This window comes from Dreissena polymorpha, chromosome 6, assembly GCF_020536995.1.
Source record: "Dreissena polymorpha isolate Duluth1 chromosome 6, UMN_Dpol_1.0, whole genome shotgun sequence".
Classification (NCBI taxonomy): domain Eukaryota; kingdom Metazoa; phylum Mollusca; class Bivalvia; order Myida; family Dreissenidae; genus Dreissena; species Dreissena polymorpha.
The window spans coordinates 81,211,415-81,355,593 of NC_068360.1; the positions used below are offsets into that span (position 1 = coordinate 81,211,415).

Here is a 144,179-nt window from a genome sequence, read left to right on the forward strand (position 1 = left end):
CAGCCAAGCATGTTCCTTTCTGCTCTTCCTTTAAGCTTGTAACAAGTGCTTACATTGAGAATTTCGGCGTATAATCGTGTGAAAAAAATATGTAAAACTGCAGTTATATTACGGAACTTATAAGTGTAATGATATCCGGTATATGTCTTAACAGTTTTTGAGAAAGATTTGATTGTTCATAAGGTTTAGTACAACAACCATTAATAATTGTCCAGATAACATAATATCCGATTATAACAGGTTTTTCCTTTCCTTTTAATCTGTTCCGTAAGACTTATATTCTTTCGAAATATCTGTATTTTCATGCAATCAAAGTTAAGCATTTTCACTATCTGCAAGAAACTGTTCAGTTCGTAATCGTATAAACATCGTATCGCGATGTGTTACTTCAGTGGACTGTTTTGATTTCGAAGTGATAGAATTTTGATTGAATGAAATATGTAGTGATCACGAACTGTAATAGGCTGGGCTTTGATTCGACAGAGTCTATCAGAAAGTCATAACATAAGAGCTTATTATCAACGCGCTTGCTGACTTTGTTTTATCACAAAGTGGATATTACTTTGTTCGGTTTTGTTTATGATCCGTTTTGTTTTATTCAGGATTTTATACAGATGCAATATTTTTTAACACATTGCGACAAATGTCCCACTAGTGAGATCCACGTTTTTTGGCTTTTAGAAAATAGTCAATGTTTAAGTACGTATAGTCCGCCGATGTTCAAATTTAATCAAGTATTTTGTCATTAATGTCATTTCAGATACATTATAATATACATTTTAATACGGGCAAAAGCCCTCGAAGCGGGCGTTGACCGTTCATACATATGGGAATTTAGACATAAAATTACATAAGAATACCACATATGGATACGTCTCAAAAAAAATTGCCACGCGACATGTATTTTCGCGATGCTATTTATGAACTTGAACAAATCAAAAACACTTTGACATATGCTAAATCACATGTAAATACATACCTCAGAAAAAGTTATATCAATGACATCATAATTGTGTAGCGAATCGCACTAAATATTCTCGCATTATTTGTTTTTCTTCGCAACCGTTCCAGAATTAGGTCATTACTCAATTATCTCCCCTGAATGCTCTTCTTCAGTGGGTATAAGCCGAAGACTGGTTCACTACATATAGTAACAGTCTTCACCGAACACAATTTAGGGGAACATAACCCGTCTTTAATATATTGCCGAATCTCCGATTTCTGTCGAATTTATTTGCTTTGATCTTTTCGATATCTTATTGTTATTATTATCCTGACAAATCACAAACGCTTGTTAAAAAATTATTTGTTTTAAACACTATAGTTGGCACCTCTATTCTTCAAGTATTCTCGCGGTATTTCAATAACGACACCCTACTGTTTATGTATCAGAATTTGTGACGCATTTTCCATTCGCTCTCAGAAAGAAGTTTTACGTTTGATCTATCAGTAACGATACGGATACGGTGTGTTTGATTTGAATTGACTTTAAAAGAAATATCAAATTGTTGGCGATATAACTGTTTTAAAAATACCAAAGAAAAATTTAACCGAAATCAACAGAATTCAATGTTCTCTGCGCTACGCAGTTTATATAAAAAACCAATACTTGCACACTCTTATACCTTGACCTTGTACATTGCCGCATAATTTTCGCGCTCTTTTGTCGGGAAATATACATGATGACTATATTGAAAGCATTTGTAAACGTCGTGTTAACATTAAAACATCGGAAGTGTGTTTCGGATTATAAATTTTTATTTTCATTTGGAAATTTAACGGAACATTTATACTTATGGTATATTTGTTTTGAATTGTATATTAATTTGTTACAACGCTTAACGTGTGAAAAAGGTCCATGAAACACCGAATTCCACTTTTCACCGAATTACAACCGAATTCCACTTTTCACCGAATTACAACCGAATTACACTTTTCACCGAATTACAACCGAACTACACATAAAAATGATCGTTGGTATCGATTAGATACGGGTTCTTCACATGCCACCGGGCTGTTACCGAATTCCACTTCCACTAATCACAGACCGACAGGCCGAGTTTCTATCAATTGTTTTGCGTTGTTTACAGTTTGCAGATTTTTCGACCACCTTTATTAGTTTCACGCGTCTTTAATCCGCTATTCACAAGTTTTTGACACGCTGTCTGATTGAATATAATAGGTAATTGGCTATAAAAGAGTTCCGATTTGTTTGATGATTGTCCTTTTTAATAAATGAAAGTGGGATATTTTTTAATTGTTTTACTCATATGCTGATTTTGACTTATTAGAATAAATTGTTATTTTGAGTGTTTATTGAATAAAATATCTAATTGGCCAATAAAGAATTTCGATTTGTTTGATGATTGTCCTTCGAATGTTATAAAAGTCAAATTTTCCGTGTTCCAATAAATTGTAATAATTGCTGTACTCACATTAATGAATCATTTAATGGCAAATACTTATATACGGAGTATACGGTCCAGATTTGTGGACCATAAAGAACATGTCTGACATAATATTGATTGCGTGTTCCACGTCTTTCAATATTGTATCAATAAATTTAATATGATTATAGGTGCTACCTAATTTACGGGCAAAAGCTTTTTAAGTTTTTTTTGATAACTATGTATTTTTAATAAATATATTGACATGATTGTGTTCAAAATATCATAATTGTTGCAATAATTAAGTAATGCATCCAAAAAAAATCAATCTTAAAACAAGTTACATGTTCCAAGCTTAAAGATCTAGCATCTTATATTTTTTTGTTTTCTAGCCACATAAATTTATAGCTGGTTCGGTGTCTGTGGTATAGTGGATGGGGTGTCTTCTAACTGGCTTAGTCACTGGGAGGTCTCTGTATTGATCTCTTAAGTGGGAGCATTCTTTAGATAACCCTAAAGACATACTATGGCGTACCATTTGGGTTGAAAGTCAAGAAGACCTACAAGTTTGAAAGAGTAATGTACGTCAAAGTACAATAATTGTACGTCGACATAAATATAAAATACACTTCGAAGTATATATTTGTACGTCAAAGTACAATTTGTACTTCGACATACATGTTTGTACTTCGACATACACTTTTTTTTGAACAGCCAATCAAAACACTAGTCTCTTGAGCCGTTTTTCCTCCAGATTTACTCATAATAAATGTTTAAAATCTCTTTTTTAATTGAGGACAAAATGCATAAAAATATCAGAATGGCAAAAAAACAACACATAGAAGTTTCAAGTATTTAATGCATTGAAATAGATTATATACAAATTTGAAGAAGATTCAATTGTTACCTTTTAAAAATTAAAATTATTCAGCATATTGTGAGTATTTATTGATCATGCGGGGCGGAGTATCACGACCGTCCAGTGCATTACTGTGTAGGAAATTCCCAACGGTAACCAAACAGTTACCAAGCATTAACAGGATAAATAATGTATTATTACCTCTCCGTTGGTCGTATTTTGTGATAACCATAACTTGCATAAGTCAGAGGTTAATTCCGCCACGCTAGGTCAATAAATACGCACAATATCTATGAGTTAGCGGTCGATAGTCGCATAATTTGGTATAAATTATAATAATAATAATGTTTAATAAATACGCACAATATCTATGAGTAAGCGGTCGATAGTCGCATAATTTGGTATAAATAATAATAAAACTTATGTTCAATGTCAAATATCTCGAAAAGCAACAGATGTAAGGTGTCTTCTGATTGGCTAACACTCAATGGTCGGTGAAAACTGTACGTCGAAGTACATTTCACGTTCTACCAAGTAGGTCTTGTAGACTTTCGACGTCATGGTACGTCATATAGACACTAAGTACTGGTCCTACCCAGGAACCAGTTTGTTTCATCAAATGTCTCAATTCAACTTGACAGCTTGCTAAAGCAGTTGCATTTAGCATACAGTACACTACGCGACCCGTGATTTTTGCCTAATTTGCGAAGTCAAGGCGGGCATTTTGCTTTTTGGGTGGAAAATCACCGCGATTTCATGCGACTCGTCACTCCGACGTCGCGCGAGAGCAAGATAATCTTCGCGCTAAATCCCCTCAATGTTGTGGTGATTCGCTGCGATTCGTCGCAATTCGCCGTGATCGCAGTGACAACGATGACTCGCCAATTCATGCATAGAAACCGAATCGTATCGATAACTTTATACATGTACATAACGCTTCTAATGTTCACAAATATCAAATAATCCAACATCAAAAAAATAATCTTGAACATTTATGTCGGTAAATATCTTTGAGAATTTCATTAAAACAACCATATGACTACGCTATTTTTCAGAAGTGTAAAGAGTACAGCGCATAATGTGGGACACAGCTTTCATTGGACGAGCGTATTTTAATTTAGATTGATACAATAGGATCTTACAAAAAACGTTTTATTGCGTCATACGCCTTCAAATAAAAAACGTTTTCCTCCTGGAAATTGTGCTATTAATGCATAATATTATCGAAACATTTTTTCACACGTTAAGCGTTGTAACAAATTAATATACAATTCAAAACAAATATACCATAAGTATAAATGTTCCGTTAAATTCCCAAATGAAAATAAAAATTTATAATCCGAAACACACTTCCGATGTTTTAATGTTAACACGACGTTTACAAATGCTTTCAATATAGTCATCATGTATATTTCCCGACAAAAGAGCGCGAAAATTATGCGGCAATGTACTAGGTCAAGGTATAAGAGTGTGCAAGTATTGATTTTTTATACAAACTGCGTAGCGCAGAGAACATTGAATTCTGTTGATTTCGGTTAAATTTTTCTTTGGTATTTTTAAAACAGTTATATCGCCAACAATTTGATATTTCTTTTAAAGTCAATTCAAATCAAACACGCCGTATCCGTATCGTTACTGATAGATCAAACGTAAAACTTCTTTCTGAGAGCGAATGGAAAATGCGTCACAAATTCTGATACATAAACCGTAGGGTGTCGTTATTGAAATACCGCGAGAATACTTGAAGAATAGAGATGCCAACTATAGTGTTTAAAACAAATAATTTTTTAACAAGCGTTTGTGATTTGTCAGGATAATAATAACAATAAGATATCGAAAAGATCAAAGCAAATAAATTCGACAGAAATCGGAGATTCGGCAATATATTAAAGACGGGTTATGTTCCCCTAAATTGTGTTCGGTGAAGACTGTTACTATATGTAGTGAACCAGTCTTCGGCTTATACCCACTAAAGAAGAGCATTCAGGGGAGATAATTGAGTAATGACCTAATTCTGGAACGGTTGCGAAGAAAAACAAATAATGCGAGAATATTTAGTGCGATTCGCTACACAATTATGATGTCATTGATATAACTTTTTCTGAGGTATGTATTTACATGTGATTTAGCATATGTCAAAGTGTTTTTGATTTGTTCAAGTTCATTAATAGCATCGCGAAAATATATGTCGCGTGGCAAATTTTTTTGAGACGTATCCATATGTGGTATTCTTATGTAATTTTATGTCTAAATTCCCATATGTATGAACGGTCAACGCCCGCTTCGCGGGCTTTTGCCCGTATTAAAATATATAATATAATGTATCTGAAATGACATTAATGACAAAATACTTGTTTAAATTTGAACATCGGCGGACTATACGGATCAAGTGTCAAAGCGAGAATATACGATTTTGTCAAAAATGTATGTATTAATATAAAATTACAGACGTGTTAATCATTTATGGTATATTCTCAACACATGAAATAGATAATGCGTTTCACAACAATCAGTAAGTGTCATAAATTGGGCGTATTCCAGATGCAAACATACGAGTCAATAATACGAGTGTTATTATACCCGTATTGACATTTTAAAATACGTTTGACTGCTAATTTTGAATAAAATGTATGAAATAGATATAAACAAGTGTTTGATAAAAAGATGCATTGATAAAAAATGCGTTGTTTGCAGAATTTTTAAGATAGAAACACGGGTGTATTTTTGTAAAAAATTTAAGTGATGAAAGAAATTTTAATAAACGTTGTCACCAAGCAGCATATATTTATTCAATTTTATAAAAATAGATTTTAATCATAAAAGTGCATGTTTGCGTGATGCATACTGATTATAGGAATAATAAATGTCACAATTCAAATGAGTAAAAAATCTGAGAATATGAATAATTTGACATTTTCACATTAAACGACTTTTAACATAACGTCGGTAGACCCGAATAAATACACTTCATTTATATCAGGCAAATAACAATCAGTATACTAAAACAGGGGAAGTCAACACTGTGTAATAGCAAACTGCTGTGTTGATCCGTATCTTATCAGCTCAATACACAGGCCCCTGGCTACTGTACTGGTAACTGCTTTGGCTTATTGCCAAATTGTTGTGTACATTTAAAAAAAAACGGGAATGGAGCCACATCCCCGTTGTGAACTTTTTATCAAGTTCACAGTATAGAGATAATCTAATTAAAGACGGCGCTAATTAAATGTGAAGCTGGATATTAACAAATATGATCCATTTCGCTTAGCTCAACGTTCAATGGAAAGCGCACTTAACAAAATTGTAAAACATTACGTCCATTTCTTTTTATAAATTCTTCAGAAATATTATATATTATACATCGTTTTGTTTTGTTTATTTATTAACTCATCCACAAAGAAAATAACGAAACATTTCTACATTAAATAGTATTACATTTACACGATAAGTTCACGAATGTGTAATTCGGTAATCTGTATTCCCTTTTTAAATTAATTCCGACATGTTTAGCAATTGAAAACATTGTGATAAAGGATAACTCTATTACATTTAAGTTCATTAAATATTTTTGTGTACGTGTTCATTTACATTTCCCTCTTTTATTTCATATAATGTGTATGCTTTTGTAGATGATGATGCTTAATTCATTTATAATAAAGTATGTAATATTATTAATATCCATTTGCTTTTTACTATTATTGCTTCTTCCGTTACTCCATTTATAACTTTCAACTACCTGAATTACACCTTCAAATCGCACACCCAACTGAATGTGTAATTCGTTTCTTGGGTAAATATGGGAGTGGACTGGACTTCGGTGAAAGTGTAATTCGGTCCACAATTAAACATAAAATGTGTAATTCGGTAATTACTTAGCAATTCTTTATCATCTTTAGGCTCTTATCAAATTAAAATCGACATGTTGAGCATTTAAATCATTGTGATAAAAGAATAAATTAAATATTTTAAGTGGAATTTGGTTTTAAGATATGCGCACATTTCACCTTTTCCAACTGTCGTCTTAAAAGATTAAAAGCTGAAACATAACACAATTAACAAAACTATGACGCAACCCTAAAAAATGTAGTTTACTATTAAGTTAAATAAAAAACATGTCAGTTAATTTTGGTTGAAGTATAGTGTAATTCGGTAATGATATTCGGTACTCAGTTGTAATTCGGTGAAATGTGGAATTCGGTTGTAATTCGGTGAAAAGTGGAATTCGGTGTTTCCATGCACCCTTGAGAAATAGAGCGTGATCGTTTATATTGATACGATTATATTAAGATTTTATTTCTAAACATGCTAACAAGTTGTTCTACTTTACTGAAACAATTAAATAAGATTGAAACAAGCAATAAATAGATCAATTGCAAGTATACAAAATATACAAATTAACCATAATGGTATTTGTCTGGGAAAACAACCACATTGATACCTAAAATAAACATTTTACTAAATTAAATGCAATATTTTTCATTTGATTTTTTGCATCAATCTTAGAATCGTGTAAGCCTTTGTATTTCGGTGTTGAATAGCCCCTTTGTTCTGCATAAACCTATTATCTCGTCTTGATCTAGTTCTGGCTACCATAACTTTTAATGTCGCTTTTTATGATTTTTGACTGGCGTGACTTTATAGTTATGGACCAACCCCATTAGGAAAGTCAACCAGAAATTCCCGAAAAGTTGACAGTTAAAAAAGATCGGTCCAAAACAGCTTTTAAATGCAGTTATTGGCCCAAATCAACCACTTGATCGGAAAAATAACATTTTTCACATTTAACTGATATCGTCGCTGTCGTTCTCAAACCTCGTAGCTTCAAAATGCCAACTGTTCAGGAGAGAGAAAAAACCGTCTCATTTTTTATAACGATGTTTTAGAAATTGAAATTCTGTAAAAATACCAAACAAATGAAGCTGCAAAATACGGTATAAGCCGTAGACGCGTAAGTCATACTGATAAGTCATACTGACAGTCAGACATGGTAGCTACTATATTTTGTCACCACAGTTTTGTCATTTTTATGAGGTACGACAATTCGTCCTGATAGGAAACCTCGTAGTTGCAAATAAAAAAAATTATAAAAACGTTTTTGTCAAATTTGTCCAAACGAAACGACGTACCTATAGGTGAAATGGCGTCGCTACGACTTTTTCGCCGGGAAAAAAAAGCCAACAATCATTCTACAACATTTCGTCACGTGGCTTTTTTAAGGGCTCTGATTGGCGTAGAGCTACGAGAAATAGCACACAACACGCGCCAGACTTAATATATTCGGAAAAGACGAAAAAAATATTTTGAAAATTTTGGAGCTACGAGGTTTGAGCGACGATATATTCTTTCACAAAATACTATCTTAAACATTTAAAATTTATCTATTCTGCTCTTACATATCGAGAAAAACAGCGATGTGACAGACTTTCTTGAAATGCAAATCTCCCAAGATTTCACGGTCAAATGACGTTATTTCTATTTTTAGTAACATACCATGTGCTTAAGTTTTTTCAAATTCAGAATGACATTTTCCGGTATTTTAGATTATTCTGGCTTGTTTTGTAAACAAATTGTAGTGTTAATACAAACTCAAAGTGAATATTATTTAAAACTACCTGATTCACACTGAAATCAGTCTTATAATCCACCATATGTAAGTTGTTAATCATGAATAATAGATTTCAGAAAACGAAAGTAATGTTTACGATTTCAGCAAAAAATGTCAAGGTCGATCCGAAAGTATCCAAATGAAAACTCGTCACGTGACAAAGCGACAATGGCGTCAAAATTGTGAATTTCAGACTGATGAGAGTTAATTTCATCTATTGTAAGATGCATTTGAAATATTTGAACCTTGAAATATTTCCAGATGCAGTAATTTATATTCATTCACTAATATATGTAGAAATGTTTCCAAGAAAATGAGCTTTCTTTGATTTATAGCGTGACATAAATATGTTACTGCTCTGGTTGACTTTCGATACGGGGTTCGCTTCAGCGTACAGGTCTGTCAATACTATATAAACCGTACGCTGAAGTTTCTTTAGCTATTCTTGATCAGAATTTGTCAAGATTAAACCACGGAGCGTATATTGACCTCATCTAGAGTCCGTGACTTAACTAACAACATGGTGTTTTAAACCACACTGGGTTGCAGATGACAGTGCCATTAAACACGATTGATGATGTCACCATGTTTTCTCTTTCTGTCATTTGGTTGAATAATTAACGCCGACATGCATACTTACCAGTTGCTTTAATTACATATGTTACATATTGTACAAATTTAAAGTCATGTCCAATATAGATTATCAGAATTGTACACCGTAAAGATACTAGCCCGATTAATTTATAAAACAATGAAGTATTTAATATTGATAAAATTTACGTAAAAAAACAAGTAACGTATTTAGCGTGTATTGGTTAATTAAAACGACATCATTCCGTATTAAGATTTAATGTTACGGCAATAAAAGAACGACATGAAAACAAGAAATAACGTTTGACAGCAATTCTTTTCAGCTCAATTCAACAGTGAAAAATGCCCATAATATCACTTTTAAGTCAATTTACAATCATTAGAACTGCATACATCTTTCAGCTGTCACATGCAGGAGGTGTGAAATGCCATTTGAGTAACTGCTAACTTAGAGGTTGGCGGTTTTTTATTTATTAGATCTATTTATTTTTTTCAATTTGATTAATTTACCAAAGTAAAAGCGATAGACAATTAGTAAGTAGTCACATTTATTAAACCAATCATGGGTCATAATGAATGGCATGTAAATCACAATGTAAACAGATAATGTACCAACATCAAAGAAATACTATAAATCAGATCAGTATAAAAAAGCTTGACTTTGATTTTTATAACACAACTAAGAAAGTCGTGTACCGGAATTCCCTACTTATTTTACAGCTTCAGGTTATTATTATAAATTGACATAGTAGAAATATATAATCTACGAAGATGAATGAACCTTAAAAAAGGACAATATGAATTACATCAACATCCACAATGATACTCCCATTATAAAATAATAAACTAATATCTGGTGTCTCAATGAGAAAGTTATGAATGTCGCCGTAGTCGAACATCGGCCATTTAGGCGGTTCATTTTTCCAACATCCAGCATGCAATTTGTACGGACATTAATTTAGTCAAATTAGTTTTATTCACTGGTCACATCGGGCTTTCGAAGTGCTATCTAACCCTTCATAATAGTCAAAAGACATTTCAAACACCAATTACAGCACATTTAATTAACTATCAACTTCCAAATAGGAATGCACTTGGCGAAATATCAGCAGAGGTAGCTCAATCAGTGTAGTTAATCAACTGTATCTAGGGCATTGTTTTCACCGTCGCTAAGGTACTGCCCCCTTTTGTGACGTCAGCGCGATAACAAGAATTTCGTTTGAGGTTTGAACATTTTTAATGTTCAAATCACATGATTTCGCGAATGACAGCAACTTAATAAATTCACTTTTAGAAAGCAACTTATAGACCAGTTGAATGTTCTTGTTTACATTCAGCATTTTTCGCGCATGCGCACTGACTGGTTGGCAAAAATATTGGTTACAGTAACGTAAAACATGTATAAAGGGCTTTTGTTTAGTCAATAAATTGGTAATAGAACCGAAATAAACTTTAAAACTATTAAACAATAGTGCCAATATATCATATTTAGTACCAAATAAAAGTATATTCACAAATAAAATTTCCTTTTCATAAAAATACAAAGTAGTTATAAGCATAGAGTAAACGTGAACGGAAGACTAAATACAATGTACTGACCATTCCACAAAACAAAACAATAAATTAGCCGTATTCTTTCTGATAGTGAGACTTAAATAAGGTATATTTTAACAATAATAAAACATATGTTCATTGTATTATAATTATAAGTGGTGTGGATGGTGTTATTTTTCATCAGCGATCGATAGTGTCAGAGGTGCATTTAATCAATTATAAAACAAAGCCCTTAAAAGGGGAATACATTACAATTTTTAAATATTGTGGTAATTTTATTTTACATTGAATGAATTTTCGTTTCGTTTACATTGAATGACAATATTATTACAATTTAGCATACAAACGGAAAACCCCTTCATGAAATGTCATTGCATGTATATTGAAATCTCTTTACTAGTAATAAAGAGCGATAAAATTCTAACGTTTTATGAAAAATGCATATGTTATTTATTTAACGCAATTATTTTTTACCTTATTGTGATTGCTTGTGTTCATGATGGTGTTTCGTACACTACAGTAATTTACAATCTTTACACATAATGGCGGAGTTTACTTTTGCCAGTACCCGTTAAATACCGTAATTGCGTAGCAGTAAAAATTGCACAATATTTTTAATGTATAATTATTAAACAATGTATTATTATGATTTAACTGGCTAATATATATATACACTGGCTCCTGTAAATCCATTTCCGAAAAATGTCTTCTTTTTTTTAGATGTTAAAATATTTTAATTGAAGCAACTGTTCAGTATTTTAGCTTTTAAATTTGGCTTAAATGACTGCTCAATATGCCAAGAGATGACATGGAGTTATCGTAACTTGTGTTCAATGACCAGACACTGATCTGCCATATGTGGTTTATGCAGGGACCCACGTATTGGTCCCTGGGTTTATGACACCATGTATTCTTTGTAATTGTTTGCATGGACAGTATCCGATCATAACAAGATAATCGGTTTGTGATGAACAAAGGTGCAATTTAACACCGGGATATAAATGCTGCAACAAAGATTGTCAAAATTAGTGTGAACAATTAAATAAAACAATTACATTAATCAAGAAAATTTAATTAATGTGTAACAAGGTAATTTTTTCCAAAGACCTATAAAATACATTTTACGGGTCTTTGTTGTTGTTTTTTCCAGACATATAAAGGTTCAAATCAGTTTCCCTATGTTGCGTTCCTAAAATTGACCTATTGGTTGTTTGTTATCATCTGTATTTGTTTTCGTTCTTTAAATTTAATTTATTCTGAAAGAATTTCAATTTCTGAGAATGTTTTAACTAAAAATGGTCTCGAAGAAGTGCCATGTAGAGAGATTTTTTGTGGTTACCACATATCGAGCTCTTAGATTGTGTTCCACTCCCGAGTTCGTTGTTAGTAAAAACAAATAATGACAACAATATAAAATCTTTCCAAAGATGCATGTTCTTGCATGCTAATTTTTTATTCAGACATAATTAGTAAAATTATATTTGATATTGTGCATGATTGATTATCCTTAAAAACGATGATTCAAAGGGTCTATTTTGGCCTTATTTTATGGCCGAAATTCGGATATGTTCCCAATCTCAAAAAGGATACTTTTTTCCCAAAATGTGGCAAAAAATTCCCAATTTCCAAAAAAAATAGATTTTTTTAAATATTTTTTTTTAGAAATTGTCTAATGCGTATTTTATCTCAATTTTTATTCAATTACATCTAACAAAGTATTACATGATTTTGTTCTTTAAATTTGAATGATTATAAAGAGTTATAGCAAATTTAGTATTTCCCTAATCAGTGGACTTTTCATTTGGAATAAAAAGGCTAATGAATTTATTTTCCCAATTTCATGAAAATGCCGATAAAATTCCCAATTCCAAAGCCATGGACTATCTTCTCAAAAAGTGGCAAAAAAACCTGATTTTGTCAACATTCTCTATATGCGCTTATATGAATTTTACCTCTTTGCCAACCAGTGGGCGGAGTCTAAACTTTGCAGGTGCGCGTGACGTCACTCGTCAACTGGTCTATACATTCAGTTGAAACATCATAATATCTGTTTGCATGCTCTAATTTACAGCACCAGCAGGTTGAAAGAGTAGAGACTAAAGTGAAAGAGAAAGGGACTCAGTTCCATAAATTGGTAAGAATTGTAGAAATTGTATCAATGTGTTAAATGAAATATTTTTAACTCATTATTTGTAAGGTTTTTGATGCTGCGTTTTGTGCAGGGATCATATTATTTTCGGTTTTGTCGGTCCTAGACCGATTAGCGTCATGAAAGACTGATTGAAAATCCCAAACAGTGGGTCCGATTCTGTTTGCTATTAAAATTCCCATGTCATGAAATCGATTACACAGTGTACATGCTAACACACCCTTATGACATTCTTATCTCGATTAGGTGTGATAAACCATTCCCTGCAGTCTCTAAACCGGTCAGGACCGGTTTATTGCACGTCAGACCAAGAATAAAAAACTTGTGAACAGCGGATTAAAGCACATCCGAAAAGACGCGTCTGAATGCACGCGCTGTAACTAAACAAAACATGCCTATACATTTTCCACCAGCGTAATAATCCGGTAATATAATTATGAATGAAAGTCGCGGATCTGATCGACAGAACAGCCGAAAGTTTTTTTTTATAGGCGGAACTTCACATAAAATAGTACACAAGAAAAATAATATACATTGAATAAATCTTTAGTAAAGCCGTGTTAGAATCGAAATAATTCGTGTACTTTATACTTTGTTGTTGAATAACTCACGACCGGAAAATAAGATGCGTGGTTTCAAATGCTTCGCTCTCGTGATTAAATCCCTACGCATCTAAACTATCAGCCGTGGGTTATTTGACAACAAATTATTTCTTAAATATTTGGTTTGTTGTTGTCAGTAGCCAACCTACGCACAGACATTTGTTTGGTTCAGTGCATGTTTGTAAGCTATTATCAAATCGACAACAATTTAAAACATCGGTATAGACTTACACAGACTAATAATATTGACAACGATGAAAAAAGTCTGATAAAACAGCACACGAAACAACAATGAAATACCAAATGATAAAACCAGTTGAGAAAACTCGTTCCGTTTAAAAAAATGCCTACATTTATTAGATCTATACCACGTTCATGAATGGCAAAATCAATGGTATATATATATTAACGTAATTTGTCATGATTTCGGATATACATTTTCGGATACTTTTTCCCATTTATATCCGGACCGATTGATGTTGCGGGAAAATATGATCCCTGGTTTTGTGTATTTTGTAATTGTTATACCAGAATCTTATATGAGTAGTTGAGTCATATAAAAAACACATTTAAGGCCACTAGAACAAAACTATTGTTTAGTATTTTATTGTTTTATATATTTCAGATCCTGATTTATACTGTGGGATTAACTGCTATTTGAATTTTCGTCTGCATGTATTTCATTATTGACTGAAAAGCATTCCTACATTAATAACAGAAGTGAACTGTGAACTATCTTATTGATGATGTTGTCTTGTTTTTTGGGATACATCCGGGTTACAGTATAATGAACTATTTTAACAGAATTATACTTTAACTACTTTAGCATGTAAAACTTCATACACTAGAGTATCCAAATTGGCAACAGGTTTTTTGTTTTTTGTTGTGAAACATTGGCCTATGGTTGAAAAGTTTTATCGCACATACATGTATTGTGTTTGAATTTATCTGCGTTTCAGTGTTAATTTAACTTCTAAGGTTGATAAACTTTTGGAACTAGCTTTAATTCTTTCATATTTTACAAGAAATATACTTGAACGATTTGAACAAAAAGGTTTTAACTTTATAAACAGTAACAAAATGGCTACAGGTTCATTGTCTTCGGTTCCAAAACGTTTGCGTATGGTTGAATACTTTTCTTGCACATGTTGTTTAGAGCAGAATCTTACGGAATCTGCAGACATTTATTGTGAAAAATGTTTAAGGTTTTATTGTAAAAAATGTGTTATCCTGCATAGTCAGTTGTTTACAAAACATATGACATGTGGAAGGGAGGATATTAAGAAATGGCCAGTTTCTAAGACGGTGGAAGATTTTCTCAGGAAGTGTGAGGTGCATGAGGATGAAACACTGACACAGTTTTGCCATGACCACCGTCAGCTGTGCTGCTCTGCATGTGTTGGAACAATTCACAGGTATCTCACAAATTTATATTCATTCAGTTATTCATAATTAACAGCGCTTCCGCTAGCTTTTAAAAGTTGGAAGTCCCGACTTTCAAGCCTTACATTTTGGACGTCCCACTTTTATTTCATAATTTTAATAGACCCTACCGATTGGGATTTTGATGGATGCAAACATGTTCTTTAAATCTATAAATAAACATATTATATTGATAGATCTTTGCATGTTCCAACTCTATCCATTACCGGATAATCAAGTATTATTATAATTTATATTTTCAAAACCAAAATACTGCCAATATTGACAATGAATGTGTCAAAGAATTTCATAAACACAAACATCCGCCATTTTACACAAGTGGATATACAAATTGAATTGTGGGATGGGGGAATTCCCATTGAACATGCGTAAATCACGCGACGCGATTTGAGAGCATTGAGGACAGTAATTTTTTGACCTGCGACTCATGCGTCCTGGACTAACAAAAATCTCTGGGGATGCAAAGTTTTGAGTTATGTGCGTCCCAAAAATGCATAGTATTTTCTAAAAAAATAAATAAAGTTTAATACTTGGACTTGTTTTTCGATTCGGGGAATCATACTGTAGGGTAGATTTGCAGGTTATGGAGGACTTCCCAGGACTCAGATGAGAAAATTTGTAAAAAAATCACTGCCAGGACCGATCATATTAAGTTATAATGTCAAATCAACGACTGAATTTAAAACGTGACATATACACTTCATTCCGCATCGCGATATAAAATACATAGAGAGAAACACATTATTCCAACTCTTATTTTCATCAACATGTTATGTTAATGTTGAACGATCAACATTTCTTGGCTTTTCTGCTGTTGTGCAACATGATGGAATAGGTACGATTTACGGTAGATGTCGTAAAGCGAAAGTCGTGATAGTGAACTACGTACGGTTTGCGGTAAAGGAGTAAAGGCTTAAAGAAAGTAACATGGCTAAAAGTGTTCCGTTTTTTTCCGGAAGTGTCGGCTTTTTTTAAGCCCCGGAGGTCGATCTCTCAATTCATCCAGAATCAATGAGAAAGTGGGGGAGGTGTAGGCGTAGGTGATCCACTGGTCCGTGAATATTTCCAATCGAAACCGAGATCTAAATAATCTTTAAAAAGGTGCGTATCTGCATGTATAACACATGTGCGAACTGGAATCGATAGCCATGGCAACTAAAGGGGCCTGTTTAACAGATAAGTGATAATAAACTCCTTCACTTGCCACTGTACGTCCATTATGCAAATAGTGGAAGTCCCTTGGACGTCCAATAATCCGCATGTACTCTATTTACTATACACAGCACGTACAAATGTCAACAGTAAATCGGGTTATTCAGACCGTTATCTCCGCCTAAGAGGTACTGTTTTCAATGAAATTCTCAGCAAGTGGCCAATATTGATTTTTCCAGCTGTTAATAAAATTCTTCTTGGTAAGCGCATCAGCCAATCAGGGAATAAAAGTATAGCTGTATACAATAATATTACGAGGTTTTTATTCAGCAATAAATATAATAATATAATATAGTCCACGCTTTCCCCGATGAAGAATGACGTGATGTTGTACATGAAGTCTCATTTTCGCATGATTTCCATTTGTACACAAAATACACGAGAAATGTTTATTTGTTGCTAAAATTTTCTTAACTTTCCTTGAATAATAAAATCTGGAAATGATTTCGGATAAAACGTTTAACGCATTTAAAAATACTAAAATTGAATAATGTATTTTGTTATATCAATGGCCGTAACACATATTGCAATGAATAGTTAAATAATGTGTTTTGAGATTGCCTAACTATGCATATATATTGTTCTACATACATGAATGACCTGACAAGTTATATCACGATTCAGAATGAAGTGTACTCCGTAAAATATAAAGAATTTTTGTTTTTTGTCACAAAATTGAACATATGCTTATATAAGGCCTATTTTGTAAAAACTTTAAAAATCATCTCGTCCATAACCATTGGGCCTAGGGCTATTAAATTTGGTATGTAGAGACATCTAATAGTCCTCTACCAAATTTCTTCAAATTATGCCCCATGGGGTCAAATTTGACCCTGCCCCGGGGGGGGGGGTCACAAAATTGAACATATGCTTATATTGGGTCTATTTTGTGAAAACTTTACAAAACTCCTTGTCTATAACCATTTGGCCTAGGGCTACCAAATTTGGTATGTAGTGACATCTTATAGTCCTCAACCAAGTTTTGAATTATGCCCCGCGGGTCACAAAATTGAACATATGCTTATATAAGGCCTATTTTGTGAAAACTTTAACAATCATTCTGTCCATAACTGTATGGCATAGGGCTACCAAATTGGGTATGTAGTGACATGTAATAGTTCTCTTCTTAGTTTGTTCAAATTATGTCCCTGGGGTCAAATTTGAAACTGCCCCGGGGGTCACAAAATTGAATATATGCTTATAAAGGTCTTATTTTTTGAAAACTCTAAAAATCATCTTGTCCATAAACATTGGGACTAGAGCTACCAAATTTTGTATGTAGTTAAATCTTATAGTTCTCTACCAAGTTTGTTATAATTATACCCCTGGGGTCAAATTTGACCCTGCCCTGGGGATCACAAAATTGAACATAATTATGCTTATATAAGGCCTATTTTGTGAAAACTTCAAAAATCTTCTGTCGATAACCATCCGGCCAAGGGCTATCAAATTTGGCATGTAGTGACATCTAATAGTCCTCTTCCAAATTTGTTCAAATATTATCCCTTGCGTCAAATTTAAACCTGCCCCGGGGGTCTCAAAATTGAACAAATGCTTATATAATGCCTATTTTGTAAAAAAAAAATCCTTGTCCATAACCATTAGGCCTAGGACAACACAATTTGGTATGTAGTTACATTGTATAGTCCTTCACCTAGTTTGTTCAAATTATGCCCCAGGAGTCAAATTTGACCCAGCCCGGGGGGGGGGGGCCACAAAATCGATTATATGCTTATGTAGTGCCTATTTTGTGAAAACTTTAAAAATCATATTGTCCTTAATCATAAGGCATAGGGCTACCAAATTTGGTATGTAGTGACATCTAATAGTTCTCTACCAAGTTTGTTCAAATTCTGCCCCTTGGGTCAAATTTGACCCTGCCCGGGGGTCACAAAACTGAACATACACTTATATGGGGCCTATTTTGTGAAAACTTTAAAAACCTTTGTCCATAACCATTGGGCCTAGGGCTACCAAATTTGGTATGTAGTTACATCTAATAAACCTCTACCAAATTTGTTCAAATAATGCCTCTGGGGTCAACTTTGACCCTGCCCTGGGGGGTCACAAAATTGAATAAACGCTTATAAAGTTCCTATTTTGTAAAATCTTTAAAACTCTTCTTGTCGAAAACCATTCAGACTATGGCTACCAAATTTGGTATGCAGTAACATCTTATAGTCCTCTACCAAGTTTGTTTCAATTATGCCCTTTGGGTCAAATTTGACCCTGACCCGCGGGTCACAAAATTGAACATTATGTACGCTTATATCTTGCTTATTTTGTGAAAACTTTTAAAATATTCTTGTCCTTAACTCTAGGACCTAGGGCTACCATATTTTGTATGTACATGTATTGAAATATAGTAGTCCTCTACAAAGTTTGCTCAAATTATGCCCCTGGGGTTAAAATTGACCAAACCCAGGGGGTCACAAAAGCAGTGTTCTGCAGTGGATGCGCCCTTGCGTCATTGGCGTTAAAATAAAAGATTTGTCCCCACCATTTTTAGCATAGGTGCAAGCTTTTAGCTTCTTCCAAGAATATTGCTGACACCGTTTTTAGTGAATTTTTCTAAGACCGTTTTACGTGAAAAAACCTTCTAAGAAACTAAAACAAATTTTGTTCGTAAAACAATTCTGTTCTTGTTGATAGTGACCTCACACCTAATTTCTATTTCCTTTGTTTACTGTTTTGTGAGAGGTCAAATGTTTACATAACTGAATTCATAAGGCCATGGTTAAAGGATACGTAACATTTCATCGGTTAATTATAAATAGAAATTAAAACATATTCTCAGCAGGAAGTGGGGCATAAAACACTTTTTATTCTTTGAAAATGTGTAAAAAAATGGCGGAGTACGATGAATGTTTGAAGTTAAAATGATTTACTTTGAGCCAGAAATTAACGTTACGAGTAGAGCTAACGGTTTAAATGTGGCATCGGATTTAATGGATTCACGCGAATTCAGGACAAGTGTTGTTTCTGTAAAATATTAAATGGAAAGCTGTTAATGTATCAAGTCTGAAAAGAAAATGGATGGTTGCATAATGGTATGCATGAAATAATGTAATTCTACGTATTTATTTTCATAGTTATGTCATTTGTAACCATTCACATTCGTCACTGTTTGGAATTCCCGTTTCTAAAAATAGAACATTTTGGTAACAAGGGGGGGGGGGCGACTCTAGATGTCAGCAATCGTTAAGGTTACAATATACTAAATAATCGAGTCATGAAGGATACTTAATAATCGAGTCATGAAGGGCTGTACTCTCTAAACAAATCATATTTTCCTCGAAGGCATGTTATACACTTTAGACTGTTGTTCTGGTTTTATCATTTGGAGATATGGATAGGGTAAGCATAGGTGTTCACTACTAAATCCCTGAAATAGGATAAAGTTGGAGATTAAAGTAAAAAATGGCACTGCAAAAGGTTACAATCCACTAGAAAACGGCCGAAAAAAAGGCGCAAAAACAGTCGAATTCGATTTGAGTCGAATTCTTTTTTAGTTTTAACATGACATATCTTTTTTATTGCTTAAATCGATTCAACTAAGAATGCCCGTCAAGAAAAGGTATGGTTATGGGGGTCTCTATGTGCAAAATGTTGTATTTATTTTCGCTCAAAGTTGTCGCTTTTACATCGAAACATATAAGGAAACTATTTAGTATATTTTGACCTAAACATTTACTTCAGCAGCAACTTCCCTGTATCTTGCAACTATGCTTTCAGCGCCATCGGCGCTCTCGTTCCGTATATGGGTCCGCGAGCGCACATGAATTAGTAATAAAAACTAATCAATTCAATTGGTAAGTCGGTAAAGTAATCGATCAAAACGAATTATTTCATTGGACGTGACGTCATATTGCAGCCAATGGTAAATTTACTTTAATAACACTTTATTGCATTTGTAAGTTGAGATTATAACAACCAATCAAAATGGCTGAAAGTGACTGGCCGAAGAAAACAAAATCCATTTTAGTTTTTGTCCTCCGGCAAGTAAAATTATAGAAAATATGACGATAATAATAACAACACCTCAACAGAGTCTTCCCAAGTCCCAACATTGTTTAGCAATGACAAAAAAAGTCTACCCCTGGCCCTAAACATACGTTCCTAGCAAATTGGCTTCAAAAATTGTCTTTGTCACTGTTTGACAACAACAAAATGGCATACACTTTGTTCATAAAGATCAATAAAAGCCTTTACTATCGGTAATTCTTATTATCGAACGAGTACTTTGACACGCAATGCTGAGTTCGCAATGCTGAGTTCAATTACCATAAATCTGTTGAAAGTTTTGTAAATATGTTGACTATTGTTTGACAGTTTAAAAAAGTTTTTAAAATATTCATGGTTGAATTAAAATGTTACGTCCTGTGGACTTGCTGTAAGAAGAAAACAAGCAAATTTAAGAGTGCAAGTAAAATATAATTAGTTTCTGAAAATTAAATTCTGCTACAAATATATTTCTCTGTCCCCATATTTTTCCTTTTTGGCTCCACTTTTTTAACCCTAAAGGGTCCTGTCCCCAACAGAAAAAAATTCACGGCAGAACACTGCAAAAGTGTACATGTGCTTAAATAGGGCCTATATTTAAGTATTTGCACATGCAGTGAATATTTTTTTCAGCCTTTTTTCAGCAGTGGAGCGATACAGGGCCATCATGGCCCTATTGTTTATACAGTTATCTTTATTTTTATAAGCCACAGTATTTAAACAATTTTTAATTACAGTGTTTTTATTTTTTGGCATGCACAGTAACACACTGCTTCCGCAGTGTCGCGTGGCGGTGTCCTGATAAGAACGGAAATTGTCTGCATTTACCGACTAGGCTTAAGTAATAAACGCCGCGGGTATTAGCCAATTCGGCGGAACGTAGAGCGTTTTAGCGAGTACAACTCGCCTTCCCCGCCGCAGAATGCTGGTTGGTTGAAAAACATGGCCACCACGGGGGCGGGGCATTTTTCCTTATATGGCTATAGTTAAATCTTGTTAACACTCTAGAGGTCACATTTATTTTCCAATCATCATGAAACTTGGTCAGAAGATTTGTCCCAATGATATCTTAGATGAGTTTGAAAATGGTTTTGGTTGCTTTAAAAACATGGCCACCAGGGACGGGGCATTTTTCCCAATATGGCTATAGTAAAACCTTGTTAACACTCTAGAGGCCACATTTATTGTCCAATCTTCATGAAATTTGGTCAGAAGATTGGTCTCAATGATTATGGTATCTTGGATGAGTTTGAAAATAATTATATTTGCTTGAAAAACATGGCTTCCAAGGGGCTGGGCGTTTTTCCTTATATGGTTTTAGTAAAATTTTGTTAACACTAGAGGTCACATTTACTGTCCGATCTTCATGAAACTTGGTCAGAAGATTCATCCCGATAATATCTTGGAAGAGTTAAAAAACTATGCCGGTTGGTTGAAAAACATGGCAGCCACGGGGCGGGACATTTTTCTATATATGGCTACATGTGTATAGTAAAACCTTGTTAACACTCAAGAGGCCACATTTATTTTCTGATCTTCATGAAACTTAAATTGGTAAGAAGATTTGTCCCAATAATATCTTGTTATCTCAGGTTAGGGACTTTGGGCCTTTCAGGCCCTCTTGTTCTTATTTCGTTTAGTGTAAAGTAAATAGCAAAATATTACTCATATATTCCCAAACTTAAAAAAAAATCATTGACTTTAGGTTAACTACTTGATGAAATTTCAATATCACATATAAATAAACAATAGGCCAATCTCTTGGATTCTCCTTTAAAACATGTAACACTGGCCTCTTTTTTGTTTGCCACGAATAGAGCATGTGATAACATAAGCATAATAATCACTATAGGTTAAATAAGATTCTTACACGGCCTGCGACTTGTTTTCTATAGACAAAGAAAGAAATCAACTTTGGGTTAATCTGCAATAAATTATGGGCGGAGCTTAATGTGTTGAAAATAGTTCCTTATAAATAAAGAAACTATTGCAGTAAAATGCACATGCTAAAACTGGCTCTAAAAATAAATGTAATAAATGTAGCATGTACATGTATATAAATGTAATGAAACAACAAATTGTATATTTGGTGAAGAGTGGCATAACCACGCCTGCAAAGAATGTTATTTGTTAAGAAACGTAATTAAGAAAACATTTATAGCATGGCGGCTTTTCAGTAGCATCAATAAACGTGACATCATTTAGTTTTTAGGATTGTTGTTCTCAATGAAAGTTACGTCATTTTCAAAATATTTATGAATGAAAATGACGTCACATGTTTGTACAATTCAATGATGTCACTAAATAGTTAACTTTGTACTAAGAAAGGCGGAGTATTGAAAAATATAGTTCATGACCAAAAGCTTGAACTAAATCAATCAGAATCGTGTTAGAACTTAGAATCGAAATAATATTTTTCTATGATGGTTTGTTGTCGAATAACCCACAGTAAAAGTATAGATGCATGTAATCAAATAACTCGTGCTTCGCACTCGTGATTTAATTTTTACGCATCTATACTCCTTACTGTGGGTTATTCAACAACAAAACCTGTTAAAAAAATATTATTTCTTAAACAAAACATATTGAGAGATAATAGACCAGGTGGCATGTCATAAGCCGCTAAACACAGGCTAGATTGTTTATACTGAGACTTTATTTAGAAATAGAGGGCCCTCTTCTAAGATGCGGGGTTATTTTGATTTGCATCTGTCCTTTGGTCTGTTTGTCGGTTGGTCTGTAGACCAATCGTTTCCACAGGATATCTAGAGAATGCTTTGACCTACTGGCATGCAAAATGCTTATGTTTACATCTAGGAAGATTAAGACTCTTCTTTTTCTACATGATATTTATGCCCCCCTTCGAAGAAGAGGGGGTATATTGCTTTGCACATGTCGGTCGGTCTGTCGGTCCTTCCACCAGGTGGTTTCCGGATGATAACTCAAGAACGCTTAGGCCTAGGATCATGAAACTTCATAGGTACATTGATCATGACTCGCAGATGACCCCTATTGATTTTGAGGTCACAAGGTCCAAGGTCACTGTGACCCGAAATAGTAAAATGGTTTCCGGATGATAATTCAAGAACGCTTACGCCTAGGATCATGAAACTTGATAGGTGGATTGATCATGACTCGCAGATGACCCCTATTGATTTTCAGGTCACTAGGTCAAAGGTAAAGGTCACAGTGACCCGAAATAGTAAAATGGTTTCCGGATGATAACTCAAATACGCTTATGCCTAGGATCATGAAACTTGATAGGTAGATTGACCATGACTCGCAGATGACCCCTATTGATTTTTAGGTCACTAGGTCAAAGGTCAAGGTCACGGTGACCCGAAATAGTAAAATGGTTTCCGGATGATAACTCAAGAACGCTTATACCTAGGATCATGAAACTTGATAGGTAGTTTGATCATGACTGGCAGATGACCCCTATTGATTTTCTGGTCACTAGGTCAAAGGTCAAGGTCACGGTGACCCGAAATAGTAAAATGGTTTCCGGATGATAACTCAAGAACGCTTATGCCTAGGATCATGAAACTTCATAGGTACATTGATCATGACTGGCAGATGACCCCTATTGTTTTCAGGTCACTAGGTCAAAGGTCAAGGTCACAGTGACAAAAAACATATTTACAAAATGGCTGTCACTACAACTGAGAGCCCATATGGGGGGCATGCATGTTTTACAAACAGCCCTTGTTTAATCAAGTAACAATAAAGAGAAATAAAAATGAATGGGATTCCTAATGTACATTTTAAACTTGGGGGTTTTAATAATGAAACAAACATTTGTATTATTATGCCCCCCTTCGAAGAAGAGGGGGTATATTGCTTTGCACATGTCGGTCGGTCGGTCTGTCGGTCCGTCCACCAGGTGGTTTCCGGATGATAACTCAAGAACGCTTGGGCCTAGGATCATGAAACTTCATAGGTACATTGATTATGACTCGCAGATGACCCTATTGATTATGAGGTTACTAGGTCAAGGTCACGGTGACCCGAAATAGTAAAATGGTTTCCGGATGATAACTCAAGAACGCTTAGGCCTAGGATCATGAAACTTGATAGGTAAATTGATCATGACTCGCAGATGACCCCTATTGATTTTCAAGTCACTAGGTCAAAGGTAAAGGTCACATTGACCCAAAATTGTAAAATGTTTTCCGAATGATAACTCAAGAACGCTTAGGCCTAGGATCATGAAACTTGATAGGTAGATTGATCATGACTCGCAGATGACCCCTATTGATTTTTAGGTCACAAGGTCAAAGGTCAAGGAAACGTTGACCCGAAATAGTAAAATGGTTTCCGAATGATAACTCAAGAACCCTTATGCCTAGGATCATGAAACTTGATAGGTAGATTGATCATGACTTGCAGATGACCCCTAGTGATTTTCAGGTCACTAGGTCAAAGGTCAAGGTCACAGTGACCCGAAATAGTTAAATGGTTTCCGAATGATAACTCAAGAACGCTTATGCCTAGGATCATAAAAATCTTCATAAGTACATTGATCATGACTTGCAGATGACCCCTATTGATTTTCAGGTCACTTGGTCAAAGGTCACGGTGACCCGAAATAGTAAAATGGTTTCCGGATGATAACTCAAGAACGCTTACGGCTAGGATCATGAAACTTCATAGGTACATTGATCATGACTGGCAGATGACCCCTATTGATTTTCAGGTCACTAGTTTATAATTTTATATTCATTCTTTATTATGCCCCCCTTCGAAGAAGAGGGGGTATATTGCTTTGCTCCTGTCGATCGGTGTGTCGGTCGGTCGGTCCGTCCACCAGGTGGTTGTCAGACGATAACTCAAGAAAGCTTAGGCCTAGGATCATGAAACTTCATAGGTACATTGATCATGACTCACGGATGACCCCTATTGATTTTGAGGTCACTAGGTCAAAGGTCAAGGTCACTGACCCGAAATAGTAAAATGGTTTCCGGATGATAATTCAAGAACGCTTATGCCTAGGATCATGAAACTTCATAGGTAGATTGATCATGACTAGCAGATGACCCCTATAAATTTTCAGGTCACTAGGTCAACGGTCAAGGTCACGGTGACCCGAAATAGTAAAACGGTTTTCGGATGATAATTCAAGAACCCTTATGCCTAGGATCATGAAACTTGATAGGTAGATTGATCATGACTAGCAAATGACCCCTATTGATTTTCAGGTCACTAGGTCAAAGGTCAAGGTCACGGCGACCCGAAATATTAAAATGGTTTCCGGATGATAACTCAAGAACGCTTATGCCTAGGATCATGAAACTTAATAGGTACATTGATCATGACTGGCAGATGACCCCTAGTGATTTTCAGGTCACTAGGTCAAAGGTCAAGGTCACAGTGACCCGAAATAGTAAAATGGTTTCCTGATGATAACTCAGGAAAGCTTATGGCTAGGATCATGAAACTTCATAGGTACATTGATCATGACTCGCAGATGACCCCTATTGATTTTCAGGTCACTAGGTCAAAGGTCAAGGTCACAGTGACAAAAAACATATTAACAAAATGGCTGTCACTACAACTTAGAGCCCATATGGGGGGCATGCATGTTTTACAAACAGCCCTTGTTTAAATGGATTATTTTGCTGAAAATTTGAAGATGTGTGCAATATTCATTGGAACTCCTATTTTTTCCTTTTGAACACTTTTTCCAAGTAAGGAGTCCCAGGACTCCTGTTTTAAAATCCTAGTGAGACCCCTGAAGAGGTCAATCTGTTTTGAGGTCAATAGGTCAAAGGTCACAGAAGCTTATAACATGAAATTATAAATGTTTAGAAGGCAGTTTTAGAACCTGTAATACACATATTAACAATCTTTGAAGTAGATTTTAAATTATGATAAAACTCTGTAGGACATTGGACATTGTACAGATATATTACAGTAGTGCCATCATTAAATGCATGCAATAATTACCGTAGATTTTAATACACTTAAGGCATGTGTTTGCAAAAATCAGTTCCAGTCAGTTTATTGAACAATATATTGATTTTCATCTCTGGCTTATTTAAAAATGTTGGGAATAGACTTTAATAATAAGTCATGCCTGTTTTTGTGTGGGGTGGGGGAGCATTAATGATCTTTTCTTGCATGTTTTAGTATGCATAGTGCGATCAACATTAACAATACTAACTTTAAAAACAATATAAGCAATTGGATTTTTTTTTCTTAGTACATGGATACCTCTACAACCCAATTTGTCTCACTATACCTGAATGTTGAACAATTATTTAAAAAAATATGGAGTTGCGTGAGTTTACCTGACAATCAATATGTTTCTGAAGATGTATCCTTCTATCAAAATCCTTTCGAGTTACGCTTCTCACAATTAACAAAATATATTTTTTTGCTTAAAGGGCCATAACTCTCCTTATGTAAGACAAAATTAAACGAAAATATCAAGGTGCGCTATTTCACATGGTGTGTAATATTTTTAGAATATTTCATCCCACTATCAGCTGTACTCTTTGAGTTTCTCACAACACAATTTAAAATTTGATTTCTTTGCTAAAAGGGGGTCATTACTCTGGGCATGTTGAAAAGAGACATATCAAAATATGCAGGTGTGCAAAATATAACAACACAATGGTTATAATTTATGGAAAGTTTCAGTAGACACATATTTTAAAATGTAAGTTTTGTATAAATTATGTTGAAAAAAAAACAGAACCAAAATATAGAGTTGCACAAACTCACATGCCTGTTTATTGTTCTCGTAAAGTTGCCGGAATAGGTGTTATATAAGTTATATGTAACAAAAAAGTCACGAAGATGGAAGAACAAAGGGAAAAGGGCAAATCTATATACCTCCAGTCCATATTAAGCCAAAGAAAAAAGCTTTCATTTATTTTCCTTGTTTGTTTTTATTTGACAATGTATACTTGCTTGAAGCATAACATAATATCACTGACTATTCCTTGGTATGTACATGTATTGATTGTTTAGTTCAGCCAGTGCAGTAAAGTGACTCCAATTAATGAGCTGACTAACACGCAGCCCACAGACCTACAGGGACTGTCAGTGAAGCTGGAAACTGTCCTGGGAGAAATCATAGGCCTTCAGATCAGTCAGGAGGCCAGCATTCAGTCAATGCAGAGAACATACAAGGAACATAGTGCAGTTATGATAGAGCAAATGCGTGGCAATTTAAATACTTATATAGATGAATGTGATAATAATTCTGTGGGAACATGTAGGAATGTTGTTTCTATCGTGAATGAATTCAATACTATTACTGCGAAGGAACTTAACGAGATGAAAGATGAAGTTATAAGCATTAAAGGGTCAGTTACAAGTTCTATTCATAAATGCACCAGTCTTCACAATGACTTGTCACATTTCCATGAAATTTTTGAGAAAATTGGAGATCATAAGGAGCTCTGCCTTATAGCCAGCATAAAATGTAAGCATATAATACAGCAGGCACTGACTCTGCTGGGAAGGTCAGGGAAGGTGTTTAATGTCCAGAGTAATACTGAGCACAATGTGAGAATACCAAGTGATTCATATGTAAAGACATGTTGTATCACAGGCATATGTGTTCTGACTGATGGGCAGGTTCTGGTCGCAGACTGGCAAAATGGTAAAGTCAAGCTGCTGAACCAGCAGTACCAGGTGGTAAGTTACTGGGATGTGACTGCTACTATATATGACATGTGTCTCATCACACCCAGTGAGGTTGCTGTGGCTGTGCATGAGAATGCTAGCAACACTCATGAGGTCCAGTTTATCAAAGTCACCCAAAGCCAGCTCATTCCAGGGAGGAAGCTTAAGTTACAACATGAATGTTATGGTATTGCCCATCACCAGGGTGAACTGTTTATCTGCTCTGGTACTGCTCTGTTCGAGTACATTCTGAATGGCAAACTAGTCTGCAGACTCTATGAAGACAGATCAGCTTATAATACAGGTAAGAATCCTAACATTCCTATTATGTACAGGGATTTTTCTATTCATTGTGGGAAAAGGAGTCTAGTCAAATTGTGTAATTTAAAATCCATACAGCGACAAATTTGGTAATTTTTATCGACTAAATGAACCGCATTGGGCTTTATTTTTTTAATCAACAAATATTGACCCATTAGGCCTTTATCTTGTTATTTTGAAAAAAAAATCATATAAATTATAGTTATATACTTTGTGAGATGATAATAAAATAAAATTCAGATGTAATGGCAGAAAACCCGCTGATGTATTATATGTGTTCTATAATTCATATGTGCTCTTTGAATGCTACAGTACATTGTAGCCAAAACAAGATTCAGAAATATTGATTTTTAAACATGAGTAATGAAGTATTTTGACTGTCACTACATGATATGTCTATAAATAGAAACTGAGTTCCTGGGAGAGAGACACTTTCTGACCTGGTCTTAATTTTGTGGTTGTTAAATGATCGTACATGTACAATATGTTTACTTGTTGATTGAACTGCAATTGTTTCAGTATGTGCAATTGTTTCCATCTGTGTAATTGTTTTGCTTCAATTCATATCTAACTCACCAGTCGCATTTTAACATGTCAAATGTTAACACAATAGCTCTGCTACTGAAGTTTATTGTCACGCTTAACTATTGAATCATTGAAATGTATGCATATATTTATGCCCCCCTTCGAAGAAGAGGGGTATATTGCTTTGCACATGTCTGTCTGTCGGTCGGTCTATCGGTCCGTCCACCAGGTGGTTTCCGGATGATAACTCAAGAACGCTTGGGCATAGGATTATGAAACTTCATAGGTACATTGATCATGACTCGTAGATGACCCCTATTGATTTTGAGGTCACTAGGTCAAAGGTAACGGTGATCCAAAATAGTAAAATGGTTTCCGGATGATAACTCAAGAACGCTTAGGCCTAGGATCATGAAACTTGATAGGTAAATTGATCATGACTTGCAGATGACCCTTCTTGATTTTCAGGTTACTAGGTCAAAGGTCAAGGTCACGGTGACCCGAAATAGTAAAATGGTTTCCGGATGATAACTCAAGAACGCTTAGGCCTAGGATCATGAAACTTCATAGGTAGATTGATCATGGCTCGCAGTTGATTCCTATTGATTTTGAGGTCACTAGGTCAAAGGTCAAGGTCATGGTGACCCGAAATAGTAAAATGGTTTCCGGATGATAACTCAAGAACGCTTATGCCTAGGATCATGAAACTTCATAGGTACATTGATCATGACTTGCAGATGACCCCAATTGATTTTGAGGTCACAAGGTCAAAGATCAAGTTCACAGTGACCAGAAATAGTAAAATGGTTTCCGGATGATAACTGAAGAACGCTTATTCCTAGGATCATGAAACTTGATAGGTAGATTGATCATGACTCGCAGATGACCCCGATTGATTTTCAGGTCACTAGGTCAAAGGTCAAGGTCACGGTGACCCGAAACAGTAAAATGGTTTCCGGATGATAACTCAAAAAAGCTTATGGCTAGGATCATGAAACTTCATAGGTACATTGATCATGACTGGCAGATGACCCCTATTGATTTTCAGGTCCCTAGGTCAAAGGTCAAGGTCACAGTGACAAAAAACATATTCACACAATGACTGTCACTACAACGGAGAACCCATATGGGGGGCATGCATGTTTCACAAACAGCCCTTGTTTAAAGATTTGTTTGATTTGTTTATTGAATTTTTGGCTGTTTTCAACCGTATAGAAGTCATATCACAATGGTATGTTAGCCTGCTCACTCTTTGCCTGGGTTAACAGGTTTACCAGTACAAAGTGCACATACTAATGTCAACATCTGGCAACTGAAGCATTTTACCGTTATTGATACCAAATCCAAGCACATTTTACTGCTTTTTCCATGGTTACAGATCCGTATGGTGTTTGCTTGGTGTCCCAGTCTAACTCTGAGAGGGAGAATGCACCAGACGGCCGCGACTTTGACAATGGTAACATGACTGTTCAAGGTTTGAATTACACTAAAAATTTGAAAAGTATGAACAAATACAAGCCTATTTTAATGCCCCTCCCCCCTTCGAAGAAGAGGGGGTATATTGCTTTGCACATGTCGGTCTGTCGGTTGGTCTGTCGGTCGGTTCGTCCACCAGGTGGTTTCCGGATGATAACTCGAGAACGCTTAGGCCTAGGATCATGAAACTTCATAGGTAAATTGATCATGACTCGATGACCCCTATTGATTTGAGGTCACTAGGTCAAAGGTCAAGGTAACAGTGACCCGAAATAGTAAAATGGTTTCCGGATGATAACTCAAGAACGCTTAGGCCTAGGATCAAGAAACTTGATAGGTAGATTGATCATGACTTGCAGATGATCCCTATTGATTTTCAGGTCACTAGGTCAAAAGTCAAGGTCACAGTGATCCGAAATAATAAAATGGTTTCCGGATGATAACTCAAGAACGCTTAGGCCTAGGATCATGAAACTTGATAGGTAGATTGATCATGACTCGCAGATGACCCCTATTGATTTTCAGGTCACTAGGTCAAAGATCAAGGTCACAGTGACCCGAAATAGTAAAATGGTTTCTGGATGATAACTCAAGAACGCTTATGTTTAGGATCATGAAACTTCGTAGGTAGATTGATAATGGCTGGCAGATGGACTCTATTGATTTCCAGGTCAATAGGTCAAAGGTCAAGGTCATGGTGATCCGAAATAGTAAAATGGTTTCCGGATGATTACTCAAGAATGCTTTTGCCTAGGATCATGAAACTACATAGGTACATTGATTATGACTCGCAGATGACCCCTATTGATTTTCAGGTCACTAGGTCAAAGGTCACGGTGACCCGAAATAGTAAAATGGTTTTCGGATGATAACTCCATAACGCTTAGGCCTAGGATCATAAAACTTGATAGGTAGATTGATCTTGACTTGCAGTTGACCCCTATTGATTTTCAGGTCACTATATCAAAGGTCAAGGTCACGGTGATCTGAAATAGTAAAATGGTTTCCGGATGATAACTCAAGAACGCTAATGGCTAGGATCATGAAACTTGATAGGTGCATTGATCATGACTTGCAGATGACCCCTATAGATTTTAGGTAGCTGAGTCTAAGGTCAAGGTCTTGGTGACCCGAAATAGTAAAATGGTTTCCGGATGATAACTCAAGAACGCTTATGCCTAGGATCATGAAACTTCATAGGTACGTTGATCATGACTCGCAGATGACCCCTATCAAATCTGAGGTCACCAGGTCAAAGGTCAAGTTCACGGTGACCCGAAATATTAAAATGGTTTCCGGATGGTAACTGAAGAAAGCTTATTCCTAGGATCATGAAACTTCATATGTAGATTGATCATGACTCGCAGATGACCCCTTTTGATTTTCAGGTCCCAAGGTCAAAGGTCAAGGTCACGGTGACCCGAAATAGTAAAATGGTTTCCGGATGATAACTCAAGAACGCTTATGGCTAGGATCATGAAACTCCATAGGTACATTGATCATGACTGGCAGATGACCCCTATTGATTTTCAGGTCACTAGGTTAAAGGTCAAGGTCACAGTGACAAAAACATATTCACACAATGGCTGTCAATACAACGGAGAGTCCATATGGGGGGCATGCATGTTTTACAAACAGCCCTTGTTTAGATGTGTAAAGGCCTCTTTATAGCAACATATGCGTAATACAATATCATTGCAGTATGTTTAATAAGATTATTTAACATTTACAGTACTTTAATATCTTGATGTTACTCTGTTTTGCAGTATACAAGTGTGCTGTGAGTCCCACAGGAGACAGGCTGTACATCATCAGCAGGTACCAGCACATGCTTCTCACCATGGCCAGGGATGGCACACTCCTGGCTACATTTACAGACCTAGCACTAGGTGGCCTACATGGTCTACATGTGACCCCTGCAGGCCAGGTGCTGTTCTGTGGAGGCTGGTCCCACTCTATACTCCAGGTGGGCTGGGAGGGAAAGAGTATGCTGGTCAATCTGGCTACAGTCGAGAGGTATGGAAGGAGGAAGCCATTGTCAGTCTGCTACAGCAGCACAACATCATCCATCATTGTGGGACAGTTGGGGAGAGACAACATCCTGGTGTTCAGGGTGGAATAGTGTGTACATGTATGTATAAGTTTTAATAAGTGATTAATATTTCAATGACAGTGTGTTGTTTAGCATAATAATAAGAACAGTGTAGTGCGTGATAATAAAATAGAACATTAAGTGTGTAGTAAAAGATACAAATGATTTATGTACACATAGTGTTATCTGCTTATAAAATGTGGGTTTTTTGTTTGAACATTAGATCTAATATTACTATGTTATGTTGTCATAACATTTGTGTTATTATGGTCTTAAAATTTAGTTCTTGTAAACTTGGCACGAAAAAAACAAAGCATTTCAACTGAAAATTTAAAATTTGTACATAGATGCACATGTACATAGCAACTGAGCCTTTTTGTAGACTTTCATTTCTATATACGCCATGCCATGTAAGAAATGTATATGGATGAATACTTTTTATAAAATATGAAATAGTTTTAGTAATCTTTGGAGGAATATATATTGATTATGCCCTCCTTCGAAGAAGAGGGGGTATATTGCTTTGCACATGTCGATCTGTCGGTCCGTCACCAGGTGGTTTCCGGATGATAACTCAAGAACGCTTGGGTCTAGGATCATGAAACTTCATTGGTACATTGATTTTGACTCGCAAATGAACCCTATTGACTTTGAGGTTACTAGGTCAAAGGTCAAGGTCACGGTGACCCAAAATAGTAAAATGGTTTCCGGATGATAACTCAAGAACGCTTAGGCCTAGGATCATGAAACTTAATAGGTAGATTGGTCATGACTCGCAGATGACCCTTATTAATTTTCAGGTCACTAGGTCAAAGGTCAAGGTCACAGTGACCCGAAATAGTAAAATGGTTTCCAGATGATAACTCAAGAACGCTTATGCCTAGGATCATGAAACTTCGTAGGTAGATTGATAATGGCTGACAGATGACCCCTATTGATTTTGAGGTCACTAGGTCAAAGGTCAAGGTCACGGTGACCCGAAATAGTAAGTGGTTTCCGGATGATAACTCAAGAAGGCTTATGCCTAGGATCATGAATATTCATAGGTGCATTGATCATGACTCGCAGATTACCCCTATTGATTTTCAGGTCACTAGGTCAAGGTCACGGTGACCCGGAATAGTAAAATGGTTTCCGGATGATAACTCAAGAACACTTATGCCTAGGATCATGAAACTTAATAGGTAGATTGATCATGACTCGCAGTTGACCCCTTTTGATTTTCAGGTCACTCTATTAAAGGTCAAGGTCATGGTGACCTGAAATAGTTAAATGGTTTCCGGATGATAACTCGAGAACGCTAATGGCTACGATCATGAAACTTCAAAGGTACATTGATCATGACTTGCAGATGACCCCTATTGATTTTGAGGTCACTAGGTCAAAGGTCAAGGTCATGGTGACCCGAAATAGTAAAATAATTTCCGGATGATAACTCAAGAACGCTTATGCCTAGGATCATGAAATGTCATAGGTACATTGATCATGACTCGCAGAAGACCCCTATCGATTTTGAGGTCACTAGGTCAAAGGTAAAGTTCATGGTGACCCGAAATAGTAAAATGGTTTCCGGATGATAACTAAAGATTGCTTATTCCTAGGATCATGAAACTTGACAGGTAGATTGATCATGACTGGCAGATGACCCCTATTGATTTTCAGGTCACAAGGTCAAAGGTCAAGGTCATGGTGACCTGAAATAGTAAAATGGTATCCGTATGATAACTCAAGAACGCTTATGGCTAGGATCATGAAACTTCATAGGTACATTGATCATGACTGGCAGATGACCTCTATTGATTTTCAGGTCACAAGGTCAAAGGTCAAGGTCACAGTGACAAAAAACATTAACACAATGGCTGTCACTACAACAGAGAGCCCATATGGGGGGCATGCATGTTTTACAAACAGCCCTTGTTTTTATGTCCCCCACTATAGTAGTGGGGGACATATTGTTTTTGCCCTGTCTGTTGGTTTGTTTGCGCCAACTTTAACATTTTGCAATAACTTTTGCTATATTGAAGATAGCAACTTCATATCTGGCATGCATGTGTATCTAATGAAGCTGCACATTTTGAGTGGTGAAAGGTCAAGGTCGTCCTTCAAGGTCAGAGGTCAAATATATGTGGCCAAAATCGCTCATTTTATGAATACTTTTGCAATATTGAAGATAGCAACTTGCTATTTGGCATGCATGTGTATCTCATGGAGCTGCACATTTTGAGTTGTGAAAGGTCAAGGTCATCCTTCAAGGTCAGAGGTCAAATATATGTGGCCCAAATCGCTTATTTTATAAATACTTTTGCAATATTGAAGATAGCAACTTGATGTTTGGCATGCATGTGCATCTCATGGAGCTGCACATTTCGAGTGGTGAAAGGTCAAGGTCATCCTTCAAGGTCAGAGGTCAAATATATGTGGCCCAAATCGCTTATTGTATGAATACTTTTGCAATATTGAAGATAGCAACTTGATATTTGGCATGCATGTCTATCTCATGGAGCTGCACATTTTGAGTGGTGAAAAGTCAAGGTCATCCTTTACAAGGTCAAGGTCATCCTTCAAGGTCAAACGTCATATAGGGGGACATTGTGTTTCACAAACACATCTTGTTTGAGTAATGTTTATAGAATGTTGACATGATGTGAGATTTATCAATTTCCCTTATTTTATGTGGTTTTACATTTGTAATTGATTTTAATTACACTTATATAAATGTGTGTGAATCCTTAATATATATACAGAAAATACATCAAGCTATTCTGCTGCTTCAGTCGCTGCTGAGTCGGGACAATGATGCTAAAGATGTGTTGGACAAGAATAAGCTGAATACACACAAGGTGAAATAGATGCTTTTATTGTCAGGCCTTTACTTGGCCACTTTGGGGAAAATGCAATTTTGGGATTTTGAATTTTGTTCGTGCAAAAAGTGACCAGGCCTTTTTCGCTCCATTTTGGGAAAACACCACACTGGAATTTTGGGAATTTCGGGTTGTGAAAAACTCCACTTTGGGAAGAAAACAAAAATCGCAAAACTGGCTCAATTGGGAAAAAATTCGCATGTAAATAGTGTTGCTTATATTTCAAAAAAGCTGTTAACTTGTAAATAACGACTATTTTGATAACATATTATTAAAAAATTTCAAAATATTATGAACATGTGTGATAAGTGCAGGTTTTGTATCCGATTTTGGTGGAAAGGCCTGGCCTTTTTTTTTGGTGAAAAAAATCGCGTGAAACGCCGGATTTCGGGGAATATAACGAAAGTCTTAAATAATTAATTTAACATATTTTTCTATTTTCTACTCAGGATCAGGGTAACTTAAATATTGAAAGGTTTAAAAAAATGTTTGGAATTGGGATATGTTGTTTTCCAATTGGGATAATATATAAAAACAACCAGATTTGCATTGGGAATGGGGCCAAATTTCAGAACCATGGCATAGGGCGGAAATGGCCTGAAGTCGATTGATATAGGGAAAAACTAATTAAATATAACTATTTCTAATACTTCATATTATAGAATAAAATCATATAATGATAGTTATTTACTTTTTTTATCAAAGTGAAATATATTTATCCCCACGTTTTTCGGAGAAAAAGTGAGGATATTGTATTGTTGTCCGTCAGTCCGTCCGTCCTGGCCACCTACTCCTCCTACAATATTAGCACTAGAACCTTGAAACTTGCATACATGGTAGCTATGAGCACATGTGCGACGGTGATAGTGGCAGAATTTTTATCTGACCCCTGGGTAAAAGTTATGGGGGTTAGGGCGGGGCCGGGTCAGAGATTTTCACTCATTTTTTTATGTTATTTTACATTAACTTCTTCATTTCTGCACCTATTTACTTCAAATTAATACTGAGCCTCTCTTATGACAATAAGGTCAATCTCAACTATGCATGGCCCCATTACCAACCCTGGGGCGCCCCAGCCACATAGGCCACGCCCACCCAAAATTGCCTTTTACTATAATTTCTTGATTTCTACACCGATTCTCTTCAAATTGAAACTGAACCTCTCTTATGACAATACGGTCAATCTCAGCAATGCATGGCCCCATTACCAACCGTAGGGCATCCCGCCCACATAGGCCACGCCCACCCAAAATTGACATTTACTATAATTTCTTCATTTTTACACGGATTCACTTCAAATTGATACTGAACCTCTCTTATGACAATACGGTTAATCTCAGCTATGCATCGCCCCATTACCAACGCTGGGGTGCCCCGCCCACTTAGGCCACGCCCACCCAAAATTGCCTTTTACTATAATTTCTTCATTTCTACACCGATTCACTTTCAATTCATACTGAACCTCTCTTATGACAATACAGTTAATCTCAACTATGCATGGCCCACCCTGGGGCGCCCTGCCCACATAGGTCACGCCCACCCAAAATTGCCTTTACTATAATTCCCTCATTTCTACACCGATTTACTTCAAATTCATACTGAACCTCTCTTATGACAATACAGTTTATCTCAACTATGCATGGTCCCATTGCCAACCCTGGGGCAACCCGCCCATATAGGCCACGCCCACCCAAAATTGCCTTTTACTATAATTTCTTCATTTCTACACCGATTTACTTCAAATTGATACTGAACATCTCTTATGAAAATGCGGTCAATCTCAACTATGTATGGCCCCTTTACCAACCCTGGGGCGCCCCGCCCATAATAGGCCACACCCACACAAAATTGTCTTTTACTATAATTGCTTCATTTCTACACCGATTCACTTCTAATGGATACTGAACTTTTCTTATGACAATACGGTCAATCTCAACTATGCATGGACCCATTACCAACCCTGGGGCGCTCCCTGGGTCAAACATGCGACGTGGGGATACGCGTCGGCCTCTGCCGCGCCATTTCTAGTTGAGATAATGTTAATCATAAGACATGTATTTAAAAGAATGCTTTGCGTATGGGTCCGTTCCAAAGGCCCGCTTGTGTATTTCTTATGTACCGTATTAAGAATGAAAAAAAGATGAGGTGGGAAAGGACAGTATAAATTCACACAAGGTAAAATATCCCCATTAATTGTTTGTAATTTGTAAACCATTTATATTCTTCCACATGAAATTTCCTGGTTAAAACAGATATTCACGGACACATTAATTAATGCATGGATTTTTATGTCCCCCACTATAGTAGTGGGGGACATATTGTTTTTGCCCTGTCTGTTGGTCTGTTGGTCTGTCTGTTTGTCTGTCTGTTGGTCTGTCTGTTTGCGCCAACTTTAACATTTTGCAATAACTTTTGCTATATTGAAGATAGCAACTTCATGTTTGGCATGCATGTGTATCTCATGAAGCTGCACATTTTGAGTGGTGAAAGGTCAAGGTCATCCTTCAAGGTCAGAGGTCAAATATATATGGCCAAAATCGCTCATTTAATGAATACTTTTGCAATATTGCAGATAGCAACTTGATATTTGGCATTCATGTGTATCTCATGGAGCTGCACATTTTGAGTAGTAAAAGGTTAAGGTCAAGGTCATCCTTTAAGGTCAGAGGTCAAATATATGTGGCCCAAATCGCTTATTTTATAAATACTTTTGCAATATTGAAGATAGCAACTTGATATTTGGCATGCATGTGCATCTCATGGAACTGCACATTTTGAGTGATGAAAGGTCAAGGTCAAGGTCATCCTTCAAGGAAAGAAGTCATATATATTTGGCCCAAATCGCTTATTTAATGAATACTTTTGCAATATTGAATATAGCAACTTGATATTTGGCATGCATGTGTATCTCATGGAGCTGCACATTTTGAGTGGTGAAAGGTCAAGGTCAAGGTCATCCTTCACAAGGTCAAGGTCATCCTTCAAAGTCAAACGTCATATAGGGGGACATTGTGTTTCACAAACGCATCTTGTTCAGTTTAAAAAAAAATAACTGAGGAATTTGTGTAAGTTACACATGTATTTTCCATGTGTTTGTGTTAACTTTGTGGAACGGTCAACCCTTAAAATAAGCAAAACATAATGTCCCACTAAAACTAATGATTTGACAGAATACCAGGCTGTGTACAGTCAATTTTGTATTAAGAGACCACTTAAGGGAGTAATCAAAAGTGGTCTTTAAATAAAAAAGGCCATTTTGGAAGAATGCTTACCCTCAATTTTAATCTATATGAAGGATAATCTCTTTCAATGATTTTAACTTTTATAATAAAATGAATATAAACACAATACATAAACAATATTTTACTTATAATGTGTTTTATTTTTATATCCCCCACTATAGTAGTGGGGGACAAATTGTTTTTGCCCTGTCTGTTGGTCTGTCTGTTGGTCTGTTTGCGCCAACTTAAACATTTTGCAATAATTTTTCTATATTGAAGATAGCAACTTCATATTTGGCATGCATGTGTATCTCATGAAGCTGCACATTTTCAGTGGTGAAAGGTCAAGGTCATCCTTCAAGGTCAGAGGTCAAATATATGTGGCCAAAATCGCTCATTTTATGAATACTTTTGCAATATTGAAGATAGCAACTTGCTATTTGGCATGCATGTTTATCTCATGGAGCTGCACATTTTGAGTGGTGAAAGGTCAAGGTCATCCTTCAAGGTCAGAGGTCAAATATATGTGGCCCAAATCGCATACTTTTGCAATATTGAAGATAGCAACTTGATATTTGGCATGCATGTGCATCTCATGGAGCTGCACATTTGGAGTGGTGAAAGGTCAAGGTCATCCTTCAAGGTCAGAGGTCAAATAAATGTGGCCCAAATCGCTTATTTTATGAATACTTTTGAAATATTGAAGATAGCAACTTGATATTTGGCATGCATGTGTATCTCATAGAGCTGCACATTTTGAGTGGTGAAAGGTCAAGGTAATCCTTCAAGGTCAGAGGTCAAATATATGTGGCACAAATCGCATACCTTTGCAATATTGAAGATAGCAACTTGATATTTGGCATGCATATGCATCTCATATGGAGCTGCACATTTCGAGTGGTGAAAGGTCAAGGTCATCCTTAAAGGTCAGAGGTCAAATATATGTGGCCCAAATCGCTTATTTTATGAATACTTTTGCAATATTGAAGATAGCAACTTGATATTTGGCATGCATGTGTATCTCATGGAGCTGCACATTTTGAGTGGTGAAAGGTCAAGGTCAAGGTCAACCTTCAAAAGGTTAAGGTCATCCCTCAAGGTCAAACATCATATAGGGGGACATTGTGTTTCACAAACACATCTTGTTTCACTTATTATAAAGTATCATTTATTATAAATGAATTGTGTGTACATATTCATTTGCAAAAACAACATAGACAAGGAAATATTTTTCGCTTTTTTTCTTCACCTGACAAATTATTTTCCACGTCTTCAAGCACCTTGGCTTTACGCTTAAGAATGTTCTGAATTTGAGTTTTACCGACACCAAATTCATCTGCGATTTTACGTCCAAAACCCGAATTTTCTCGTTCAATGTTAACACTTTTCGTTTTGACATTTTAATTTCTGCATGTATGCTTAAGGAAATCTGACTCAATTATGACACATAATGAGCTGAAAAAATAAAACACGTCAATTGAAAAAAAACAGACCTGATTGGAAAATTTATTAAGTAAATAACAATGTGATTGGCTAAAAAGTATCTACTAATTAGCATAATTACAAATTGGTAATGTACGGATTTCGACAGATGGTGCTGATTAATAGTTTTTGTTCCGCACTTCTCAGGAAATGTTTGTCGCGTACAGTGCATTGTTTCTGCACCTGTTATCTATACTCAAGAAAAATCTGCGTTGTCTCTTAACGTTTCACATAGTAAACTATTTATTCTGTAGACTGTGCGTAATACGTTCCTCTATTATTCAACTCAATAAATTGATACTCAGTCTACAACAATACCGGTCAGAACCGGTCAACGAGACAAAGCATAATCATAATGGTTGGTGTGAAAACAAAGCAGAGGTGTAACAGTTCATCTTATCGGCTTAGATGAACAATTAACACAGATTTGTCCCTGAAAGATCAATAGATTAACCACTTTTACCTTCTAGTGGTCGCTTAATTCAAGATTCGGACATCAAAATACACAAAAATCGGCGGTCGCTGGTCGCGTAAAACAAAAGTCGCTTAATACAATATCATTATATAGCGAAAAAGCTCAGTGGTATTTCAAAATGGTCGCATAAGACAAAGGTCGCTTAATACAAGTGGTCGCATCCACAAGATTGAATGTATTAAGAATGCTAAAGATGAATTGGACAAAAATGATATGATTTCACATAACATAAAATGACTTATTTTACTTGAGGATCAATAACTCAAACCCTTCTTCAGCTGGATGCTTTCCAAACCTCAGTAACACAGAATTTCAAAATTGGATTCAAAGTAAGCATCACTCTGGGAAAATGGGGCTTAATGCTTTTTAAGTTCCATCCACATATTAGCTTGTGCAGTGTGCACACAGGCAAATCAGGGATGATACTTTCTGCTTTTGAGGAATTTTTTTGTTGAAAAGAAATTTCTTCCTAACAAAAATCAATTCTAGGAGGAAATTGTCGTCTCAGGTTAGTATAACAAACACTTTTCGCAGAAAATACGGAATATGAATTTCAAAATCGCCATTATTTGTGGGACATTAATAAATGTCGATTTCATGAATATACTGATGCACCAATTTAACTCAGGGGTTGAAAAAAATTTCCAGAGCCACTCGCCCTGCAGGGCGAGTAGGCCTGACAATCAACTCGCCCTTTACTTTAATCTACTCGCCCTGCTTTAAAAAAAAATAGATATCTATATTTATAGTTATGATCAACCAGAACCTTTTAAACCTACATGTACTTAACATAGTGACACTAAACTGCAAACAAATTAACTACATTATCTGATGGATTATATTTGCTTTCCTTACAATTTATGCCCCTCTTTCCTTTTCTCAATTCTTTCGCTTCTCGTTTTGACGATCTTTCTAATTCTTTCTGTTTCCTGTCGCCACCACCTTTCAGATATTTTAAAATGGAACCCTTTTCCATTTTAATATTTCAAACTTTTACTGAAAGACACGCTTGATTGACAAAGGTTACAACATGGTAAATTTTGCCTCAGGCTTCTGATCACGAAATTCGGAATTATTCTGTTTATTAATAATTATTTGATTCTGTTTATTTTTAATTAAATATAAGAAGTGTTTTAATTAACCAGTGATGTATTATTATGCCCCCCCCCCCTTCGAAGAAGAGGGGGTATATTGCTTTGCACATGTCGGTCGGTCTGTCGGTCGGTCCGTCCACCAGGTGGTTTCCGGATGATAACTCAAGAACGCTTGGGCCTAGGATCATGAAACTTCATAGGTACATTGATCATGACTCTCAGATGAACCCTATTGATTTTGAGGTCACTAGGTCAAAGGTCAAGGTCACGGTGACCCGAAATAGTAAAATGGTTTCCAGATGATAATTCAAGAACGCTTAGGCCTAGGATCATGAAACTTGATAGGTAGATTGATCATGACTCGCAAATGACCCCTATTAATTTTCAGGTCACTAGGTCAAAGGTCAAGGTCACAGTGACCCGAAATAATAAAATGGTTTCCGAATGATAACTCAAGAACGCTTAGGCCTAGGAGCATGAAACTTGATAGGTAGATTGATCATGACTCGCAGATGCCCCCTATCGATTTTGAGGTCACTAGGTCAAAGGTCAAGGTCACAATGACCCGAAATAGTAAAATGGTTGCCGGATGATAACTCAAGAACGCTTAGGCCTAGGATCATGATACTTCGTAGGTAGATTGATAATGGCTTGCAGATGACCCCTATTGATTGTCAGGTCACTAGGTCAAAGGTCAAGGTCACGGTGACCCGAAATAGTAAAATGGTTTCCGGATGATAACTCAAGAACGCTTATGCCTAGGATCATGAAACTTGATAGGTAGATTGATCATGGCTCGCAGTTGACCCCTATTGATTTTCAGGTCACTATATCAAAGGCCAAGGTCACGGTGACCTGAAATAGTAAAATGGTTTCCGGATGATAACTCAAGAACGCTAATGGCTACGATCATGAAACGTCATAGGTACATTGATCATGACTCGCAGATAACAGACCCCTATCGATTTTGAGGTCACTAGGTCAAAGGTCAAGTTCACGGTGACCCGTAATAGTAAAACGGTTTCCGGATGATAACTAAAGAACGCCTATTCCTAGGATCATGAAACTTGATAGGTAGATTTATCATGACTCGCAGATGACCCCTATTGATTTTCAGGTCACTAGGTCAAAGGTCAAAGTCATGGTGACCCAAAATAGTAAAATAGTTTCCGGATGATAACTCAAGAACGCTTATAACTAGGATCATGAAACTTCATAGGTACATTGAACATGACTGGCAGATGACCCCTATTGATTTTTAGGTCACTAGGTCAAAGGTCAAGGTCACAGTGACAAAAACATACTCACACAATGGCTGTCACTACAACGGAGAGCCCATATGGGTGGCATGCATGTTTTACAAACAGCCCTTGTTGTTTTATTGATTTTTACTAGGGATGGCAAACCTAAGCAAATCCGTAACCGGTTAACCTATTTCGATATTCGAGCGGTTAACCGGTTAACCGACTGTCATATTGACACATAAATAAAAAACAAACTTCCGAAAAACGTATACGTTTATAAACAATCACATGTATATGCAAATATACTCTGTCTTGTTGATTGTCTTGTAACCTAATTGCTGAAACCATTTTATCAATTAAATACTGTTTCTTTAAAAATTGTGTTGGTCCTTTAAATTAGGAATATACATTTGGAATCCAATACTTAGTCATTTCTGAAAGTCATTTCCGACATTGTTTACATGCTTGTCGGTGAACTGTGATATTTCTCTGTTGTAATATTACCTCCATGTCATTTACACAAAATTATTGTTCTACACCTTGACCAATTAAAGCTAGTGCAGAATTTTAATTATGTTGTGTTTTATTAACACTCATTATCCTTTAAGAATTACGTGCATTAACAGTTTGCTGATTACTAACAATTGTCAATTAGCGTAAATATATTTTGGAATGGGCATAGTATTTTCCTAACCTCTGTTGTTTAGGCCTGTTCATACTCAATGTCTTTATTAGGGTGTTTAAGTTTTCAATAGTTGTTAAATCAACAGTGATCGGGTGTAATCACAGTGTGCAGCTTTATTGATTTTATAAAGCAATGGTAGTCAAAACAATGGCACAATAAAACCTGTTCATTCATCCGCTGCACCCCGATAGTTTACAACTCTAATCGCTTTTGCTCCGCACGGGGCATCACGGGATGGTAATTGCCGATAATTTTCGATAAGATTAGCCAATACAGTGAAATGAAGCAAAGCAAAACTAACGATTTGAGCATTTATTGCGTTCAACCAAAAATTGTGTTTTCTGAAGAGTAACCAAATATTAATATTGTAACCGGTTAACCTCCTTAAGAAACGGATAACCGGTTAACCGAATAACCGTTGCCATTCCTAATTTTTACATTAAAATTCACGGAATGACCAATACATTTAACAGTTTTATTCACTTTTAATCGATTAGCTAAGAGCACCGACAACGACGAAAAGAGCTCAGCCGATTTTGAGAATTATTTTTACTGTGCCCGTGACGTCATTTTTCATTGTCAAAACGACAGTGCAGTTTCTTTGTGTACTAAACGTATTTTTTGTTTGTTCGAAAAATTGTTCGCAATTTGTAACGATGTGGAAGGAGTTCTGGAACTGAATTTATATTTCTCAACTTGAAGAACAGCACTCTCCCGGTCGGTCGAGTATTTAACAAATTTTACTCGCCCGACCGTCAACTTCACTAGCATATGCGAGCGGTTGAGTGGATTCTTCAACCCCTGTAACTCATACTCATAACAAAATATCTAATGCAAATTCTTTTTTTTTTAATCAAAAACCCACAAATTTACATGTCCACATCCAAAACATTTTTTGAAAGGTCAGAAAAGTTATGTCAACGTATATAAATGATTTTATTGATAAAAAATGCTTAAATTTGCCATTTTATCGATTTAAAAGATCCCAATTAGACTCAAAATGGCTAAGAAAACTGAGACTGTGCATGAAGGCTGAACTGTCTGAGACTTAAATGTTTAAAAAATCATTGATATATATTTTAATTTTAAGAAAAAGGACAAAGACATTCAGCTGTGAATATTACATTCATACAAACATGTGTATTAATATAATAAATATCATTACATATAAACAAGTGAATTTTTAATTTTCCCCTTTTCCTAAAAACGAGGCATTTATTCCCCTTTGGACGGGCCCCGCAACCATTCCCCTAAATGAGAAAAAAAAACACTGAAAGTGTTTTCATTGGCTTAGTTTTCATTTATTGACCAATTGCATTTTGTTACTTTTCTGAAATAACGTTGCAACGCCAAATGACGTCACAAAATGTAAACAACATTCAGGATTTATCATTATGTTTGCGTAAATATTTATTTAATTTGCTCATTTAAAAGAATGTGATAAAAAAGATCTGATACTCGTTGTCATATCATACCATATTTTATAAAACTCTTCCAGGTAATTCGTTAGTAAGCTTGCCAAAGGCTCGCTTACTAACAAAATTCCTGAACTCATTTAATAAAATGTGGTATGATATGACAACTTGTGCCAGATCCTACATTTATATAACTAGTAGTACAAATTATGTTAAATTGCATTATTGTGTAAAAATGTATACGTGACCTTGTCTGAGCATAGGTTTTTTATGACGAAGAGTTAATATTTAATGTTTATAATTGATTTCAGGTCCAATATCTGAAACACCGCCATTTTCCAGTTGAGAGGCCTATGATGGAGATACCAAAAAACACCAAGATACCAAGCCCCAGTCTTGCTACCAAGCCCCGTGTCCACCCCACCTAGAAGTCAGACCCCTCCGTCTTCAACCATGCCACGTAACCACAGGGGCGTTAACTAGGCCTTGAACCAAGACAGGGACTTTAAGGCAGTTTTGGGTGTCCTGATCCAATACTGCTCATTCACAACTGCTCAGAATTGACGGTACCCTCTGCTGGCATATCTGAGGACGTCCTTGTCTTCAAATCAGTCCCCTGTGTCCACTCTGGTCCCATGGGAATGTATTCGAATCTCCAGTAGAGCTACCAAAACCAACAAAGCAACTACCCACATCCAAACTTGCTAGTTTACCCTATACATTTAACACAGCAGGAAAATAAAATACTTATAACGATTATGGTGGATATCAAACCTGGCTCATACAAAATATACATCCTCAGGCACAGCAACAGTTTTAAACGCCGCAAACTTATGCTAGTGTAGCAGAAGAGAAGAAATGCTGACTAGAATTTTGTTGTAGCTTGACAGTGAGAAAAGTGGATATGATTTAGCTATAAGAAATTTAAGGTGGTGCTTTTGTATTTCAATGAAGGGTTAGGTGTTCATGAACGTGTATCAAGCCAAACCTCTATTTGTATAATGCCTACGAGCCTGTCGGTGGGAAAGCGTGGCTAAATGCATGTGTGTTAAGTGGCAGTCTGCAAAGGCTAATCAGGGACGATATTTTTTGCCCAGACTAGATTTCTCATTTGGAAAAGACTACCTTTAGACAAAAATTCCATAAAAGAGTGTAGTCACTGATTAAGACTGCATTGGCTACCCGGAGTGTAGTCACTGATTAAGACTGCATTGGCTACCCGGCACAAAGAGTGTAGTCACTGATTAAGACTGCATTGGCTACCCGGCACAAAGAGTGTAGTCACTGATTAAGACTGCATTGGCTACCCAGCATTAAAGAGTGTAGTCACTGATTAAGACTGCATTGGCTACCCAGAGTGTAGTCACTGATTAAGACTGCACTGGCTACCCTGAGAGTGTAGTCACTGATTAAGACTGCATTTGCTACCCGGCACAAAGAGTGTAGTCACTGATTAAGACTGCATTGGCTACCCTGAGAGTGTAGTCACTGATTAAGACTGCATTGGCTACCCGGCACTCTACTGTAGTCACTGATTAAGACTGCATTGGCTACCTGGCACTTTACTTTACTCACATGCATTAAGCATGTTTTTATGCTCCCCCCAAAAAATTGGGGGGGGGGGGGAGCATATAGTCGCCGCTTCGTCCGTCCGTGCACAATTTTTGTCCGGGCTATTTCTCAGCAACTAATGACCGGAATTCAATGGAACTTTATGGGAAGCTTCACTACCAAGAGGAGATGTGCATATTATCAGCGGGTTCTAGTCGGATGATTTTTCAGAGAGTTATGGCCCTTTGAAATTTTCCATTAACTGTACATATAGTGCAATTCTTGTCCGGGCTATTTCGCAGCAATTAATGACCGGAATACAATTAAACTTTATGGGAACCTTCACTACCAATAGGAGATGTGCATATTATCAGCCGGTTCTGGTGGGATGAATTTTCTTAGAGTTATGGCCCTTTGAAATTTTCCATTAAATGTACATATTGTGCAATTCTTGTCCGGGCTATTTCTCAGCAACTTATGACCGAAAGTCAATGAAACTTTATTAGAAGCTTCACTACCAAGAGGAGATGTGCATATTATCAGCCGGTTCTTGTCGGATGATTTTTCACAGAGTTATGGCCCTTTGAAATTGTCCATTGTACATATAGAGCAATTCTTGTCTTGAACAGTAAAGATTGACATTGGATTCATTCATGCAAAGTGGCTGCTTTATCAAGCTAGCACAAAATCTTAATATTATTCATTGAGACCAAGATATTTCTACAGCCCACCAGTACAAAGATGAATTGAATATAAATTAACTGGTTCAGGGCATTTGGATTGTACTACATTTTGTTAAGTTTTTAGGTGATAACACCTGATTTAGTATCCACTATTAGATAATTGTTTCAGACATTGTATTCTTGTTTTGATGAAATATAAAATGTTATTATATTAAAATAGCCGAGATGCAAATACAACAAGTCAGATTATGTCGCAAACATGCATTATTCAGATCAAGTGTTGAAAATCATGAAGTTGTCATATTTTTTTTTTACCAACTCAGTACTTTCCCCAGGCCATTTAACAGTAAATTGTGTGTGAGGGGGGGGGGGCTTGAATGTGGAAATCAGAGTCCCTGTGACGTTTGAAATTTTCTGATTAATGTATTTTTTTTCAGTTAATGAAACTTGCCTTTTTGGGGATTATGCAAAGTTTGCAAATCCTTGTTGTCTCATGTATACATTTGTTGCTAGATTACGTAGTTTCGGATCGATAAAAATAATTGAAGATATAGTGTAACCATTTGTTTAATACTTAGATGATAAAAAAAGTTCACGTTGATGAACATTTTGTTTGAATTTTGTTTTTGTTTACTTTTTTCATGATAATGGCATATTTATTTAGTATACCACTGTGACAAAATGTCCACTTGTTATGTTCAGCGTTGTTTATAAATATACTTGCTAATGTGCAATGCATAGTTTACAGTAAAGTTGGCAGACAATAGTGTTGAGATGTCTCAGATTGCAGACTTTAAATGTAACAATATTAAATAGTGATTATAGGCAGTTAATTTGTTCTCCAGATGTCAGAGGAATATTCTGTTAAGTTTGGAAGATAGCCTTAGGATACAGACATAAGAACGTGTATTCATATCATGCATAGTAACTGTTTCATTTGTTGATGTTATGTGTATTTGTTATTGAACTTGTGTTCAATGTTTTATTTCACTCATGTGAATAATCATACTTCATAGTAATGACAAATACTTATGTGCGCTATACTATTTAATGATGTTACTGCGTTGGTGGCTCAAGCGAGACTGGCTTATCAGCTCAATGTACAGTATAATAGTCAGGTTATTCAAGCATGCAACTATCTATAGTCTGCAGGGCTCAACATTAACAGAAAAACCAACTTGCCCTACCGTGCAAGTACTTAGAAAATCTACTTGCCCTGAACGTAAAGCTGCTTGCCCAAACATGAAATATCACATTTACTGTAAACCTCATATTTTTTTATAAAGATCAAAGTGATACACCACAAAACCTTTTTTGTTTTTGAAAATTTAACAAAATGATTACTGCAATTAAAGTCTAATGAAAGTCTAAATTACATGCTCTTTGTTGTTTTTTTTCACTTGCCCGGGTGGACAACTAGATTATAAAATAACTTGCCCGGACCCAACATTTGCTTGCCAGGGGCAATAGGACAACTGTTAATGTTAAGCCCTGGTCTGTATTTAGTTACACTATGCAACAGTAATATTGAACATTCAAATTCACAAAATACATTTCATAAGGGACTAACGTCTTAAATTTATAGTTTGTTTACGTTGAAAAACCCCATCTAAAGTCTGAAATTGGGAGGATATTGAATACAGTTTTGTAAATAATGGCAATATGAACAATTGAAATAGTTGTAAGCTAGTTGTATCAAAGTTATTAAATTGTATCATACATGTAGATAAACCTTGTATACATACATTTTCTGGCCAATATGTATCTGTGCTTTACATTATTTATTGTTATTGGTTTGATATTTGATAGTGTTACATATCGTGTTATGAATACAATGTAAATATGATTTTATTTTAAACCGATTAAATTGTATTGTTTGCATTTTATTAAATGTATGACATTTCAGCCTCTCTATATTTAAAACAATGTTGAATTCTTTTCCCTCTTTTGAATTAATACACATAGTTGTAAAGTTATCAAGAACAACAGATAAAAACTGTTGAGATTTAGAGATGATTTGTTTGTCCACAAAGCTGCATTCTGTGATTTTGAAAAAGTACTGAAGATACTTTACAAAAATACTGAAGATACTTTGATGAAACTTATTATACTGAGTGCAAAGTGAGGAGTTAAGAATGATCCAAATGTGTGTACACCTGCCTAGCCATAAACAAATGAGCCTCGCTTGGGGGAAAATGAAGCTATATGCATAAACTGTCTTCCAAGAATAGCATGTGTCGGGACGACACTTTCCGCCTAAACTGAATTTTAGTATAGAAGAGAATTCCATAACGACGGAAAGTGTCGTCTCTGCACAGGTTTATCTGGGACGACATTATACCCAATGCATAAGGCCCCGTTTTCCCAGCGTGTGCTTCTTTCATTATTGCTATAGGATCTATTTTCATATAGTTACAATTGACAGAATTTCAAACACATTTTTAATATAATTTATTTATTAAAAATATATGTTTAAATGATCTAATAATCAATTAAAACACATTATGTTCATGTGTGCAAATTCTTATTGTTTACAGTAATTGGTTCTAAAGTAGCAAATGCAATAGCATAAAAACAAAAGCATAAAATGTGCCAGATTAGTGTGTGCAGTCTGAACAGGCTAATCTGGCTTAACTGGATTTTTGTTTAGAACATACTTCTTTAATAAAATATTTCATAAAAGTGGAACATGGTGTCCCTGCGCAGGCTATTCTGGGACAACATTTTATGCAAATGCATTAAGCCCCATTTTCAGACAATGCAGATTGTGTTTTATTGCTATAGAACCCTGTTCATATAGTTACAATGGACAAACCTTCAAATACAATTTATAATTGTCTTTCACAGTAACTGGTATACAAGTAGAAAATACGATGTCTAAAACAATATTAGAAATGTATATAGTTCCAGTATAAAAAATGCAAAATTATCAACAATTCATATATTTATTTAACATAACGTATAAAGTGTTGAAATGTCAGCAGAAATTTACAATATGGTACAAATTAAACGGGTACAAATTAAACAATAAATAATAAATGCAATTCAAGTCGAATAACATAATTGTCTTACTACTAGCATCTCAATTAAAATTGAATCCACATGATCTTGTATTCTGTTTGTAAAGTTTATTAATGTTTATTTAATCTAAGAAGGGCTGTGGTAAACATGAGAATTGATTTCAAGTCTCCGAACAGAGCTTGCAGTAGAGGAGATGATGCATAGAAGATCTTGCGTGTCTTTTCCAGTTCAACCAATAGTGCTGGTGTTGCAGTTAAGGGAATATATCTAAACACAGTCCTGATGTCTTTAAATGCTCCTCTTCATTTTCAGCCAGCTACTATAAGATGATTGTTTACATGAAAAGAGTGATTTAATGGGTTGTATATATTTGGGTTTACATCATTGGGAGAATTCTGTTTTGATGAATATGGGCCACACTCAGGGGAAAATAAAATGAACCTTGTTCTGGGAATACTTGGCTAATGCATGTGTGTAAAGTGTCGTCCCAGATTAGCCTGTGCAGTCTGCACAGGCTTATTAGGGACAGCTATCCGCTTTTATGGTTTTTTTGTTTAAGGAAAGTCCCTTCTATACAAATATCCAGTCTAGGTAAAAAAACTTGTTCCGGACTGCGGAGGCTAATCTGGGATGACACTACGCAAATGCATTAAACCCAGTTTTCCTATTGTTTAATTTGCAAATCTGCTTTGTCTGCTATGTGTTCAACAGCATATAACTGAAGTAAATGGGCAGAGTAGAGGTTCTTCATGGTGATGACCTAGTTTCAACTGACTGCAAAAAACACCAGACCAACTCGTCAACCAGAAGAGTGACTCTAATATACTCCCTCCCTATAATAATCTACAGCCCCACTGTGGGAAACCGGGTTTAATGTACCGTATGTTTGCAAAGTGCCGTCCCAGATTGGCCTGTGGAGTCCGCACAGGCTAATAAAGAATTTTCTGTTTTTATGGAATGTTAAGTTCTAAACGAAGATCCAATGCAGGCATATAGTTTTCCCAGTTTAGCCTTTGCAGACTGCACAGGCTAATCTGTGAAAACACTTTACGCACATGCACTAGCCAAGTTTTCCCAGAACAAGGTTCATTTTATGTAGACAAACCTAACCAACCAACAAACTGAATTACAGAGTAATTCCAATGTAGTCTCTCCTTATTGAGGTATAATGTTTGCGACTGGCCATGGCTTGTTGCACCCAGTGAAGCTCTATGGCAAGGCTCATACCTTCCTCTGACCTTCAGGAGTGCCTTAGGGTAGTCTACGAGGGGCCTTGGGTCATCCACATCTGCCTGGATATCTGGACATTGGCAGGCCAATAACGTGTGACAAAACAACACCAGTGTACCTCAGTAAATGGTGTCATGTCATTATTGCAGTGGTCATGACATTTTACCAAAATAACAGTTGTGATTAATTTCCAATTCCTTGGTACATAGAAGCTTTAAACCTCATATATTTGTACAGCATCACTTAATAGTAATTCAACATGGGTCTTCTAGCCACTTCTACAGGTACTCCACAGTTTTTGAAGACGCAATGTCAGCCATGTAGTTCAAGCACATCATAGCAGTATGTAGTGAAATATGGTGTGTATGTAAAACATTGTTGATGTAAAAGGTGATGTTTAAAAAAAGAAAATGCATAAACGAAGATGATGTATTAGTAAATTAGCATACAAACATTGAAATGTTATGGTGATGGGTAAGAGATGAAAAGGGTACTACTTAGTTATATTTTTGTACAGAAGTCAGTCTAATGTCAGTTTTATTTTGTCATACTTCGTAGCAATGAAACTATATTCCAAACAATCAACAACCTGATAACAAAACTGAAGAAGTTTGCACTTCATAATATTCTGATACTTGGCGACTTTCTACCTGTCTGTCCTTTCTAATGAAACCGACAGTTGCGTGCTAAATGGATGCCCACCTGAGGTTGTATTATGTTAGGACCCGCAGTGTCTTAAAGTCCTTAAAAATATTCATTATTATATTGTGTCCTAGCACTCCTACCTTATTAACTTACTAGATTGTCTAAAGTTGGGACGAAATATAATAAACACCAGCCAAACTCACATGCTTACGGTAACGGGGATTGAACTCGGATCGCCAAGGTGAGAAGCGCGTGTACTGCGCTTGCAGGGCAGTCTGACTTTTATATTCTGGATTAAAGTCGACTTATAATAGCTGTTCTTACAGTATGTACCCGATGCTGAGAAATCTTCTTTTTTTAAACACAAACATACATTTAACCGGGCCGGAAGTTGTTCTTACTTGTGGAAGAGCCGGACTGTCTACGGGCCCTCGACCTGCGTCAAGAAAGGCTCAAACTCATCCGCAGCGATCATCCGAGGGAACGCGATGTAGCCGTACTTGTGGAACAGCAGCGACTGCGATAGGAAACTGGTCATTATAAGAGCCTCGTTCTGGGAAAACTGGGCTTAATGTATGTGTGTTAAGCGTCGTCCCAGATGCCACTGTGCAATCCGCACATGCTAATCTTGGACGACACTTTCCACTTGTATAATAATGTTCGTTCTAAGGAAATCTCTTCTTAGCGAAATACCAGTTTAGACGGAAAGTGTCGACTCAGATTAGCCTGTGCGAACTGCACAAACTAATCTGGGACGTCACTTTACGCATATACATTAAGCCCTGTTTTCCTAGAACGCTGGTCTTTAGAAGTGCATAATGTGTGTTTATATGAGCGTCACGGATTCATAATGGTTGACGGCGAACCACTTAACAAGCCCTTAAACTTTATGCTTACTTATTCGTTTAAAATAGTATTTAAACATGTTAAAATTGCGCTAATAACATTTTTGTCTTATCCGTATGTTTGTTTTATATAAAATTATCAATGTTTAGCCAAAGAAAAAAAAAGGCATAATAATAAGGAAATCTTGCTCAACAAATTATTAGTACAATCGCTGATACTTTAGGTAATGCGATTTTATAGTTTATGTTCACTTTGAAATATTGCATCCACTAAAATCGCAACAATATTAGACAATACAAGATTAGAGTCTCGTTTTCGGAAACTGAGTTTAATGCATGAGAGTAAAGCGTCTGTGCAGTATGCTTATGCTATTTAAGGGCGACACTTCCCGCCTAAAATCCATAATCGCGGAAAGGGTCGTCCCTAATTATCTTGTGCGGACTGCTCATGCAAATCTGGGATGACGTTTTATGCCCATGCATAAAGTCTAGTTTTCCATGAACGAGGCTTATAAATAGCAAACGCGATGACCTGGTCCGTGTGGGGACCTGGGGTGTGTCTTAGCAATCCTACATAATGTGCTTCCCACAATCATGAAATATAGCTGCACTTTCCAGACATTTCGTTTGAACTAACATATTTTCCATTCTAGTGTGGCATTGTATTCCATGGGAGCGGACTTCCCGGTTGAAAACCTCACCTTTACGGTATGATGACCACCAGACAAACTCACATTCTTCCGGGAATGGGAATTTAGCCCTGGTCGCCTATGTACGAAGCGCGTGTACTAACCACTGCGCTAACCGGACAGACACCACAGCATTTAAAAACACGAGCTAGACTTTATGGCGACGCGGAAAACGTCTGCCTTGTAACCGATAGGTCCAGGGCACGATCCCCATTGAAGACAGTGATTGTTAAACGTGGATTGCATGTGGGTCAAGTGATATATCGGAATTGACAAACAATCTTCAATGTTATGTTAATCATTACATTTTGCAATTTTCTAACACAGCGTTCTATGCACAATCAGTTTATACACTTTAAAATAAAAGTTTAACAGTCATTGGAGATTACTAAAACCCACGTTAAATTAATAACATGGTTTCGTTCACTGTTTTACATTGATCATACATAGACAAAAAAGCTTCGCGTTGATTAGTAAATTAATCGCCTTAGTTCAAGGGCACATACACGTCAACAAATATTGTGGCAAACCCAAAGAATAACCTTTTTTTTCATGTAAACGTTTTTTTTAAAAACAAACTTTCTGCACTTCTACATAGTATAAACACCACTTCTATTATTTTCGTTTTGATATACAAGAAAATGATAACGACTATAGCCCTCGATATGCAGTACAAATTAATAATAATGTAATGATCTAAATCCAAAAATTTGCTAAGTTGAAGTGCAAAACCCTAAACAAAATATCGCCCATACACATCTGGCACATAGTGTAAACAATATATCATAAAAGTTTCATGTTAATAGGCAGAAACCTGAAAAAGATATATAATGCGCGACACAAAGTACACATGTACATTATCACAGAACATCATGTGCAGCATGACAGACCAACCAAGCGACCGACCAATTATTCAACCGACTCGGTTTTGTTATAATAATTAAAGTATGGAATTTTGCAGAATATAGACCCGGAATTGTATCGACGTAACCCAAAGTCATGTCTCGAGGTCGTGTTATTCAATTTAGTAGCTCGAAGTCCATAAGCAAATAAGAGCAGACCCGAAGACATAGCTCCTGCACGGTATGCATTTTGATGTACAATCTATATACAATGTAATGCTCGAGGTCAGAGTTTAACAACATTCTAATATGATTATATTTTTTTATTCAATGTAAGACATACAATTTATACATGTATATGATCATAAAACAAAGTGATACCATGTAGCAGCAATAATGTGATTAATATACTGTTCCAAATCAATCAATTTATTATTAGCAAATCATAAAGCCAGATAGCTTGATGAAACTTATAACATATTTTATTTTACGCCTTACTCATTAAAATGTTCCGTGCTTGGTGTATGAAATTTGATATTGAAATGATTCGTGGATTTTTAACATGTTAAACAATCTATCTACTTTTCAGATTATCAACTTAAATCTTTTAAGTGAAGCCATTGAGTGACACGCTTAAAACGTACACAAATCTGTGAAGAAGCCCCTTTAATGTGTCTGTTAAACGTAATATTAAAATGCGCGTATATGCAACGTGATCTTTCATGTGCATCTGACATTTAAACGAACTGCTAAGACAATAACTGCTAATGAGGTAGTGACAATCTAATATTTACCTCATCGTTAAATGAATTAGGAAACTGTGATTGAATAACCGTGCTTTGTTCCATGTATAAAACTTGCATACAAATAGTATTGCAAGTTTCGTAATATTGCATTGTCTAACGGTGTTAACATTTCCAAAGAGTGTACGTCTTTTTTTTAAAGTCAAAGTTTTAAGTTTCAAAAATTTATTCGCGCAAACGTTTCTCTTCCGCTCAAATTTCTTGGCACTGCATTTACTCATCCATTCGTTTCCAGGTCCAACTCCACCGGTACTGCGGCAACTCGTCATACGTTCTCAGGTTCAACTCCTTCTGTACTGCGGCTACTCAATTTCAACTCCCCCGGTAATGCGGCTACTCAGTTTCAACTCCTCAGGTACTGCGGCTTCTCGCTATACGTTCCCAGATTCAACTCCCCCGGTACTGTTGCTACTCACTGAGCTCCCACGGTACTGCGCCTACTGAGCATACGTTCCGAGGTTCAACTCCCATGGTACTGCGGCTACTCATGCAAACGTTCCCAGGTACAACTTCCCCGGTTCTGTGGCTATTCATCATACAACTCCGAGTTCAACTACCCCCGGTACTGCGCCTACTCATCATACGTTCCCAGGTTCAACTTCCCCGGTACTGCGGCTACTCACATTGAACTCCCCTGGTACTGCGGCTACTCACATTGAACTCCCCTGGTACTGCGGCTACTCACATTCAACTCCCCCAGTACTGCGGCTACTCACATTGAACTCCCCCAGTACTGCGGCTACTCACATTGAACTCCCCCAGTACTGCGGCTACTCAGGTTCAACTCCCCCAGTACTGCGGCTACTCACATTGAACTCCCCCAGTACTGCGGCTACTCATGTTCAACTCCCCCAGTACTGCGGCTACTCACATTGAACTCCCCCAGTACTGCGGCTACTCACATTGAACTCCCCCAGTACTGCGGCTACTCAGGTTCAACTCCCCCAGTACTGCGGCTACTCACATTGAACTCCCCCAGCACTGCGGCTACTCACATTGAACTCCCCCAGTACTGCGGCTACTCACATTGAACTCCCCTAGTACTGCGGCTACTCAGGTTCAACTCCCTCGGTATTGAGACTACTCATCATACGTTCCCATGTTCAACTCCCCCAACACTGCGGCTACTCACATTAAACTCCCCTGATACTGCGGCTACTCACATTGAACTCCCCCAGTACTGCGGCTACTCACATTGAACTCCCCTGATACTGCGGCTACTCAGGTTCAACTCCCTCGGTATTGAGACTACTCATCATACGTTCCCAGGTTCAACTCCCCCAGTACTGCGGCTACACACATTGAACTCCCCTGATACTGCGGCTAATCAGGTTCAACTCCCTCGGTATTGAGACTACTCACCATACGTTTCCAGGTTCAACTACCCCGGTATCGCGGCTATTCATGTTCAACTACCCGGTACTCCGGATACTCTAGTTAAACTCCACAGGTACTGCGGCTACTCACGACTCCCCCAGGTACTGCGCCGTTCAACTCCCCCGTTACTTCGCGACTAAATCCAGGTTCAACTCCCCCGGAACTGCGGCTTCTTTATCCAGGTTCAAATACTCAGGTTCAACTCCCCCGGTACTGCGGCTACTCACAACTCCCCCGATACTGCGCCGTGAACTCCCCGGTAATGCGGCAACCTACTCCAGTTTCAGCTCCCCCGGTACTGCGGCAATTCCTCCGGTACTGTGGCTACCACATTCAAGCTGCCCCAGTACTGTGACGCATGTATCCATGTTTAAACCCCCCCCCCCCCCCCGATACTGCGGCATACGTGCCCAGGTTCAACCTCTTTTTTACTGCGGCTACTACGTTCCCACCGTTCAACTCACGCGGTACTTCGGCATACGTTCCCATGTTCAACTTCCCCTGTGTTGTGGCTACTCACCATACGTTCCCAGGTTCAACTCCCCCTGGTACTGCTGCATATGTTCTTAAGTTAAACTCCTCACAACTGCTCCGAAACAGCGGCGACTCACTCAACTCCCCCGGTGCTGCGGCTACTCACTCAGATCCCCCGGTACTGTGGCTATTCATCTCCCCCGGTACTGCGGCTATCACAATTTCCCCGGTACCACGGCTGCTCACTCAACTACCCGCAACTGTGGCTACTCACTAAATTCCCCCAAAACTGCGGCTACTCAACTCTATCGTTACTGTGGATACTCAACTCCCCCGGAACTGCGGCCACACATAATTCTCCCGGTACTGCAGATGCTCAACTTCCCCGGTACTGCGGCTACTCAACTTCCTCGATACTGCGGCAACTCACAACTTCCCCGGAACTGTGGACACTCAACTCCGCCGACACTGTGGCCACGCATAACTCAGCCGGTACTGCAGATACTCAACTTCGCTGATACTGTGGCCACACATAACTCAGCCGATACTGCAGAAACTTAACTCCCCCGGAACTGCGGCTACTTACCCGTGAACGTGCTGCTTTTGAAGATGCGCACGATCTTGGCGGAAGGCGGGCACTCCAGATCCGTGTTTCCCCGGAGAGCCTCATTCCGGCGCTCTTTCGGGGACACCGGTTTGTTGTTGTCTGTTTGCTTCATTTTCTGGAGAGAGTAAGCAGCGACTGTATATATTAGCCTCGCTCTGAAAAAAGGCCTTATGCATGTTTGAATTGTGTCGTCCCGGAGTAGCCTGTGCAGTCCGCATAGTATATTTCGTTTAAAGTCTATTCGAAGCAAAAATCCAGTTAAGGCGGAAATTGAAGACCCTGATTAGCCTGTACGGACTCCACAGACTAATCTAGGACGACACTAGATACACACGCATTTAGCCCAGTTTTCACAGAACGAGGCTCATCTAAGATAACCATTTTGCGTGTAAACAAGCCGAGTACTCTTCGCTAAAATAACACGAAATATTTCTATTCTGGGCATACATGATACCGCCTCACTAATCATCAGACGACAAAGTCCTATGACGATTTTATTTTTTGAAGAGACATGAATGATAGCTTAAACCCGGCTTCTATGATTAAAACGTGTTCGTACTTACATTCATTGCATTTGTGGCTTTCGCTACCCTTTTATTTTATAACGATTTTAGTCATAAATGCTGATATGTGGTGAACTTAAAAAGCAGTCGTTTCTAAAATATTTCGCAGAATCTTGGATAAGACAGGGCCCTGAATTAAAGTGGTAAATGATAGTATAAAGTAACTAAATATGGGCCCCGCGGAGGAAAACGGGGCTAAATGCATGTGCACACAGTGTCGTTTAAGGGACGACGCTTTCCGTCTAGATTGGGTTTCGTTTAGAAGAGACTTCATTGAAACGAAACCATCAATAAAAGCAGAAAATGTCGTCTCTGATTAGCCTGTGTGAAGTCTAATCTGGAACGACATTGAGATCAATGCATTTAGCTCCGTTTTCCCAAAGAGCGAGTCACATCTAATTATGTATATATAATTTTGTGCTTTTATGACATGCCAATTATGTAATATGATTTTTATTATATTAAATTACAGTTATATATAATAGTAAATATGAACACACCGGCATCAATTTTGATTCGATCGTTTCCCTCCTTCGTGTAGTTTTGGATGGTGCAACTGTCGGCGTTAGCTTGTTGCAGTTGGTTTGGGATAGCAACAAAATCCGGAACCCATATTTGTAACCTCGGTGGCGTCATATGTAAAAGTTGTAATTAAGAAACTAAGTTTGGTGGAATGTTTATATTAAATGTGAATCTTTAAACAGCTTAATTACATATAATAATATTAATTAATGTTATTACAAACTTAAGTTACTACGGTTATACCATCTTTTTTGTCAAGGTTATGGTTTTGACAGCGTTTCCTTTCGTGAATGAATGAATTTTTTATTCACGAGATTATTTGAAAGATCACAAAAATGAGCAGTCAGGTCCAGAGCTACGCTCTCGATATAAAGTTACTCGATTCTTCGTTAACACAGTACGGACATGATATCTCCGAACCATAATGCGCGAATGTTCGGGCTGGTCTGCAGCTACAGCTGTTAACATATGGCATAAGACCATGTTTTGCATGACGCGGTTCAAATGATGTCAAATACATCCACTTATTGGTATGTATGTTTGTTCGTTTTGTATCGATATGCACGATATTATTATTAAATTGTGACGATATTGATTGTGGAGGTGGTGGTGATAATGATGATGATGAGTATGAAGAAAATGATGTGTCATGTTTATGGTGGTGTTTTTGTTGCTGTTGTTGTTGTTGAGAAGGATGATAATAACAATGACGACTGAATCAAGGATGATGATTGATGATTAGTACAATTTATAGTGACTGATAGCAAGACTTTCATAGTACGGACGATGTGCCGCCCATGGAGCTCCTATATTGTCTATACACGTATGTTAATTTGACTCGCGGCTTATCCGTATTTGCTCTCTTTAAAAGTGTAAATGTTCACCCTTCTTCCACCACTGTGGAAGACTAATGATGTAAATTTTAATACATATATTTGGTCAATAAAATCGTTTATCAAATATGGTTTCACAACGCTGGGTAATATTTACAGTATCTACCCAATTATTGAGCATATCTGTAATTTGTAAAATCGTTAGCGTATTTAATATACGAGAGACGCTCACATTATATATGAGTGAAGTTTTTATACCGTTTAGACAATGCCGCGTGAAAAAATAAACCCGTGACAGTATCGTTTAATATAGCATGTACATTCATTATGTTCATGTTATAAAACGCGATTCGTAATTTATAGCATGGTGCGTATAAAAATAACTGATATATTGATATTGGAATGGGTAGTTGTTGGACTTTTGAAGACAAAGCAAAAGCAAGAGTCCAAAATCTTTAAAGTCAAATGCGATACTACGATAAGCATGCACACAATGTAGATTATAAACGAAATAATCATGCCATCTGATATGACTTAAAATTTGGTCAATTTTTAAATAATCGTTTTGGTAGCTCCATGTCCATATAAATGTTCGGATCGGCCATTTGTGAAAGAAAACATCGTACTTGGCGTATTGCTACGTGTTTATAACATTCTTGGTTGCCTTGGACTTGTCATGCAGGTCTTCGGCTGTGTCCATCTTGCAAACATTTTGTATATTTCATTGGACCCATATTTATGTTTATTCGACGTGAAATAATACATTTGGACGCCACTGAACTTAAACATTTGGTATGAGTATCGCCTTAGTAAATTTTATGAATTGATTAATACGTATGTCTAGTGATTTAATTAAAGTAATAAAATAATTTCCGCTACATACTTGTATCTGTGTTGTTTATTGAAAAGGTCTGCACACAGTTTAAACATGCGTGGGTGCTAAACTCAGCACCCAGTTAGATGTACAGGACATAATGTGGCCACACACTAATTCAACAACACTTTCACCGAATTAACTAAAACACGTGTTGTTTCCTTTAGAGCGGTATCCAGCCAGTCGCCTACCGGAACAATAAGGTCGAGAACGCCGACCCGAGTGCCCCATCTCCAGCCCGCCCTTAACAACAAATTTAGAGCTGTTTGATGACTATTATCGTAAAGCCAGCTCTGACATGATGCGGCGTCTTATCAGGGTATGCGCTGTTTGCCAAAAGGAAATTCTGTAAGAAATATTCTATACATAGAAATAAATATACTAGACATCCTTAATTTTGGAAATAAATTGATTCAATTAAGAAGGATGGGAGAGTCCACTAGGCATAAATGGGTTAAACAATTATTTTAATATAAGTCATAGAACACTCAATTCAATGCACAGACACGTAATGATGGAGTGGAAATAACAATGAAATCAGAAATCGTTCTTAGGATCATTCCGTAAGCATGAAGCTTCGAAGGAGAAACTGTTTGTTTTAACGTAATACTTCGATGCCATCAGAACAACTAACAGACTTAAAGCCAATGTATTTACAGTAGCTAATTTACTATGCAATACCGGACCACATATTTATACAACACCAAACACGTTTGATGTAAAAAAATGATGGGGTCAATATTTTAAAACAAGAAATAAAATTAAAATTAAAAAAAAAAGAAAACTGTCAACTTTGCATAAGGAGCAAATAATATAAGTTCAATTTAAGACTAACACAAGCGTAGCATATGTCGTGTTTGTTACAGTCATTTGTGAACCAGAGGTTAGATACACCGCTACATCCATCAGCCCAATAGTTTGGCTGACAGGCATCAGCGTAGATGTTGAGGTCCATCAGCATGACAGCCATGGTCAGAGCAATAACGATGCCCATTTTCATAGTTCCTAAAAATACAAGAATTTACCGTGTCACAGACAGCTTCGCTGATGTTATGTTCCATTAGCTTGACACTAACAAACCTGAGTGTCATATTTCCTTATATTACATTACATTTAAACTTGTAAACATCTAGTTAAAAAAGTATGCAATACTCGTGTTAAGCAAATGTGTATGTTCTTTAACTCCGATAGCAAAATCGTTTTGAGCCTACCCCTTCCATAAAGGGTACTCAGCGGTATTTCGTTCTATCTAAGACTAACATTACCAACACAAACAACAACAGACGACTACGTGCTGCTAACAAAACTAACGTGTGCGTATATAAACTCATAAAATGGCATTAAATAAAACTTCACCTAACCCTATCGAAAAAACTGTTATCGCATGATTAGTATTCCAAATTTCCGAATATGGACATGCATGTATTATACTGCATCTAACTAGCATGATGTACATAATAATGGGCAGTTAACAATGTTCGCTTATTTAGATGCCTTTAGGCTTGACGTCAATATGGGTTTCAGATCTTAAGCTAACGCACACAATACATGCGCCCACAGGAACGTTTTATTAGAGTCCTCATTCTAGTTTCATTTAAATAGCTTTTATATTAGCTTTTATTTAAAAAAGCTATTTTGAAAAGATTTTGTTCATCAGTGGGAGATTCGTCAAATTAACGATTAGCACAAAACGCCAGCCTGCTAACGCGTTGTTTTTTGTATTTTTCGGTTACTGCAAACTAACATTACTCACTAAAATTGATATAGAAATATCGTTTGACTTTATAATTTTCGTTTTTTGAAAACTATGCAGATTAGTTTATTTTTAAATTTGCGAACTTCTGCAATTATTAAAAATTTATTTAAGAGCTGTTAAATTTTTGAGGTATTGGACAATAATCCATTTGTTGTGACGATTGAATACATATTTTGTCGCCCTTCCACAGAAAAGTCATATATGTATGAATAAATTGTAGTCGTGGATGATTTGAGACGCGTTCTGAGAAAACTGGGCATAATGCATGTGCGTAAAATGTCTGCCGAGATTCGACTGTGCAGTCCGCACATGCTAATCAGGGACGACACTTTCCGCCTGAATTGGATTTTTGCTACGAAGAGACGTCATTTAAACGAAAAATGTCATAAATGCGGCAAGTGTCGTCCCTGATTAGCCTGTGTGGACTGCACAGGCTAATCTGGGACGACACTTTACGCACATGCATTATGCCCAGTTTTCTCAGAACGCGGCTCATTTGTTTGCATAAGTAGGCACCTTTTTCAAGGAACTATAAAATCGACATTTCATTGCCGTAAGTTTTGTTTATGATAAAATGAGGGAATGTACGTGGTTTTCTCCATTATGCAATTACAAAAGGGAATATCATTGATGAAACATCTTATAGAATTCCTGTGAAGTAATTATGTTAAAAAGTTCTATTATCACTTGTCTGGTTCTTTCATCTCAAAATACATCAATTGCGTGGGAGAAATTTAAGTTATATGCCTAGGCTTGAATTGTAATCCAGTAAATCTCGATTAGTTTTCAACCGTTTGAAATAATTTAAACAACCAGGCGATTTGTATGGCGGATGATGAAAAAAACACACGCAATAAGTGTACATCACAACGTGGCCTGGAATGGATGAAACGATCTTTTACATAAGTAAAAAAATAAACACTTCTACTAATACATGTACTTCTTCTACTTATGCTAATACAGAATGATATAGTAATATAATTACATACTTGCAGAGACAAGAAACGACCAAGCACAGAAAAACCGCGTCTGGCAATGCTGATTTAATGCTTCCTTTTAAAATGTTACAGAAAGAATCAATTACCCAGTTGTTAAATAACCGATCGCTCCGCCCAACACTCGACATTGTATTTGGTTAATTAATAATTCTGTTTTTGTAATCTTTCATAGACTGAACTTGTATGATGCCCCAAGGAATGCTCTGATGGTAAATCTTTTTCACGAATGTGGTGACTATCACATTTCCGCATTGTTTTGTTTTAGCGGTTTAAGCTTTGAATGCTTGCATGCGGAAACATTTCAATTAAAAAAACATCGCTTCTGACGATAAATAGACGCTTCAAATTTTAATGGCAATCCATACATACATTCTAGGTGGAGGAAACACTTTATTTCTTAATATCGTATTCTAAATTTCGTTTTAATGTGAATTACATTTTAAATATACTGATTTGATACATAGAACAGGATTTCTTCGTCATAACTGGAGTCAAATTAATTATTATAAAAATCAAACATGTCTATAACGTAATTTGTATTTATATCAGCCGAAATTAAAAACCTCATTTCCATGAACAACAATGCAAAGAAAATATGATCATTTGGACGATAACAACGACGCATTATAGATGAAAGATCATGTTTCTCACAAATACGATATATCAGCCACATCCGACAATATCTGTCAAAAGACGCAACAAAGTCCCTGGTCAACTCCCTTGTCACATCACGCATGGACTACTGCAATTTCCTCCTTTATTGGGTACCAACGACAACACTAAACAAACTTAAGAAGGTGCAAAACACAGCAGCACGTATCATATCAAGAACTCGGCGGAATGAACACATCACACCAGTGTTAAAAGAGCTACACTGGTTACCGGTGAACCGCCGCATTGAATTTAAAATCCTAATAACGACATACAAAGCTCTCCACGATCGAGCGCCATCATATATCAAGACATGGATTAGCGATGGTAACGCTTGAATAGCGAATTGTATTGTGAATTTATAGAACGTATTAACGAATATCTGGACAAATTGTCTCATATCGGGACGACGGAACAATCACCAAACTGGCGGGACTGTCCCGTCGAGATCTGGCATGTATGTTTTAATTCCGTTATCCATATATGAAATCAATGATTATCTATCAGAATTTAGTCCCTCAAATCTAAACCAATTAAATCGTTTGTAAATGGTTTTTTATTCCAAAAAATAATAGCAAAACCAAAAGCATAAATAGTATCGATGGAAAGTAATCCAGATCAATTATAAGTTTTGAATTTATAAATTAGAATTACGGTAATGTGTTTTCTTGAAATATCTTACATCTAATGAAACTAAACAGTATTTATTTAAAAAAAACATAAAAATCAATGATCTTTAAAAAAAGTATTACTCTATCCTGTTTTTCAAAGCCGCACATTAGATACGAATTTTAGTGGTATTTGTGGATATCAGGAATAGTAGTTTTGCATCGAACGGTCATAAATTCGGACATTTTAATATAAAGTTTACAAATCGTATAAACGAATATCGTTCACAGTATTAGTTCCCATCCCTAATACAAATATATACGAGGAACGTCCCAATAATATATGATCGACAGAAGTGATAAATACACACGAAGATGAAATCAATATTTCAATATGTGTTCAATAAACTAATATATATGAATATATATGCTTACCTTTTCCTTTCAAATACTCAAACTCGTCATCATTTGCTTTGAAATCTCTGATTTTCCTTTTTTCAATGTCCGCTTGAGCCAACATTTCCTCTTTACACGCCTGTAAATCCGATTGTATGACACATCTACCTGTATATGTCTGCGCTCTAAGTTCCCGCACGCCTTCCACTATAGTTGATATTAAAGTGTCATTACCGTCCATTACGACCGATTCTATGTGATGTTTCCCTATTGCTGTCTGTGTTGTCAGTTCCCGCACACCTTCTCCTGTGGTTGATATTACAGTGTCATTGCCGTCCATTACGACCGATTATATTTCATGTTTCCCTCTTGCTGTCTGTGTTGTCACTTACCGCACACTGTCACCCGTGGTTGATATTAAATGGTCATTACCGTCCATTACGATCGATTCTATGGAATGTTTCCCTCTTGCTGTCTCTGTTGTCACTTCCCGCACACCTTCCACTGTGGTTGATATTAACGTGTCATTGCCGTCCATTACGACCGATTCTATGTGATGTTTCCCTCTTGCTGTCTCTGTTGTCACTTCCCGCACACCTTCACCTGTGGTTGATATTAAAGTGTCATTGCCGTCCATTATGACCAATTCTATGTGATGTTTCCCTTTTGCTGTCTGTGTTGTCAGTTCCCGCACGCCTTCACCTGTGGTTGATATTAAAGTATCATTGCCGTTCATTACGACCGATTGTATTTCATGTTTCCCTCTTGCTGTCTATTCTGTCGGTCCTCGCATAAATTCCACTGTGTTTGATATTAAAGCGGCATTGTTTCCCGCTTGCTGTGTATTCTGACATTTTTCGCACACCTGTATCTGTGGTTGATATTAAAGTGTCTTTGCCGTCCATAACGGCCGATTCTATGTCCTTTTTCTCTCTTGCTGTCTGTTCTGAGAGTTCTTGCACACCTGTCTCTGTGTTTGATATTATTAAAGTGTCTTTATCGTCCATTACGATCGATTCTATGTCATGTTTCCCTCTTGCTGTCGCATCCCACACGACTGCCTCTGTAATTGTAGGGCGATTTTATTTAAGACAACAACAACAACTACTACAACTACTACTACTTCTAGTACTTCTTCTACTGCTACTTCTACTACTACTACTAATAATAATATTACTTCCACTACTATTACTCTACCACCAGCACCACCACCACTGCTACTACTTCTTCTACTACTAGTACTTCTTCTACTTCCATGTGCTTATGTGCTTTAGAGCCTATGCTAGAACTCCACTTTAACCCATTGTAAAACTTGTCAAAGTAAGCCAAACAATTATCTAACGTAAACAAACAGCATAGGGAATACACCATAGGCGTATTGTAGTGTAGATAGAATTATGATTTGTACCATATATCTACTTAAATTCACGCTTGCCCTTCAAACTAATTATCTAAATTATAATTTTCAGTTTCAACTACATATTTTTATCCCGAAAAAGGAAGAGGGATTGGTGTGTAACCCTAAGGTGAAGGTTGGAATACTTTTTCACTGGAAAAAAAATAAAAATAAATGAAATAAAGTGATAAAATAAAGTGGATGTTGGAAATACTTTATGACTAAAAGGTATGCTGTGACTTTATAATAGATGATGCTAAATGATGCTTGATATAAAAAATAGAATTAGTAGAGAACACTGCGTTTAATAAATACATTCCTCGACGTGTATGTCAAAAACTATACTGTGCGAAAACAATAAGGCAACAAACATGAATAGTGACAGGAATATTTCAAAGACGATAACAAAGGGTAAACAAGAACAAGACAGCGAAAAAGAAAGTAAAAGAAGAAAAAGAAGCGAAGCACTGTCAAGTACAAGTGAACAAGAAAATAGCATGTCAGAACAAGCGACGCCCAATAAAAGCAATAGAAAACAACAGAAGAAGAAATCAAAGAACAACGATGATCCGATTAATGAAATCGATATGGAACTAAAAGTAGTTGATGATGAACTGACTGAAGTCATAAAACAGATGAAACAAATGAATAGCAAACTAGAACGAGTAGAATCCGCGATGAAGAAAATGGATAGCAGGCTAGAAGGTACAATTAAAAAAGGTGACGGTACAATTAGAGAAACAATCAAAGACCTCTTATTAAAAATGAAAGAAGAGCTTTTAAAGTCAATGGTAAACAGAATAGAAGTTTTAGAAGGTAAACTTTTCGAAAGAGATATGGAAAATGACAAGCTTAGAACTCGATTAGAAACATTGGAAAAGAGCATTACAGACATAAAACAGGAAAGCGACTTAATTGTTCGGAAAGCAGTAAGAGAAGAAGAAATGAGAAAACAGGGTGAAAATGATGCTGAACAATATAGCAGACGCAACAATATAAAGATCAAAGGAATACCAGATCCAGACCCAAATGAACCAGCAACAGAAACAGCGACAAAAGTAATAATTTTTTTCAAAGAGAAAAAAATAGCAGAGATCTCAATGAATGACTTTGATATCGTGCATAGAATACCAAATAGAGAAAGCAAAAATCGCGACATCATTGTTAAGTTTGTCTCCAGATTTACAAAAGACAAAATTATACGAAACAGAAAACTGCTGAAAAATTCGAACGTTTACGTGAACGAAGACCTGACGAAAATAAATCTGCAAGTCTTAATGTGTGTCAAAAAGAAAATGATGGACGAGGTGAAAGACGCCTGGACCAGCAATGGGATAATCAAATACCGGGACCAAATGGGACATGTACGCACTGTGAAACAGGACGAATACCAGGAATGGCTAGACTTGCCATGGCCAAACCGCAGACAGTAAGAAAAAGGATTATACTCCTTTTTTGAACAGTATACATACACAAATATAGTGTTTGCTCGTGAAAAGCCATGTGCGTTATACATTCACAAAATGCTCGTGCAACATTCTTTACCAATCACAAATAAATACCGATCTGTATAAAATGTAAACCGTTATTGTGCTTGGACTAACCATACAATAAGCAAGAAATTGTAAAGCGGATTAAATTAATCCGTGCGCTACTTAAATATCTATTGAAATATTATAACATTAAAAACACTTCAATGTTTATTGTATGAATGTCAAAAATAAGTTTTAAAACATATGTAAAAGTAAAATAATAATTTATACAAAAATGCTCAATTAAAACAATAGTGAAGTAGTATGACTCCATAATATGTTTTTAAAATTATCAAAAGCCTAGTGAGAAGCTTGATATTTTTGCTTTCGACAATTTAAGCCTCTACACACGGGCTGTAGTGGAATTTATAAGATATTGCTTAACATGAAATCATCAAAAAACTTGTGGAAAATAAATTTAAAATTAAAATAATAATTTATACAAAAGACTCAATTAAAACAACAATGGAGTAATATGACTCCATAATATGTTTTAAACGTACCGAAAGCCTAATGAGAAGCTTGATACTTTTGCTTTCGACAATTTAAGCTTCTACACACGGGCTGTCGTCGTATTTATTAGATATTGCTAACTTGCAAAAACATTTAGTAGTATACCCTAGTCGCGAAAGATATTAAAGTAAAACTGTTTACTACTATAATAGTGTATTAAATAAAAATAAATCATCTTCAACATTTTTCGTTGGAAAATTGGCATTTTTTACGTACAAATAAAATTAAACAAATGTATAATATGTAAACGTCTTGCAATTGCTAATGATAGTTTATTGTTAAACTGCGGGGTGTTTTTGTACGGACATAGGTGTGTTAATCTTGTTGTATAGATGTCTTTCATGCATATTACTAAAACTACTGTGTGTCGTTACTGTACATGCATATGCTTGTGAATCGTTTTGCATAATCGTTTTTTGTGTGTATATAACCAAACTGCTGTTTGTTTCTTGCACATACATATGCTTGTTAATCTTTTGTAAAGCTGTCGTTCATGTATATTACAACATGAGATTACTGGCTGCCTGCCAAAGTTCATTATACCTAGATAACGAAATGAAATTGCAATACGTACGATTAAATTTATTAGTTGAACTACTTTCCTTCTTCAAATGTAAATAGCGAGCCCGTGGACTGTAACTGCAAACAAGATACGTGGTTGTACCCACTTCCATACTTATTATATACGAACACATGTATTTTGTATAACTGCGCAAGGTTGTATGGAACAAATGTGCTTTAATAGTTTGTTTTGTTTTTGTTCATAATATGTTATTTTGTACCACAGCCTCGCTATTTGCGATAAAATACTTATTCGTCATTTGCCATGATAAATACCATATTAAATACCTTTCAAGGCAACGGGGAATCTCTATAGTGGAAAGCTCAATTAAGATGTATGTTACAAAATTGTATTTACATGTTTAGATAGTTCTACAAAGCGCACAGCTTAGTTACGATGTATTTTGTAAAATTGTTTATGCTGTAAAATTGAATCCATCTGTAAGACGTACAATATTATTTTGATGCGATCTGCCCAACACACATGCACACACGCCGCACACACGCCGCACACACGCCGCATAAACACGCACACACACGCACACGCATTCACACACCCGCTTACATGCACAAAACGCAAAAGATATTGAATATTAAAAGGTAATAAACGTTAAACATGCATCATATAGCAGAACACAAGTATTTCCAACTCTAAATTAAAAGATAAATAAAAAAATAAGAAAACTTCGTAATAAAACTTCACATGACACAAACATACAATACAATATAACGTTACATATTTTAAAGCAGTCAAAAAATATAAGAAGACATATTCTAAGCAGAACTCAGTGCAATGCGATAAATCAAATATATTCTACTTAATATACAAATTGTTACATTTAATGTCAAGGGTTTAGGGACTAAGAATAAGCGTGATGAAGTATTAAGCTGGCTAAATCAAAAGGCATTTTCTGTTGTTTTATTACAAGAAATTCACTATAATGCTCAGAATGATAATACAAATTGGGGAGCTTCTTGGACAGGGCAATATTTTTTAAGTGGCGGTAGCTCCAATAGCAATGGCGTAGGAATTCTTATTAATAAATCATGCAATTGTGACATTATTGAATATAAAGAAATCATAGTTGGAAGAATGCAACTTATAAAACTACATATATCAGATAGCAACGTAATTTTGATTAATCTATATGCACCAAATAATGATGACGTCAATTTCTATAACACATTAGAGAATACTATTAAAGACTACGAAGACGAAACATTAATAATTGGAGGTGACTTTAATGCCGTTTTAGACTATAACTTCGGCAAATTAAATGGAAGGGACAATTCTAACCATAAAACATCAAATAAAATAAATAATATCATAGAAAATTACGATCTCAGTGATATATTCAGAACAAAAAACCCAACTGCAAAGGTTTATACATGGCATTCCAACACGCACCCACCAATTTTTTGCAGACTAGATTATTTCTTAATCTCAAACAACATTTTAAATGCCGTGTCGGACTGCCAAATACACCCAGGTTATCGCTCCGATCATTCTATTGTTAAAATGATATTAAATACCAACAAGCAAGAAAGAGGACCCGGGTATTTTAAATTAAACAATTCGTTATTACTAGACACTGAATATCAGTCAAAAATTAAAAATGAAATAAATTTAGTTGTTGAGTTTAATCAAGAAGCTAACCCGAACACCTTATGGGAATTAATTAAAGGAAGAATAAGGGAGGAAACCATCAAATATTCAAGCCATAAAAATAAAATTAAAAATAAACAAGAAAATGAGCTACTTCAACATATTATAAACATTGAAAATAAGTTATTATCAAATTCAAACGATAATTTACTTTTAGAACAATTACATAATGCAAAACAATTATTACATGAATTTAATAACACTAAAATAAAAGGTTATATGTTAAGGAGTAAAGCTGAATGGATTGAGGGAGCCGAAAAAAATACAAAATATTTCGCTAATCTGGAAAATATCATTCTGAAAAGAAATCGATAAAACAAATAAAAATTGACGAAAACAAAATAGAAGAAAATCCTGAGAAAATCATACACCATATAAAAGACTTTTATCAAAAATTGTATAAAAAAGATAATAATATCGAGGAGAGCAGCCATTCGAAATTTTTTAACAACAATGTAAATAGAATAAATAATCCGGATAATATAGAGCATCTTACAGAATACGAATGTGCAGAAGCCTTAAAAGATATGAAAAACAACAAAAGTCCGGGTTCCGATGGTATAACTGCGGATTTCTATAAAATATTTTGGAGAGATATAAAGAAATACCTAGTAAATTCACTAAATTATTCTTATGATAATGGCAACTTAACAGAAATTCAAAAACAAAGTATCATAACTTTACTTCCAAAAGGAGACAAAGATCTATTAACATTAAATAATTGGAGACCAATATCACTACTTAACTGTGATTACAAAATAGCATCAAAAGCAATTGCAAATAGAATAAAAAAACACCTCCCAACCATTATAGGCACAGAGCAAACTGGCTTTGTGAAAGGAAGGTATATAGGAGAAAATGTAAGATGCCTGTCAGAAGCTATTGAAAAAGTGAATATTTACAATGAAAATGGGCTAATTTTTTTCTCAGATTTGAATAAGGCATTCGACAGTCTGGATCATGCTTTCATGAGGAATAGTTTAGCTAAATTTGGTTTCAACTCCGCAATTATAAATTGGATTAATTTGTTTTACAAAGACGCTAAGTCATGCATAACAAACAATGGTCACTTTTCTGAATACTTTAACATACAAAAAGGTGTTAGACAAGGCTACCCGCTGTCTCCCTACATATTTATAATTTGTATGGAATTATTGGCAAATGAAATAAATACAAATGAAAATATTTCCGGAATAAGAGTGAAAAATACAGAAATTAAACAAACGCTCTTCGCAGATGACGCATGCTTCCTTCTGGATGGATCAAGATTATCATTTGAGACCCTTATTGCAACCCTTGACAATTTTTCAAAAATATCAGGCCTAAGATTAAATAAAAATAAATGCACTGTTCTGCGCATAGGACGTATGAAATTTTCAAACATTATTTTCTGTAAAAAACACAATTTTTCATGGACATCGGAAAGTGCAAAAACGTTAGGTATAACATTTTTGAATAACACGGACGAAATGACCGAGTATAACATCAAACCAAAGATTAAAGAGTTTAAAAATTGTCTCGCAAAATGGCAAAAATGGAAACTAAGTTTAATGGGAAAAATTACAGTTTTAAAAACATTCGCCTTTCCGAAACTTATATATCCTTTAACAGTTTTAAATAATCCAGGCAATGAAATTATAAAAGACATAAAGAACTCAATGCTTTCATTTTTGTGGGATAATAAACCAGATAAAATCGCGAGAAACAAAATTGTTCAAAACTACAAAAATGGAGGACTCAAAATGATTGATCTCGAAAATTTTATAGACGCGCTAAAATCAAGCTGGGTGAAAAGGATGTTATATCAACCAACAACAAAATGGGCAAAAATTTACAGTGACATGCTTGAAAATAATGGCAATCTCTTTATCTTTAAATGCAACCTAAAATCATCAAATATAGACTCTTTGGAATTGAAATCTAAATTTCTAACTGAATGCTTAAAAGGATGGTGCCGCGCGAACTATAAAGAAAAACAGACAATCATAGGGAAAGAAATACTCTGGAACAATTCAAATATATTTCTATTGAATAAAACATTGTTTTACAAAACATGGTTCGATCGAGGTATTACACAAATAGAACATATCTTTAACTACAGGAACAAACATTTTCATACCTTCACAGAACTTCAAGAATTATATGATTTGCCCCGTTCTGATTTTTTAAAATACCACACGTTAGTTGGTTGTATACCAAAATGCTGGAAAGAAAAAATTAACAATGAAGAAAGGTCATACGTGCCACCTAGTTACCTTATTAATAGAATCACCCCGACAACAAAAATATGCAAATTTATAAACGAACTGTTAATAGAGAATACACATATAAAAAACAACAAACAAGAACACAAATGGGAAATGCTTTTTAATAAACAGTTACATTGGGAATCAATATTCACAAATTATATTCAAATAACAATAGATTCCTCCTTAAGAACGTTCCAGTATAAATATATGATGAACATTGTTCCCAACAACGAAAATCTGTTTAAATATGGCATTGTAGAATCTAGTCTCTGTGATTTATGTTCAATGTCTGTTGAAACTAATATGCATTTGTTTTGGAATTGTCCTAATGTTCATATTTTTTGGAACAACATTGAGACATATATAAAATCCCAACTTAGCATTTGTACTGATTTCAAATTGTCTTATGAATGTATTTCACTTTATAATACTTTTATCAACAATAGAAACTGCTCAAACTGTATCAATTTTATTGTATTACTAGGAAAATATTTTATATTTAAATGCAAATATCAACGATGTCCACCAATTTTTCAAAGATTTTTGGAATATTTTAAATACAAAATAAAAATCGAAGAGATTATCGCAAGCTGGAAGGGTAAAACTGAAAAACATACTCAAAAATGGAATAATTTTGTGATTTAAATCTGTTTTCTTAAATTTAAGGGAAAAAAGAAGATAAATATGTTATTATATCTACTTCATATGCTTTTCTACTTGTATTCGTTTGTGTCCTTCATTATTTAAAACATCACATCCTTTTGCATTTTCATGTATTCCATATGTTTATATATATATGTACTTTTCCCTGTGTAAAATGATGGTATGTGCATATATTATAGAGTAAATAAAGTACTTAAAACGGAAAAAAAAGGAAGATCCGTTCGACGTATGCGGATAAATGGAATATAGCGTCGGTATTACGATTTTGCGGATACGGATGCGGATACGGATGCGGATACGGATGGAATACTAGCCTAAGTAATAAATGATTGAGGACAATTTTACTCTGCTTGTTCGTACTTTTTATTGTACTCGTAGTGTTCAGAAATTTTTCAACATGTCACTTAACTTCATATTTTACAATTTAATAGATATAAGATTTTATGTTTAAAATCTCGTGCATACAAAATCAAAGGATGCATTGTGTCGATAATGAGCATTTTGTAAGTTCCTTGGCAAAAATGTAGTTATCTCTAATAGATAAGTGTTATGTCAGTGTTATGTCAACTTTGAATAAAATACATTAATATGTGACCTGTTAGCATGGTTAGCAAAACAATGCCCACTTTGAGCTTATAATTATTGCATTGATCTGTGAATAAACTTGTGTGACATTGTTTTTGTCTTGATATAAGTTTTTTTTTTATTGCAAACAATACATTTTGAAATTAATAATGTTGCAAAATGTCTCAAATGTCATTACTCCAGTACATTTTGTTTATACATGTACCTATTTTTTATGAATATGAATTTTGAAATATTCCATGTATTTTAAATATGTTGAAATTATATATTTAACTGTATGTTAATTAACTTATCAGTCTAAACACATATCGTGAAAACATGCAAAATACATGGTTAAACAGTACTTGGAAGCAACTTGAAACCACACCGACCCTGTGCAGTTTTATGGCAGTTTTATTTCTCCTAATTACCCTACCATGCTGAGAGACTGACCACAGCCCACATGTGGCCCATCAGCGGTAACTGTAAATATGCTTCAGCCAAGCCAGACTGAATGAGCACTTTTCGTGGCATGATTGATTCACTGGCATTTTATAACAAAGGCAAGCCCAGTTTGATAAACGACAGATCCGTGCATTGTTTACTTTACACCCGATGTTCCCAGAAAAGCAAATCAACTCAGTGCCGTCGTAAGTTTCGAGCAGTGTAGACACTCTGAAAAGTGCCCAAGGGGCCGACACTTGGATAACTTATTTATAAGGAACTGGGGTAAATATTACTTTAATAAGTTTTATTACATTTTTAGTAAATTTTGGGACTGAAACCCTTCTAGCTTCTGAGATATACAACGCAGTAACATTTATTAAATATCGGGTGAATTAATGTTTATGTGAATATTTAAATAGTATTTGTATTTTTTGTGTTAAGGTTGCAGTTATGCATTTGTACTTTTCATATGTCTATGCGTTGATAGATCATTATTGATTTAGTGATTAAATGCTGGCTGTCTAAATATAATATGTACAAAACTATGCAATATGACGGTAAGGGATAATTTTGAATAAATAGATCCCAGTTTCCGGGTGGATGCCATCACCACACGACGGCTCGGCAGATAGCTGCCATATCTGAGAGAGAGGCGGTTTCGGCGACAAGGGCAGACCGGGACGCGCCACAACGAAGGTCGTATTGGACACCGCTAGATGGCCTTGGGTCAGGCGAGTGTCATCTCTGCCAGGGTGAACCGGACATATTGGACGCCGTCAGAGGGCCGAGGGTCAGGCGAGTCAGGCGAGTGTCATCTGTGCCGAGGTGGGCAGGACTTATTGGACGCCACCAAAGGACCGAGGACTATGCGTGAGAGTTTAATAATTTGTTGTCAGATGTGACATTTTAGTCGGCCTGTGACTTTATGATTGTTGTGGTTTTTTATTGATACAATTGTATCTGGTAGTCATTAGGATAAACTAATGCAGTAGTTTTAACCTTTTGATTTTTGAGTTTTGACATTACGTTGGATGAATCGGATGGTGGAGATGGCTTTAGAAGTAATACTATCTATGTGTTTTGACCAGTTTAAACCTTTGTAGATTAAGCTTCTCATTTTTATTGCATTTTGAGAAATGAATTTTTAAACTTTGGTTAAAAGTTTTATCCCTGGGTCTACAAGAGCTAGATGAAGCTACGCCACTAATTGAAAAGGAAACATGTAACTATGAAATGCATTCTATACATAGATGGTGACGTCACTGTTTCATATTTGAATGTTATGCGTAGTTGTTCTTTCACTCATGTGAATAGTCTTAGTAATAACAAACACAAATGTGCGCTATACTCTTTAATGATTTTACTACGTTGGTGGCTCAAGTGAGACTGGCTTATCAGCTCACTGTACAATGTAATAGTAAGGTTATTCAAGCATGCAGCTATCTATAGTCTGTATCTAGTTACACTATGCAACATCCCCTTTGTTTTGTTAAGATGGAAATTTGTCTTCAATAAAAGTTTGTAATAACATGTTAACAATTATTCATATTTATGTTAATATTAATAATTTGATGTTTTGATCAATGTAACATAAACATCAACAACATTCTGAACATTTACTTAGTCCATTCATTTTCTGCGTATCGCTGACTCGGCTGCACTATTCTACCTGATCGTGTCTGATAAGGGGAAATGGGCTTATCTACAGGTACAGAGGGATGTTGAATATTCAATGCACTATTGTTTGTTGGTTGTTTGACCTGTTTATCAGTGCTTGAATGATTTCTTGCCAAAACATCAGGTGTAAAATCTGATATCTCTGGGAAATCCTCATAGGTTCTGATGAGGTAGCGGCGATTTCTCCTGTAAACCTGACCAGAAGGTGTTTGTATTATGTAAGAGTTAGCATTGTGTATTTCGATAACCTTAGCTGGTTTCCAGAGTTTTCCTATCTGAAACTTCACAGTTGCATTCAAATGTAATCTGGGGAGCGGTTTTGCGGTTTTGTCATAATTGTTTTTCTGTTTATTTTTGGAAGTTTGAGCAGAAGCTGGGTAACCGTTGTAGGCATAATTGACCTAGTTCTCCTACTGATCAGCAACTGCAAGGGTGACCGATTGCAATCTGAGAGTGGAGTGTTCTTATATTCTAGCAAGGCTAAGTATGGTTCATGGCCACTGTCTTTTGCTTTTTGTAGCAGTCTTTTTACAGTTTGTACTGTCCGTTCAGCAAGTCCGTTTGACTTTGGATAATGTGGACTAGATGTGACATGCTCAATATGCCATGATTTGACAAAATTTCGAAATACGTCCGATGTTTACTGAGGTCCGTTGTCACTGAAAATACGCATCGGAATGTCATGGGTACTGAAGCGTGACTTCAGTTTTCTGACAACTGTTGTGGACAGCATGTCCGGAAGTTTGTCTATTTCAAAGTATCTGCTGTAGTAGTCTACTACGAGCAAATAGTCATTTCCATCAAAATGGAATATGTCTGTGGCAACCTCCTGCCATGGACCCTGCGGAATTTCATGGGGTCTTAACGGTTCTTTTTGGTTTGAGTTTCTATGCGATAAGCAAATTGTATAGCTCATTATGTACTCAGTAATTTGCTTGCATATTCCTGGCCAGAACATAACGTCTTTGGCTCTTTGTGTGCTTTTTTCAATGCCCATGTGACCTAAATGAACTTGTTCTAACATGTGTGGTCGGAGTCTCTTGGGAATGACCAGTGTCTGCCCTCTAAAAATTAGGTCAATGCCTGTCGAAAGTTCGTCCCTGTGATTGAAATACTCGCGTATCATGTCAGGGCAATCTGACCTAGAACTTGGCCATCCTCTAACTATAGTCTGTTTCAGGGCTATCATCTGTAGGTCAGTTCTTGTCTCGTTTCTCACGTTTTCTAGACTTCGGTCAGTATAGGTCATGCTCGAGAGCACCGTGTGAACGTGAAGGTCAAGACCTTCGATTTCAGAACAGTCTGACATTGGCTGTCGTGACAGGAAATCCCCGATGGGAACTTCTTTCCCGCTCACATGTCTAACATCAAGGTCATATTTTTGCAAACTAAGCATCATCCTTTGCAAACGAGGTGGTGCTGCATGTAATGGCTTCTTCATGATCGCAGATAAGGGCTTATGGTCAGAATGAACAATTACATTTCTGCCATATATGTACTGGTGAAAACGCTGGCATGCGAACACTATAGCTAGCATTTCATGTTCAATGTTTGCATAATTTCGTTCTGTCTGTGTCAATGTCTAAGATGCATATGCAACTGGCTGACCATCTTGCATGATCGCTGCACCTACACCGTTCATTGAAGCGTCACATTCAATGTAAACCGGCTTCTATGGGTCAAAGTAAGCTAGCACTGGGCTTTGTGTTATGACCTGCTTAACTTTAGAAAAGGCATCTGATTGTGGCTGATCCCATACAAAGTCAGCGTCTTTTTTCAGAAGCATTCTCAATGGGCTTGTTATTTCAGCCAAATTTGGGGCAAATTTCTGCAGATAAGTAACCATACCCAAAAATGTTTCAAGTTCGCCGCGTGTCTTTGGTGCTTCTACATTGACACATGCCTCAATCTTAGTACTGTCTGGTTTCAGTCCAGATGACGTGATCACGTGACCAAAGAATGGTACTTCGGACAATCCAATACGACATTTGTCGGGATTAAATTTTATGCCATTTTCACGTGCACGTTGAAGCGTAGCAGTGAGATTTCTGTCATGCTCAATTCTTGTACGTCCACTTATTAATATGTCGTCAACTATTGTGTGTACACCTGTCAGGTCCCCGAATATCTCCTCAATTTTCTGTATAAAAATGTCCTGAGATGATTTTATCCCAAAAGGAAGTCGGAGATAACGATATCTGCCAAATGGGGTACTGAATGTTGTCAGGTAAGATGACTCTTCGTCAAGCCTTACACTCCAGTAAGCATGTGTAATCTCTAATAGACTGAAATATTTGCATTTAGCTAACTGTGACGTCACGTCGTCAAGTGTCGGCATAGGATAATGTGGTCTTCGAATAGCGTCACTCAGTGCTTTTGGGTCAAGACATATTCTTAACTGTCCAGTGTTCGGCTTTTCAACCACTACAAGTGAATTTACCCAGTCTGTGGGTGTATTGACCTTAGCAATTATGTCATTGTTTTCCATTCGGTCAAGCTCTTCGTGTAGTCTATTGCGTAATGCTTCCGGAACTCTCCTAGGAGGATTAACGACTGGTATAGCATCTGGCTTCAAATAAAGCTTGCAAGTGCCAGCGATGACCCCAATACCTTCAAAGAGGTCTTTGTAATCTGATAACACACTTTCTTTATTTAATTCTTGGGATGGGCAATCAACAGTACATGTCAGCTGAATTAACCCTAGATCGGTTGATGTTTTCAGGCTTAAGAGAGGTACCGACGGGGAATCTACAACATGAAACCACGTGCTCACAGTTTTGTCTTTGTGTGAACATCGCAATTTGATTTTCCCTACAACTGGAAGTCTGTTACCTGTATAGGCAGTCAAAATGTCAGTAGGGGGTTCCAATGGGGAATGAATGTTCAGACCATTAAACTCTTTCTCCGGCAGAATGTTTACTGAACTTCCAGTATCAATTTTAAAACTAATGGGACATTTATTAGGGCCAATGGGGAGACGAATCATTGCACGATCGGTAGAACAAAATGTGCTTACCGTGTCAATATTGAATCCATCTAAATCCGATGTTACATCGTGACTTGTTGTGTCATTGTCCACAGTGTGTATATTATTGTTTTTAGAACGGCAACACTTTGCGAAATGGTTAAGTTTGTTGCACTTGCGGCACTGCTTTCCTTTTGCTGGACATTGTCCAAAGTTGTGAAATGTATCACAGTTGAAACACGGCTTGTGTTTAGTAGGTAGACTTGGACCTGCATCAGTAGCTGTCGTCCGACGTTGTTGTCGTTGGCGATGCGGTTGCATCGGTCTCGGGTGCACTGACCTGGATCGGCACGCGTCTACTTCGTTGTTCGTGGAGCGCAGCTGCTCCCTTGAGTACTCCAGAATTTGCGCAGTCTGTACGACTACATCGAGTGTCAATCCTGCACCGATATTGATTAGCTTCTCGCGTAACTTTGGCGAATTTGTGCCAAAAACGATCCTATCTCGAATCATTTCGTCCGTCTTTTCGGCAAAGTTGCAGTCTTGTGCAATAAGTTGCAAGCGTGTAATATATGCATCAATGGAGTCGTTGTCCTGCATCTGTTTGTAAAACTTGTACCGGGCAAAGATCGGATTTAACTTTGGCTGCACGTTATTTCTGAAACGTTCATAATATGTTTTTATCTTCTTTGCATTTTCTGGTGAAATGTCTTTCCACGTGCTGTGAATGTCACGTCCTCTGTCACCAATCCACAATAAGAAATATGATACATGTTCTTCCTCTGATTTGTTCTTCAAAGGTCCACTAAACATGAGTTTCACGTGACGTTCAAATTTGTCGAATGCTTCGGGTAAATTGGACGAGTTCCAGTCCATTCGCGGAGCTTGGATGCCACTTAAATCCATTTTTTAAACTTATGTGATGTGGTTAAATCACTCAAATTCTGACACCACGTTTCATATTTGATCTTATGCGTAGTTGTTCTTTCACTCATGTGAATAGTCTTAGTAATAACAAACACAAATGTGCGCTATACTCTTTAATGTTGTTACTACGTTGGTGGTTCAAGTGAGACTGGCTTATCAGCTCACTGTACAATGTAATAGTAAGGTTATTCAAGCATGCAGCTATCTATAGTCTGTATCTAGTTACACTATGCAACAGTCACTACCACTACGTTATTGTCAGTAAGACCGGTTTGTAATTGTGTGACAATAACGTAGTGATGTCAACATCTATGTAGAGAATGCCGGTGTGTACACAATGCTATGAAATGTGCAAATTAATTAGTGATGTGTAGTCGAAACAACAACAACTGTTATGGCGGGTAAAAGTAATATGCAATGTAAGCGTTAATCTTTATTACTAATAAAACTGTCAAAACATTATTAACATGCGTTGAGATTTATATGAAAATGTTCATTTTCACAATTTAATTAATTGTTTTTGTACACTATTACAATCGACTGCCTGCGATACACAATATGACGTTTGTTGCAACTTGAAATGTATTACGGATATTAACAAATACGGATATTAAGAGTAAGACGGTGTTCCTTGCTGAAATCAATAAAATATTGCTTTTAAATCATTTATGTATTGGTATTGAACAAGAAAGTGGTCGAATATAAGTGGAAAACATAAGAATTGTGATTAAAACTTGTGTCTGCTACAATTTACGAGTGGTTACGGAAATTACCGATCGTACTGATGTATTGACAAACCAGTGATTTTTTTTGCTTTAAAGGGGCCTTTTCACAGATTTTGACATTTTTTAACTTATTCATTAAATGCTTTATATTGATAAATGTAAACATTGGATCGTAAAAGCTCTAGTAAAAAATCAAGAATAAAATTAAAAAAAGGAAAAGAACATTGCCCGGACCAGGTTTCGAACCAGTGACCCCTGGAGTCCTGCCAGAGTCCTGAAGTAAAAACGCTTTAGCCTACTGAGCTATTCCGCCAAGTACACATATTGGACGTATTTTATACCTTATATAAGCAATCTTCGTAGTTTCACAAAATGTAACGAAAAAAAAGAACTCCAAATTATTCAATCGTTTCGCTTTGCAACGCTTTATAATTTTTAGGTTTTAAAATCGTCAAAAGATGCATATAATGGCTATATTAGACCATGGTAAATGTTCAGTATTACTGTTTCCTCACAAATATCATAACTAAAACGAAAATTTGCGAATCTGAAACAACTTTTTTCAATTTTGTCAATTTACCAAAGCGTGAAAAGATCCCTTTAATTTGTTTCAGCCTGTGCCTTTTGAATTGGGAAAATTAGCGTGATAAACATTGAAATTGGGAAAAATAGCGCGATAAACCATGAAATTGGGAAAAATTAAGCATTATAAATGAATTATAAGTAACAGAAGTGATATTGTTTTTAAGTGCATGTTCAGGGAGTTTTCCAGAAAAGGAGTATGGTCAAATTGGGATTTTTTTTAATCAATAGAAGTGGCAAGTTTGGGAATGATTTATGGACAAAAATGACTAAATTCAAGTTATATTTTTTGTAAGATGTTTGAAAAATAAAGTTGAGACATAGATTTAAGAAATCATAATTAAGTTATATGAGACTTCTTTCTAAAAAAAAAAAAAAAAAATTTTTTTTTTTTTGGGGGGAAGTTGTTTTTTTTGGGGGGAAATTTTGGTCAGATTTTTGGGAAAAAACGTGTATTTTTGCGATTGGGAAGCAGCCGAAAATCGGCTGTAAATTTGAGATAAAAAATCACTGCAAACAAAGGCCAAACGACCGAATAGCTTTCATATTTCAAGTTTATCAGCCTTGAAAGCAGCATCACTTTTTCAAATAAGAAGCAAAATCATACATTTATCAACCAGTAATAGTCAATAACACCAAAATCTTTGGGTACATCCATTTTGTTTTTCAGAAACCACGACATGTATTATTTTCGGACACCGACGATCGGTGATTTCTGGAACATCTCGGTAAATTTCAGCAGACAAGTTTTCGTCAAAAATTCTTATGTTTTCCGCAAATATTCTACCACTTTCTGGTTGTATACCAATACATAAATGATTTGAAAGTAATATAACATTGATTTTGGTCAGGAACACTTTATATAACTGCTAGAAAAGACATCTCAAATTTAGCGCATAAACCATTGAAAAATCATACTTTAGTTTATCCTTCTTATGATTGTTTTATCAATTACTTTAGCTTCAACCACCCACTTATATTTGAAATTATGACACACATATGTTTAAACTTGAGTTATTATATATTTTTAGTTATTTTTATTGAGAAACTTTTATCTTGTAACACATTTTTGGTACAAAAATGTTAATTGTATACAGTCCAACCCCTCTTTAGCAGCCTCATCCTCATCAGAATCAAGTCAATGAAAAAGAATCATTCTCATGATTCGTTGTTTACAGAATGTGCGTTGTTTGGCCCCAATGCACTTAAGATGGGAACAGTTGTGAATCAGTTATGCGTGAATAACTCCCATGTCACTATCAATCGAAAATTTAATTGGTTAATTGCAGTTTTATGTCTTTGTAATTACCTACCGCATGAATTGGTCCCGACATTGATCTCCTCCATGATAAAATCGTGGCCAGTTACTTAAGAAACTGATATAGCAACCAGGTGTTATCCTACTGTTAATCGTGCTTTTCATGCATAATATTATAAAAACATTTATTTCGCCGCGTTAATGGTTTTATCAAAATTAATATTGAAATCATTGTTAATATTAAACAATTATAAATCTTTTGTTAAATTCCTATATGAGAATCATAATTTGTAATCCAAAACACACTCCCGATTGATTTATGTTAAGGAGACGTTTACAAATCCTAGCATCAAAAAAGTCCTCATGTATTTCCTTAGTCCGGACAAAAGCGTGCGAAAATTATGCACCAATGTACAATCTCAAGTCATACCCATGCATGCGTGTATTGATTTTTGAATAAAACCTTTGTAGCACAGAGAACATGTAGAGCAGTTGATTTCGGTTTAAAGTTGCGTTGTTCTTTTTAACTTTTAATTTGCCAATAATTGTCATAAATGTGTGCTTGAAATAGTATGATTCAACAGCTACAAATAATCTATTATAAATTAAAAATCTATTTTCCAGTACTAATAGATGATATTCGCATGTGCGGAAACAAAAAGATAAAACGGTCGAATATTGCTTTTAACTCGATAACCCGATAATCTGCCGCTAATTAATTGCAATTTTGCAAACTGGCTGTCAAAATGTTTATCACACATCACGCTTCAGTACTGCAGAGCATAAACTGCAGACTGGAAGTACGTATCAATTTTTTCGCCGTTGCGTCGGTGTAATTTTGCCAGTGTACATGACTGACTTACTCACGCGTGACCACTCATATGGGGAGGAAATTAAACATTTGGGATGCAAAATTGCTGGCCGCTGGCCGGAGAAACGGGGTTACCGCTAAAGAGGGGTGCATTATATAGTGTTTATCGACGGTCGCGGCACAGACCGGCCGCCTACACGGGGCGACCGGCGATGAGGGGTGACCGGAAGTAGGGGTTGGACTGTATATATAGTTTGAAAAAAATACATAGGTAAAGATTTACCTAAACTTGCTACACATGTAAAATAAAATGCCAATAATTACAACAAAAATCACTTTTAATCAGTATGTTTTGTTTATGAGTCTTAAACAATATTAATGTTTTCATTTCAAAATTATAAAACACAATACATTAAATATTGTCCTATAAAAATGATGACATAACAGATTGTTAGGAAGATATGAACAGAACGTAAACAGTATGCTTATTGAAATTAAAAACAGCTAAAACATCTTTTTGTATTAATTTTCTGATCAAAAGTGGTATTTCTAGTTAGTATATAGGAGATATTTTATCAAGAAAAAGCATTAGAATTTCGATTGTTTTGAAGAAAAGTATGCATTTCATCCAATATTGCCATGGTACCAGTTTTTGGTTAGAAATTCAATAACATTATTTTAAAGTTCATTACCCCTTGTTGCTAAAAAATTCATAAAAAATAGAATTTTTCAAAGTAATCCATTAAAACAAAAAGAAAAATTAATGCTTTCTTATACCTTAAATATTATTCCTGCAGGCATTTGACATCAATTATTTATGTTTAAAAAAATCATTGGTTCATGCCACTCTTTAATAGCGACGTGGTAAGAGTGTCTAGTGTTTAATCTAGAAAGGCAGAAGGGCATGGCGCAGGACTTAAAAAAAGGCATTTCGCACGGCGATTCTTTTACAAAGGGCACTTTTGAAACTATTAATGACAGCTTAAAACTTGGATTTATACAATGTCATTTTAAATGTCATTTTCATGAACAATTCACGCGAACTGTGTTCTTAAAATACTCGGCTATTGTGTTGACATGTGTGCACATTGATTATAATTTTTTTTTGGAAAACATTCAAATCAAATGCAAAACACGAAAATGTAACTGATCATGGCAGCTCTTAACAAAGTAAACTTTCCGGATGTGTATGACAAGCGTGCATCGGAATTGTGCAAAGATGTAACATTAATATTGAACTCTTTTGTCGTTTTCAAATGAAAAGGTTAAATGAACCAGGGACATATACAAACACACATGTTTGTATACATCCTGAATGAACTAAATAACAAGTGTTTCGCAATGCTTTTAATAAATGCCTCTTTTTATGCTCCCAGTAGGGTGGCATATAGCAGTTGAACTGTCAGTCTGTCTGTCTTTCCGTCCATCCGAAAACTTTGACATTGGCCATAACTTTTGCAATATTGAAGATAGCAACTTGATATTTGGCATGCATGTGTATCTCATGAAGCTGCACATTTTGAGTGGTGAAAGGTCAAGGTCATCCTTCAAGGTCAAAAGTAAAAAAATACAATCCAAGGAAAGTAATAAGCTTTGAAAGGGAGATCATTTCTAAATCTGCCAAATGATATATTTAAATTTTATTTGATTTCAAAGCGGCACAATAGGGGGCATTGCGTTTCTGACAAACACATCTCTTGTTGATAATCTGTGAACATTATTTTTAAAGAGAAATAATAACATGTTAGCCAGTTAGTGACAGCAGGCTAAATTTGCTGTATATGATTTTCATTTTTAAGGGTTTGTGATTAACGGTTTTGTGATTAATATAATGATGTTAATTATTTAAATGTGTTTTGACATGTAATTCCTCATTTTAGGGCAATTATTCAAAGAAAATGCAAAGTATGTTCAGAGCTCCAGATAATTTTTTCAGCCGAGGCGTATTTCACTCATGAAATTTTTAATTGAGGAGTGAAAATCAAAATCCGATCATTTTAAGGAGTATTTATGTTCAAAGGATCAGAATTAATAATAAAATGTACATGTAGTGTTAACTCGCTATAACAAGCAGTCTTGTACACAATAAAGCAATCACTTTTGTTTTATTTAACAGTTTTTCTGTTTTATTTGCCCTTGGCTTATAAGCAGCCAATGCTCTCTTTTTCCGTCTTGATTTGGCAAGCCACTGTTTAGCACACACTATAAAGCCACGATTAAAATCTTCTAAGCTTGGCCCACAAAACTTGTTTATTATATGTGTATTTCGGTCGCCATTTAAAAAGTGCTTGAAGGAAAAAGGTTTTTCCATAGTGCCACACAAGAGATGAACTGATAGCAAAAGTTATATGCTTGATGTTGGACGATTCAGGTTTTATCGAATGTGATGTCAAATGTTTTCAAGGAGCCCATTGTGTAAACATCGGACATTATCGTTGGGGAAAATAAAATGATCTGACTGAGGAGTAAAGTAGGTCGGGAACCACATAATATACATAGATGGTGATGTCACTTATATAAACGGCTAATACGCATTGAAATTGCACACAATGAGTAATCCGAATTAAGCCAGGAGTTTTTTTAATCAGCACAATTTTAAGTCATGCGTATATTCTTTGTTTTCATGCGTATTTTACGCAAATACGCATCTTATCTGGCCCTCTGGGCATGTTTCTCACCCCATGTATGTGTCCAAGTTAGTTTTACGTTTTTCAATTAGCTTGTTTCTCAGGAATAGCTAATGGCTTTGAAATTTTCCCCAAATAATAATTTACCTATAGGTCAAGTGTGGCCAGTCTCATTTGAAATTTTTCATAATTAATGTAATTTTTACCTCATGGATTTATGTTATGGGTGAGATCAAGGTCACTGTTATTAGGAATAGCAAAATGGAATCCATTTAATGTCTCTATAACAAATTGAGTTATTGTTATGCAGATTTGGATTGCATAAGAGTATGGGGTTGAGGTAATGTTAAGAAAATATAGAAAGATTGTTTCCGCTCAACAAACCGAGGATCAATTTATCTATAATACTGAAATAAATACCTGATATCCATCAATGAGGTAAAGGTGACTGTTGCTGAAAATAGGATTCTATAGAGACAAACAACTATTATTAATATTATTATACCAGATTTATATAGCCCCCTTTTCATTCAAAAATGCACGTTCAAAGGCGCTTTACATTAGAACATTTGACATATCGTAAATACGAATACATTTTTGCAACACTGTTTCAAAAGAAATCGATCAAAACAACTCAATGTGTATATAGCTATAAGACAATAAATGAAACATAAAAATCTAAAACTTATACTATAAGTGCTACCATAAAACATGCCCAGTAACCATAGATTAGAAAGATCAGCAAGACACTATAAAACTACTCAATTTGTATAGTTATAAGACAATTAATGAAACAATATAAAATCAAACACTTATTCTATAAGTACTACATAAAAACATGCACAGTAACCATAGATTAGAAAGATCAGCAAGACACTATAAAAACGTTAACAGAGACAAGGATAACGTCAGGACTAATTGTGTTATTGTATGCAAATACATACATAAATGGTTTCCATTTAAACTTAATTAGAGAATACAGATTGGTTCAGGGTCAGACTCACTGTATATAAATATAGTTAGATAGATGGTTTCAGCTCATTAACTCAAACAAATTGAGCTATTGTATTTAAACTAGGCCCATTGATGCCTTATATCCAGATCCAGCACATTATTGTAAGTAGGGTGTGTGGTCTCAAGGTTACTGATAGTAGATATTGAACAGTCTTTTGTGCTCAACAATTTAAAAAAAAATGAAAAAATCATGACAAATTCCTTATGTCCATTGATTTGACTTAGGATGGGTACGATCAATGTGAAGGTCACTGTTCATGAAAATTGAAGAATTGTCGTTATCTCAAGAAAGATTTATTAATATACAGGGTTTTATGGGACGCGATATTCTGCGTCAAATACGCATAAAATGCCAGTCAGGATCCGTCATATTTGTTTATTTGCATCCCATGGGACGCTCAATTATTTTGACATATTGGTTCTCTTAATATCAACAAGAAACTCTGAAAGAGTTAGACAACTGCAGTACGTTATTTTCTAGAAGGATGTACAAGTTGTCTCGCTTGTTGATTTATCGACCAACAGTGTTATCGCACACCTGCTGTTGCTAGGTGCAAAGTCCGGAATTGAGATTACATTGCATAAATGTGAGCTATTTATGTCGCTATGAAAGAAAAGCTTACTGAGGTTACGATAGCTTATTATCTGGCAAGCAAGATTAAACTATAAAAATAAATACAATTTTTTATTTTATAGGTCTGTGTTAAATATCAGCTATATACCTAAATAATAGATTACTATACATTTAACGTATTGACTTTGACACAGCAATCATATTTAGCATACATTCGCTGCTTGTAACTCAAATGGCATGCAAAAACAAGCAAACAATACTTGCCATGAATAAAGGACCATGCTCGTGTGATTATGACAGCAGAGCTTTGCTACATTTTTATTGACAGGACCCCTGAAAATTATTGACTGGAGTCCTAGGGACCCCTACAATTTGACATGAATGTAAAACCCTGCATGTAGATGTAAGGATGTATATACATGTACTGTTTAACAACTGGGCATATATTGCCAGTAATTCACCAGTGTTTATAAACTTGGGTTAATTGGCTATATTAATTAGTTTAAAGGGGTTATATCTTAACATCTCCAATCTTCAGTCATTGGCAATTTCCTTCATACTTTTAAACTTTCATGGGAATTCATAAGTTTATAAAGGACTCTGTTTGAGTAGATAATCTGATGGTTTGAGCTAATGGGAACCACATGCAGGTGACTTCTGTTATGCATTAGTTGTTGAATGTTACCAGACTGGAACAAAACATGATTCCTGACTTTTTGTATTGTTTGTATGTACAACACTTTGGCCCCAAAATAGCGAAAAAAAGCACTGACTAACATTTGATTCTGGCTTGTGTTAGACATTTACTGGACTTAATTGCTTCGGACATTATTGTTGTTATTTGCATGAATACTTCCTAATTAATGATTTTTATGTGAAACTGATAAAGGAGACATGACCATTTTATACTTATTTTCTGTTAATAATTATTTTACTTGGAACTGATTTACAAATCATGAGAACTTTTTAATATCAAATATCTAATGTCTAATATCAACGTGTTTGTATATCAAAATATGTTTACACTTAAGTCTGTAAAAATGACTGTTACTGGCATTAAAGAAGTTCTTTTATAATTCCTTAAATCAAAAGAAATTATACAGATCAAAAATCTAATTGGGCAAGTCACTCCTTCAAAGATAATTCCAAAAGCAGTGATTGAAAACAAACCATGAGGAAATTAACAGTAAAACAAACAAGAAGGAAAATCAATTAGTCCTTCTTGTGTTTCTGTATTGTTGAAATTGTAAACATTGTAAGAAGATAGAATCTTGTGATAGTGTCCATTTTGCTGTATTGGTTCTGATTGCCCCTGACAGACTTCAATATTGGAATAATATTGTCTGATAAATAGATGGTTAGATGATACAACACTTATTGATTAAAGAATACCCACAAATCTGCTATCATAAAAATGAAGATATCTATATTTAACTTAAAATACCCGTAACCCTTTACCATTTATATATGCATTTGTTGTCCCTTAGACAGTTTTATTTAATTTAAGACCTCTCTTACTAGATTCAAGTTTAAAAGGCTTCATTTCCGACCCTTAAATACCGATGAGCAGCAAACAGCATAAAACCTGAACAGACTGTGAGTTACTCGCAGGCTGTTCTGGTTTTATGCTGTTTGCACATAGCCATTTTCACTTTGCCACTGTCAGAGTAGGAAAGGGTTAAATGTTCACATGGAAAAAAAAAATCTTGACATGTTATTCGCAAAGATAACAGCATACGAATCATGTCATCAATTTTCAAGATATATGTTTATAAAGCATTGTCAGTTAGCAAATGTATGTGAGACAAAAATCTGGTGCCAATTCCAGCTACTCAGTGTTTAGAATCTGTTTATAATACAATGTTCAGCCCATTGCATTGCAACTTATAATCAACACCATTGTGCCAACTGGTATAAGCTGGATCTCTTATTCAAGTGGTTTTCATTAGATCTTCATCAAACTTGGTCAAAAGTTTTATCTTGATGATGTGTAGGTCAAGTTAAAAAATGGGCCATGCAGGGTCAAAAACTAGGTCACGGGGTAACTTAGTGTGTTTAAACATTTAGCATGGTGTCCGCTGTTTTTTGTGAAGACAACATGCAAAATATTCTGTGTCAATGCGGCATGTGGGGGTATTCGTCACGTCAGTGACAAAGCTCTAGTTGCAGTAATTTATGAAGATATTGATAAACAATAAAAGTTATAAACCAGCCAGGTGCCAATTGTAATCTTTTTATCTCTCGCCAAAGGCAGAGGGGTACAGAATTGGCATTGACATGTACCAGTTAAGTTGTAATGTACCAGTAAAGTTATCATGTAACAGTTAAGTTGTCATGCACCAGTTTAGTTGCAATGTACCTCTTGACCCTTTACCACTTAGATACATATTTTTACGCATTAGTAGTCCTTTTGAAAGTTAAATTTAATTATAGACATTTCTTATTAGATCAAGTTGTAAAGGCTTCATTTCCAACCCTTAGATACTGATGAGCAGAAACAGCATAAAACCTGAACAGACTGCGTGTTACTTTCAGGCTGTTCTGGTATTATGCAGTTTGCACATAACCATTTTCACCTTGCCTCTGCGTGGAAATGGGTTAATTTGTAATGTACACATAAAGTTATCACTGACTGGTTCTGCGTCAAATGTTATTGGTCACTTAGAAATCCAAACATTAAATTCTTAACCCGTCCCCTGGTCTGTTTCAGGTGTTGATACCCCAGAAGGAGAAGAGGACATGCAGGGCCCAGGCAAGCCCCATAAGAAGCTCAAGGGACAGCCCATGCCCAAAAATGCTCTCATGCATCTGAACGAGCTCAAACCAGGTGAGAATTCTTTAAACTGTTTTAAATATTTGGCTAAGGTTATTTATTTAATCCATTTCTTATACTTTGTAAAGGTAAGGAGTGTTGAACAAAGTAGTATTTATGCTTTAAATTCTTAACAAATTATTTGAACATGTTTTATTTTCACACTTTATTGTAATAGGAAAAAGCGAGTTTCATCTTATCCTTTTAAAACAAACTAATATAAAATTTAGGGAAAACTGGGCCAGGAGTTAAGTTTGGTGGAAACATAAAAATTGCTTTCTATTAAGCATGAGGGACAAAAACAACACTTTTCAATTTCAATTGTTTCTGCAGCAGACTAAGGACTGTTAATGTTATGGTATTTGACTTAGATGGATAAGTTTATTTTGCAGTGAAGACTGACACATTATCTTTGAGTGCTATGTGTAATATTCACTTGCACGCAGATTTTAAACTAAAATCAAAGATTTTTCTTTCAATACTGTCCATGTAAAAATAATCCCATTGTGATTTTGACTGCAAATTAGTATTAATAAGGCCAAAAAAAAAGTCTTGATTCGGGGAACCCGACCGACCCTATTTTTTGCCCCGACCCTAACAATTTTTTTGGTCCGCGGGAAAAAATCTGATGGCGATGTTTTTCGCTGGTACAGTACAAGTTTTACCTATAGGGCATTGTATCCGATAACGACAGAGCCATTCTTATACGCTTTATAAACATGGTGGCGTCCATGTCTCTAATGTTGGCGATGACCATCGCAAATTGTGACCACAAAAAAGAAATTTCATCTCAACACAATTCGGTTCCCAAGGAATAGATTCATACCCAAATATTGCTATAAGTCGATGTTAACATGGTTAACACCAGAATTGAAGTACTGAATTATTCACTACTAAAATTTTCCGTCAGTTTTTACATTACCGGAACGTTTGCATTTATGTAGATCCTGTTCCAAACACTGCTTATTAAAATAAGAAAATGTTAGAGATGAAATCATCAATGATAAAATATCTGATGTCTAACACCGATTGGAATAAATCCATCAACTTACTTCAAAATAAGTCAAAATTTAGTGCATCGCAACTACAGAAAATGAAAAGCTATTTTTAGCACAATGCACATATCTCTCTTTTGTCCATCCGTGACTTTTCTGAAGTTCACCAGTGACTTCCAAATTCGGCCTTACACTACTAAATTAATACTGTTTACTTTGCGATCATTTTCTGATTATATACATACCGATACTCAGGACCTGAGTGCACTGAAGTACACCAAGACCTAGCTAATGCCTTACATGGGTCTCTGTGAATCCACTCACCATGTCAATATGTACACATGTTACTGACAGAATTCGCAAAAGGCAAATATGTACTACAAAACAATCATTTGAATATGTGATAAATGTAATGCCTATATGAATATAAAAAGACATAATTGTATTTATGGATGAAAAATGAATACATCACGTGTTCTCTTTTGTGAATTTTGTACACAGGTTAGCATTAGTACAGAAGGTGATGAAAAAGCAAAAGGTGCATAAAGAGCTAGGAATGATGAAATGATAAATAATATACAACCACTTAACACCACATGTGCAATGCTATTCATTTGGTCAGTGTTTAAAAATCATGGGTGCATTTCACCCAAAAATAAATCGACTTGTAAAAAAATAAAAAAATATTTTAAGGACTGTCGTTTTAAAATATAAATGGTTTACACAATTTCACCTCTCTTTATTGTTAAGAAAAACACAACTTTCTTGTAACCAGCCAGCTTGGTATGGTTACTATAGAAATCAATCTTAGATTAATTTAGCTTTGTTTTCCATCATGAGTTCCACTACTCAGCATTTTATATCACATTTTCCCAGGCTACATCAATTACTTTTAAGCCATGTCTTTTGATAAGAAATGACTTCCTTCCGGTTAGTACAATAGCTATTTTCTTAAATTAGCATTTTCTTCGATTTTTTTTTCAAAGAATACTATCAGAATAGCAAACTGTTTGGATCCTGATGTGACCTCACGTTCTGTGGCATCTCATCTGGATCCAATCTGTTTGCAAAGGCCTTCAAAATTCAGATTCCAGCGCTAAAAGGGTTAAGACAGGTCTGTTGACAGAATGAATTTCAAGATACGGTATTTTTAAACCATACAATTCATTGAATAAAACCAAAATAATTATTATTTTCTGTTCGCAGTATGTTAAACACTGTTGTAGTTGAGAAAGTTATAAATAAAAATAAGCAATATGCTCCATTAAACCAACGACCAAATATTGTGCATGGTTAAATTTATTGTTACTTTGCTTCTGAGTGGGAAAGGGTTAAAAGATTGGGTCTTGAATCTTAATGGCATGTCTAAAACCAATTGACCATCCTAAAGTAGCTTATGTGTGTACTCCAGATCTCTTGTACTCAGTGGTCTCCCAGACGGGCCCCATCCATGCGCCCATATTTACCATGTTGTGTGAGGTAAACGGTCAGACCTTCACCGCCCAGGGTTCGTCCAAGAAGGCTGCCAAACGGGCTGTGGCAGAGCAGGCCCTGACGTCCTTCGTACAGTTCCCAAACGCATCAGACGCCAATTCCGCACTAGGTGGCCAGCCCATGATGAACATGGACTTCACATCGGACAATGCCGAGATCGTCATTCAACATTTCGACTCTAACACGTACAACCAGGTAATTAGATGAGAGGCATTTCATAAGCCTTGAGCCTTTTCTCAATTCTGTCAAAAATTGGACTTTTCAGTCTTAATGTTGAGCAATGCTGCAATTTCTACCTTTCTGGCATATTGCCTTAAAATGAGAATGTTTGTATTGTATTTGAAGAACTAAATAAATATTGTTTAAACCAACTAGGCAACCTATGTGACTCAATGCCAGGCACAGGAGAAGAACTACATACGACTTTGTCTTTTTTTCTAAAATAAATATACATGTTGTATTATAAAATGTAGTACGATATTCTAAATATTAATAATATTTATTTGTTTGAAATGAATATGTATAAACCCACCAGGGAACCTTCATGGCAAAAACGGCAGCATTAGGGATGGGTATGATGGGGCCCATGCCGTACAAGAAGGGCAAGGCCTTACAGAACTACGAGGGGAAGAACCCCATCATGGTGTGTAGCCTAATTCCAAGGAATTCTTATGTGCTAGCTCCAACTGACTTGCGATTGGTTTACGCCGTCATATATACTTAATTACCTGGAAAAATTGGGGTCATACTTGTCAAGTTAATTGAGCGGACGCGTGTTTAAGTGCATTGAAATTAAATTGCTTGACATATGTTGTGCATTTAATATGAAAATAAACAATGAGCTATACGTAAACTGTAATCAAACAACCATTACCAATATGTAAAATATTGGCGGAAGGGGTAATTAGAAGCAAAGTGAATATGGAAATGTTCAAGTAGCATAAAACTAGAACAGCCTGCGAGTAACTCGCTGTCTGTTCAGGTTTTATGCTGTTTGCTGCTCATCAGTATCTAAGGTTTGGAAATGAAGTCTTACAAACTGGAATTAGTAACAAAGGTCTTGAATTATAACTTTCTATGCTACTACAAATGCATGAAAATATGTATCTAAGTGGTAAAGGGTTAACAATATGGTTTACAACCTGTATCATGTGACAGTTCTTGTGAATCATGTGACAGTTCTTGTGTATCATGTGACAGTTCTTGTGTATCATGTGACAGTTCTTGTGTATCATGTGACAGGTGCTCAATGAGCTGAGGCCAAACCTTAAGTACGGGTGCATATCGGAGACTGGGGAGAAGCACAGCAAGCAGTTCACGATGGCTGTCATGCTCGATGGGGTCCAGTTTAAGGGAAGGGCACGCAACAAGAAGCTGGCCAAGGCCAGAACTGCGCAGGCTGCTCTCACTAAGGCCAGGGCTGCACAGGCTGCTCTCACTAAGGCCAGAGCTGCGCAGGCTGCTCTCACTAAGGCCAGGGCTGCACAGGCTGCTCTCACTCAGAAGTTTAATCTGAGCTTTACCTGGGCACCAAGTAGGTACAGTGTCAAATAGTGTGTAAACTTGATTAGTGTTTGATGAAGATAAGTTGATGAAGAGAGCTGAAAAAGAACTTTACCTTATCTTTGTTGATTATGTTTTACCTCGAATTCTAGTTACCATTTTAACTCTCAGTTTTCTGTCTCATAACAATAATTAAATTGTTTTATGTCAGAAAAAGTTTATACATATTTTTTTTTTCAGAAGTCAGCTTCTGAAATTTGTTTTAGTAATCTTTATAATAAGCATATTGAAACGATATTCGGATATTCCTCCATATGACAATACTTGTCCAAAAAGAAATAACGTGTGCTTGTAAATACCAGGTTGTGTAGTATTTAATACTAAACAATATTTTTTGCAATGAAATTATTTTTTATGCCCCCAAAGGAGGGCATATAGTGATCAGACTTTCCGTCTGTCTGTCCATCTGTCCGTCACACTTTGCGTTTAGGTTTTGAAAAATGCTCATAACTTTTATGTCGCTTCAGATAGCAACTTGATAATTGGCATGCATGTGTATCTCATAGATCTGCACATTTTGAGTGGTAAAGGTCAAGGTCATCCTTCAAGGTCAAAGGTCAAAAAAACAAATCCAAGGGAAGTAATAATGCTTTAAAGGGAGATAATTATCTGTACCTGCCTAATGATAAAAATAAATAAATAAATCAAAGCGGCGCAATAGGGGGCATTGTGTTTCTGACAAACACATCTCTTGTTAACTATTAATCTTGTCTGTATTCATTAATTAATGATACATTAAACAAAGAAAGTTTAGAACAGCGTTAAATAACCCCCTGTTCCTCGTGACAATGAGAGTCAAATGAACGGCGGTACATGTATATGCAAGTTTGCCACACCAGGACTGGTAGTCATTGAATAACAAAAACATGCTATACATGTAAATAAAAGTTCTTTAAAATCGGCGAGGATTTGACTTGTAGTAGACAGAAGTCGATCCTCTGCTAATCTCTAAGTAATAACAATCTATACCGTTACGGCCCTCCTGTCTTACAAATATTCTTATATTGACAAAAGATTTCGGATCATTTTAGTTTGAATAACAAAACATAACGTCGTTGATTTAGGTAAATTTTATTTGTACCTCATGTAAGTGAGCGCAAATAAACAGTCATACGCAAGAACTGAATATCAACTATTGCTGGTTTATTTCAGTCAAATAGTCTGCGCCAGAAGTTTGGGTCGTCGTTATTTGTCATTTAAAAACCTGACTATCATTAATTCGTCGACACAAAACCCACGCCGTTTTTTTAAGAACAAACTCCTTTTTCTGATTGATCAAATTTTTTATCCAATCTTCATGAAACATGCTCAGAGCATTTGTTCTAATTATTTCTCTGTCAGTCCGTTAAAAATCATAGCAATAAGGCTTCGGGGCATTTTTCTTTTATATGTGGCTTTAGTGAAAACTTGTGCACACTTTTGAAGTCTGATGCATTTTCCAAATCAGCACAAAATTATTTCAAAACATTTGTTCTAATGATATTTCAACCAAGTTCAAACATGGTTTGTGGTTTCATACGCACCTGGTGTTCCAGGTCAGGACGTGTTTGAAGCATTCTACAAGAAGGACCTTGCCAAGCGCCTTCTGGTTGGGAAAAGTGCCTCTGTGGATGCAGAGAAATCCATGCTCTCCAAGCTTAAACAAGGTGAATATGTTGTAAGCGTGTTGTGGTTGAAAACTGGGCAATGTGTTTGTGTAAGAAAGAAGCCGAAGTTGCAGTGCTTGAGTGGGCAGTCTGCACAGGCTAATCAGGGACATTATTTTCAGCCTAGACTCTATTTTTGTTTAAAAAAAAAACAACACCTTCTTTTTAAGGAAAAGTTTCATAAACGCTGAAAGTGTTTCCCTGATTAGCCTGTGTGGACTGCACACGCTCATCAGGGACAACACTTTGTGCACAATCATTTCGCCTGGTTTTCCCATAGCACAGCTAATATCTGTTAAGAATATACTTCCTTTAAACTAAAAATGCCATTACAGTGGAATATTTGGTGCTTTGGCAGCTTTTTTGGACTGCACATTTTGTTTTGGGAAAAATCTGTTTTGGCAGATTTCTTTAGCCCATTTTTACCACAGCACAACATGACTTGTCCTTACTCTTGTAGTTAAAATTGTTAACATCTGGAACATTGAAATAAAAAAACATAAGAATGTTACCATCAATATTTCATTACATTATTGTGATTTTTGTTATAAAATGTGGAAATGTGAAATTGTTGAACAGTTTGAAAACATTATAAGTTATAAATTTTAAAATGTAAACATCACGATTATTATACATTTATGTAAATTTTTTATGTCCCCCACCACTATAGTGGGGGACATATTGTTTTTGCCCTGTCTGTTGGTTGGCTGGTTGGTTGGTTGGTTGGTTTGTTTGTTTGTTTGTTTGTTTGTTTGCTCCAACTTTAACATTTTGCCATAACTTTTGAATATTGAAGATAGCAACTTAATATTTGGCATGCATGTGTATCTCATGGAGCTGCACATTTTGAGTGGTGAAAGGTCAAGGTCATCCTTCAAGGTCAAAGGTAAAAAAAATCCAAGGGAAGTAATAAGCTTTAAAGGGAGATAATCATCTGAACCTGCCAAATGATAAAAAAAATCAAAATCAAAGCGGCGCAGAAGGGGACATGGTGTTTCTGACAAACACATTTCTTGTTTATATATATGTTCTTTCATCTCAAAATTACTTTGAAAAAAATGCATATCATATAAAAGATATTGAAAATATTTATGTCTTGATGGTTTGAATTTCAGAGTGTGGTAGTGGTTTCACAGTAAAGTTGGAGCATATGTTTAAAGATATGGAGCTGTCAAAAGACATCATGCTGGCATTCAAACAGGTATGTACAAGGGTTTAAAGGTTCTGTTCAGGGATAGAAACATTACCTTTTTACAGTAGGTTGCCCAGACCGGCAAGTTTCTTAAGTACTTTGGTTGCAGGGCAAAGTATAAGGAGCCCAGGGCCCGTATTCACCAACCCATTCTTAGACTTGAGAATAAAGAATAGACTTAGAACCAAGAAAAATGCATTCAGTGTTTGAATATATACAGGCCCCCACTGGTGATATTGTCATTAAAAGATGTTCTACACAAAGAATGATATATATAGAGATGTTTAATGCCAAGTCTGACTCAAAATTCAAGCGATTCTTGAATATATCAGTTTAAAGAATATTCTTTAATTTTAGACTTAAGTCTAAGAATTGTTTGTGAATACGGGCCCTGAACCAAGTACACATAATTTCTGATACAGGGTGCAGGATCACATGACTTTGTTGGGTTCCCAATTAAACGTTAATGGATGAAAACACATGCTTTTTTTCAATAACTTATTAAACAAATTTTGTTAAGAATTTCAACTAGTGCATAAAAGACAGATTTTTTTTATGCTGCTTATGTCACACCCCAGGAAACCCGAAACCTTGTGAGCAGCATAATAGCATCAGAGCAGCTTTGTACATTTAAGCGTGAACTAACATAGGGTAAGTAAATTGGAAAAATTAAAAATTTTCAAAGTTCAATTATAAACAACTGTGTATTAATATTGATAACAAAGTTATTGGCCTACATGTAGAAAAAATCATGACAATTTTTCTTAAAAAATGAGCGAACTGTGGCTCCCTGAAGTAGAAGATCGGGCAAAATGGGCCATGTTCAGGCATTTAGGGGAGAAAAACTGCTTTAATTTGCAAGCTACTACAATAATTAAAGGATTTACACAAACTTACACATATCTGCCATAATATCTCAGCAGGGTTCCTCTGGAAAACTATTTTTTGTGGAGAAATCTGCGTTTTTAATGACCATGTTGGGAAAACATGGAAACCATCTGGAGAAGAATAGGAAACCTTATGTGAGCAGCAACTTTATAATTCTTTTTCCTGACAAAAACCTAATTTCCACCCATTTTGTTGCAATGTCATTGCTTTGTAGAGGCCTATAGTAAGTGTTTGTGAGCACATATGCATACAAATGTACTTTAATGCCTTATATATTATCAATAGTGCCTTTTCAACATGCGCCTGTTTTGTTTCATTTTACCAACACTATTTTGGAAAATATAAAGAAAGACTTGAAAATTAGAAATTTTTAATTTTTCCAATTTACCTATCCCCTTTGTAAGTTCACGCTAAAATATACAAAGCTGCTCGGATGGTATTATGCTGCTCACAAGGTTTCGGGTTTTCTGGGGTGTGACATGTGAAATACACTTCAACACCGTTATTTCGAAGTCGTCGGGACCGTTAAAAAAACTTCGGTTTAACAATAATTTTAAATAAACATTTGACGAAAGACTTATTTGATTCTGTTAAAATAAAACATTGTGGAATTCACATGGTTCGGTTACACGATACTTTTAATAATTGTTTTACTTAAAAACGTAAACTAGTCAGATAGCAATAGATTTCTACTTGTAACAAACGGAGGAATAAAACGATTCTTTTTCTTCTTTTTATTTTGCTCTTATTACAGAACATATAAAATATTACAAATAGCACATCATACATGTAAATACATATAAATACATTTTCTGAAATGAATAAAGATTTTTTTTAAATAAGACGCGATGTCTTTCTGAACACCGGCGTTAGCAGCACTAAACTGGACGCATGTATCATATTTCTCAAACTTGTCAAGGGCATTGAAGAACTCACTTCCGCCTGTGTTTTGCTCACAGAACTACCTTACGTTGTTGATGCATGTGGTCACATGTTGATTAGATATCATGTTCATTCTTGTATTGTCGGCCTCGATGTCCTCTTTTGACGACATTGTAATATTTACATGCTATGTGCAGACGACGAAGGTGTAATATCGGCATCTGACGCGCAACGCGCAGACAACATAGGTGTGAAATTACACTCAGTGTTATGCAGTTTTGACTTTGGATTAAAGATTAGTAATTAGGTGCGAATTATAGTGTTGGGACCGATAGAATCAATTCGAATTAACGATTTCTTCGGTTTAATGAAGTTCAGATTAACAATTAAATTTTTCATAAAACAAAAAAGAACCACAATTGGGACCCGAAAAATACTTCGAAATTATGGTTACTTCGGATTATTGGTGTTCGAAATAACGGTGTTGAAGTGTACATCATAATTACTTTATTTAATGAACCTGTGTTCTTGTTCAAAAATTCGTTGTGTACTGCACTGTTATGCTGCATGCAACAGGAATTTTTATCACCGATTTCAGACGTATACAAGGATTTATTCTTATTCCTTAAGATATTGGCACAAACTGCAAGAAAAACTGTCTTATGCACGAAAGATTTTTGAAAATGTTATCTCATTAACTTGAGATATTTATAAAATAAAGTTCCTAACGGTGTGTGTACATTCTGTCCAGCCTATGTGTAACCCCCTGAAAAACCTGTTGATTCTGCACCCTGTGATATTTACTTAAGAAAATAAAATCAGACAATATTACATTTTTGACATGATTCAATGCGAAATGTCCTTTAATGCGCCCGAATCTTCATTTGTGATAAAAAATAAAGGGATAAAAAACTGTGGGAAATGGTTCAAGCTTTTCTAAAAAGCTCTTTGCCCAACTTTTTAAACTTGTACGGGTAAAGAAGCAACCACCCATATTTTTTATGTGATGATGATAATGAATGTACTTTTTGAGAATTAATTCAAGATTAGTCCTTCGTTGACCTGTATCTTTGCAGGTTACAGAGCTCGTGTACAATAATTATATAAATAGTTACTGTACACTATTTGCAATATTTATGCCCCCCTTCGAAGAAGAGGGGGAATATTGCTTTGCACATGTCGGTCGGTCGGTCTGTCCACCAGGTGGTTTCCGGATGATAACTCAAGAACGCTTGGGCCTAGGATCATGAAACTACAAAGGAACATTGATCATGACTCGCAGATGACCCCTTTTGATTTTGAGGTCACTAGGTCAAAGGTCAAGGTCACGGTGACCCGAAATAGTAAAATTGTTTCTGGATGATAACTCAAGAACGCTTATGCCTAATATCATGAAACTTGATAGGTAGATTGATCATGACTCGCAGATGACCCCTATTGATTTTCAGGTCACTAGGTCAAAGGTCAAGGTCACGGTGACCTGATATAGTAAAATAAGTTCCGGATGATAACTCAAGAACACCTATGCCAAATATCATGAAACTTGATAGGTAGATTGATCAGGACTTGAAGATGACCCCTATTGATTTTCAGGTCACTAGGTCAAAGGTCAAGGTCACTGTGACCCGAAATAGTAAAATGGTTTCCGGATGATAACTCAAGAACGCTTATGCCTAGAATCATGAAATTTCATAGGTAGATTGATAATGACTGGCAGATGACCCCTATTGATTTTCAGGTCATTAGGTCAAAGGTCAAGGTCACGGTGACCCGAAATAGTAAAATTGTTTCCGGATGATAACTCAAGAACGCTTATGCCTAGGATCATGAAACTTGATAGGTAGATTACTAATGACTGGCAGATGACCCCTATTGATTTTCAGGTCACTAGGTCAAAGGTCAAGGTCACGGTGACCCAAAATAGTAAAATGGTTTCCGGATGATAACTCAAGAACGCTTATGCCTAGGATCATGAAACTTGACAGGTAGATTGATAATGACTGGCAGATGATCCCTATTGATTTTCAGGTCACTAGGTCAAAGGTCAAGGTCATGGTGACCCGAAATAATAAAATGGTTTCCGGATGATAACTCAAGAACGCTTATGCCTAGGATCATGAAACTTGATAGGTAGATTGATAATGACTCGCAGTTGACCCCTATTGATTTTCAGGTCACTAGGTCAAAGGTCAAGGTCATGGTGACCCGAAATAGTAAAATGATTTCCGGATGATAACTCAAGAACGCTTATGCCTAGGATCATGAAACTTCATAGGTACATTGATCATGACTCGCAGATGACCCCTATTGATTTTCAGGTCACTAGGTCAAAGGTCAAGGTCACGATGACCCGAAATAGTAACATGGTTTCCGGATGATAACTGAAGAACGCTTATGCCTAGGATCATGAAACTTGATAGGTGGATAGATCATGACTCACAGATGACCCCTATTGATTTTCAGGTCACTAGGTCAAAGGTCAAGGTCACAGTGACAAAAAACATATTCACACAATGGCTGTCACTACAACTGAGAGCCCATATGGGGGGCATGCATGTTTTACAAACAGCCCTTGTTTTTATTAAATTTACCAAACATCTGGTAACCAGTCTGTCCCAACTGTGTGTTACCATTGTAGTATTTAATACAGCAAACAGTGAAACTCCAGAAATTTATCAGGCATGTCTTTTATATTATAACCAAACACCAACTTTAAGCATAAAATGGTTAAAACTGTTATCACAACCGTAGAAGGGCAAATGCAAAGCATTATGGGTTTCACCTGTTTTAAGGGCTAGCCAAGCCACAAACTTACCCCATAATTTGTCACAAATGGTTACAGGCACTGTACTAATGTTATTTACTGTGTGTTCTAGTCTATGCAGTGTGAGAAGCACGGGACGGGTATAGAGCTGACTGTGAACATTCTCACCATGGGCTACTGGCCCACCTACACACCCATGGAGGTCCATCTACCTGCAGAGGTATGTACTTGTAAGATTAGTTTTTATATAGTTTAGTCTCCCTCTGGGAAAGCAGGTTCTTTATGTATGCATGAACATAAAGTGTGTCCCAGATAAGCCTGTGTAGTTCACACAGGCTGATCTGGGACAACAATTTCCGCATAAACTGGATTTTTGATTTGACGAGCCTAGTTTAAACGAAAAAAAACATAAAAGCCGAAAGTGTCGTCGCTTATTGGCCTGTTCGAACTGGACATGTATTATGCCCATTTTTCCCACAACAAGCAGCAATTCATATTTGAATGTTTCTAGATTTCAGAATTATTGAAAATCTATATGCCAACATCTCTAGTTTGGTGATAAGAAATTTGAAATTTGTAGCCAGTTTCATATATATTTTTCAAATGAAACCTGTTGTTTACATAATTGTTTTGAGGCTTAATACAAAAAAGCTTAATTTCAAATATGTTCAGAAATTTAAGAAGCCAATAAAAATGGGCTGGCAAGCTCAGTTAATAAGGGGATTGGCTATGAATCTGAGGATCATGGGTTTGATTCCCGGCCCGCAACAAAACTTGTCTTCCAGGTGGTAATGAATTTTATCTACAGCAATTTTTGAATTACCTCGGATTTAAGAAGAGAGACAGTTACCATAACATACCGCCATGATATGGCTGAACTATGTAAAAAAAGTGCAAAATATTCAAACGCGCAATTGAACCTATCCTGGTGAACCTGCTTACCCAGGACTAGTGTGAGTTGGTTAACTGAATGCCATAAGATGATTAAAATACAGTTGAAAATGGCAGCAACCCCATATAAATAACAAAAATAAAGCAAAATGTAATGAGTCTCGTTCTACTTACCCAGGACTAGTGTGAGTTGGTTAACTGAATGCCATAAGATGATTAAAATACAGTTGAAAATGGCAGCAACCCCATATAAATAACAAAAATAAAACTAAATGTAATGTCTCGTTCTACTTACCCAGGACTAGTGTGAGTTGGTTAACTGAATGCCATAAGATTACTGAAATACAGTTGAAAATGGCAGCAACCCCATATAAATAACCAAAATAAAACACAATGTAATGAGTCTCGTTCTAGAAAACACGTGTTAAACTCTTTTCCACTTAGAAGCGAACTGAAAATGGCTATGTGCAAACAGCATAAAACCAGGACAGCCTGCGAGTAACTCGCAGTCTGTTCAGGTTTTATGCTGTTTGCTGCTCACTATCTAAGGGTTGGAAATGAAGCCTTTAAAACTTGAATCTAGTTAGAAAGGTCTTTAATTAAATTGAATTCTCTAAGGGACAACAAGCACATCAAAATACGTATCTAAGTAGTAATGGGTTAATGCATGTGCGCACAGTGTGGTCTCAGATAAGGCAAAATACGTATCTAAGTGGTAATGGGTTAATGCATGTGAGCACAGTGTGGTCTCAGATTAGGCTCATCTGGAATGACACTTTCTGCCTAAACTTGATTTTGGTCAAGAGGAAACTTTCTGTTAACAAAAAATCTTCCATAAAAGCGTATAGTGACGTCCCTAATTAGTCTGCGTAGACACTGTTTCATGTGTATTAAGCCCAGTTTTCCCATGTCACAACTCATATAATGTATCTCATTTCAGATGGTGAAGCTTCAGGAAGTGTTCAAGAAGTTCTACCTGGAAAAGCATAGTGGTCGCAAGCTTCAATGGCAGCCCACCCTCAGCCACTGTGTCTTGAAAGCATGTTTCTCAGGAGTAAGGATGAGCCCATGTTCTTTACTAGCTTCAATGGCAGCCCACCCTGGGCCACTGTGTCTTGAAAGCATGTTTCTCAGGAGTAAGGATGAGCCCATGTTCTTTACTAGCTTCAATAGCAGCACACCCTGGGCCACTGTGTCTTAAAAGCATGTTTCTCAGATGTGAGGATGAGCCCATGTTAGCTTCAATGGCAGCACACCCTGGGCCACTGTGTCTTGAAAGCATGCTTCTCAGGAGTAAGAATGAGCCCATGTTCTTTACTAGCTCTAGTGGCAGCCCACCCTGGGCCACTTTGTCTTGAAAGCATGTTTCTCAGGGGTAAGGATGAGCTCATGTTCTTTACTAGCTTCAATGGCAGCCCACCCTGGGCCACTGTGTATTGAAAGCATGTTTCTCAGGGGTAAGGATGAGCTCATGTTCTTTACTAGCTTCAATGGAAGCACACCCTGGGCCACTGTGTCTTGAAAGCATGTTTCTCAGGGGTAAGGATGAGCTCATGTTCTTTACTATCTTCAATGGCAGCACACCCTGGGCCACTGTGTCTTGAAAGCATGTTTCTCAGGAGTAAGGATGAGCCCATGGTCTTTACTAGCTTCAATAGCAGCCCACCCTGGGCCACTGTGTCTTGAAAGCATGTTTGTCAGGAGTAAGGATGAGTCCATTTTCCCTACTAGACAAGGTTTTATTGAGCCTCTTTCCTAGAAAACAAGGCATAATGCATGTGCATTCATATTCGTCCCAGATTAATCTGTGCAATCCACACAGGCTTATCAGGGACAACACTTTCCGCTTAAACTGGTTTTTCTTTAAGAACAGAATTCTAAGAATTCTACAAAAGCTGAAAGTTTTGTCCCTGATTGGCCTATGCAGACTGCACAAGATAACCGTGGACAACGCTTAAAGCACATGCATTACGCCAAATTGTTCTAGAAGAAGGCGACATTAAAAACCCAGTCCAAAAAGCTAAGGGGCAATAGTGGAATCATCATGGAATTCTGTCTGTAGTCACGAATTTGTTGGGCGAAGTTTTCCTACAATTTCCATGGAAAAAATTCCAATATGCTTGCATGGTTCCTAATGATATGAAATTGAGCATGAACAATGTATTGAGCATGTGGAATTTATATTCCCCACAAAGTTGGAGGAATTAAGCATTGCACTTGCCCGTCTGTCCAGAATATGAACATCGCCAAACTTGTGTTATCAACTCCTCTTTAATAAGTGGGTAGATCTTGCTCAAACTTCAACAGTCGAATGACCTTAACGTGAAGATGATCATAAAGAAAGGAATTTAGGCTGTGACAAGTTTTTGAAGAATTTTGGCACTTAGTCTGTTTTTCAACTTAAGAAAATAAAAAGTACCAAAACCCATTGTTTCATCTCCTCCTTAAGTACTGGGTGGATCATGCTCCAACTTTCAGACTCGAATGACCTTAATGTGTAGATGATTGTAAAATTGAGAAAAAAATATTTCAAGCCAAGAAAACAATAAACTCGGATCAAAAATGCTCAATCAAATCAATTCTGCACCATTGGAAAGCTTTATTTTGTATTTAAAGAAGAAAGTGTTTTTATGACAAGGAGCATGGGTTGCAAATCACTATATTTTATCTACAAATTGTTAAGAATATTCTCTTGAGAATATGGGGGCCCTAAAAAGTGCCTTTGTTATTGGGACTTACTATTTCACGATATCTGGAAAATACAATTTCAAGGTATATTTCTGCCATGTTGTACAGACTGTGGCAAATAAATGTTAAATGCAACACTATTTTACTGTCAACGATTATACACACTGAGGTGCAATTGCATATCTTTATGTACTTAAGTGTCAATTAGTGTCTCAAATGCCAATAAGAATCTAAAATTGCTCACAAATCATGGCACAAATTGCTCAATGAATGCTGTCAATTACACCAAGATCCCCCAAAAGACCCGGCTCACACCTTCCTTAGCAAGCTATCCATTATGTAGACTACAGCCTGAAATGAATTTTTTGAAGGTAAGCAGTCAAGATACTGATAGCATGGTATCAATGTATAGCATGCACCAAATATGTAAACTTTGAGGTAAAAAACAAACTGCGCATAATGCACAGTCTTCTGCAGTAGTCGTGCGGTTTCCATCCAGTGTGTTTTTACGCCTCTGAAGGAGCACATATAATGATCGCACTGTCTGTCTGTCCGTCCGTCTGTCTGTCTGTCTGTCTGTCACACTTTTGCGTTTAGGTTTTCGAAAAATGCTCATAACTTCTATGTCGCTTCAGATGTAACCTTCATATTTGGAATGCATGTTTATATGGACAAGGCCTTTCCATACGCACACAAGTTTTGACCCCTTTGACCTTGAACTTAGGGTCCGCGTTTAGGTTTCGAAATCTGCGTTAAGGTTTCGAAAAATGCTATAACTTCTATCAAAGCGTTTATAGGGGGCATATGTCATCCTATGATGACAGCCCTTGTTTTTACTTCAAATTCAGGTCTGGAAGGGGTACTCATTCCCAATGGAAAAAAGTATATATTTTTCCCAAATGGTACCTAAAAAAGCCCAATTGAAGGTTTCCAAATTTTTTATTTTTTTTATCAAGCCCAAACATGTCATGCATCTCCAAACCCAGCTCTATAAGTTTAACCTTAGAAAATATTACATTCAAATCACTTTTATTAAAAATTCTTAAGTACATAAAATAAACAACATTAATTTCCCAATTTTAGTCAAAAGGACCCAATATTACCCAATCCAAAGGGACAGGCCCCATTCCCGAAATGGTGAAAAAAAACACTGCCATCAATTAAATGGTGATGTAAAACCCTGGTTGCAATTGCTCGTGTATATTTCAGGGCAAGAAGGAGCTGAAGTTGTCTCTGTTCCAGACCCTCTGTTTGCTGCTCTTCAACGAGGGAGACATGTTCTCCTTTGAGGACATTAAGACTGCCACAGCCATAGGTCAAGTTTGGGTGCAAGGCTTGGTTGTTATCAGCCTTGTTCTGGGAAATCTGGGCTTAATGCACCTGCGCAGACTGCACAGGCTAATCAGGGACACTTTCTACTTTTATGTACTTCTTTGTGTAAAGGCCTCTAGGAAAATCCAGTCTAGGACAGAAAGTGTTGTCCCTAGAAATCCAGTCTAGGGCAGCAAGTGTTGTCCCTGAAAATCAAGTTTAGACAGAAAGTGTTGTCCCCTTAAAATCCAGTATAGGGCAGAAAGTGTTGTCCCTGAAAATCAAGTGTAGGGCAGAAAGTGTTGTCCCTGAAAATCCAGTCTAAAGTAGAAAGTGTTGTCCCTGAAAATCCAGTCTAGGGCAGAAAGTGTTGTCCCTGAAAATCCAGTGTAGGGCAGAAAGTGTTGTCCCTGAAAATCCAGTCTAGGACAGAAAGTGTTGTCCCTGAAAATCCAGTCTTGGGCAGAAAGTGATCCAGTCCAGGAAGGACAGAAAGTGTTGTCCCTGAAAATCAAGTTTAGACAGAAAATGTTGTTCCTGAAAATCCAGTTTAGACAGAAAGTATCGTCCCTGAAAATCAAGTTTAGACAGAAAGTGTTGTCCCTTAAAATCCAGTTTAGACAGAAAGTGTCGTCCCTGTAAATCAAGTTTAGACAGAAAGTGTCGTCCCTGAAAATCAAGTTTAGACAGAAAGTGTCATCCCTGAAAATCCAGTTTAGACAGAAAGTGTTGTCCCTGAAAATCAAGTTTAGACAGAAAGTGTTGTCCCTGAAAATCCAGTGTAAGGCAGAAAGTGTTTAATTCCCTATATGTGGACTGCACAGACTTATCTAGAATGACTCTTTACACACATTAATTAAGTTCTTTATTGAGATCTTTAACTTTATGATACTCTTTGATTGTTATTAGTATAGAAATGTTGAATGTGGAAAGGTTTCCCAATTCTGTTAATGAAAAAAAAATGCTTTCGTTTAAAAATGGCATTGGTTGCCAAGGCTGGTACTTGTTGAAACTGGAAATTGAAAGAACTAAGAAAAAAGTATGTTTTGCATTCCTAAAATGTTAGTATTTAACAGTGAAAATGACAAAACTTGAGTCTGTAATACAATGGCTATTATATTATTCATAATCCCATATCCATTAGGTTAACATTTACATTAATTGATAAATTAGTTGTTGTTGTTGTTTTTAGAGGACACTGAGTTGCGCCGCACCCTACAGTCCCTGGCGTGTGGTAAAGCTAAAGTGCTGTTAAAAGCTCCAAAGGTAAGCATTTTTGATTGAACATTGAATATACATGTATACAGAAATTTAGGTAAGTATTTAATACGATCAACTTTATTTAGCAAGGCTTTTAAACGCAAAGACCATCATGTGAGCAAATAAACTTACCTGTATGCAACACTTACCAGGTTGTCTATTCTATGCTATCTTTTTCACATTTTGAATATCATTATATTTGAAAATAAACAATTATACTGCCTATGTTTTCTGTCTTCAACAAAGTGGAAATGCGGCTAAGTTGATAACATATGTAGACTATTTTGTTTATGTATTCATTATAATGGGATACTGATTTTTACACGTTCTATTGATTCATACTCTTTGGGTTTCAAAATCAAAAATAGGATCAAAATTTAAAATATTTTGCGGGGATATAAACTTGAAGTCAAGAGATCATGGGTCCCTGAATTTTGCAAAGGGCCTTTTGATTCATATCAAGATACTCTGTTTAAAATGTTACTACTGGTTTTCTTCTTTGATCACCTTAGGTACATGTAGTTAAGAACAAGTGTGAGTAGTTATTATAGGATTACATTTATTAAAAATATGGAGAAAAAATCCAGATAAACTAACATTTATTGATGCATATCAGCCTCAAGTACTTTCCGCTCAGTAACAATGATTGTTTGAATTTCCATGCACAGAGTAAGGATGTTGAAGCCAGGGACAAATTCAAGTTCAACGACGACTTCAAACACAAGCTCTACCGAATCAAAATCAACCAGATTCAGATGAAAGAAACGGTGCGTTACAGATATGAGTCTTGCTCTGGGAAAACGGGGCTTAATGCATGTGGGGGAAGCACTGTCCCAGGTTAGCCTGCGTGGACTGCAGGGACAGGCTTGTATGGGAGGAGACTTAATGCATGTGTGTGAAGCACTGTCCCAGGTTAGCCTGCCTGGACTGCAGGGACAGGCTTGTATGGGAGGAGACTTAATGCATGTGCGTAAAGCACTGTCCCAGGTTAGCCTGCCTGGACTGCAGGGACAGGCTTGTATGGGAGGAGACTTAATGCATGTGCGTGAAGCACTGTCCCAGGTTAGCCTGTCTGGACTGCAGGAACGACACTTTACCCCTAGAGTGGAATTTTTTGTTAGTTCACCTGAGCTGTGCTCATGGTGAGCTTTTGTGATTGCCTTTTGTCCGTCGTGCGTTGTGCGGCGTCAACATTTGCCTTGTGAACACTTCAGAGGCCACATTTATTGTCCGATCTTCATGAAACTTGGTCAGAACATTTGTCCTATTGATACCTCGACTGAGTTCGAAACTGGGTCATGCTGGGTCAAAAACTAGGTCACTAGGTCAAAATAAAGAAAAACCTTGTGAACACTGTAGAAGTAACATTTGATGCCCAATCTTCATGTAACTTTGTCAAAATGATTGTCTAAATGATATGTTGGTTGAGTTCAAAAATGGTTCCGGTCCGTTGAAAAACATGGCCGCCAGTGGGTGGGGCAGTTTTCCTTATTTGGCTATAGAGAAACCTTGTAAACACTCTAGAGGCCACATTTCTTGTCCGATCTTCATGAAACTTGGTCAGAAGATTTGTCCCAATGATACCTTGGTTGAGTTAGAAGTTGGATCATGCTGGGTCAAAAACTAGATCACAAAAAAGAAAACCTTGTAAACACTGTAAAAGTCACATTTCATGTTCAATCTTCATGTAACTTTGTCAAAAAAGTTGTCTTAATGATATGTTGGTTGAGTTCAAAAGTAGTTTCTGTTGAAAAATATGGCTGCCAGTGGGCGGGGCAGTTTTCCTTATTTTGCTATAAAGAAACCTTGTGAACACTCCAGAAGTCAAAATTTTTTGCCCAATCATTATGATACTTGGTCAAAACTTTGGTTTTATTGATATCTTGGAAGAGTTCGAAAATTGTCCAGATCAGTGAAATGACATGGCCGCCAATAGGCGTGGAAGTTTTCTCTATATGTATATAGTGAAAACAAGTGAACACTCAAGAAGTCACATTTTTGGCCCAATTGTCATGAAATTTGGTCAGAACATTTGTTTCCTAGATACAAGAGTTGAGTTCGAAAATGGTTCTGGTCCATTGAAAAACATGGTGCATTTTCCTTATATTTATATAGTAAAAAAAGCTTGTGAACACTCTAGAAGTCACATATTTTGCCCAATCATCATGAAACTTGGTGAAATCATTGGTTTTATATATATGTTAGATAAGTTCGAAAATGGTCCCGATCGGTCTAAAATCATGGCTGCCAGAGCGGGGGGGCAGTTTTCCTTATATGACTTTAGAGAAACCTTGTGAACACTCTAGAAGTCACAAGTTTTGCCTAATGATCGTGAAACTTAGTAAATACATTGGTTTTATAGAAATCTTGTACAAGTTGGAAAATGGCTCATATCGGTGAAAAAAACACTTTTAAGCTCACCTGATTGCTCAGGTGAGGTCTTAGGATTGGCTCACCTGATTGCTCAGGTGAGGTCTTAGGATCAGTCTTTGTCAGTCGTCCGTCAGTCTGTCCACATTTGGTTTGTAAACACTCTAGCATTCACATTTTTCAAGCATTCTTTTTCAAAGTTGCTGAGAAGCTGTATGGCCACAAGATCTCAGTCAAGTTTGATAATGAGCAAAATCGCATAATAAATGCCAGAATTATTGCCCTAAGATTGTCAAAATGTTCACAATATTATACAAAAACCTTGTAAACACTCTAGAGGTCACAATTTTGTTTCAGATTTTATGAATCTTGGTCATAATATTTATTCCCCCTTTGAAGAAGAGGGGGTATATTGATTTGCACATGTCGATCGGTCCATATCGGTCGGTCCGTCCACCAAATGGTTTCCGGATGATAACTCAAGAACGCTTAGGCCTAGGATCATGAAACTTCATAGTTACATTGATCATGACTAGAAGATGACCCCTATTGATTTTCAGATCACTAGGTCAAATGTCAAGGTCACATTTGGGGGGGGCATATGGGGACTGCGGAACACGTGATATTTTTGTAAGCAAAGTTTGATGTTTGGTCATGAGGGGTCAAAATATAGATCACCAGGTCAAATCTTACAAAAACCTTTTAAACACTCCATACACCAGAGTTTTAGTTCAATATAGATGAAACTTGACCAGGATGTTTGTCTGGACAATATCCATGTCAAGTTTGACGTTTGGTAATGTGGGGAAAAAATCTAGGACATGGGGTCTTATCTTACAAAAACCTTGTAAACACACTAGAGGCCATAGTTTTGGTCCAATAATGATGAAACTTGACCAGGATGTTTTTCTTGTTGATATCTATGCAAAGTTTGACATTGGGTCATGTGGAATCAAAATCTTTGTCACGAGGTCCAAATCTTACAAAAACCTTTTAAACACATGTAGAATTTGCATTACTTGCAAATGTTTGCATTGCAAAAAACCCATGCAAGTGGACAGTACAATAAGCTCACACTGCAAAAGTAAACAGAAGGGAACCAATCTAACATGCTCTAGAGTACTGAATTTTTATGCCCCCAGATCGCATGATCGGGGGTATATTGTTTTTGGCCTGTCTGTCTGTCTGTCTGTCTGTCATTCTGTCTCCAAACTTTAACCTTGGTTAAACTTTTGCAATATTGAAGATAGCTACTTGATATTTGGCATGCATGTGTATCTCATTGAGTTGCACATTTTGAGTGGTGAAAGGTCAAGGTCATCCTTCAAGGTCAAAGGTCAAATATATGGCTTCAAAGTGGCGCAATAGGGGGCATTGTGTTTCTGAAGAACACATCTCTTGTCAACTAAGCAATGAACAAGGCCATGTAAAAAAAGGTGAGCAATCTAGGGCCATCTTGGCCCTCTTGTTTCAAGTACAGTGTAAATGTTACTATTTATATCTCTCAATACTCAATAGTATAATACAAACGTTACTGTTGTAAACTTCAATATTACTTTTAAGAAGAAAAACATGATGGATGTTGCATCTTTGAGAGTTTGAACTAGAATTAGCTCTGTGACTGAAATTTGAACATTTTATATACCCTGGCATTCTATCTATGACACAAAGTCATTTACTGTGATCAGAAATTGGTCATGGAGTGACAGAAAACAGGTTACACTAAAGGCTGTGACCAATAATAGTTCACAAGCTTGAATACCTCTATCTAATAGTAAAATATACATTAATTGTAGACTATTTCAGGGCTCTCGGAAACGCTGAATCAAGCGTATTTGTACGCATAAATTTGAAAAATGAAGCCTATATGAAACCAATTGAGAGTCCCCAGGACGCACCTTTTTTAATAACTTGGATCTTCAAGTCAATCCATTAACAACTAAAACCTGTAGGGCAACCTCCTATTTAAACTCTCAAGCCAACACAATTTATTTCCTCACACCTGTAATAAATCAAGTGCAGTAATGTTTCTAAATTGTTCCATAGTTTTTTACCACATCCCATCCTCTAGGGAGCTAAGCCTGGATGCTTTATCTGACAGTATGAGCATGCTTCCAGTAATGTAGTATTAATTCACGCCTTTGAAATAGCCACTTGCTGATGTGTTACAAATTTACAATTTTAACTTCCTAGAAACTTGCCCCTCAAAGACTGTTGATGTCTGCAAACATCATATTCACAACTTGCAGTATTTTTCAGTCATAGGTTTAATTGATTTCATCTGGTAACACTGTTGTGATTGTCAAAGCATTTTGTATTTAACAGGTTTTATTTTTGTTTCAAATGGAAATATAATTGCAGGGTAATGATGTTTTGTTTACAAAAAAGTAAATGTATATAAGTGTGGTTTGTATGTAAATATATGAAGCACTTTTATGCACATTTTGCCTTACAAGAGTTGTTTATTTTATTTTAGTCTACATGATTTTTTATTTAAGTAACAATAAAGAGAATATAATAAGTGGGATTCTTAATGTACATTTTGTATTTGGGTTTTTAATAATGAAACCAACAATTATATTATCATTTTATATTCATTCTTTATTAAAATGGATTTTTGCTGAAAATTTGAAGACGTGTGCAATATTCATTGGGACTCCTACTTTTTCCTTTTGGACTCCTACTTTTTCCTTTTGGACTCCTACTTTTTCCTTTTGGACTCCTACTTTTTCCTTTTGGACTCCTACTTTTTCCATGTAAGGAGTCCAAGGACTCCTGTTTTAAAATCCTAGTGAGACCCCTGTAATTTAAAACAGGCTATATATACTTTAAGTTAACCTTACATCTGCTAATAATAGCGCAGATTTCTTACCTAATGCCTAAAATTGGGTTTTGCAATGTAAATGTAAACCAGGGACCTGTACAGCTATTTGAATAGGTCCCTGTTTACTATAAAAATGACTCAGAAGTCAGTATTCCAAAATAGTGTACAATGGATACAAAATAAGTTGAAGACCTTTCTTACTAGATACAAGGTTTAAATGCTTCATTTCCAAACCTGATGAGCAGCAAACACCATGAAACCTGAACAGACTGCAAGTTACTTGTTTGATGTTCTGGTTTTATGCCAGATGCATATAGCCATTTTTACTTTCCTTCTCAGGGGGAAAGAGTTATCAATACTATTTCATACACTATTTTAGCAAGAAGAAAATGTGAGCACGACAGAGCGGGTGTTCCAGGACCGTCAGTACCAGGTGGATGCAGCCATTGTGCGCATCATGCAGACGAGGAAGAGTCTCACACATAACCTTCTGATATCAGAGCTCTTCAATCAGTTGAAATTCCCTGTCAAGGTCAGTTGTATACGACACACGCTTTGATGAGTCTAGCTCTGAAAAAATGGGCTGAATGCATGTGCGTAAAGTGTCACCTGAGATAAGCCTTGAAGTCCTACTAGTCCGCTAAATCTAATCAGGTATGACTTTTTCCGCGGTAATGGAATTTTTCATTTAAACAAAGTTTCTTCTGAACAAAAATCCAGTTTGTATGGAAAGTGTTGTCCCTGATTAGCCTGTGCGTACTGCACAGAATTATCATGGACGACACTTTATGCACATGCATAAATCCCATTTTTCCTAATAAGCGGCTTTTATAAAAAATGTATTTCATACAGTGATGTTACTAAGAGCCTGGTGGGGGGGGGGGGAGGTACATCACTCTTCTGGTTTTACTCAATTATTGAGCAGCACCCATCAACGTTATGTAGTTTTATGAAAAATGTGCCGTGCTCTGTGAAAAAGGGGTTTAACGCATGTGCCTAAAGTGTGGTCCCAGATTAGCCTGTGCAGTCTTCACAGGCTTATGAGGGATGACACTTTCCGCATTTATGATATTTTTCATTTCAAGATAGTCTCTTCTTAGCAAAAATCCAGTTTAGGCGGAAAGTGTCGTCCCTGATTAGCCAGTGCAGACTGCACAGGCTCATCTGGCACCACACTTTATGCACATGCATTAAACCCCCTTTTCACAGAGCATGGCTCAAATATACTTTAATTCCCCTCCTTTTAGAAATTATCCCGCTCCTTTAAAAGCTCTATATGCCATATTATTCTATGTTTTAAGCGTGGTAAGTATATCTACAGTCTTCTAATATCAACTGAAAGTGCCAGTCAAGGACTGTTTTATTCACACTTTTATTCTACCTATAGAAGTTATTATGCTGGAACATGTGTTCCCACAATCTTTTCAAATCCAAGATCTGACAAATCAGTGCTCTTCAATTCACTGAAAATCCCTTTCAAGTTGGGTTTATACGCAGTTTTATTAAATACCTGCTTTATGTTCCCAAAAAATACAAGTTGTATCAATCGGTAAAATACAACTGCACAGAAATAATTCCTCTATTATGCGACTCACTAGTTTTTCAATTCTGTATTACCATACTAGCCCGACTACTTTTAATGACGTCACTGTGAATTCAGAAAATTATAAGAGCATTCTTGGTTATTTATATACGCTTAAACTCATTTTTTTAACTTAAATGATTCAAAGTTGTATATAATAAAAGGAATATTACGCAAGTCTATTGTTACAAGTGTTTGTATCAGTCTCGTGGCATGCGCTATTTAGTATCACACTCGAGGATCCGCCTCTCGTGAGATACGTCATCACACAACCCACTTGATTGATACAAACACATGGAACAATTGACTAGCGTAATATTCCGTAAATATTCTTGAATAAGTTTTTATGCAGGTGCAATTACACAACAAAAATGTAAATGCATTTTCTGTTTGCAGCCGGCTGACTTGAAGAAGAGAATTGAAAGTTTGATAGACAGAGATTACATGGAGAGAGACAAAGATAACCCCAATTCATACAACTATGTAGCCTAAATAAACTTTCAAGTAGTAAAAGTTTGGGTTGTTTCCCTTTGTATAATAGGGTTATCTACCTCAAAAGATTGATTTCATTTAAAATCTAATGATGAAAAATGGGAAGGAAGTGAAAAGTTATGTCTTTATTTTGTGTTAAAAAAGGTTTAATTATATTTCAGTAGTTGTGCTGGTTGAAATAACAGTGTATATTTTAACTTTCATTACATGCAGTACATACAGTTTTCAAATCCAACCCTTGTATTGTGGATGGATCGCTTAAAGCGGGACTGCATGATTTTGTCAAATATTTATTAATTAATATAAAATGTGTAAAAAACTTATACATATATTTCAATATAAATTAAAATAAAAGTTAAGAAGAACATTTTGTGTTATTGTAACATATTTTTATCAATATATTACTCTTTAATACATATAAAAACCATGCAGTCCCGCTTTAGTGGTTTTTTAAGTGAACAATTATCGCAACAAATTGGTGATGATTCTTGCGAAATTTTTTCATTTATTTAAGACAATTATTATTCAATACTTTTGTTGCTCCATTATGATTTTGTTCAATGTTAAAGATTGTGTTCTGACAAAACTTGGGTACTTATTCGCAAAGAGAATATTTAATTACTGATAAGTTTATGTAATAAAGTATTATGTATATAAAAGATTTGTGTTAAGAGGTTAAAAAAGGACAAAGAGAGGAAGGAGAGATAATTTGTTGGCTTTTGTGTGCTGAGTTATTTATAGCGTTTACCTTTGCATTGATACAAACTTCACATCACTTTTATATTGTACTGACTGTATGATCAGTTACAGATCTCAGTGAAAAAAATGGGTTTTTTTACTAAAAAATATTATAAATATGATAATTCAATCTTAAAATTATCTAAAGCAGTCATTAAAGATCTCTTCTTCTATTGAAAATAGTAACATGAAATAAAAGATTGTATATTGTGTGATTTTGTTGATTTAAATGAGCTTATTTCTTTTCTTTACTGAAGCATTAACAATTCCCTATCAATTAAAGTCTGAAGAAGTTTCTTAAGCTGTGCTTATCATAAATAGTGGTAAGGCTCACCCATTAAAATAACTTTTTGATCTTTTAAAGACACACTTAAATAATAAATACACTTTTTATAGAGAAAGTTCACTTCATTGTGGACTATCCATAATACTCTGATTACGAAAGATATTGTACCTATTAATGTGTGTTAAAGAAATCAGCCGGTGCTGGGAATAAATGGGCCTAATGCATGTGTCATCCCAGATTAGCTTGTGCATTCAACACAGGCTTATCAGGGTCTACACTTTCCAGCTAGACTAGATTTTCTTTAAGAAGAGACTTCCTTTAAACAAATAAATCTTTAAGAGCGGAAAGTGTCGTCCCTGATTAGTCTGTGCGAACTGCAAATGCTATATGGGATGACATAACACATTTGCAATAAGTCCGGTATTCCCAGAACATGACAAAACCATCTTATCATCTGTGAAATTCTATTTGCAGTACATTGGTAAATTATAACTTTCATATGTTTACCTTAGTTGTTAGTTCAAGTTGAGTTTGGCTGGCTACTGTTTGTGTTTCTGTTTACTATTACTACCACACCTGAATGCTTTATGCCGTTGGTGATATTGGTTTAATTGAGAATTATAGTGCTTGATGCTTTCGGTAAGTCTTTTCTTAAGCCCGAGTGCTATTCCTTTTGTTCTATATTGTTCAATTGGATTATTTTTTAATTCGATTGCTTTATATATATTTAAATCGGAACTTATGGGTATTTAAACACTCACTTGAAATGTCAGATGTGAATTGTACATGTTTATAGATACATAAACCGCTGTTAAATACAAGGCCATATTTTTATGTTTTATATATGTCTTATGTGTTGTAATTTGTGGCCCGTTTTGACCTGTAACCTGTTTGACTCGTAGTCGGCTGGACTTTAGATCGGCTTGCTTTGCTACCCGTTTCAAACTTTTTTTTTAGCATTCTTTGTTAATAATATATCGGTAAACCATATAAACATGTTTCCATATGCTTTGTTGTTTGTAAAGTTGTACATACTATGTTTGATTGTTCAACATTGAATTTGGTTTCGTATAATAAAAATAGTGAATACACGAAGCATTTTTGTGTCTCGCATTGTACTAACACATGAAAATAATATTATAATGTATGCATATTATGTATACGTCGATCGCAATATGCTGTTGACTCTTAATAAACGGTCGTCTGTGATTTACAAAGATCTAAACTGTTTATTCCTAGGTCTTTGGTTATACCGTGAAAAACGTGAAGTTGTACAACGTACTGAGTGCCCATTGACACAATGAAATGTTCCCAAATTCAACTTTCTGATATAGCTATACATTTATGCAAATCGGATTTACTAGATGTCATTCACGCGTTTGGGTATTAGCGTATTCTGACAAAAGTTTAATTTACTTAGTGGTATCGCTTTGAAAAAGAATTAAACAATACATATGTTCATGTATCCCAATAAAGGTGGTCTTAGCGTTTACAGCGTTCTATAAACCACCCTGACGAAAGTTATCTAGCTATGACTAAAGCAACACTTCTGACAGAGATTAAAACTTTAACCCAGAAAAGACAAATATAAATGATTTAAAGATATACCGTATGACAAATAGGCAATAAATCGAAAATCAATAGTTTTTATGCGGACGTCTACAGAATTTTGACGTATGCAGAGGTTACAGACAACTATATCTGTCTATGTTTGAGCGTGTATCCGTGAAAAAAAACAGAAAAAAAAACAGCGGGAAACGAGAAATTTCACTTTGATTAATTGACGCATTGTAATGGAAGTTCAGATCTTTCATAATAACGAATTTTATAATTAAGGCGCTTGCCAGAGGTTAACATTTCAGCGAAAGAAAATAACAGCTTAAGTCTGTCTTAAATGACCCAATTAAAAACAATTCGTCTGGACGCCATTGTATACTTTCCTCGCGGAATCAAATTAAATAATGTGACGTTGTTGTCCCTGTATGCCGAAGAACCGATCGTTTCTATTTGCATCGCCAGAAAAGGGTACAAAAGTCGCATAACATTTTCGATCACATGTTGTACGATTCCCAATTTAATAAGAATATGCAATGGCATGCATCAATCTTTCAATTATATTTTTCATTTTTTGTTTTTGCAGGTCTATCATTCGTCATGCGTCGACATACGTCACTCGTACGTGAACATTTTATTCAAATGGCCTCCCCTTATCCACTGGGCAGATTTTAACGAAACCTAACAGAAATGATGCTTAGATGACCCTTTTAAATTTGTTCGAATCACTCCAATCCATATGTTGGTCACTAGAGCTTAAACATATTTCAACTCTGACAAAAATCTTTTATTAAATCGGGAGGGTCAGGGGTTTATTGTTTTGTGTGTAACATTATACAGGGGTCTTCTACTAAGTTTGTTCAATTTATGCCCCTCGGGTCAAAACTTGCAACGTCCCAGGGGTCGCATGATTTATATCGACGTTCTTTTAACAATAAATACATATCCCCATGTCTTTCAAAATTTCACAGACTCCGTAACGATACACTACGATTGCTGTTTTATTTCACGACTTGATCGACTTTGTCCACGATTATGGCGAGGACTTGCTCCCAATGATGTTTCAGCCTGACACATGAGCCGCGTTCTGGAATAAATGGGTCAAATTCATGTGCGTACAGTGTCGTCCCAGATTAGCCCGTGCAGTCCGCACAATCAGAGACGACACTTTCCGCAAAGACTTGATTATCGTTTAAAAAAATCCATAAAAACGGAAAGTGTCGTTCCTGATTAACCTGTGTGGACTGCACAGGCTATTCTGGGACGACACCTGTCGCACATGCATTAAGCCCAGTTTTCCCAGAACGCGGCTTTATTATAAAATTCAGTCCTTGCATATCGACATCAATAATACTAAGCGTAGGCGTTCAAAAAAATGCCGATTACAATTGTAGCGCTCGAAGTTACGATCTGATATGATCTCCGCGATTAAGATTGTAATTTCAATCGTGATGCGAATAGATTATTGTAACAGTAGCAGATTTCGAAAAAATGCATTTTTTAATTACGAGTCGAATGGCTAGTACACGTTCTGATAATTTTAGTCAACGATGTCATATTACATGTCAAGAATAAACTTTAACCATTCCCGGTGGGATAATTATTCCTTTTATACCTAATGATAAACAAGGGACAAAATTGTCACAAAACAAGGTTTTCAAAAAAATATATTTATAACTAGAGCTTTGTCACAGACGTTACGTATAACCCCACATGCTGCATTGACACAGAATAGTTTGCATGCTGTCTTCACAAAACAAGAGAAGCTAATTTATGGCAATTTATAAGAATTAGAATGCCATTATCATTTATGGCCATTTTGACCTTTGAACTATTGAATTCTTTCGCATGACACGCCGTCCAATGACTGTGAACAAAATTAATGTACAGAGTCATTTTAAAATCTCACAATGAATGACATAGTTATGGCCCGGACAAGCTCATTTAAGGTCATTTTTTGACTTTTGAACCCCAAGTATGACCTTGACCTTTGAGACATCGACGTAATTCTTTCGCATGACACACCGTCCAATGATTGTGAACAAATGTACCGAGTAATTTCAAAATCTCACAATTAATGACATAGTTATGGCCCGGACAAGATCGTTTATGGCCATTTTTTACATTTGAACTCAAAGTGTGACCTTGACCTTGGAGATATCGAAGTAATTCTTTCGCATGACATACCGTCCAATGATTATGAACAAATGTACCGAGTTATTTTAAAATCTCACAACGAATGACATAGTTATGGCCTGGACAAGACCATTTATGGCCATTTTTGACCTTTGAACTCACAGTGTGACCTTGACGTTGCAGATATTGACGTAATTCTTTCGCATGACACACCGTCCGATGATGGTGAACAAATGTGCCAAATGGTTTTAATATCTCACAATGAACGACATAGTTATGGCCTGGACAAGCTCATTTATGGCCAATTTGGACTTTGAACTCAAAGTGTGACCTTGACCTTGGAGATATCGACGTAATTCTTTCGCATGACATACCGGCCAATGATGGTGAACAAATGTGCCAAATGATTTTTAAATCTCACAATGAACGAAATAGTTATGGCCCGGACAAGCTTGTTTCGCCCGCCCGCCCGCCAGCCCTTCCGCCGACATTCGCCAATCTAATAGCCAGTTTTTTCCTTCGGAAAACCTGGTTAAATATGATATTTCTGCAGTCAAATAACAGCAGTGAAAATAAACACATTGTTTTCGGAACTTCTTTTTCTATTTTTAGATTATCATATCAAGATTTACTTCAAGATTTATATATATATTTTTTATGATCACGAGTGAATTAAAAACGGTATTCCATCGAATGCAACAACTTTTCTTTTTATTTTATGCTTTTTTTCAACGTTTATTAATATTGCAAAAGGGTTTGACCGGAGAATTTCGCTGGTATAATGACGTCATTTGGTGCATTGAAAATGTATTGAGGCTCGCCATGGGAGAAAGGGTAACTTTTCAGCGAAAGGGAAACAGCTGTTAATTATTTTCGTGAAAAGGTGGCATAAAAGAAACAGAAAGTTTTGCGCCACTCGTGAAAATATATTTTCTATGATCTCTCGTTTAATAACAAACAATCTTACACTGACATGAACAAATATCCTCTATTTAATAACAAAATTGAGCACGAGTACAAAGAAAATAAAGGAGCCACGCTCTGAGAAAACGGGACTTACTGCATGTGCTTTAAGTGCCGTCCAGATTTGCAGCCCACGCAGGCTAATCAGGGACGGCATTTCCCGCCAAAACTGGATTTTCTCTTATAACATACTTCCTTTAAACGAAAAATATACATGTAATAATAGCGGAAATGTCGTCATTTATTAGCCTCTACCTTTCAAGTCAAGTCAAGTCAAGTAAATTTTATTTACAAAGTCAGATACACAAACAAGTAACATAATCTCTAATGAGCTTTTTAAACCGACTTTCAAGTACATATAAATGCATACACATAAAAAGCATGTTAAGATCACTGTTAAGATAATGTTAAAACAAACTTTCTAAATAATGCATGTATCACCACAGACAATATTATATATATGTTATTATAATGCTATTGTAGTACATCTAAGTGAAAAGGTACTAGGTAGGATATAGGTACAATAAACATATAAAACCTTACATACGAAGATTATAAAACCTGTGCTGTAGCTATATGTCTAAAAACTTCCATAAAAGAAAGAGAGTAAAACACTGAAAGACGAATATGGACACAAGAATCCGACAACTAAAACATGTAAGAAATAAAAAAAATCCCTTCAAATTAGATGTGTGAAGAAATTAGCAGCAACTGCCTCACAAGGCAGAGTATACATATAATTAAATGTATGCACTTTAAGCATTGCTCTACGAACAGCAAAAAAACCTGTGCACATGGAGTCAATTATTATACTAACTAGTATACTATTCCTTTATGAGAACGTCGCAAATGACTAACGTACGTAGAGTCAGCGCATACACCGTACTTTATATTAAGTTAAATAATTTATTATCTTTGTGATTCCTACAGGTACTACCAATACAGTGGCAATAGTGAATATACAAGAAATTAACGAAGTACAAGAAGTTAGCATAGAAGTGCAAATTTTCTGTGTATTATACACATTATAGAACAGAACAGAACAGAAAGTTTATTCGTATAACTTGAACCAGTCTAGTTCATCATTATAAATACAAAACTGACAATATGTAAGCAAGAAGCACATGCATAGCAGTAGTAGGAAAGTAAGAAACTCGCGGCCATCTTGTGAGTGAGGTGCTGAGGTGCGGGTCAAATCGATCGATATTAACAACAAGAAGTCACGCACAAATGACAGGTGAATTACACAGGTGAATTACACGCTCATTACACCGAAAACAATCAACATCGATTTATGACCATACTCCCTGAGCTAAATACTTACGTAACACCGGGTGAAAACAAATAACTCACACCTTTGCACATGGACTATCGATCGATTTGACCCGCACCTCAGCACCTCACTTACAAGATGGCGGCGTGTTTCTTACTTTCCTACTACTCATAGCAATTCAAAAGTTACAAACATAGTATATAAAATGCGTTAAATAAGGCGGATTTGGCCAGTATATTACTAGACGTTTGAATTCAATGTCTCAGTTCACATTTTAAAAGCATTTTTACAATACTTTGCGAGATTCGTTAGAACTTAAGTGTTAGTATTTGTTAACAAAAACTTCAATGTTGCAAACTAGGTCGGTTATAATAGAATTTGTCGATATGCAGTTTTCTAATATGAGTATAAATATGACATTCAATTACAAAATGATATTGGTAGTAAAACACAATTCATATGAGCTGCGCTCTGGGAAAACGGGTCTTAATGCATGTGCGTAAAGTGTCGTCCCAGATTAGCCTGTGCAGTCCGCATTAAGATGTTAATCATTTGTATTTACCTCCGTTTATTAAATGGTGAAATTGAAATTTAAGCCAACATAAAACTATGAAAGGGTTTGGACGTTTTTTGAGGTAGGTGAGATAATCTGAAACAAACATTCATGTGGTTTGTGTGCCTTGTAGTAATTGAATAAAAGAAACCAAACGCATTTATCTGATAGCGTTTCTTTCATTCACTGAAATAGTACACTGTTTTCAATCGGAAATCATAACACTACGCGGGCCCGAACTTGTTTCTCGTTGGCTTTCTTTTACCAATCGTGATACATCGGCTATCCCCGGAATCCCCCGTAAGATAGGCAATAAATTGTCTGCTGATCCAGAGTATTTCTTTTACGTGCGGTTCCATTTAACCTGCCGTCAACGCGGCTCTCGGATGTATGAAAATCGCTCTGAGAAAAACGGGGTTTAATGCATATACGTAGTGTCGTCGCAGATTAGCCCGTGCAGGCTAATCAGGGACGACACTTTTCGCTTGTATGATATTTTTCGTTTAAAGTAAGTCTCTTCTTAGCGAAAATCCATTAAAGGTGGTAAGTGTCGTCCCTGATGAGCCTATGCGGACTGCACAGGCTACTCGGGGACGGCACTTTTCGCTTGTATGGTATTTTTCGTTTAAAGTAAGTCTTTTCTTAGCGTAAATCCATTAAAGGTGGTAAGTGTCGTCCCTGATGAGCCTATGCGGACTGCACAGGCTACTCAGGGACGGCACTTTTCGCTTGTATGGTATTTTTCGTTTAAAGTAAGTCTTTTCTTAGCGTAAATCCATTAAAGGTGGTAAGTGTCGTCCCTGATAAGCCTATGCGGACTGCACAGGCTACTCGGGGACGGCACTTTTTGCTTGTATGGTATTTTTCGTTTAAAGTAAGTCTTTTCTTAGCGTAAATCCATTAAAGGTGGTAAGTGACGTCCCTGATGAGCCTATGCGGACCACAGATGGAAGTAACGTACCTTGGATAGTATTTTTTTTATGAGCCCAATATATTCAAATAAATATATTAAATCATGTTTAATGAGAAAATAATTGACAAAGAGCCATGAAAAAAAATCCCCACCCTCTGATATTGGAATCATAAGTTATGTTACGAAAGGTACGTTACTTCCACCTGTGATGCGGACTGCACAGGCTAATCGGGGACGACACTTTTCGCTCATGCATTAAGATCCTTTTTTACCAGAGCGAGACTCATACAACTGATTCTCAAATCTGCAACATTTCAGCGTGGTGTAAACCCGTATGCATGTTACGTAATACTAGTAAAGCATGATTGGTACTCATTCGAAAGAAAATGTCAGCCTTCGCGCGATGATTTGACTGTCAATTCCAATCATATGTCTTCCCGTCATTTTGAATGTAAAGACTGCTGGAAATAAGTAAACAAAAGGGAGATACTATTGTGAAATTAAGCATACTGACTATAAAGGCTTCAAAGATCTGTGCAATTTGCATTTGTCATTATTAACCTCATTGACTTTTGTTTATTTATCTTTTTGTTTTTGCTGAAGTCATGCCGAAGACCAGTAAGCAGGGATTTGACCGAGAAAAAGATGGCACCTTCAAAAGGGTGTGTGGCGCTGCCATCCATGATGGAACAGATATGACACTGATCTACATTGGAAAGGGAAAGAAGTTGAAGAAGCACACACTTAAACAACTTTCTGAAAATAACACTATATCAACTAGGGCCAAGTACATTTGCTTTTCATGTGTTTAAAAAGTGAGCAACAATGCTGTAGCACAACCGCTTCAAAAGTTAATGACTTTTTACATTCGGCTACAGATGGGAGTAGTACATCTACCTTTTCTAATGACTATCAGTTTTGTTTAGATACAGGTGAATCTCAATGGGTTCATTGAGTCTGATGTTTCAAAACAGTATTGCACTAAGGATAAATGCGCCCGGGTTTTCCGTCCATCACTTTTTAGTTACATCCCAAAAAACATGTAAAATATAAATTTCATGAATGTATTTGAAAAATTGTGTGGCCATATTTGATAAGATTAACATAAAACTTGTTGATAAATATCATAAAACTACCAAGTTCTACCCTGTTTGTACAAAAATTTGTAACAAATACATGCGGAATCTGGCCAAAAAAAGGTATACCTTTTATAGTGCCCATGAGTTCCTGTTTCCATCACTCTACCAAAAAAAACTTGGGCTACTTACCTTTATTTCAATATTATCAATAAAGGTTATTTCTTGGATATAAAACTTAAAAAAGGCACAAACCTATACACTTTTCGGTCAGACAATCATTATTTGTTATGAATGGTGATGTAACCGTTCGTGTCCAATATGTTACATCTTGAAGTCCGATCTCAAACTGTTTTTACATAACTTGTGTAGCGTCTACAAATGTTTTGATAGGAACAACGATGAGGTCGAAACGCCGTGATGACGAATCAATGCCGTTTATTTCAACGAGAATATTTTAAGATTTCGTATACAAATCATGTTTGCTAAGTGGTGTCCAATCTGTAACATCATTGACTTTTAACTAGGGCTGTAACGATACATTCGAATATTCGAATTACTCGAATACGGCTGTGGACGAATCGTATTCGTTATTCGCCACCTCCCGAACCATATTATCAAATATTTGACAAATACAAACAACGTGGTTTCGAGTTTGAAAGTTTAATCATCTCATCTTACCTTACAAATGAAGGTTCATACAATAAACCCCTATATTTAAATGTTATTCTCCTTATTCCGGCGTTTTTCATCATGTTTATCCCACCCACTATGTTACACAGTGAGATTATCAACAAAAATGGCGGGCACTGGTTGAATATTTGAGTTGTGGTTAGTATATATGGGGTAATGAAAACTATTTCTTGTTCAATACTCTTTCTATTGTCACACTGTTTTTATTCAATATATCAAATGAGCATATGTCAGATAGGTGACATTGAAATATCATCTACATCACCTATCTGGCATATGCTCATTAAAAAAATGTGAATGGGTACTGTCACTAATGTGTCGACTGTTGACTCTTAATTGTTCTACTCAAGGATTGTATTGGTACTAGTCATGTTTTCAAAACTGTGTTCAAAGTTAAAGCAGTTCTAGACAGTGTTTTGTGATTTCAAAGTGTTATATTTCATATTTTCAGTATGCAATGATACTCAATCAAAATTTTGAAAAATACTCATAGTTTCATACTATATAATGTCATGTCAAGTTGTCAGTATTACTTTTGTTCATTGAAATTCATATTCGCGAATAAATATTCGTATTCGCCACCCTGTATTCGTGATACGTATCGTATTCGTCACCTAGTGTATTCGTTACAGCCCTACTTTTAACCAATATAAATTGTCTGTCTTTGCAAAATGCCTTAACATATTTTTTTTCAATTTATTAAATCGTAGGACTGTCCACAAACTCAGCACTGAACTAAAATTTTGTGGTTAACACACCAGCTTAAAATTCACAAAATGTTGGACATCAAGCTATTTATGATGTAACCAAAAAGTGCTGGACGGAAAAACCGGGCTCCTATGCAGCTTAGCAAAACTGCTTGGATATGACCTTGGTAAATGGTTGAATGAACTTCCTAAAGCACTTGTTGGACTCATGCGATAAATATGTGGATATGAAGAAAAATTCTTCATTGAAAAACAATTAAGAGTAGCAAAATGATTAGAATTGATATATGGATGCCGAAATTTTTAATTGGTTCTACCATTGTATTTTCAAGTTTAGTCACCAGCCATTTATATATATCCATGGATGGTTATAGCACCTCGCAAAGGATGCCACATTCTCTCACAAAAACTGGCTTTTCAAGAAACCAGCTCATATGCACAGTCGTGTTGATCCACATGATCCGTTGTATTTTCAATTCTCTTAATCTCAAGTTACCACTTAAAAACAAGTTTATTATTTTGAAACGAAACGCCGTGATGACGGCCGGTCGTCACTCGAATTATATTACTTCAGAAGTAAGCATTTGAATCTTATTTAAAATTTGCACTTATAATATGAATTATATAAATTAATAGTAATAAGATTTTTGAAAACGAACAACGCCATTGGTTATATTTTACATGTGTATGTAATTACGTTTTGCATAGATTCCCAATGTGTCGGGCTTGACAATGCAAATTGATTCGTACTTCAAAATGTTTGGTAAGAATAGCCATAATATACATACATGCATTTCAGGTAGAAGATAAAACTCGGTTATCAGAGTGCCCAATTTGTTGAAAGTCTCTGTTATCCGAAGTGCCCTATATCGGAAATCAAAGTATCCGCAACTTCATGAATACCACCTATTAAAACATGCTCTATCTTCATTTATATTTCATTGAATACTATCAAAATTTCAGTATTTGAAGAACGGTGATTACTCTACATGCTGGAATATCAAACAATTTCTTGCATTATTTCTAAGTAGTTTTATTTTGTTGAAATGTTTACTGTTCATCCAGTTTATGCTGTTTTCCGACCGAATTTTCTATTGTTAGGGGAAAAATCTACCATTCTTCCGTGATGTTTTTCTTTGCAATAGAAAAGGATACACCATTTATAAACTCGACCATGCGCCTTGTCTGAAACACTAATCTTTATGATATAACTTTTTAAAAAAACTGATGAACTTACCTCTCGCGCGTGGCTTTTGTTGTTATCTGGTATCGAAGTGCCATCTGTTATCAAAGTATCCGCATACCCAGCGTGATGCAGCGAGCTGTGTTTTAAGAGTGAAATTCCAATCATACTGACACTTTCAGCGTAACTAGAAATGACTTTATTCGTAAGCGCCATGTTCAGGGGGTGGATCGTACGCAAGTAACTGGCGTGGCGTAAGTGAGAAAAATAGTAACTGTTGTTCAAAATGGCGGATAACGAATGATTTTTGAATGTTTTCGTCGGGATTTTTGAAAGGTTTATACTTAATCGGCATTATGCTTACGCGCAGGATGATCTACTGATATCCAGTTAACCTTGGTATAAATCTTGTTGATTCATTACCAATATCAAAAAAGTTCTTGAAGACTTAATACGCAAGGGCAGCATTGTTTACGATTGACACGGTTCATTGTATGTGCATTTTTAGACTGTATATAAGGTTTTCTCAGCAGTTTTCATGGAACGGTGGACTCAAGAACCATCATAGTTTACCTTGCATGCGAACCAGGATGCTTCTAACAGGCAATCGCAATATATGCATCAAGATTCGAAAATTAACCCCCATTTTCATAACTGTTGAGCACAGTAACCCCACTTGCAGTAACTGGAATTTATGCAAAAGTAACAAAGATATGGTCCAGACACATAATTGTGGACAGACGGTGTAAAACTATATGCATCCCTTCGCGAGAATTATAAAAAAGTATTTAAATTTTATTGTGGTTTTTGTATTTCTCTTTATGCTACAAACATAAATGTTTCAGAAACCATGAGTTTGACGTAAGGACTCCGCACAAAAGAAACTAGGGAACTATCAGCAACCTCGGCGGAGTTTCGAAAGGCGCTCAGTTCATTCGGGAACACTACAACGTTAATGAAGCAAAACAACTACATTCTTTAAGACTTGGCATTACATCAACTGATTTAAACGAACTCAAGATAGAAAACGAACATGGCCCTTTTTTTAATACATGATTAAAAGTGACTTTGACATTTAAATGGGATTCATATTGACGATGTTGTTTTTTTAATTATAAATTAATGATACAATGTAAGCAAATGATAAGTTATGCAACATAGATCATTTCATGTTAGCAGTATTCGAACATGAAATTATGAAATTTTATGATTTTAACCCTTTATCCTTTTCTGAATTGTTAATATTCTTTATAACCGTACAAAATTTATAAATCATTGTCTTGTAGTGATATATGTATTTTAGGGTACTGTCAAATGTCATGTAATAAATATTAATGTTAAATATTTTTTGTTAGTTGACTAAATGCCCAGGGTTTAAACACGAGTGCAAAGAAGTGATATCATAACAGTACAACTATACGTATTGCATACAAATGGCAACATTGTTCAATATCGTTTTGCGCGGATCAGATTGGGTATTTTACTGGTTAAAAAATCATGAACATCCCGGATGTGGACCTGCAGCATACCAATTTATATTTTTTCTTAAATTGGAAAATGCGTATCATGCTAAGACGAGTTAGGACATGTATTTGTTATACATTACAATATCAGTGTCATGACAATATGACCTGATAAAAAGCAAAAGTATTGGTATTCGCTTATATAGAAAGTATATTTTATTCCTTATATTGTTATATCTATGAATACACTTTAGATGTCCAAGATGTCAGAATATTGATCAGTACGATATTTAAAGTAACTAATACTTGTTTGGCGCAGTAAAAGTTGTTTAACCCGTTTTGCGGCTTTGTGTTTTACATGAATGCATGACTATGTATAATATACAACACATTAGCTGTTCCATAATCATGCATTTAAACATTTTTCCACAGACGTGACAAGACACGTTCGGAGCATCGTGTTTATTCATATGCTGTTTCAACAGCTTTCCTGTCTTAAAGGGGCCTTTTCACAGATTTTGGCATTTTTTAACTTATTCATTAAATGCTTTATATCGATAAATGTAAACATTGGATCGTAAAAGCTCCAGTAAAAAATCAAGAATAAAATTAAAAAAAGGAAAAGTACATTGCCCGGACCAGGTTTCGAACCAGTGACCCCTGGAGTCCTGCCAGAGTCCTGAAGTAAAAACGCTTTAGCCTACTGAGCTATTCCGCCAAGTACACATGCATGACGTATTTTATACCTTATATAAGCAATCTTCGTAGTTTCACAAAATTTAACTACAAAAACAGAACTCTCCAAATTATTCAATCGTTTCGCGTTGCAACGCTTTATAATTTTTAGGTTTTAAAATCGTCAAAAGATGCATATAATGGCTGTATTAGACCATGGTAAATGTTCAGTATTACTATTTCCTAACAAATATCATAACTAAAACGAAAATTTGCGAATCTGAAACAACTTTTTTCAATTTTGTCAATTTACCAAAGCGTGAAAAGATCCCTTTAAACGTTTTGGTACATGTTGCACATGTAACCTTTCTTTCTTCATGGTCCAGAAGGCTGCTTGTTCATTCCAAGAATCAATGGGTTTTGTACGACTTCGAACATATTTCACAGGTGTATACTTTTTCATCAGAATGTGTACTTAAATGTTGTTGAAGAGCGTATCTTTACTGACATGGCTTCGCACACAGTTTACACGAATACTTCGTGCATTGCCTAGATGAAGGTGATAATCATGATAATCAATCTTGTTTAAACAACACGTCGTAGTGAACATCTTCCTACACTGACTACAAACTTTTTGACTATCGATGTGGGAACGGGTGTGACGCTGCAGTGAATTTTTACAATTTAATGGTTTCCACACCTTGGAAAATTGCACACGCAGGTGGATCCACTAAGAAGCTGCATGTGACGCTTTAAAGAGTATGCGAACGATGAAGCAACACCGCACTCTTCGCATGTATTAAAGGTCGTCTCCGTTTGGCTATGACATCTGAAATAATTCGCCTAATATGATTAAAGGCTCACCGATTTCGAAAATGACTTTGAAGAGTGCGTTGATTACCGATTAAATGACTCCAGCTATATTTATCCATGAACAATATGTGTATCTTATCTGTGTGAAGTATTGAAGGTTATAAAAATTTTGCACGATATGGATTCATATCGTATAATTGTAAGGTTTAAACCCTTTCACGGCGGCATTGAGGGGACATTGGCTTTATTTTGAAATATTTCCAAATCGTCAAAAGTGGTTTTCTTGCACAATTCTCACACATTTACGAGATACTTGTTCTCATTTCTTACTTATGATAATTTTATGCATCAGCAATAATTTAACAAGAAAAGTAATATATACGTTGAAATCAGTTTGCTATAGGAAAACAACGTTAACCGTTTAAACATATGCGGTATAGTTTTTGTCTAATTATTTGGACTAGAGTGAATACGGAGTTGTCTATAAATGTGTATAAATGCGAAGGCATTTTCAAATTTAAACATGCACACGTAAAATCAATATGTGCGCAAGTAAAAGCAATATGAGCGCACGAGAAAGCAATACGTGCGCATGTGATAAATAGATCAATGAAAAGGTAAAACGTGCGCATGCAGAACGTTAAAAATGCGCACATAAACATCAATACGTGCGCACATACATGTAATTCGTGCGCAAACGAAAGCAATACGTCCGCGCGTGTATTCTAAAAAATGTTGTCCTTTTTTCTATGCCCCCGTACACTGTTCTATGACTCCACAAATTATAGTTACACATCCCCTATAAGAAAAAGAGATCTAAACATGTGTATTTTTATTTTATTTTCCTTTTTTATCTGTGTACTCTGAGTTTTACATAAATACCAGTTACTGAAAGTGGGGTTACTGTGCTCAACAGTTATGGATATGGGGGTTATTTTTCGAATTTTGATGCATATATTGCGATTGCCTGTTGGAAGCATCCTGGCGTTCATGTAAGGTAAACTATGATGGCTCTTAAGTCCACCTTTGTATGAAAACTGCTGAGAAAACCTTATATATGGCATAAAAATGCACATACATTAAAGCGTGTAAATCGTAAACAAAGAGACACTTGCGTATAAAGTCTTCAATAACTTTTTTAATATTGATAATGCATCAACAGGATTTATACCGAGGTTAAATGGATATCAGTAGATCATCCTGCGCGTAAGTATAATGTCAAATAAGTATCGTAAATGTACAAACCTTTCAAAAATTCCGAGGAAAACATTAAAAAATCATCCGTTGACCGCCATTTTGAACAACAGTTACTATTTTTCTCACTTAAGTCACGCCAGTTACTTGCGTACGATCCACCCCCTGATGTTGCTGTAGTTGAAGATCACAGTCATGGAAATACTGACAATATTGATGCTATCATCAATAAAAATCAGACTCTTACAAGGAGAAGGTGTGCTTTGAATGTGGAGCCCAAAATGAATGTGTAAGCAGAAAATGCACCAACTGTGGCGGTCAGCTGGTTGTTTCTAGAATGTAATTGGCAGATTTATTCCCGTGTAAAGAAATTAATATTCAATGTACATGTACATTACTGCGCAAGGTGTGAATAAAGTTTATATGGCCTTGAAAAGTTAACTGAACACATGTGTTCTGTTCAACATAATATTGCACCTCAGTATCAGTTTCGGTTGCTAGTACTTATCCCAGGTCTTCTGCATATTGAAATGCATTCTCTTACACTGCGGTTCATTACATTCATGTATGTTGAGGCACGAACGACAACTCTGCTAGGAAAATGATTGAAATGAACGCATGCAAAACTTACTTTGAAATTACATGGGATATTGTAATGAAAGATTTCTATACAAAACTTGGGTAAATTGCACCAAAAGCATTAGGCTATGCAAAGCGATGTGCTGATCAACACAAAAGTTGAAAGGTACTGGAGATTTTCTTCCTTGCTGTAGCATATGAACTACTCGTTCCCTATGTAAGAAATGTCGGGAAGATAAATTTGATCCTACAGTGGAGGGTTACTTGGCCTGGGCTTGGGATATTTTGTGACCCACATTAGATGTTCCTGCAACAGATGGTATTTTCATTTCTGGACAGCTTAATGCTGTTTAGGGTTGGTTGTAATCATCCTTTCTATCAAAGACTTGTGACACTAAATCAGTACATTGAGACAATGATGTCAGATTATTTGAAAACCATTATTAGGTATTCACTAACGCTTAGTAAAACTTGCAATGTTGTTCATTACTAAGGTGGAGATGCATGTCTCGAACAAGTCAACAAAGAGGCAAAACACGGAATCAGCAAAGGTGTACCTTCAAATGATGAATGACTGAGGGTGTTCAGCAACCTCGGTGGATTAATGCAGGTCTATTTTAATTTATTTCCTTTTAATGTACCATACAATCACCCATTACATCATTTATGATTTTAGTCATGACTATAAGGTACATGTTTATCATTTCAAAAAGCTCAAGCACGAGAAATAATTATAATACACGTTTTCAAGCAGTACATGGTTTAACACATGCAGTGTTTGGAATACTATGATTTACTTTTGGCACAACTCAGGGATGATATTGATAAATCCAAAAGTAGCTCAAATAAACATGTACAATATATCTTTATTTAAAAAATATATATTAATCTTATTAATAATTTACAATATATCTTTATCTTAAATATATATTAATATCATTACTAATTGACAATATATCCTTACTCAAAATATATTTATTACCCTCATTAATAATTTACAATACATCTTTATTTAAAATATATATTAATTTCATTATATTTAAAACTTTCATTTGAATTAATAAATACGAATATAAGTTAGATAAAATGTGTAATGTAATGTGATTGTAGAAACATTTCGAAAATTTTATATTGTCGCAGTGGTTTCAAAAAGGAAAATCTACAGGTCAAAATGCATACACGTGTGTAATGTAGGGGAATGATTGAACTTGAATGCCTGGACTGAGCACTTACTGGTGTGCTGGACAGAAAAACTTAAAATTTTCAAGGCTTTTCCGTGTTGCAATTTTCTGTCCAGCACACACAGCAAATGCCAAGAACTGACATTCGTCAAAATCACACCAAGCCGGCAGTGCTGTAAGGCATGCCTTTTTTTAAACAAAATGTCCTATTTGCAGTTAAAAATTAGCGAACATATTGCACATTTGTTTTGGGCTCTGTTGTTAAGCGGAGGAAGAAGTTTTGCATTGATTGATTTTCCTGGATTATTGTTTATTTTAGTTTTTTTCTGCTGTTTCTTTGGGCTGTGGGATGCAGGTGGCGATGTTGGTAACCTGGGGGAGCCAGCCCACATTCTTCAAACCGGATCTTTACTGATCGAGTAGTAAGTGGAGGATAGCTAAAAGTTTTCAGCTTCCCACTCTCAGCAACAATGGTCACTGCAACACTTGCCCCACACATCTTATGTAGGGTTTTAGCCTGAAATACAACAGTTTACAAAGTACATAGTGGGATTTCCAACCATATTATGAAAAAATAAATTGATTGAATGTGCTGCGACATTTTGTGGCCGGAAAACCAAAAACACATGCCAACTATTTTAAATTCAGTTTAGTTTTATTTTTCGCAGCTGCAGAGAAAAACTCTTCACATGGCATTATGCACTTCCAATGTAGAATCTGGCAGCTACAGGGAAGAACGAAAAGTAGACTTCAATGAAATTCTGCCAGTCAGAAAACTGCTGCGCAAGGAGGAATATGTTCTGCATCCAATGAATCAAAAGGTACACAGAATCTTAGATGGGGACATACAATTAACAGTGAGCTAAACAATTTCACTGTAGAGAGTAAATTCCTCAAAGAAAAGTACTATGAGACATTCTTATGCAAAAATGAGGAATTCATACGAATGAACTTTTAATAACCGAAGACGAAAAGCGTGAACAATTTTACATCGAGAACCAAACAATAGCCGAAATTGAAAAACAGATCTTGGACAACATTGACTTCAAAGAAATAAGGAGAGAAAGATAATGTAAGATCTGTTTCATAAAATTGTTAAGGTAAATCGAAAGGGAAGTATATTCAGTTTTTTCCATATGATAAATGATAATCAACAGTAAACATGTATCTTATTTCTGAAGCTATGTACCTGCGTTCTAAAGGTTTTTAGCCTCTTTGAGAACGACTTCTGTCTGGCCCGGTTGTCCTCAATCCACTCAGCAGGAATGGGCCCTCAGTGGTGGGAACTCTGAAATACACAAATAAAAAAGACTCAAGCCAAGCAAGAAAGTGCACTCCGACGTTCTCAAAGTGTTGCTTTAGATTTTTTATGTCTTTCATATGTTCCACATATGAGCTTTTTATAAGTAAGAGTTCAAGTTAAAGTGTCCATTTTCATTGACCATTATTATTGACCATTAAATAATTAAAGAATATTTTCCAAGTTGTTATTGAGTATATATTTTTATTGTATTTACAAACAATTTTGATCCTGATCAGAACCCTATGATCATGAGTCCACTTTTTGCAGTGAAGAGAGAAGACCCCAGTCAGACTGCTCTTATACAGTCAGCTCCTCAAAGATCTTTCTGATAAGGATCTACTCTGTTTTCAGTTGCTCAAAAAGTGTTTTCATTAAAAAATATAATAATGATTCAATATTACCTGTGAGTTGCTGTTTGGTATTTCCACGTTTTCATTGTATACCATAATTTCACTACCACTGGTCTATACAGTGACCTCTTGGCACTAGAAAGTGAAAACATTGGTGATCATCATCAAGTGTGTGAAGTTCAGGCAATTCACACCTTTACTAGTGTCATTTAACATTGTGATACGAAACAATGACATACTGTAATAATCTGTTTTAGTAGCAATTAAAAACTACCAAAGCAAAAATATATGTATTTAATGTAAATATGTAATTGAGAGAACACATAAATAAGACCCCTATCAAGGGATCTGGAAAAAAGAATAACATAAAAAAATTACCGCTGTTGCTTCGTTGGACACACCACACGCATAGTGATGATCAGACCTGGATATTTCCTCTATGTTACTCATCTTTATCTGACATAAATGATGTGTCCATTGGTATAATAAATATTGGATATCTATATAGATCTATCATAATAGATCATAAGTATAAGTATAAGAATATCATAAAGGTCATCTTTTATTATTTAGGTAACACAGAGTTTAAAGAAAAATCACTCTGGTGTTTTATTATAATTCCACATCAATTAGATCTTTTGTATAGCATTTTGTGCCATTTGATACTTAGATGTGTCTCTAACCTAGTGTTTCCGCAGATGGTCTGCAAACGAACCTGTCTTTCTCCAGAATACAGAGCAAGGATTTCGGAAGATACATGGTCAGGGTTTACAATTAGTTTGGTAATACAACACAGATGTATGAGCTCAGAGCTCATGGTAAGTTTTAATTATTCTTTGCTTTATTATATTTAATTCATGTTTTATAAACCTATATGTCTAGGCCCATATTGCCATTTTTTAGCAGTAAATGCTTGTTAAAGTTCCACCCTGACAAGTGTAAAATATTGCAAATATCAACAAAAAAACAGAAATAAGAGCATACACTATGCCAAAATATGAAGGAGGCCTCGTTTCTCTAGAAAGAGTTGAAAATGAAAAAGATGTTGGTGTAACAATAAACACAAAACTGAAATTTGATGAACACATTCAAAACAAAATAAATAAAGCCAACAAAATGATGGGATTAATAAGACGATCATTTAAATTTCTAGATATTAGAAGGTTCAGATTATTATTCAAGTCCATTGTTAGACAACATCTGGAATATGCGAGCAGCGTATGGAGTCCGTATGGTAGGGCAACCAAGATGGTACCAAAACTTAATGATATGTCATACGAGGAAAGACTTAAATTTATTGAACAATCCACTTTGAATTTTCGCAGACTACGGGGAGATATGATAGAAACATACAAGATCTTGAATAATATCTATGCCAAAAGAACAATAGCTGGAATTTTTACTCTAAACACAAACACAAATAGAGGTAACCCCTTGAAACTTTTAAAACGCAGATGTGCACGTAACATTCGCAAGAACTTTTTCTCAAACCGTATTGTAAACATGTGAAATAATCTACCAAGTGCTGTCGTCACAGCCAAGAACACTGATACATTCAAAAGACGCCTGGATAAACATTGGATCAACCATCCGATGCTGTACGACTATAAATGTGACTATGATACAATAATAACCGGAAGCAAAACACTGAGAATACTAAATAGTGAGGACGAAGAAGAGGCCACTACAGAGGTTCCAAAGGCCTGCGGTGGTAAAACCACCTAACGTAACCTAAGGTAATTAACATTTAGATGAAGAATGTATATGTGTACTTATTAATCCAGTTTAAAAGTTCGCATTATATAAAATACAAGTAATGACATGCTGTGTCATGACTTGTCTGAATAAATAAAAACGATGACGCATACCATAATGAATTTTGTCACACTTCCCATGAAACACTAACATCAGTTCTTACTCCTATACAAGTGCTTGTGTATTTGACATCTATATATATGATTATTTTGTTAAATAACATGAAGAAAATGTTGTCCAATTATAGAAACAACTTTTAGAAGGCTTATTGAAGCCAAATAAATTAGAAAAGACCAAATATTTTTATTTTAATAAATAAAAATGGTTAAAATTATTAATACACAATTTGTAATTGTGCAATGCATAATTGTTTTTGACTGAAACTTATTGACGTTTTTAAGAACCTGCCTGAACTAGTAGGCAAATATCAACTTCAAAGAAACACTGGTGTTATATTTTTAGTTATATGCTGATTGCCTGTACAGGAGGAAAATGAGACCAGACAGATTATGGACTCACATTCATCCCAGAAAAAAGCTAGGAACTTGAAGTCACTGAGTGTTCTTGTTTACAGTCATGTGTTCGATGCCACAATAACATAAAATATTATAGCTGGCTCTGGACTCAACCTTATGCATCTTAAAATGATCTTTGAAAGTGATGGTCTCAAGAACATTTTCATAATAAATAACTTTGACGGTCAGCCCAGGGTCACCAATTCCAAGCGTCTTTTGAAGACAAAAAACGACCATGGCAATCATGTATTTGTTTGTGATTGTTCTAGTTCAAAATATATATATTGTCCAGTTGGACATGTTATTACTGGGGACCTTAATTTCATTCAAAATAATAACCTTGAAAAATTACTACGCAGAGGCCCTAAGTATAGACTGCATATTCCTGTTGAGTTTGATGACTGCATTAAGAAAATCGTAACATCCTTACAGGATTTTTGCACTAAATGGTGCAAAAAAGAAAATGCTGAAATTACTGCACTCAATGAATGGAAAGCAAAAGTATTTAGTATGGCAACGAATAAAATACATTTTTATGATACAAATCTTTTGGCCTTACCACATTCACCTAAATTTAATAAACTAAATCTCTGTAAATTGCTTGAAGACTTAAAATCTAAATTCGTCATAGTTCCTGCAGATAATGCTGCTTATAATGTTATAATAATATGACGAGTGTTTTATGTTCAAACTATTACACAAGAACTTTCACAAACTACATCTTATTGTGATTACAATAAGCAACCTAATAAAATTATTGCCGACCATATTGCCGAATGCACTAAATTAAATGTAACAGTCATAATATATTACTGACATGAAATTGCCATCACTTTACTGGATACCTAAATTACATAAAACGCCCTATAGTAGTCGTTTTATCGCTAATTCAGTGTCAGTGCCAAGCAATTATCAGTGTATCTTACATCTGCATTGAGTGCTATTAGATATCATATAGATAAATATTGTAATAAAGTTTATGAAAATAGTAATATTAACCTATTTTGGTCAATAAAAAATATAAGGTGTCACAAGTAAGCACTTATGATTTTTCTACACTATATACAACGCTTCCTCACACTTTAATAAAATCCAAACTTGTTTCTTTGGTTGAAATAACATTTGCTAGAGAGAAGTGTACATATCTGGCTTTAAACACTAAAACAGCTTTTTTTACTAATCAGATATTAAATAATTACATCATTGAGACTTGTCTTGACTTTTGTGCAGCACTTACTTTTCTTCTGGATAACTTGTTTGTTGAATTTAATGGTAAAATATTTAAACAAATTATCGGCGTTCCTATGGGTACTAATTGTGCGCCACTTATAGCTGATCTTTTTTATATTGTTATGAAAGCGAATTTATGTTAGAAATATCTAAAACTAAACAACTATATTTGATTCAATGTTTTAACCATACTAGAAGGTACATTGATGACATACTTAATTTAGATAATCCATTCTTTGAACAATATATTCACACAATCTACCCAAACGAACTAGTCTTAAATAGATCGTGTCAATCCAATACAGAGGCTGCGTATTTAGACTTACATCTTACTATTAATAATAGTATGATTAAAACTAGTTTATACGACAAACGGGACGACTTTAAGTTTGAAATTGTGAATTTTCCGTTCTTAGATGGTAACATCCCTAAAGGTCCTTCCTATGGTATTTTCATTTCGCAGTTGGTACGTAATGCCAGAGCATGTTCATGTATTAAAGATTTCAATGATCGTAATCTTATATTAACGAAGACATTACTAAAACAAGGTTTTTTGTATCATAACCTAAGAAGCAAATTCGCTAAATTTCACTCAAAGTATTGTGATTTAATTTCAAAATATAATGTTTCTTTAAAATGGCATTTAACTAATGGAATTTCCCATCCATCATTTTATGATGATGTTTTGAAGCGTGTTCGAGACTAAAATATGTTAAAGAAAATGTTTATATTAAACTTTTCAATTTAATTAACTCGTTTTTATGAAAAGGATATGATGCTAACGTACTTAAAAACACGTGCTTGTTGGTTTTCGATTCACTTTATCTTTCTTCTCTTAAAATTTGGAATCATTAAATTGATATTGTGGGCATTTTTCACTGTTGAACAAAATTGTGTCTTTGTGTCGTATGAACAAATCTGCATGAAAACTACATTTAGACTCACATCGTACATCAAATAATTTCTGTCGTCAGTTGTCAAAACACCTATATACTGTTTGATTCCCATAATGTCGCTTTAATGTAACTACCATTTTTATACGTTTGATTCTAAATATTTAATCACCTAAGCTTGTTTTATTAGTAATTCAATTTTACAGTACTGCCCCTTTAATATTTTTATTTTTATATTACTGTACTGCCCCTGGATTTTGTTCACGTCATCGTGTCTTCGCTTGTCATTTACGTCATAAAATACTCTTTCTCTGTTCCTGGCTACATTTACTTTTGTGACGTCATAAAACTTTCACAGTTGTATTCTACATGCATAGGTCTTTGGGCTTATAGCGTTAAATTTTCATTTTATTTTCTCTCTGACGGTCGTTTCTTGTTTGATTTATTGTTTAGCAGTCACATAAACATCCAAGCAATGAAATATGGAACTTTTACACCCATTATTACTTTTTCTTCCAGTATGTGCGCGATGATGATCTGAAATATTAACTTCATGACGCTATATTCTTAAATCTTTTTCTATAAAGAAGGAATGTTGATACTTGTTAGTAGTTTCATTTCATCGCGCCTCAAAAAGTTGTAACTTTGTTGCTCTGGTATCTTTCCTACTATTGAGTAATTAAATGGTAATTCAAATGAATGCGTTTTAATTCCCTTTTATTATTATTTAATTTGAGTTACAATGCGCTGAGGTTAAATTTTATTTACACGTAAATGTATCATGAATATTGCTGGGCCAAGTGTGAGGTTGAGCGCTCTATAACCGGTTTAAACCCCCAATGCTTTGCATTGACCGTTCCAAGGCGGTGACCCCAGCTTTATACATTTATGTGTTTTTATGTTGTTTTGTATTGTGCTGTTTTGTGCTGTTTTGTACTGTTTTGGCAATTGGTCACTTGGACCAACTAATTGTGTATAATGAGAATTCAATACTGCTCCAGCAGCTGGAGTTTCACTTCTTTATATATTGTATGTCATAATAAGTTTAATGTTATCACTACTCATTGATAAATCTTTTTTCCTTTAAACTTGTATGATTGAATGATTAAATGTGCCCATTTTTTTCTCTATGTTTCATTCAAGCATACCCTGTAGATGATTTCTATGTTCAAAAATTGTAATTTCGTTTTGCCATTTTTTTACAGTTTATAAAAAAAGACTTGTGACTAAAGATTGCATTTTTTCTGCTTTTCCGAAGGATGATGGCATCACTTATTTGTTTATATTTTCTTTATTCCTTTTCTCACATGTTTTAAACTATCATATTTGTATGTATAATGCATTTATCTATGAATACATACTAAAAAGTGTTGTTTGTTCAATATTTGGATTAATGAGAGCGAAACTTGAAAATATATGGTTAAGAAAAAATGGAGAAAAAAATGTTGGGGGTTTAAAACTTAAAATGTCAACAACAAAATATTGTACGGTGAATTGTATTTTAAATTCAATTATCAATGCAGAATATAACAGAACTAAGAAATATGCGAAGAAAGCAGAGAAAATTCATCATGTCCCATTAGAGTGCTAATACCTTAACATTGATCAATGTACTGTCATAAAATATGGCATTGAAGTCTTAATGTGACATTTGTTATTTGAGCAGTGTACATTCAATGTAAAATCAATAGGGTATACTGCGTAATAAACTTCAAGGATCTGGTAAACATTTGTGTGTGATTCATTAATTCTTTAAGGTTGTACAGACAATTGGAAGATATATATTTTAAGGTAAGCACATGTTTTTATCAATTAAATACTTATATTGTATAATGCATTGAATAAATAAACATGGTTAACTCAGTTTATAAAAGTGTAATTATTGTTGCCTGCAGTGCCAACATTTCCTGAAAATTTGAATTACTCGGAAAATATAAACTTGTGTGTGTGTGTGTGTGTGTGTGTGCGTGTGTCTGTGTGTGTGTGTGTGTGTGTGTGTGTGTGTGTGTGTGTGTGTGTGTGTGTGTGTGTGTGTGTGTGTGTGTGTGTGTGTGTGTGTGTGTGTGTGTGTGTGTGTGTGTGTGTGTGTGTGTGTGTGTGTGTGTGTGTGTGTGTGTGTGTGTGTGTGTGTGTGTGTGTGTGTGTGTGTGTGTGTGTGTGTGTGTGTGTGTGTGTGTGTGTGTGTGTGTGTGTGTGTGTGTGTGTGTGTGTGTGTGTGTGTGTGTGTGTGTGTGTGTGTGTGTGTGTGTGTGTGTGTGTGTGTGTGTGTGTGTGTGTGTGTGTGTGTGTGTGTGTGTGTGTGTGTGTTTGTGCGTGCGTGTGTGTGTGCGTGTGTGCGTGCGTGCGTGTGTGCTTGCGTGCGAGCGTGTGAGAGAGAGAGAGAGAGAGTGTGAGAGAGTAAAAGAGAGAGAGGCGGAGGGAGATTAAGAATATTTGTCTTTATTTTGTAATATTTATTTACAGATATTTCAATTTGCATGCATATCAACTAAAAACTATGTGTTTTTTATATAAAAAATAAATGTGTCTTGATCCGAATCTGTTTACTTCCAGGGATTATGAGGGATATGTACGTTATGAGATGTTAGCCTCACAGACCGAAAGTTATATGGATACCAATCCACTGGATTTGTTGTTGTATGCCTCATCGGAGGGAGATTTACAACAAGTTACGGAAATCCTAGAGACGGGAATTGATGTGAATAGTGTCAATGAGATAGGTCAGACGGCATTACTGGCTGCCTCCATAGCAAATAAAACAGACACATGCGCACTACTACTTCAAAAAGGCGCCAAACTAGATCACAGTGACATAGGTGGTTATACGGCTCTGCACCTTACAACAGATGCCGATTTAACGAAATTGCTTTTATTCAACATAAATGATGACAAAAAGAAGGAATTTGTTAATGCAAGGACAAATGATAATATAACGCCTTTGCACGAAGCTGCTATTCGTGGCTCTCCCGGAAAGGTACTTGAACTTTTGTCGAACCACGCAGATGTTAATGCTGAAGATGAAAATAGATCGACTCCTCTTCATTATGCAGTTGCTCGTTCTGGAACCATAGATACGTCGTTTATGGAAGCTTTGATTGAATCTGGTGCAGACGTCAACAAACAAAATGTATCTGGGCAAACTCCTTTAGCAATTGCATGCAAGCAGCATCAATTTATGCGCAATGAAATCACTGTACTGCTTAAAGCCGGCGCAGATCCCCTTATTCAAGCTAATGACGGGAATACTGCCCTTCATGTTCTATTCTTCGGGACAAACCTTTTCGAGCCTACATTAACGGTCGAACTAGTAGAAGAATTAGTCGAATCGAACAAGAAATGCTTAGAAACGGTGAACTTATACGGCGAACTTCCACTTCATGTAGCCCTATCAAAACCGTTCAACGAGGAAATTGCATTGTTGCTTCTGAAGCACGACCCTGACATGTCAAATTCTAAAGACGATTTAGGAAGGACGCTTTTACATCTTGCCTGCGAAAAGGATTATCTACTCATTATAGACAAGTACATTGAAAGCCCAACACTAGTTAATGCAACTGATTTCTTAGGCAGGTCTATTTTGCATTATAGTTGCATGTACTCTCAAAGTGGTGAGTCTGTCAAACGTATTTTTGAAAGCCAAGCTTTTCAAATCTGTGGCCTAACTGACCTTTTCGGAATCACAGCCTACCAATATGCCGCATCAAGAAATTCTGAAGTTATGAATAAACTTAAGGTTCACTTCGAAGATCATATAAAAACAACAGCCTGTGCTAGATGTGTTGCAGGTAGATCTATCTGTATTATTTATGAGATGGGTCTATTGGGAGAAAAGTCAGAAAAGCTTTCATCGCTTTTGCCGCAAATGGTGGTAGGAGGAAACATCACCGTTCCGTCAAGTTTGCGTCCTTTGAAGAATGCTGAGGACTATGTGAGTCAGATGTGGAGAGCATGCGAGTCGCCAGTCAAGAATTCAGCAAGCTTCGAATTACAGAAAAGAAAGGTAGAAAATTTTATGATTACTTTAATCGGGGTAATGAAAGAATATGATGGCAGGTTTGAGGGAAATCTTCGCATGAGAGGCAGTGCGTATGAGGGTACAATAGCAGACGAAAGAGGAGATTTTGATTTCATGCTTGACATCGATAATCTGAGCTCAATCTGTAGTGCAAAAGAAGGAAATTCTGATCCACCAGGATTTGTCCGAGTTGCGTTAGACATGGGAAAGGACCCGGGCATCTATAAAGATTTCTTTGACAGCGATGGAATGCTTAGAAGCGAGAGGATCCTGTCTAAGTTTTCTTTAGCAGTCATGTATGCACTGCACCAGCCGTCGTTGTGGCGGACTTGTGGGTTTGACTTTTTCCCGAAGCTTTGTATTACCTGGAAAGATAGACCTGCTCTGAGCATTAAATGCAGGATGTTCCATCAGGACATGTTTTTCGCGACTTCAATCGATTTCCTGCCTGCAATTCACTGCGAAGAATGGTGGCCAGCGGGGTTTGACTGCAACGGTTTTCTAGATCAACGCATTCTGAAACTTGGTTGTCAACTGATCCTTAAGCCCCCAGATGTTCCTTATTATCAGCACGCAAAGTTCGGTAACCCGCGTCAATATTTGAAAATGTCATTCTCAGAAGCGGAAACCACGATCTTCCAAAGATCACATGCAAATATCAAACAGGCATTCATTATCGCGAAACTTTTTCTAGATCGAAACATAAAACTTCCATGGAGATTTATCGAGCCTGAAAGTGACGAGGGACATTTTCTGTACAATTCGCAAATAAATGTTCAAACGAAAAACCTTCTCACGTCGTTCATGTTGAAACAGAGCTTACTGAACGAGCTTA

At 36.0% G+C, this 144,179-nt stretch overlaps 3 protein-coding genes and 1 long non-coding RNA gene across 7 annotated transcripts in view; all 4 read left to right on the forward strand.

Annotated features, from left to right (window-relative positions):
• The first annotated feature begins 12,954 nt into the window (after positions 1–12,954).
• Positions 12,955–49,099, forward strand: LOC127833978 (uncharacterized). The gene is made up of 7 exons (XM_052359504.1): positions 12,955–13,130; positions 14,373–15,162; positions 27,385–28,343; positions 30,264–30,341; positions 32,128–32,492; positions 35,228–35,293; positions 45,242–49,099. The coding sequence occupies exons 2-5, from the start codon at positions 14,828–14,830 to the stop codon at positions 32,481–32,483; spliced, it is 1,728 nt and encodes a 575-aa protein (XP_052215464.1). The 5' UTR covers positions 12,955–13,130; positions 14,373–14,827; the 3' UTR covers positions 32,484–32,492; positions 35,228–35,293; positions 45,242–49,099.
• Positions 24,401–25,779, forward strand: LOC127833990 (uncharacterized). Its single transcript, XR_008027716.1, has 2 exons — positions 24,401–25,100; positions 25,748–25,779. It is a non-coding gene; the product is annotated as an uncharacterized LOC127833990 (long non-coding RNA).
• A 24,590-nt stretch (positions 49,100–73,689) lies between the features above and the next one.
• LOC127833976 (cullin-4A-like) lies at positions 73,690–117,422 on the forward strand. 4 transcript variants are annotated; one of them, XM_052359499.1, is made up of 15 exons: positions 74,096–74,771; positions 75,072–75,359; positions 90,360–90,476; positions 92,868–93,145; positions 93,486–93,593; positions 94,193–94,484; positions 96,049–96,159; positions 97,275–97,360; positions 101,998–102,105; positions 103,717–103,830; positions 106,674–106,779; positions 107,968–108,041; positions 108,704–108,802; positions 113,609–113,761; positions 115,208–117,422. In XM_052359499.1, exons 2-15 carry the CDS (start codon positions 75,206–75,208, stop codon positions 115,301–115,303), a joined length of 1,896 nt encoding a protein of 631 aa, XP_052215459.1. In that variant the 5' UTR covers positions 74,096–74,771; positions 75,072–75,205; the 3' UTR covers positions 115,304–117,422. The 4 variants fall into 4 exon arrangements, with proteins under 4 accessions (XP_052215460.1, XP_052215459.1, XP_052215461.1 ...); XM_052359500.1 differs by having other exon boundaries at positions 73,690–75,359; positions 92,883–93,145; XM_052359501.1 differs by lacking the exons at positions 74,096–74,771; positions 75,072–75,359 and adding an exon at positions 80,446–80,477.
• A 23,573-nt stretch (positions 117,423–140,995) lies between these two features.
• The window catches only part of LOC127834795 (uncharacterized), a 4,735-nt gene continuing 1,551 nt past the window's right edge, over positions 140,996–144,179 (forward strand). Inside the window, exons 1-2 of the mRNA XM_052360837.1 lie at positions 140,996–141,120; positions 141,883–144,179. The exon at positions 141,883–144,179 is cut by the window's right edge and continues 1,551 nt beyond it. Coding sequence (XP_052216797.1) covers positions 141,911–144,179 — 2,269 coding nt within the window. The 5' untranslated portion in view covers positions 140,996–141,120; positions 141,883–141,910. The remainder of the gene's footprint in view (positions 141,121–141,882) is intronic.

What these genes read in the sequence shown, in the direction of transcription:
- LOC127833978 (XM_052359504.1), top strand. Translation starts at nt 14,828, where the DNA reads ATGGCTACAGGTTCATTGTCTTCGGTTCCAAAACGTTTGCGTATGGTT. An exon ending in CAGATCAGCTTATAATACAG is followed by an intron (nt 28,344 to 30,263) that starts GTAAGAATCCTA and finishes CCATGGTTACAG; the next exon opens with ATCCGTATGGTGTTTGCTTG. An exon ending in CGGCCGCGACTTTGACAATG is followed by an intron (nt 30,342 to 32,127) that starts GTAACATGACTG and finishes TCTGTTTTGCAG; the next exon opens with TATACAAGTGTGCTGTGAGT.
- LOC127833976 (XM_052359499.1), top strand. Translation starts at nt 75,206, where the DNA reads ATGGCCTTGGGTCAGGCGAGTGTCATCTCTGCCAGGGTGAACCGGACA. An exon ending in GCTCTCCAAGCTTAAACAAG is followed by an intron (nt 96,160 to 97,274) that starts GTGAATATGTTG and finishes TTTGAATTTCAG; the next exon opens with AGTGTGGTAGTGGTTTCACA. An exon ending in TGAAAGCATGTTTCTCAGGA is followed by an intron (nt 103,831 to 106,673) that starts GTAAGGATGAGC and finishes TGTATATTTCAG; the next exon opens with GGCAAGAAGGAGCTGAAGTT.